The sequence below is a fragment of the Anticarsia gemmatalis genome, chromosome 17, assembly GCF_050436995.1.
Source record: "Anticarsia gemmatalis isolate Benzon Research Colony breed Stoneville strain chromosome 17, ilAntGemm2 primary, whole genome shotgun sequence".
Lineage (NCBI taxonomy): Eukaryota > Metazoa > Arthropoda > Insecta > Lepidoptera > Erebidae > Anticarsia > Anticarsia gemmatalis.
Window position 1 is genome coordinate 6,660,495 of NC_134761.1, and position 123,830 is coordinate 6,784,324.

The following is a 123,830-nucleotide window of genomic DNA, read 5'->3' on the forward strand; positions in this document are numbered from 1 at the left end:
TGTATCGTTTCTGACATCGCCAAATTAACATAATCAGTTAATCACTTTATAGAATGACATAAGTGCTAATAAATTAATCTTTTTAACACAAATTAAATGTGCTGTGATAATTACTAGGTATAAGAAATTCAATCGTATTAGAAACCGTGTATAAAATCATATTGCTTAGTCTAGATATTTTAATAATTGTTTCACGGCTACGATTTGTACTGGGTTTATCCAAAACTTATTACAAATTATATTATTGACCATAAAATAGAAAAATATTAATATCGTTGCTGCTCTATTCATACGAAAACTGATGCGTTGCCGAAGCTCTGCAATGTTTTGTCATGATGACAGCTATAGACTGTCATCATTAAGGGATGGATTTAATTAAAGATTTAATATATGGAATAATTTTATTTGCTTATGTTAATTTCTTAAATAAAAAGGATTTCACATTAAGCATCCTTATATACTTATTGTTTAGATTTTATCAGAACCGCTTTTAATTACTACTCAAGTCAGTATCAGTCAAGTCGGTTGCTATCACTCAAATAAAATGTTTTTTAGTACGCATAAAGTAAGACCGATGCACTTTAAACTTCATTTTACATGAGTAGATGAACCCATATTTACCAATTATTTTTCACTGAAACCAATCTAGTATATTTCCAATTAGCGTCGGCAACTCTATGTTATAAGAGACTTTGCCTCAGTGTTCGTTAAGGCACTATGTATATTTTCTTCTATTTAAAACTTGTTTGTTCTCACATAACCATTCGATGCCTTATGACCTACTCAAAATATCAGTATGAAATATAAAATGGAAGTTTATTTATTTTATAAGGTATGCATGAAAGTTTAGTTCTGTGAAGAAATCTCACAAAATTTATATTATCTAAGAAAAACTAAGCACTATTATTCTGAGAGAGTTAATTTGAAACTAAATCATGAGGCGCTTTTGACTATGTACACTCTTGACTTTAGTATACTATTATAAGAAAACCAAGAACGTTATATGTAGGTACCTTTAATGCTGCAAACAATATGTTGACTCGTTTGTAGTTCTAATTATAATTATATTATCTACATTCGAACAATCATACAAAAAAATAAACGTATAAATGTTTATAGACCAGGTACTATTAAGTGTTTATTTATTAAAATATACTAGGTGTCGCACGATGAATATTAAAAAATGTAGGTTTCTATATACTTCTTATAGAGATACTTAATTCTGATAGCTAGATATTTTGCTCATAACCAGCCTCTAATAATTATAAAACTTAAATAATTATAATAATTATATACTGTTTTCACTAAGTGGTGCAGTGATTGCCAAGTAGTATAAGTTGGTACCTCCTGCGCAAGTACGAACTTCGCGTGGTTGCAAGTTCGAACCCAAGGCAATACACCAATGACTTTTCGGAGTTATATATGTATTAGAAATAATAAAATTATCTTTTGTTGCACGCCTGAGAGTTCTTTAAAACAGTTCTTGAAGGTATGCAATCCCCAATCCGCAATTGGCCAGCGTCGTGAACTAAAGGTCTAATCCCTCCCTTATTACGGGAGGAGACCCTTCCTCTTCCCCAGCAGTGGGAGAGTAATGGGTTAAATTTATTTATTTATTTCACTAAATTGAAGCGCTCACAAATCGTTGAACTTAACGTCGCCGTAGCGTTGGTAGAGTTACCGACATTATATTGTATTTCAACGACTTAAGCAACTACAGTCTAGCAGTACAAGTCTACAGAAGATTTCGTAGCCGAAGCTAGGGGAGGAAATTACTGCGCATAATAGGCATTAAGCTTTAAGTAAAATGTTTCAAAATAGCTATCACAAACAAGACGCAACGCCCTTATTTTCATTATTGAATTGTACTTAGCTGAAAATATGAGTTAAGATTAGTATTTAAATTGTATTCAAAGACAAACCTTCGCTTTTTATATTATGCATATACAAGATACCTAATAATATCGTAAACTAAAATAAAATTTCACATGAAATGTTTAAATGTATTACTAAAATGTTGTATTTCTACTTCCAAACCCTTATTACGACCCTTTCTTGCAACTGCCAAACCGAAGTCCTTAACAAATATGTATTTAGTATTAAACTCATATAACCCTGAATGGTCCACACATTTATGCGCAGTGGCATATTATGTTACGATTTTCCCTATAAACACATAAAACGTTAAGTATGTATAAGTAATTGTCTAAAACAATTTGTTATTAAGCGCACTCATGGTTGCCACAATCTATGATTAACTTGCAATGCTTTTGTAACAAAACTACTAGATTTTCCATTAAATTAGAAACGCGCTTCCTATCTATATTTCAACTGTATCGTTAAACGTCTGAACTGTCGCTACCTAAACTGCCAGTTTTATAATCATTACAATTTACGATAGATATTAATTAAAATTTGCAGAACAAAATTATTTATAAATTTGGTATGGGCACCTACTTTACTCGCTAGTTAACGTATAGACGTCGGTATTTATTTATTTATTTTAAACTTTATATACAGAGCTGTATAAAGACGGACTTTATGCCAGGGGCATTTTCTCCCAGTACCTTAGGGTGATGCAGAGATTGTTGTAAAGGTGTTTAAAAGAGGAAGGAGAGTTAAATGCGAAAAGACGACGGTATTGTCTCAAAACAGTAGAAACTGGTGCTGAAGTTCGGCAAGGGTGGGCCGAAAACTATGCATTTTCTTAAGGCTACAGTACAGAAAGCAATAAAGTGTTTAATAATTAAATGAACTTTATATGTATCTCTGTAAAAATCCTGAATATGCGCAACGTTTTCTTTCAACTTTTCTACATTTCCCCCAACAGATTAGAAACTTTACTTTAAGTTATGGCAATATAAACAAGGGATCCTTTTTTTTTTCAAATAACGGCAGCCCTGACTGTATTGAACATGAAGCATGGACTCTGTTGACCTGCCAGGAGTATATAAGGTGTACTACAAATCACACCTCACATCTGCAACAACTGTCGCAATGAACGCTGTAAGTACATGTTTAATTATTCTCATTATCACATACATATAAATGACGTTTATATAAAAAAAAACTTTATTCCTAGAATAAATTCAGTATACGTATATGTGTGTCTTCTAACTCATATCAAATGGTCGGATCACTTGCTTCTGTCGATCACATAATTACATACATATAATTGAGCATTTATTTAGTACTCATCACTGGTATACTGAGTAGACATGTATATATAGAGCAATTCGTTACAGTATAAAAAGAGTTGCGTTTGTAAATTACGTCGTAAAACTGTATTTCACTTTACATTAATTTCAGTGCTTTCAATGACTTTAAAATAAAATGCTAAGTGAATAACTCTCTTCGATAAATGAACATACTATTCTGATGTTTCTCAAATAAGTCCTCTTTCGTCTAATCGAGTGCTAACGAAACGTTATTAATTACTAATCACCATCACATGAACAAGAAAATTAAAAGATTAGCACAATTGGAAACGCGTTAGTGTGAAAATTTCCTTTTTTGCACCTAATCATATCACGCAATATTGATACACGCGTATGATAAAGCGATCAACACCTGCATTATACAATACTTAGCTTAGTTCACTTGACATATCAACTCGACCGTGGTCGTTATGTGTCGATATTAATCATGCATTATCAGCATAAGAAACAATTAAACCGTACTTACTTTAAGTATAAAATAATGCACATACATTCCTCTTCCATATCTTGCATAGTATTAGGATACAGTATCTAATTTATCTCTTTAGGATAAGAGTATTATTTTGCGTATGTTAAATAAATAAAAAAATGGACTGGGTCATTCGATTTTGAAGTTTAAGCAACCTGCCTCCCTAGTAAATTACTTGATTACAGTACGAAGGTCAGAAAAATGTGTTTGTCATAATGTTACAGGTACACTCTAATCACCAAAAGAATTTTACAAAAACCTTTCTACCAAAGCTAAAAGTCTTTTTCAAATTCTTGATGGTTGATGTGTTTGTTTCCGTCCTCAGTACACATTATTCGCTCTCTTGGTCTGCGCTATCGTGGCGATGGCGAGTGGTGTGCCCATGCGCCCGGAGGAGCATGACATGGCTGCTGCTCCTGCCAGCGACTTGCTTGAGGGGGCGGAGTCTCGTGGCTACGGACAACATCACGGTGGCGGCGGTGGTGGCTACCACCACGGCGGCGGCGGTGGCGGCTACCACCACGGTGGCGGAAACCATGGCGGCGGACACCACGGCGGTGGTCACGGATACGGACGTTAACAACAACAACTTTTATGGCCTTTTCATCACTTCCGGATAACTATCTTACTTACTTACTCTGTTGGCTCAACGACCCAAAATGTGTCTTGGCCTCCGACACGAGAGAACACCACTTTGCCCGATCTTTGGCCACTTCTTGCCAATCACCGCCTTGAAGCTCCCTCCGATCCGCCTCCACTACATCCCTCCAGCGGTATCTTGGTCGACCCAAGTACGCTCTCTTAACACCAAGATCTTCTGGCATTCTCTCGACGTGGCCGAGCCAAAGGAGTCTATGAGCTTTTATTTCTCCTATAATGTTATATAACCATCTAGTAGCACAAATATTGACTGACGAATGGTATATCTATAAGTGATGAAACAGCCATCTAGTTATCGTTATTTAATCGGCATATTTAAATTAGAAACAATGATTGGCATTTCAAAAATGTTCTGATTTTGATTAAAGTATTCATTCAACATCATCTTTTATTTGCATTTAATTGAAATGTGCTAAACTGAGATTGATATAAGCTGCACTGGACAGGATTGGACACTGACCGCAACCTTCCCTCTCTCTTCGATTGTGGTATATGGCACTCTAAGGGTGTGGGACTGCTATTAATTAATAAAGTACACTCACATTTGAGTAACAATAGAGCCACAAATTTTTACTTTAGCAAAAGTATTTCGCATATTTCTTTGCATCGGTAGAGAAAAATTTTGGGCAATACCCACCTAAATGTTATTACAGTTGCGTGTTGCTACTAAGTACGTACATAATATATTATTATATACAAAAATTCATTTATCTAAACGACCTATGACAAAAGTACGACAAGCCTATTATTATGTAATCGTCATTATGATTAACTTGCCTCTAGGCTCTGAAAAATAAATTATTGTTTTGGAGGTCAATGTCCGTGAAATTTAATGACCCCATATTTTCTACTAGGCATAACGAATACGAGCTGTAAACATAAACTATGGCACAAGGGCTCTAACTGCATATAATATTGAGAAGCTGCTTGGAAATATATGAGAAAGGAATGTAAGAAATTGTACCAATTTCAGTAGATAATTGCAATTTTCTATTAACTCAATTAGTATAAAACTCTCAATGAATAGTTTTAAAGCTTTTTCTCATTATAGTGCTCAGGATCAATATCTTTGTAAGGCGACTACGACCACACAGAAGCGATACCGATGGCGACAGCGTAGCGGAGGGGAAAAACAAAAAGCATTCGTTGCGGGTAGTACCTATATTCCATTCGTCGTGTCTGCCTTGGATGGGTCAGTTTCAATAGCACATGTTACAAATAAAAGTTATTTCTATAACATGAACAATATACAGTTTATTCCAACGATACAAATAAAGTGATCCCATTATATCGTCCCGTCTTCGCCACGCGGCAATTCTTCGGCATGTCTCTTGCATTACTATGCCAATACAACGATTGATAAACAATTATAATTAATAGCAAAGACGTCAAATTGGATCTATTTAATGCCTATGATTGATTGCATTATCTTATTAAATGCGTATGTTATCGGAACTTGATAGCTAATTATATTATTAATTAACCCTCGATGGCAGCCCTAACCAAAAATGAAGCAGTACTTACTGACTCACCGGCAGGACTTGAGTATATAAATAAACGTGTACCGCAAATCGTAGTTCAGATTGTTCTACAATCTTCAAGATGAACGCAGTAAGTACACGTTTCACTCTTTCATTTGCATATTACGAGTACTACGCATATTTGCACGAACTCTTACAAGTCCAATATTTATAAATAAAACGTACTTAAATTAAAGTTCAGCTCGCTACGTCTTCCATGTGTTTATTTCTTAAACCAACCGTATTGTTTAATAACAAAAATGTGTTATATTATGTGTCATCCCTTAACTTATAAATTGAAAATTTTCAAAATAGATTCAGCATTTCTCGAGAAAACTGCATAATTCTGCACACAACCTTACACTCTTTAACTTTTTTAATAACAATGTAGTTGGTATGTTAGTGTAGGAGTGCGTTAAAATGTTAGTAGTATTCGTAATGTAGCTGTCTCGTAATGATATTTGTGGTTTTCAACCTATATTACCCACTTCATTCAGTAGCCCAGTGTCCCAAATAAGTAGGTGTAGTTTGACAACTTAGTAGAGATTCTTCGCATCTACGATTTATCTAGATTAATAATTCTATGTATTTCCAAAATAAATTAACTTTTACCGCACAAGCATACCTACTGATTTTCTAAATTCTGAAGTTTGTTTACGTCTGCTAGCCGCTAACCTTACATATTATGCGGCTCTTATCAGATAGTCGCATATGACAGTGATGAACAATAATATGGTTTTTTAAATTCAATTTTTTTTTACCTTTGACATATTTTGAAGATTATGTTTCGTACAGTTGGAATCGTATAACTGTGTGTTCTTTTAAATTTAATTATGCTAATATATGAATATATTATATATTAATAACTACTGTATATTTAATGTAAACTATTATAATACAAAAGGTTTAATAATAGTTGATATAATTTATTCAACAGTTATATCATTCAATATTGTATTTTATTTTACGAATACCGAAATGTCAAAGAAAGATAATTGTTATCCGTTTCGTTCGCGACTATTTTATTAGTAAAGTATGAACAAAGCAAAGCAAAACCATACATATAGTTCAAATCGTGATTAATGAAATGTGCATAATCTAATTTGTAATACATATTCATAAAAATGTAAAATAATTAATATAAATTTACAGTGATGAGCGAACAGCATCAGAAATATGCATGCACTGTCACATTTTTAATTGTAACCTTTTTGTGTGGAAATATCAAGTTATAAAACAATACGCAGTGATCGTAAAGTTAACTTAAAGTTAATATACTATGTATACAATAGCAATTTAGGAAATTGATTGTAGATACACAAATCACCTTTTGACTCAGTGCTGATTGAATACTTTTCTCCTCAGTATACATTCATCGCCCTCCTACTCTGCGCCATCCTAGCGATGGTGAGTGGAGTACCTGTGGAGGAGGCACCAGTAGCTGTAGCTGCTGCGAGCGACCTTGAAGGGGCGGAGTCTCGGGGCTTCGGGCACGGTGGTGGGCACCACGGAGGCTACCACGGCGGCGGTGGCTACCACGGCGGTGGTGGCTACCACGGCGGTGGCTACCACGGCGGTGGTGGTTACCGTGGCGGCGGCGGCTACCACCGAGGTGGCTGGCACGGTTAAGAATTGTGCCATATGTGTTTATGATGGATTTATGATTACCCAGTATTCGATGTATATTATATTATTATAATTAATAAAAATATAACTCTATTTAAATTCAATATGCTGTTTCTATATATACCTCCTCAATAAACTACCAAGGAAAATCTAACCAGGGTAATGGTACTTAACTAAAACGTTAGAAATGTAAAAACCTACAATAAGGAACAAAGTGTTAACTGAGGTGATCTTTCAGGATCGACTTGTTGTAGTTTCTGCTCAGATTTTTTACCGTGTCAATTAGGCAGTATAGTATAGGTTAACATTAGTCAAGAGAAATCATCGCTATTTAATTACAAAACAAAATGGAGTTTAGAAAATACTACGTACTTAATTAAAAATGTTGCTGAGTAAGCGACTCAATATTTGATACTAATGTTAATAAAATTATACGTAATACCTGTTTAATGGATATATTAACCATTAGTGAAATATTAAATAGTCCAGAATATATTAAAAACTATCATTTTTATTGAAATTTGATGTAAAATATTACTTTGTTTGTAATGTATATGACCTTCAAATCACCGTATATATAGAGAAAATTTCCAAAAAATCTATCGTTCATTTGGAACATTTGACCTGTCGTCACCATGAAAACCGTAAGTAGTTCCTGAACGCTTTCTTTTTCATTTTCCATTTCCGATTTTATTGTTAGAATCATAATAATTCACCCTAGTATATTATATATTACAAAGTACAAGTATATTATAAGTAAGTAGTGTTTTATACTTATGAACAATATTAAAATGTATGCCTACGAATAGCAAAATAATACCATATTTGTATCGCACACATTTGAAAAGTATATTTTATCCACATACTGTTACCGTATATTATTATATGTTACTGTAAAATATCAGCACGCAATAAATCCAGTAAACCATAGATTTTTCAACCCTTTCTGGTAAAAGTCCGATATATTAAGCCATCGTCTTTTTGACATTTAGGTCCAGTCATCTCCACTAGTAGCTGAACAACTTCATATTTTCAAAACCTCTGTGTTACGTAACTTTAATAAATATCAAAATGAGGTAGAATGAGTTAGAATTAAACATTTCAATCAATGGCAAATGTTTTTTCCTTGGAATAATATGCACACTTCAGTATAAAGATAGGATTTCAAAAGATTGAGTATGATCAGCTACTATTGGAGCTGACTGCACCATCACGAGTTTGGTAAATGATCGATGGTAAAATGGTAACAATATGGTATCCTATGAAATATGAATTAAAATTATTGTTTTTAGTATTGAAAAGTAGATTTTATATTTTTATTCCTGAGTCAGTTATTTCAGAAATAAATTTGACATGGTACAATTTTTATTTCAGTTCGCCTTATTCTCGCTTCTGGTGTGCGCCATTTTGGCTATGATTGGCAGCGCTCGCGCCCAGCTCGGAATCTTCCCGGTGTCTGACTCGACTCATGACCGGCAAACTCACGGCCATTACGGAGTCCAAGCTACTGTAGGAGGCTACCACGGAGAAATCGGCTATGGAACTAACGCTAGACATCATAACCAACCCTCATCTGCCTCAATCGGAACAATTTAAACATTTTTAAGTTCAAATAAATTACTCTTAGCTTACACTATTGTTTTTTTTTTCATTAAGCCTAATGAAGAACTAGATCTATGATCAATCTACATTCCTTTACCGTCTCTGATACCTAACGGTGTCAGTAGTATTAAACAGAAGGACTATTGCTCGGTTTCAGGGTTCACTTAGCAGCAGTTTATCTATTCAATAGCGTTTTTTTATATGAGTTTAAACGCTATTTAATAGATTATCTACCGCTAAATGTGCCTCAGAAACCGGGATATACCATTCAACAAACATAAAAAACCAATCAGTGCACCCGATCCATGAATTGTAATAGTATCTTAAAAATATGATCTGAATTTCAGATTGTATCGATCATTAAGTGCCAAGGCACCAAATAATGTGAATTCATAATCTTTGTCGTAAAAAATCTCTAGTAAAATTTAGTTGTCCAAACAAATTGTTATGATAAGTTGAATTCGCTAGTTTTGTTATCAAATTGTGAATCCCATATAAGACGAAAACTGCTTTCAAACCTCACACTTTGACGTCAAATACCAAAGTAACACTGATACATAAATTATTATTTTGTAAAAATAATATAAAACGAAGCGGTGACATTTGTTTTAGAACCGTTATTATTTAATCTTTGTTTATGTTAAATCTAGATTTTACTATTTCTACAAACTGGTTTGTGTGTTTACTTCCTTGCTGATTTCATAGTCATCGTTATGTGAACAATAGCAACTAACGTACCGCAAACACGTATTTTTTAAACCTAGTTGGATAGAAAAATAGAAAGGACTCATTTCCAGAGAACTTACAATTGTGGACTCTTCATTTAATATGAACTTACACAGACCACAGAGCGAACAAAGACTAAAAACGTTTACCCGTATAATTTATTTATCTTATAACTAATATTATCTTTTCTTTCTCTTTTTGTATATTTTCGGTTGATGTAATGATAATCTGAAAATATGAAAGTTATTTCAAACCATGTTGCTAATAAAATTGGCCTAAATGAAGGCCCTTTGCCCAGAACATCTTTTAAATAATAATAAAATAAATAAATTTAACCCATTTATGTCCCACTGCCGGACAAGGGTCTCCTCCCGTAATGTGAGAGAGGTTAGGCCTTGAGTCCACCACGCTGGACAATTGCGGGTTGGGGACTTTGCATACCTTCAAGAACTGTTCTTGAGAACTCTCAGGCATGCAAGGTTGCATCACGATGTTTTCCTTCACCGGTGGAACAAGTGATAATTATTTCTAATACACACATAACTTCGAAAGAAATTGGTATGCTGTCTTGGGTTTGAACCTGAAAACCTTGCGTGGGAGGAACCAACTTATACCACTCGGCTATCATTGCTCTTAAGGGACTTAAATTCAAATATATTGCTTATTTCTATCTTTATACTAAAACAAAATCCAAAACCAGCCTCAATTGTATAATTATGCTGAATGTATTTTATTAACTCCACACTTTACACCGAAGTAAGTGATAATATTTGCAAAATCAACAAATCTGATATTAAGCAGGTACCTGGTACTTTACCACTTCCATACTTAATACCAGTTTATTATATAGGTATAAGATTAGTGTCTTATTATCATCTGTTCCAAATAAATTAAAAATCGATGTGACCTTCAAACAATCATATAAATATTTCGCAAACACACCAAATGATATTGTTCAACTGGAACATTTGAAGTGTCATCATGAAAACTGTGAGTAGCAAGCAATCTTTACATTATTAACCTCTCGAGCGCCCCACGTCAAAATTCAAATATACCGTTAAGCGTCCAGGCCAAAAATGGCGCGCGAAATTGAATTGGCGGTTGGCGTTTAAGCGCCGATTCCGTCATATTTTGATACTAACACCCTAGTCATACCTTATATATTTGAAATCTACATAAAATTTGCTATATATTAAAAAAATAAACCACAAATAATATTTGATAGTGGTGGTACAATAGTCGGTTTTATCTGAATATTGTGTGCTTTAGGCATGTGTTTGAAGAAAGTCTAAAAAATATTTTTAGGCATAAAAAATAATATGACGGAAGGTCTTATCGTGTAGTTAATGAATAATGACATTAAAATCCAACTGTAAAATATACTCAAATCTTTAAAATTAGTTAAAAAAAGTATTTACAATATTGGTCATAAAGGAACATGTCGTTGGGTCAGATGTTGTTTAAGGTGCTCTCTGGCCTATATCAACCACTTATTCAAGTGTGTGCATTAGATCGTCGTCTCGTTTCATCAGCTTCAATGTCAAATATGTTTGAAAGGGATAAACATAGTTTTAGCATTTAATTTCTACGTTTTTTTAATGTAAGATCGTTTTGCCGTACCACGGTGGCGGGACGCTTGACGGGGGTAGCACATTCAACCGTGACACGGTGGCCGGGCGCTTGAGAGGTTAAAATTTAATATTAATTTAAGAAATTTTATAATATTTTAGCCATTACAATGTTTTATAAAAAGTAACTTAAGTATAATTATAATGAGGTAGGCAATAAGCCGCTTATTTCATTCTTGGATTTTATTTTTGATGTAAAGTAATATAACTACCTAAAGTGCATCCCATAATAATTATTGTTTTTATTTTTCAGTTCGCCATTCTGTCCTTGTTGGTATGCGCCGTATTGGCGATGATCGGTGGTGCCTACGGCCAGTTGGCAGCTATTCCTGACCTTGAGACCGCTGAGTCACACGGATTTGGGCACCACGGACACGGCGGTTACGGAGGAGGCTATGAACACGGTGGTGGCTACGGACACGGCGGCGGCTATGATCACGGCAGTTACGGACACGGTGGCTATGGACACGGTGGCTATGGACACGGCGGCGGTGACTACGGACATGGCCACGGCCACCACGGGCACTATTGATTCGGATATTAATTTTAAAAACTTAGAATAATATAGAAATGTAAGTTTTATACCATAAATTGTATGATAATAATTTGTTAGAATCGTTTTAATAAACTACTTAAGCTTTTGTTCTTAGTTTTAATATAAAAATCATGACCTTTTAAGCACAGCGCATTTGAAAAAACCCAATGAATAAGAATGACCTTATTTATATGGCTAAACCACAAAACATAGTAGGTATAGGTAGGTAAGTGGACGAAACTACTACATTTTATAAATATTAATTAAATGTATAATTAATTAATATTAAACCCGCACGGATCCACAAGTGTAAAATTTGAGATAATCAAATAACATTTAAAAAAAAACGTTCTTTCACCATACTGAAACCCCTTAGGGATTTTTTTAAACCATTTATTGCTCCCAAAACGAAATCCTTAAACCATTTAATCACCTATTTCAATCCATTCGGGAATGAAAGACGTGGTTTATTCATTTCAGATCAAATATCTTAATACAGAGTTTCACACTTACTTCGAAAACGAGAAACTTTCATACAAAGTTTCATCCACTATTTTAGCACAAACCTTTCGCTCCTAAAAATCCTTTCTTAGTGCTCACCCATCCAATATTAAAAGAAGCGTGGTGGAAAATGTTTAAGTTCTGAATCCCATTAGCTTGGACTGTGCGTTAATATGTCAGTCAGTCGTCGAATCAATGATTTTTATATAGGACTAGCTTTTACCCGCGACTTCGTCCGCCACCTTAATTTTCCCATGGGAATGCGTCATTTTCCCGGGGTAAAAAGTAACCTATGTCCTTTATTAGGTATCAAAATATCTCCATACCAAATTTCATGCAAATTGATTCAGTAGTTTAGGCGTGATTGAGTAACAGACAGACAGACAGAGTTACTTTCGCATTTATAATATTAGTATAGATATAGATAGATGGCATACTGATAACGTCTAGCAACAAAAGCTGCTGACATATTGCAAATATACAGGGGACAAAAATAATGGTAATAATAGATGTATTCGTACAAATTTCTTTGAACAAACTTCATTGATACTAACCAAATCCTGAAGGGATTCGCTATTTGCACATTGGCCAGTCGTGCGGACTTTCTTTTTCTCTACTCTTATAACCAGTAGCACAATATAATGCTGACTGATAAGAGACTACAACTGTCATTACTCGGCATAACAGAATAAGTATCTTGATGGAAACACTCAATAACACAGTGTACAGCAGTTGTATATTGCGGATGCACCAAGGTTCACATGGACCACCTTTTGACAAAATGTAACATGATTTAAATAAAATAATAATAATTTAGACCCATTAATGTCCCACTGCTGGGCAAGGGTCACCTCCTGTAATGTGGGAGGGGTTAGGCCTTGAGTCCACCACGCTGGCTAATAGCGGGCTGGGGACTTTGCATACCTTCAAAAACTTTTTAAATAGTTCTCGAAAAACTTCGAAGTCATTGGCATGTACCTCGTGTTCGAACCTTTAACCTTATCACTCTGCTATCACTGTACTTATAATTTTAATATCGTGTTTTTTTTTGGATTTGCATTTGAAGAAGTCTAGCCTAATTCTTATTCTAGAAGTCTAATAATTGCTCTTTAGTCACCAGGATATTTACAAACCCAACAACATTTACAAACAACGTACACAAACTGCAACCAGACCTGAAACAACAATTTGTCGATCGCACAAGTATTTCTTCCGAGTGGGAATCGAATCCGGGACTTCGTGGTTTTCAGCGGGATGTGCTACTGACCACGGCAGAAAGGACACTCAACTGACTTTACCACCTGTTAAAAGACTCACATAAAATGTATAGACAACCATGAATATTCTAAGCACGTTTACATAATAACAAGGTGAATTGGGCGGTAAAAATGCAAACATTTCCGCCATTTATAAATTATGTAATAAATCAACAGATTTCCCACAGTTCTTTGTTGACAAAAATTACAATAAAACCAGTATTCAAATAGTTTATTGTTTCAATTTCCTAACCATTCTGTATAAGGATCCGGATATATTTTCTAAAATTATACCAAATAAATAATTTCACATTTTAAGTTTTAGATTGTGTACAATTTTTTTGAAGCACCTTCGATTTAATATAGCGCTTGAAAATGTATATATTTTAAATTGATACGCCATATTACTTAAGGCATGGTAAAGTTTCCATTACTATGACTCCTGCCATCACTAGAATTATTAAGCCTATCAGTCTTTAAAGAGCTTCCGATGGAAAGCTTTTGCACGTATAAAACAACAATAGACTCTGTATAGCAATGATTTCAATATGTCACAAAATCTTTTAGGAAGGAATCTCCTAATCAGCTTAGTCGATGTTGATAGAACTTTTATTGGATAAAAAGAGAGTTTTATGACATAATAAACGCTCTATTTTATTTCAGAATCAATGTGACCTGACTCAAATTTCTCGATAGGTTGTCAATAGTCGTAAGAGGTAGAGAATCGCGCTACAGATTCTTACAATCTTAAGCCCCTAAAATGAGGCTTTTAAATTGTAAGGGGTCATCAAATACCGAGCTAAATATTTACTTGCTTGATTAATACAACTATTAGCATGAAAACAAACCTAGCCATGAGAATGTAAACAACTAAATAACATTTTTATTTTGTTTTACACGCCCTCAGGTTACGTCAGGCTTCAAGTTTATTGACTTCATAATTGCAAACGTTTCGTGATGAGTCATGAATCACATTTTATTACACGAGCAAAAACACTGAAACCTGTCTCTAAACTGCTACTTGTATGTTTGCTAGAAGAAAAAATTTTAGCCGTAAATAAATAAAATAAATAAATAAATATTATTGGACAACTCACACACGGTCAATTGATTCCAAACTAAGCAGAGCTTGTACTATGGTAACCAAATAACTGATAAACATACTTATATACTTCTAAATACATACTTATATAGATACATTAACATCCAGTAAATGTCAGTATACTTAGTTGGTAAAACCTTAATGAATTAGTTAGTTTGCTTTTCCCCAAGCTTGATTACTTTCGTGGCAAGTGTGTCTAAGGTTCCAAAACAGAATTTTATTCGGCCTGAAGTAATTTCGGGCCGAAATTAATAGAGTTCATTAAACTATGATATATATGATGATGCACTTTCAAAGGTTTCAATTGTATCCAAAAGTTCAATACTCGTAAGTTTTCAAAAAATACAGCAATTAACATCCAATTCCTTTAATCAAGTTTAGGCGTATTATAGTTTTAATTTTTTCACTAATTGCTAAACTAATCTTTATAGAAAAGAAACAAAAGCAATTATAACAGATACGTATTATACAAAACCATGTGGAATACCTGTTTGGTAGGTAGATAATAAAATAAATGAATTATTAAAGAAGTTTATAAAAATCGACGCGACCTTCAGACAAATCCATATAAATATTTCGGTCGCTCAGAAAATATATTGTTCAGCTGGAACATTTGCGGTGACATGATGAAGACTGTGAGTAACTTAATATTATTTTTTTAAAACAACAGTAATGCGGGCATAGTAATTTGTATAAACATCCTGCCGTGAATTTCACGATCAACTAATGTGTTTATTTTATATTTCAGTGCCTTTGTGTTTCCCTTCTGGTGTGCGCTATAGTGGCGATGGTCAACGGTCTACCGGAACCTGGCCACTATCACGATTATGACCATGGTCACGGAGGATACGAAGACTACGGATATGGGCATGGTCATCATGACTATGGACATGGGCACGGTCATTACGACCACGGGTACGGACACGGGCATGGACACGGTCACTATGACGGTTATGGGCACGGATATGGACACGGATATGGCGGCCATGGTCATCACGGTGGACATGACCACTACGGAATCGGTGGAATATTTGGATTTGGACGTTAACAAATCTGAAATATAGATAAAATAATTAAATGTACATTGTATTTAGAGTCACCAAAACTATTGTATATTCCTAAATAAATATTTTTTAAGACTATTGCGGCAGTTTTATTAATTTGTGTTTCCGGGATATCTCAGTTATCGGGTTCAGACTTTCTCCAAATATTGTTAAGGGGTCAAGACTTAAAGATTTCCAAAACAATTTTAGATTTGATAGAGTCAGACAATCATACACTAAGTCCTTACAGGAGTAGCACAATAGAAATCATAGTCGTGCCGCGCGTCGTTTAAATCGCCGCTTTAAACCAAGAGTTGTATCGTGTCAGGCTACTACACTTTGTGACCGTTACTTGTGAGAGTTCGCACGACACATGACGATACTATAGCGAGAGTTCTCTTTCAATTAACTGTATCAATACCATTTGCTTAAACAGAAGATGAACGCCGTAAAGACGTGGCAAGTGCCCTCGTTTGACTTGATTAGTCAAAAAAATCTTATAGAGAAATTGTTGTCTGGACCTGTTTGTACATTAATTACTGACTTATTGCCCTGCACGGCTCTGCTTGCCTGTAATTCGCGTGTGTTGTTTATAATTTTATTTTTGAGTATACAGGGTGTCCCAAAACTCAACGATAATCCGAGACAGGATGAAAGGCCAAGTCATACCGGTTATAGGAAAAAAAAAAAAAATCCCTATCACTTAGTTCAGCAATAATAGACACTTTTCAAAAAAGTTGAAATTCCACACCCTTGGTCGCATTTTCAAGTCCTGTGATCTCCAATGTCACAATTTCGCTGTGTTTTTTTGACTTTCGTGATCTCAATTAAATATGCTATTAATCGTATAACAAATTAATGCACAAAACATTGTTAATTTAATAAAAAAAGTTAAGTTTTAGTGAGTCATCTTTCTCAAAAATATCGTTAGTCAACTTTGACGCTTCATACTGAAAAAAAATGTACTACACTACCCTTAGCAAGTTATTTCAAAAGTTGGCGCATTTAATCAAGATTTCAAAATGGTATAACACTTGCCACTTTTCTTGCCAATAAAAATGTTATTTTTATTTGAACGAAGAGTATCCTCGCAAATGGATCGGACGCAGTGGTACAATTTTATGGCCTCCTCGTTCTCCCGATCTAAATCCAGTAGATATTTTTTACTGGGAATGCATAAAAGAAAAAGTATAATCGAAATCAAAACAAAATCTATCAGAACTTCGCCAGAAAATTGACACAGCGTCAGAAGAATTAAATGCAAGGAATTTTGCTTGACTGGTGAAAAAATCTTTTGTACGCCGTTGCAGAGCCTGTATTCGTGCCAGAGGAAAGCAATTATTTTTAGTAAAGAGGTAATTGAGTCAGTCCATAACAAATATTTAATGTAATAAACATAATAGGTTATAATAATAAAAAAAAAACAATGAACGAACCATCGATCTTATTTAATTATTCTCCTTAAACTAAAGTAATTCCGAATTGTTTTCCTCTAGCATGAATTCAGGCTCTGCAACGCCTTACAAAAGACCTTTGCACCAGTCAATCAAAATTCATTGCATTTATTTCCTCTGACGCTGTGTCAAATTTCTGGCGAAGTTCTGATAGATTTTGTATTGATTTCGAATATACTTTTTCTTTTATGCATTCCCAGTAAAAAATATCTACTGGATTTAGATCGGGAGAACGAGGAGGCCATAAAATTGTACCACTGCGTCCGATCCATTTGCGAGGATACTCTTCGTTCAAATAAAAATAACATTTTTATTGGCAAGAAAAGTGGCAAGTGTTATACCATTTTGAAATCTTGATTAAATGCGCCAACTTTTGAAATAACTTGCCAAGGGTAGTGTAGTACATTTTTTTTTCAGTATGAAGCGTCAAAGTTGACTAACGATATTTTTGAGAAAGATGACTCACTAAAACTTAACTTTTTTTATTAAATTAACAATGTTTTGTGCATTAATTTGTTATACGATTAATAGCATATTTAATTAAGATCACGAAAGTCAAAAAAACACAACGAAATTGTGACATTGGTGATCACAGGACTTAAAAATGCGACCAAGGGTGTGGAATTTCAACTTTTTTGAAAAGTGTCTATTATTGCTGAACTAAGTGATAGGGATTTTTTTTTTTATTTTTCCTATAACCGGTATGACTTGGCCTTTCATCCTGTCTCGGATTATCGTTGAGTTTTGGGACACCCTGTATAAGTAGCTCTTTAAATCCTCTAGTATTTCCGTGGGAATTTCATCAAACTCAGCCATGTCTGCTTAACCCTTTGACCGCCACGTCGCTATATTTTTGTCGACATTTGCCGACGAAAGCGTCTTGGACACTTTCTGATTTGTATTCGACAAATCAGATAGTGTCGGCAGTCATCGGGAAATGTCGACAAAAATATAGCCGACCGTGACGGTCAAAGGGTTAACAGACAGATAGTCATACGTGTTTATAATCATAGTATTATATGACGATGCATTAGATTTGATCTTTTACCAGATGTCAAATAAACTGGTTTCAATAGTGGCAGCAGTTTGAACAAGGTGTTGTAGACACACCTTCGTAAAATTACTACAAACAGCTTTTTTATGGGAACTTGGTCTAGTTGGCGGTTTGTCACAATATGTTTTTATATTTTAAAGGTGGTCTTAACCTTTGGGTATTTTATCAAGAAAATATGTATGTATTTTTGCCTTTTTTTGCAAAAAGTAAATTGTGTACCTTTTTGTTTAAATAATTATGACAAAACTTAGTGTGAAACTATTTAAATGAATAAAAAGAAGTTCTAGCAACTGGTTCTTTGGTCTCTGCCTAACCTCATTACAAAGGTTACAAATTAATCCAAATACTGATACGCTAGGACGGCGAAGTTTACCATGCTTTATGGTAGGATTTTTGCAATTATGTTTTTAAATCCATGGTTTTAGAGACATTGTTAGGTGATCTGCTTAAACTTAAGAAGGACAGCCTCTCCGGGTAGGTTATAGATGTTTTTAAACACCGATGTTTTCATTTGCAACATTGTGGTTGATTCTGTATTTATCGCTAGCTACCACTATGACCTGAGATTGATTCCAACATGGTCAAGTCAATTCAATTCAATAAAATCACAAATACTAGAATTCTAGATGCTTTTTGTGCCTGCAAAAGTCTCTCCAGCTTAAGATTATTATTCATCATAGATTTTTTTACTATTAAAACAATGATAAAAACATCGTGCATTTTAAACTTTATGTGAGAACGTAATAATAATATTATGACGTAGAGTTTAAGTGTCATGAGTATCACGGAGGTCAATGACTTGTTAAAAGTCTTTTTCTTTTAGTCCTAAATTGCCACTAAAAGAATAATTTTAAGTTGCTAAGGTCACAAACTGTTAAACTCCGAAATATTGTCCTTACGATGGCGCGCGTCTGCTTACGGCGGAACATTTACTGGAAAGCAGCAATTTGATATGAGGTGCAGGTATGTTCCTTGCGGAGTGCATGGGAGCAGCAAAAGACATTTTTCCGAAACTCTTACGAAAACGAAATAAACTCATCGAGGCGTCACATTTTGTAGGAAAGTCCAGATATACCTTTTTTTTTTACTTGGTTAAAGCATGAAATTGCATCCCCAACGCCCGGGGGAGCGCTGGGGTATGTGGGGCTCTCCGAACCAGAAAGGCAAGGCCTACCAACTAAACCACCAAGGTGTTGCCTCCTCGCCACTTAGTGCCGAGGCCGCGGGAACGCCTTTGGGCACACATCCGCAGACCCGACGCGGCCGTCCACAATTCGGACCCGTCCACAGTGTGGGACGACACCCCAACACACGGGTGCCGTTCCCCCACATGCCCCCTTGTGCAATGGCCAGAAAACTACCCCGAATTCGCCAGCCAGGGGGTCTTCGGAAGCCAGGATAGGCCACGCGCAGATGCGCAGCATGTCCCGGCCGCCGGCGGCGGAAAGGTGAGGCCGCCGCAACCTCCCCACCGACCAACGAGCCAGAGAGCAGCGATCCCTCTGCTCCCAGGCCCTGCGGTCCCACCACCAGCCGCCATGGTTTAAGAGCCGGGTCCGACCGCCCGACCCTCGGCTCCCCACGGCAGCCCCACCCCCCAGTCGCGGAGGATACGGTGCCCAGCAGCGACACACTAAAACACCTCTTCCTCCGCGACTAGCCCCTCCAAAACCGGCCGGACCTACGTCGTCTCGGCCCAGCCGACCGGCCGCTTTGGTCCCCCGGGTTAGTGCGGTACCGCCCAGACAGGGAAGCGGCCTCTCCAATGAGTCTCTCTTCGCTTCACCGCGGCCAAAGTGCGCCCTCACCTCAAGGCTCGCGGCTACTTAGCCCCCCCACCACAATAAGGTGGAGACCCGTCGGGGGACAAGTCCAGATATACCTAGGATATTCACTAGCACATCTCTTATTGGAAGATTCTATAGAATAATTTACAGACCATTACTGATGTTCATTTATTACATTTTCAAGGACAATAAAAAAACGTTTATATTATCATTTTCCTTAACCAAATGCCAAATATCAAGTTTTTGAAAGGGTTTTTTCACAATTCGTGTTTTAGTTTTATTTTCCTGCATTAAATGTTTATTAGAATTATGATATGTAGCACAAGGCTCTACCATCTTTGAAGAGTTATGGAGTACACAACCACGAAGCCATAATTATGCAAAAAGCCAGACCCTTCTAAATGTGAATCAAAGATTAAGTTTCTGTCAAAATTAAGCCTGAACTTTTTGCTTAACAAAGCTTTGTGCTGGCAATTAATGGGTATGGGTATTTTGCCCAAAGGTGTCCTTCAGTAAAATCATGGTCTAGGTATTACCATAATACAGACAATATTTAATACTTAATTACTTCGATGTCGTACTTTCATATTGCCTCTAAGTAGTACAATAAGATTTATTCTGCAAAGATGCACCACACATTCTAAAAATCCTACCCTATGAAAATTAGTAGACGTTTGAAATAGCAGTAGTAGTTTGCGTATGAAGAAGAACACGGTCGCAAAACTGAAAAGTTTAGAACGTATTTTTATGAATATTTGGGAATGGATTGAAAAAAATCACATTAATTTAAAAACATATATATATATATTTCTTAGTCTACAATTATTACAATACATCACCTCAATAAAAAAACTATAAGTTACAACAGTCAGCAATAATAACTTTCTGTACGAATACCTAATTTAATTTAATACCACAGGTGGATTTCACTTTGAACTTTTATGATTCAATTTTATACTACATAGGTATTATTCCTGGGTAGTATACGATCAGCAGCTAAGTATTACTTGGGATGCAAATATCTAAAACCATAGATGTTACTTAAACAAATCCTGATGTAAAGATACATTAACTAGTGCGAATATTGAGCGATAAGATATCCCAATCAAATTCAACGTCACTTTGCATGAAAACCGACAAAAAAATTGCACAATATAAACACAAAATGAACAATAATGTTGTGCAACACACCTTATTGTACAACATTATTGATCTTCTACGGACGGCCTGAGGTTGAACATAATATATCACCTATCGTTCTTTCCAAAAACATCGATTTTTAAACCCCATAATAAAACATTCAAAACAGCTGAATACCAAGTAAAACGCTGGTATTCAGCTGCATCCATTGCGACTGGAAGCCAACTCCAACATATTTGGAAGAAAAGCTAGACAGATATAAATTTATAAAACAGTGAAACATCGATAGTGAACATGTTATAGTAACGTTTTGCATCCCTATGTATAATTAACACTAGAACTTAGCCATGGTAGTGGAAATGTCCGGGTAAGTGCCCATGGTGTCCATGGTGACCATGATGATAATGATGACCGTGATGCCCATGATGGAAGTGATGACCATGATGATGTCCGTGATGTCCGTGATGTCCATGATGTGACTCCGCAGTCTCCAGCACTTCTGCAGGGAGCTCCAGAGGGACAATCGAGGCTGTATTCGCATCGCGAACGATTCTCATTAGAGGCGGCATAGGAGGCAGGTTCAGCGACGCCACCATGGCGACGACAGCGAACAACACGGCGAATAACGCAAACTGAAAAATAAACAAATTGTAAAGTAAAGCTTATGGAAAACTGAACTTCGTATTGGACTTAAATTAAAATATTTGCCGCCTATATTTGATTATAATGTATATGTTACTGTAAAAGCCCGAACGGTGGTAAATCCTAAGATTTTCCGGTATAACCTAAGATTTACCAACTCGCAATGGTAAAAGTCCGAAAAATTCTTTTATTTCGAACTTTTACCTATATTCACTTGATGATGTCGAAATGTCGCCGGAGCCCCGCTTCGCGGGGCTCCTCCTACTGGGTGGTTAAAAAAAAATAACCACGAAGGCTAAGGTGGGAGCTTCGCTTCGCTCGCTCCCACCTTAGCCTTCTAACCTAACCTACCCATGTCGCTGTGCCCAAAACTCCTTCTTTATAACTATGTCACAGTAAATAATTATACCGTGAAATAGTTATAAACATAGTTATGGAGTTTTATATACCGTAACATAGTTTTTAAACTCCGGCTTGTTCGGACGTTTACCATTGAGAGTTGGTAAATCTTAGGTTTTACCGGAAAATCTTAGGATTTGCCACAGTTCGGGCTTTTACAGTAACATATATATTTTAAATGGAACCGATTCATGTCCCACTGCTGGGCAAGGGTCTCCTCTCGTAATGAGGTAAGGCCTTCTTTCCACTTCGCTGGCCAAGTGTGGCCAAGAGTCCCTAATAATTAACTGTGGTAAAGTCACTATCGTCATCATTCACAGCCTAATTGTATCCTCTGCTAAAGAAAGCCTCCTTTTGTCTATGTCATGATTCCCGATCCTGCGCTAATCTCAAAGGTATGCCCAAAATTTGTACAGTATTGTCAAAATTTAATACTTGGCAAAACGTTTAGCACCTTTAAAAAATAATAAACACAGCAACTAATTTAAATCCGTTTAGTACGAAATTAAACTATTTTGTTGGAAATAAACCACAATATTTTAACAAAACGAAGTCACGCGTCACGGTATGTTAATTATATTCAAAATTCTACAAAACGTATGTAGCAACATACTTAAATAATGTAAGTAAAATATTAAATAACGCGCATAATAATTCAAAATGAGTAATAATCGTCATCGCAGTTCACGTAAATTATGATAATAAACATTTTATTGCAAATCCCATATAAAAAAACATTTTATATATGTTTGAAATAAAATATAATTTTAAATAAATAAAATGAAATTAATATCTTTAAATTTTGGAACCTCTACTCACAGTTTTCATTGTAACAGCTTTTCACAAACAATACTGGCCGAGACGGTTTCAAAGTATTTATAAGCCTCTGAGATTGATGATTTAAAAAAAATAAAACGAGTATTCATTCAATTCTCAAAATCTCAACGAAGGAAAAACAGGTTAATTAGGATGAAATCTGCGAATGGCGTCGTGTACCTTTACGTCGTTTTTTACCTATATGTCTGCCATAGTAATATTTATGTGTTGATGGCGACTTTAGGGTAAATCTAGCAAAAAACCCAAAATGTTATACTATAATGCAAATTTACAGCAAAAAATAATCAATAACGCTTAGTAATTACTGTCTTTCTTAATATTTTTGCTGTAAACAAGATGTGAGTGACCTGACTATGTGTAATGTGTATGTCATGTACAAAACATTTGAAACGGGGTATCTCTATTCATTTGTTCCCTTATAGATAAGTGAAAATGATGCCTTTACGTTCTAATAAAGTGCAATTATTTGATAGTTATTGAATAAACGCTTACTCTGTTCGTGTAAGTGTGTCGCTTAATTATTTTTTCTTAAAAATCATATTTGACCTATCTATTTTTATAAAGATATGGAAGATGTAATTTAAGAGAAGATGTATGTAATTATGTGTATTTATTTATTGTAATGATTCAACCTATATAATTCTTTGTAGACAAACAAAAAGAACATAGTAATATTCAGTTTTATATTTTGACTTTGCGACAACTTGTTACTTTTTGTTGGTTTTTAGGGTTCCGTAAGCAATGGATAAAAACGGGACTCTATTACTGAGACTTCGCTATCTATCTGTCCATCGCCAGGCTCCATCTGATGAACCATGACAGTTAGACATTTAAAATTTTCACTGATTATGTATTCCTGTTGACGCTATAACGACAAATGACAACAAAAGCAGAATAAAATCAATATTTAAGGGGCTCCCATGTAACAAACGTGATTTTTTTCCCGTTTTTTATTATTAACTAGCTGACCCGCGCAACTTCGCTTGCGTCACATAAGAGAGAATGGGTGAAATTTTTCCCCGTTTTTGTAACACTTTTTACTGGTACTCTGCTCCTATTGATCGTAGCTTGATGATACATAGCCTATAGCCTTCCTCAATAAATGAGCTATCTAACACTGAAAGAAGAAAAACTGAAGATTTTTTCAATTCGGACCAGTAGTGCCTGAGATTAGCGCGTTCAACAAACAAACAAACAAACTCCTTCGCTTTATAATATTAGTATAGATGGCACGGATCACCTTGTGCGCGAGTCTAACTCGCACTTGGTTGATTTTTGCAAATCACATTTCTGCATACTACATTACACAATTAATGTACATTATGAAACTTTCTTTTACAAAACAGCATCACGAAAAGCCGTTATCAGAGTCACAAAACATAATTATAATCAACTAACACAATTTTAGGCATTTGTATATTATAGACAATTTCTAAAATGTCACATTGTATTTTTTGAGAAATTTTCGGTGAAATTATTCACATAATAAGTAGATAATTTAGTGTCAAAGTCATGCCTAGTTTCAAACCAAACTAACTGGTTTCAACGTCTTTTGAACATAATGTTTTCAACTTAGCATAAATAAATAAACAAACCATTGACTATAGCGCTTCTGCGATAGGTTTAAAACTAGTTTTTTTGAGTTAAGTTTACCTACATTACGATACCTTAGTAAGTACATATGTATAATTGACAATAGCATTTACCAAAAATCTGCGTTCTTATAGCAGTCGGTATTGTTTGCGACTGCCGCGTTGCAAGAGATCTCTAGGTACGAATCCTGAGTCGGGTCAAAAAGTATTTTCTGACATTTTCTGTCCAGTGAGTTCTAGTAGTTCTGTTTCTGATTTAGGAAGTTGAGGTTGTGAGACATTTTATCTTCTGTGTGCTATTCCTGTGCCTATGAAAAGTCACTTATGTTTACAAATGTTTAGATGCATGGATCGTTTCCGAGAACGTTTATTCGAAGAAAACGAAATTATATATCTCTCCCTGACAGCATTAAATAAGGGATGAAACAAACGTTTAAAGGGAATCATATTCACTTAACAGGAGATAGATATTCTTTATAAATTACCTTCTTAATAAATCTAGCCCGTAGGTATGCTACCTACAAAGTGATACAAACTAGATTTGAAATATTCTCTAATATTTTTCCTCGTTAACCTGTTTAGTGGGATTGTACGAACATTATTATTACATTTTAGACAAAATGTATGGCCTTGAAATTATTGATATAAATTAAAGTTTTCCTTGAAATCTTATTATAAGTCTGCACGACCTGCAATATGAAATACGTGAGTTTTATTTTTTAATACGATTATATTTAAATTTTGTCACTAGTCTTTACTTTACGATACTCTTTTATCATTTGCTCCTAACAAAATCTCAAAGTCGCGGCGTTTCTTCGGAAAACCAGAGCCGTTTTAACCCCTTGATTGTATTATATTAAATCGCTTACGACTATCTTCTGATGGTATACATATAGTTACAAATGCCTCTTGACTGTAGGTATATAAAAAGCATCTTTCAAGAAACTAACGACGTCTAACAACTCGGTCCCGATTCATAAATAAATCCTGAAAAATGTAAAGTGAAAATACCTATACGTCCTGTTTATTTTTCCGGAATAGATACGGTGACAGATACTAATACTCACTGTGCCACTATGACGCACGTGAGTAGTTAATTGGTAGTCATAGTAGTTGAATTTATACCCGTGTCGACGCAATGCCATTTCGCGTAATTAATTATAATTATTAAAGTCTATATGTTGTCACTGAGAATTTACGTAGAAAGAAACCAGTTCCCGATGCACCAAAACGCAGCACAGCTTTGTTTAGCTTTGGTCAGCCGATTAAACCATCAACATAATTTATATTTATTTATTATTGTAACGTATATATCTCATATTTTATAGTATCTATATTTATTTTTTGTATATCATAAGTAATATTTATTATGTTTATGTACATATTATTTATGTTTATGTATTTACACTCATATCGCTTATTTATCTTATTATTTATTTGTACACTCTTTCTTAACTCACTTTCCTTCCTCTTTTAAACACCTTCGTAATAATCTCTGCATCACCCTAAGGTAGACTGGCAGAAAATGCCCCTGGCATTAAGTCCGCCTTTATACAAATTTGAATATTAAGATTAAATAAATAAAAAAAATTACTTTTACATTACAGTTTGGAATCCTTGCATTCTTGATGTGCGTGATCTTCGCGTTCGTGAGCGCGGATGCTGTAAGGCCTCCGCTCACAGCTGTCAATAGCGAGATCCTACAAGCCGAGGAATCGCGACCACACCACCATCATCGCCCTACTAGACTCGGCCCTGGGCAGGGACACGGTCATGGACACAGCCACGGACATGGACCCAGGCACGGTTAAACAACTACAAGCAAACAGGCAGGATTCGACAACAACTCGGAATTAAAGATATTTAGTTTATAAATAACATTTGTTTTAATAACAGCAACCTAAACTAATTATGCATGTAGTTTACCTTTTCGGTAAAGCATCCTAGGTACCAACTGTCAATAGTGCTCACACTTTCACATACATTTTGCAAAAGCTTCTTGTAGTTCTGTCTAATTAAAAAGAGATTTGATCCAGACAAAAGATAAGGATTGGTCTTTTATTTTAAATAGAATACCTATCTCTACTAATATTATAAAGCTGAAGAGTTTGTTTGTTTGTTTGGACGCGCTAATCTCAGAAACTACTGGTTCGAATTGCAAAATTATTTTTTTTGTTGAATAGACTATTTATCGAGGAAGGCTATAAAACATCACGCTACGGCCACTAGGCTGGGAAAAATGGGAAAATTATGACCCATTCTCTCTTTGGTGACGCAAGCGAAGTTGCGCGGATCTGCTAGTTTTAAAATAAAATAAAGTAACTTATTTTTATCTCTTATACCTTTTGAAGGACAAAAATACCTCTATATTTCGTAGACTTGGTCTAATGGATTCAAGATATCCTGTTTATTAAATGTCAACTGGGTTACAAAGATATTGTCTACAAATAAAAAGTATTAATGTTCTCGAAGGAGTGACTCATCGTTTTGTTGAAGACACTTGCATGCCACTTGAACTTGACTTTGCAAAGTTTTTTATACGATTAAAAGTTTACCCTGACCCACGAAATAAAAGCACTCTCAAATTCAAGGCTTATTTTGGTATGAAATGAATAAAGCAGTTACTCAAACTTATTTGTAAAATATTGGGGTCATACATTTGATAACTATTTCAACAAGGCGGTTTAGAGAATGCCGATCACCCCATAAACATCAGGATCTCGATTTGAAATAAATAAGAGCTTTCTAGTCGGTCTAGAAGCATTTATTTAATTTAAAAAATCACTACATAGTATAATGCAAAGTCGCTTTTCGCGTCTCTTCCTATATCTGTATGTTTGTATGCTTAGATCTTTAAAACTCAACGGATATTGATGCGGTTTTTTTAAAGGTGGATGATTTAAGAGATATGATTTTGTGTAAAAGTTGTAAGGGGGTTTTAGTAAAATAGCCGCTAGTAACAAAATAAGCCTTTTTTCACATTACGCAGTGTCAATAGTTGTGATATAGGTACCTTCCTCTGACGGCCTGACCCGTGTTTAGTACATACCTAATGGATAAGGAGCTGACACAAGGTAATTTCGGCAACGACTCAAAAGATTATCGCAACAAAAAAATTATAAGTACCATTATAAATAAAGACAAAAAGTGTTACAGCTGATATGATCAACAAAAAAGTAAAATTGCCATGAACTTTGCAAAAGTAACTTGCCTTGGAAATGGCTTCTTCTTGATACAGAACAATTTTCATAAATTAAACCTATATCGCACGTGTAAAGAAGGGTGTTCTGTATAATTTTATTTCGTTTAAATGCGCAACAATCGACTTTATGTAGAACAGGCAAGCGTAAACATTTATAAACATAAAGCAAAAACATTTATTCAACCTGAGACGAGTACCTAAGTTGTTTTACTTACCCCCGGTTTCTGTGTACATTTAGCGGTAGTTTATCTATTCAATAGCGTTTTTTATATGAGTTTCAACGTTATTGAATAGATAAACTACCGTTCAATGTACCTCAGAAGCCGGGGGTTAGAGGTGCAACGACGCTACCCTACTTTACTCTAGTATAAGGTACAAAACTAGGGAATGGAGATATCAATTATTTGATTGCACTAACATTATGCTTAAACGTTAATGTTATTTTGCAAAAGAGCCAAGGAACTCCAATCACGTGTTTACCAGCTACTTAACCTAAACCTTGCTTTTATTTCCAGCTTTGCAATATCCTATTTAATTTTACAAATAAACACTACTACCGGCGCCGGCGGTATCTACTTGCTAGTAAACATCGATAGTATCGATCTACGTTTAAGGATACTGGATAGAAGACTATTTTTTTATTTTAAAACTACATATAGAGCCCTGCTTTTGATGGTATTCCACTTGCCATCTCATCACAACTCGCGTCCTGCCTGAGTATTTTTTTTGTCTTCACTTCAGTTCATAGTGAATGACTTCCATAGGATTGATGGTTGAAATATTGGGCAAGTTGAGATAAAAAAAACAATAAATTAAACTTAGGCTTCACTGCTCTACGTGCTACACGAGGATGAGTAAAAAATGGATCGCTACGTACCTATATGTTCAAAAACATAGCCTTCAAATTACTTGTTTTTAATCTGACTGCCTCCGTGGCGCAATGGTTTAGGTCGCTACGGTGTCGTTGTCGGCGTCGGTGGGTTCGATTCCCACACTGAGCAATTATTTGTGCAATCCACAAGTAACCACGTTATGTCATGTTAACCGACTAAATGAGTACACCTATCTAGCTTAGAGCACCATAATTTATTCACCATACAGGAAAATACTATATAAGGCTGATAATGAAGATGAAGATTTATAATCCTCTGAGAAAAAACATCGCAATGAAATTTGTAAGTACAAACAAATAAAAATTATACATAATATCCAATTTATTTGTAAAAATAACGTGATGTTTTTGTTATTGATGTACCTAAATCCTGCCAAGAACGTAGCGCCCAAGATTTCACTCACGTATTTTTAATGAATATTCTAAAACATGCGTGAGGAATTTTAATAATAATCTAAATTATGCTTATGTATTACAATAACAAATACGCATCATGAGTCAAGTAAAATATTTTACTTTTATCTTTATGATTGAAGGCTAGCCACCGTCTGCAGGGTAAAGCCCGATTAAACTCTCAAGCGCAAACTACTTCGAAGTTCCATTTTGGTCAAAATAAAAGTATACAGTTTTCGCTTGCGAATTCAGTAATGATTCCGTTCCAGTCGTGGTGGAAACCGGGCTTTGAAGATACTTCCAGTAACGTCAATCATACCTATTCTGTGCTGCCCTATGTCGGATCTTAAAGGTTCTATTTTCATTACAGTTCGGATTCTTTTTTGTGATGCTGGCTACGGTATTAGCGCTGGCAAGCGCTCGCAGCTTCAGTAGTAGTGATGTCATAGCTAGCAGAGCAATCCGCAGTGCCAACAGCGGCGCTCCCGAACCTCATCGCATTTGGCACCGTCGTGGAAAGCACGGCTAACAAATCAATGTGTTTTTTCAATATTTTATATGCATTAACAATTTGATTCAAAAATATACGTTTATAAAACTGTATGCTTTGATTTTTTATAAATTCTCGCCTTATTCCTCTGTTGACCTGTAGATTTCGTTAAATTTCCTCTATGCGCATATAAAATAAGTGCAAGTGTATAAAATAGGGCTAAATGTAAATATTTTGAATAAGATTTATTGACTTTGGCGAAAAACAGGTGTCATGGGTTGATACTAATATCATTCATAAAAAAAAAACAACCATAAAAAAGTTTAATCCATCCGCTATAGTAGCTTTATGATTGTTAATCTTAAAGACCTTGTGCGTCTCGAGATTTCATTTTCAAAAACGTGACCATCAAAACTAGTATTTTGTATAACATTCGACAGCCTTTAGAGGTAAATCAATCGCGCACGTGAGTTTAGCGTTTAAGTTGTTTCAACCGTCTGATTCCTTATTAGAAGTTAATCGTGCTGCACATTCCTTGCTGTTAGCTGCCATTAAGATTGACTAACTAAGCACCATTACCATACCATACTAGTAAAACCAATCATCATAATAAATTAATTCGTAGCTATCTAATAAACCAAATTAATTGTTTTGTTTTTTCTCATCATGTTTTTCGGCTCCATAACGAATACCTATTACTCGAACATTTAATTATCCATGTATAATATGATTTATAAGATGCTCATTTGATATTCAAAACATCGGTTTATTTACACATTAAAGCCATGTTCATATCGTACTGGCATCTAAAGCCGGTCATTCACTTTATTTTACGTAACAAGTTGTCCTTGACCGTGGTTATAAAAATTTGGAGATTTCTACCAGTCTTCGAGAGTGGGAGAAAGCCTTTCCTCTTACATCACATTATGAACATGATACAATCTTAGTATTGTACCATTATCTGTGCAGTGTAGTTTATTCGTGTTTGTAACTCTTAAAAGATGATGGTAAGTCAAGAAAAAGTTCAAACATAAACCCTATGAAGTCCGAACAACGTTATAATTATTATCTGTATTAAGTGTTCAATTTAAATAATAACTTGTGAAGTCTCGTGTCTTCATAATTCGAATCATGATTCACGTGAATTTTAAACTGTATATAATAATTGGTTTTCAAATTGACGAATTATAATTTTAATACCTATATTTTTTATAGTTTTTTAACGTTCCAACATCTTTTTGACATGCTAGAAACAGTTCATTAGTTTTCCTAATGGTATAAAATAATATAAACTTATCCTTTTGGTCTGAGAGGTCAAATAGCTGTTATTGTTCTATGGAAAACCCCATATTGAGCCTTAACAAGACATTGATTTAATCATAGTGCCGTCCTCAACACAGTTAGGAATAAGGAAAGAAGCAGCTTTTAAACGAGCATGATTAATGGCAAACTTAGACGTATATTCTAGCCTGTATTACCTAAATAGTTTTTGTACTAAATATTATTATGATGAAATATGTTGTAGAAGTAGTATCTAATGTACCCGGTCAGTAAAAATTGAAATTGTCAATGATAAATTCAGCTTGATAAACCTCTCCTAAAAGTCTAATGAGTAGAAGAAAGAAAATTTTTTTTTCTTTTTTTTTAAAAAAGACAACTCCCGCACTAAGAATTGCTCTTGTGTCGCGGGGACTTTTACAAACATACAAACAACGGACACAAAGCACAACCAGACCCGAAACAATTATTTGTGGATCGCACAAATAATTGCTCCGTGTAGGAATCGAACCCACGACCTCCCGACGCAGTGGTATCGGCGTGGCGACCTAAACCACTGCGCCACGGAGGCAGTCAATTAATACATTTTTGTAGCAATGTCGAAATGCATCGACAGAAATAAGCTTAAAACAAAAAGTAACAGCAACAAAACTTGGAAACGAGCGACACAAAAAAAAAGAAAAATATTTGTGTGCACCTCGTCATGGCGCCAAAAAACATTAGCAAAAAAGCATTTCCACACATTTTATTTTGTTTTTCGTCCGTGATGTTCTAGTTAATACTCATTATATTACATAAATATACGTAGATATTAGTAAAACATATAAAGATAACGATAGAATAATTTATTTAGTAAATAACTGTTGATGTGTAGGTCCATCAGCGTAATTGCTAGTTGCATATAATCGCATCGTGTTACCAGTAATGCTTCCTCAATTACAATCATCTACTATATTTAATGCACATCTGTGACAGTTTAATAACTAATTCCATTTATAAGCTATCCATTAGTTTTAATATGATGTAAGCGCATGAATATCTATGGTAATCTTAAAACTAGAACAGAACACTGGAAAATACGCACGTTTATAGCGCAGAATCGCGCCATTTTAAGAAAAATATAGTAGACGCTCAGTTGCATTTAATTTTTTATCTTTATCGAATACTTCACCACCGATCAAATATCTCTTTATTCCGTGCATTCACCTATATAACACGCATGGCAAGTTCAAATTCCGACAAGAAATATACATATACTGTATATTTATAGTACATATCACAATAAAAAATAAAAGTCGATGATAGAATCAATCTTTCTGTACTAATCAATTTCTAGTTACAAAATAATGTTCAATTTCATAACCATCCTAGGGATTGTTTTTAATATCGTAGAAATCTTAATTTCAAGCAGTACTTTCAGTTGCAGGTGATATCTCTTCTTTCGGTGTACATTTGGACAGTGGAGTCTGCAGTCCTGGATCCCTCTTTGTACCTCTCTCCTCGGCCGCCCTTGACAGATGCTAGTGGTAGTCTGGCACCAGCGAGTTTATGGCAACGTTCCGCTCAAATAATGCAGAACTTTACTGAAGCACAAGATAAACCTAACAATAGTGAACTCCCGACAGAACCTACAGAACGTAAGTAACTTTAGTTTCTACTTCATTTTGTAGCATTATAACCATTGCGTCCGGAGGTCGTGGGTTCGATTCCCACGCGCAATCATTGTTTATGCAATCCACAAATAATTGTTTCGGGTCTCGTTGCACTTTGTATCCGTTGTCTGTATGTTTGTAAAAGTCCCCGCGATACAAGAGCAATTCTTAGTGTGGGAGTAGTATTTTTTAAAAGAAAAAGGATTACACTATTACATTTAGACAGTTTTGCGATTGACATAAGAACGTAAGCACGCAATAAGCATTCAGCTTAGTCATCCCATAAACAGTTTAAATTCATATAATTTAATTTGTTAAAAAGTTGCGCAATAACTATAAATCAAAGAATTATAAAAACTTTACGGCCAATAATTCATTATTAGGTGAACCTGCTACAAAGGCACCTTATTTATTCGTGGCGTTTTTCTTTTTATTCTAATTAAAATACAAAAAATCTGGTAATAGGTGACTAGGTGCATAAAAAACCAAAAACTATTAACCCTTGTTTATTTTACTGCGCTGGTTTAACTTGTATGGACTTAAAGTTTTTAAAAGAAATAAAGCCAGTGCCCATCATTGCATTTTAAACCAATTAAATAATAACAAGCCCGCTCCTTAAAATACGGACGTTGCGTCGTTGCATCATGCGTCGTCATTATGGTATTTTAATATCACATAACATAAATTTATCTATTACCACTTAACATAATATTAATACTCTGAAATAACTGTTAAACCGTACCCTAATTATCTGTCAATCAATTTTTTCGGCTAATAAATCAACAACAATTCATGACTACATTCAGATAAATTGTTTTCTATTCGTCTTGCTGAACAGTGATGAATAATGATGAACAGATCGTTCATCATTATTTTCTAAACATTATAACAAATTGGTGGTATCGTGACTAATAATAGAGATAATCAAGTCAAATTATGTACTCTTCAAAGCTTTACCTAACAGTCAGCGCCTATAACTTCAGACCGTTGAGAACGCGTTAAAGAAGTTTTTATTTGTAATTATCTTGTCACAGGTTCACCAAAACTGAAGAGAATACCAGAACCAAGAGAAAAAGCCAAACTTTTTTGGCCGTCACTCCGTCCCTCTCACTACAGCGTAGGCACAGGAAACATTCAAATTCCTTTGACATTCAGTCTATCTGGATTGTACGGAAAATATTCTCCTGGAACAATGGGCACAGGTGTAATAGGATCTACTTACGAGACTGTTTCTGAAATTGGAGGTACGGCTGTTTCAGCACTGGCTGGCAGCAGCTATGGAAATTATCGTACGTACCCCGGATTAAGAATCTATAGAGGGGAGAACGGTCCGGCTTGGAGTGGATGGGGCAATGGTAAATGGGGACATTATGGCAAAGGATAAAATTATAATTATTATGTAATCATCTACTATTCGTTTTGAAGACTGATACAAGGCTGAAATATATTTTTATCATAATGATTAACATTTTTACTTATCTTCAATATTTTCCCAATGCGTTATAGCTATTTTGGAAACTTTTCTACTGGTCCAGATTGAATCCAAATCTTTTATAACCATAATAACATCTTCAGGTTGGCAATTTAATGCTTCGAAAACATAATAAATGGGGCCCTCGGAAATCACGAGTTCTTCCTAGCCCAGTCTTTTAAAGCGGTAGTCCAACGACCAACCTACAAGGCTACGAGCGCCACTTCCCTTAAGATAACATTAAATTCGTACTTCTTACTTTGTTTATACATTACAACACTAATAAATCTTATCCTTCACCTCTAATATCCACCATTAAAGACATTATTGATTCCACTATTTATAAAAACATTTTATTGGATGTTTTTCCGAGGTTTTTCCCGTAAACACATAAAGTAGGTAGATGCCTCCATATTGGTAAATACCTACCAATTACATTATTCGCTTCACAAACATCACAATTTGTAATAATAATAAATGATTTAAACAACATTTATTAAAGATGACGATGTCCGTTTATTTGATTTTTTTATTATTAGATAGGAAGAGGAAAAACATTTATTACATTCCTGTATGAATATCGTAGGTACTCGATGATCACAACAATCTATTCTATCAGCTATTAAGCTGTAGGTATTAAAAATATTATTAATAGATTACCTATGAACATATTCCATAATAATCCATAAGGCAGAATAACACGAGTAAGAACTGAAATCATATTTAAAAATTCTACATCAGAATATTCGCCCGGTAGATGATTGAAATTACATTAAAAATATTTAGGTTCACCATAACCGGGTAAGTTTGAAAATTTTAGCCATTACTTATCATATAACCTACTCTAGACAAATCTATACTAATATTATAAAGCTGAAGAGTTTGTTTGTTTGAACGCGCTAATCTCAGGAACTACTGATCCGATATGCAAAATTCTTTCAGTGTTATATAGTCCATTCATCGAGGAAGGCTATAGGCTATATATCATCACGCCACGACCAATAGGAGCAGCGTAGCAATAAAAAATGTTACAAAAGCGGAGGAGAATTTGACCCATTCTCTCTTATGTGACGCAAGCGAAGTTGCGCGGGTCAGCTAGTACAATCTAAAGGTACTAATTTGGTTTAGGTAAATATGATGTAACTGCCCTTCAACCTTTCGTCCTCAGCACTCTAGGTACTGTATGGTTACATCATATTATCATTATGTAACTTATGAACCACCTTAACTGGCTTGCAACGATTGCACAAACATGCATCAATAAAACAAAATACGAGTTAGTATAAAAAAGAACATAAATCAAATACCGATGGTTGGTTTCTTTGTGGTGTTATGTTATATGTTTTATCATTTTCAATCGTTTTCAATAACTTACATATGTCGCAGATGCACCCAAAATCTAGTTCTAAACAGGTTTGAGGTCCTCGTCTCAAAATGTATTTTTGAATCAGGTTTTATTTGATCCGACTTTTGTGGATGTTATAATAAAATTGACACATTAAACCAGTATCTAATGTGACCTTTAACTTAAACTTAATTTAATGCAAATGATTTGGAATACTTTCAAGAGAACTGTATTAATTACACTAACTTTTGCATGTACAATATCTGAAATTATTCTATCATAGTTACCACCCACAATAGAACATGTCCTCATTGTAACTACCCATTGATCAAATTATTGCAATGAAAAGAGTTCACTGGAATACCATAACTTGTGCCAGTCAGATGTCAACTATAATGATCCAGTTTCCTGTCCCGCCTCAATTTAAATGCATGCTCGTGATGCAAGCCGTCCTTTCCGAACGATGGTGGGTACCGTGGTGCTTCTCACACTGCTACCAGTTCTGGTAGCGAGTGCTGGGGAAGGTAACATCCGACTGCTTGAAGACGAAGTTGCAGTTGCGTTGAAAGCGTGTACGTACCCAACTGACAGTACCCATACTAAGGAACCCGTCGCTAATGAACGCCAGCGTCGGCGTCGTTCTGAAAACGATTATGATGGATCTCCTAAAATAGACGATAGTACGAAGCAAGGCAGCCGGTACAGCCACGAAAGACGTAACACTAGTGATAGCCGGGACCAGCTACTAGTGGTGAACGCCACAGACTATGATTACGATGGTTACGGAAGTGGGAACATGGGAGAGAAACTGCTCACTTCAGCTCCGAAGTCGGCTACCACTGGAAATAGCAATGGTACAGTCACTAACATGAGTAGAACAAAAAGAAGCGAGCCTTTATTCAACAAACCCGACACTGATCAGGTATGGCGTATAATATTATTTATGACATAAACATTGTAATGATACCTACCTACTATTAATTAAATTCTTAAGAATCGATGACATTTATTTATCATAGTACCTACGTGTTATTACCACGTGCCAGTTAATGGGTAGGTATATTTTGAATCATGATACTCGTGACCATAATTTGTAAACAATTTAGTGGTAAACAAATGATCGGACGGCAAGACAAAATATGATTATGCTTTACTTTACCTGCTGTTAGGAGGTAGCTGTAGATAGCGCAGGGCTAGGTTAGAGCCAATTTATTTAAAGTAAATAAGAAAATCTATTGTTTCAGTGCCTGAGTCAATGCGTGTTCGCTAATTTGCAAGTGGTAAGTATCTACAATTCTAACAAAACGTGCAAACATCAATCATCAACGATTGTTGATCAAAGCAATTAAGTTAATCACTTGTTTATAGGTAGACTCTCGAGGGATCCCCCGCGAAGCGGAGCTGTGGAATAAGGTGCAGTCAAGTGTGTCATCACAACAATCTCGGTCTGCGCTCCGGGACCAAATACGAGCATGCTTTCAAGAATTACAGTCAGGTACAAGACAGTCGTTAAATCCCTATCACGCTTAATTTATTATTACTTCATTAATCATGCCCGGTTTCTGAGGCACATTTAGCGGCAGTTTATCTATTCAAACTGTCATGTTTATATGAGCTTTAACGCTATTGAATAGATAAACTACCGCTAAATATACCCAATAAATCGGAGATAAGCAGATGTGTTACTGTATTTTGATTTCTTCTAGCATTTATTATCTCTACATCTCTACACCTTTGAATGCTGGTTTTACTACAAACGAAATCCGAAACATTGCTAAGATTTGAGGTAACCGATTCTGAAACCGCCGCAACTGAAATAGTATTTAATTTTCCAGAGGCTGAAGACAATGGTTGCTCTTATTCTAACAAACTAGAACGTTGTTTGATGCTTCGTTTCTCCGATCGGAAAGAAGGCAACCAAGGGACTACACAAAAGCCTTCTACTTCTACGGAATAAACTACGTGTTAAACAGCGCCATCTATAGTTAAAGATGCAAACAAAATTAACAGTGATAACATTAACGGACTCGGACTATCTTTTAATTTATTTATACTATGAATTTATGCAAATATAAAGTAATATTTTCTAGCTTTGTTTCAGAATTAGTTATGTATATAGTTGTAAAATAAAACTATAAATATAGTAGCATAGTTGATATTGCAAATCAGAATAAATCTGAACAACAAAACAACGTATTTTTATTTCGCTACTCGAGAACGGCTGGACCGATTTGGCTAATTTTGGTTTTAAAAAAAATCGCTTTATTAAATAAAAACAAGATAGCGTGAGCGGAGCAGCGCGGATCAGCTAGTAAAATATAAAATCAATGAAACAAAACTTCCAGAAGCTACTTTGACTAAAAGCACAAATAAATGCAATATTTCAACTCGTTGTTATAGCTCTTAACAGTTGCCGCCAATTAACTTGAGCAAATTCGGTAAATTGTAAATATCCTATTATCATAATATAGGTCCACTTGAAAGGAACTGCAAGGCGTGAAGGCGAAGCCCTTTGGTCGCCAGGTTGACATAACAGTCCACCGACCATCCATCTGCGACCACTGCACTAAGTCCACATTCAGTTTTCTTTCAAAAACACCTCTTTGTGTTTAAGTTGTTTGGCGACGAATTCAAAATTGACAACACACACATTCTTATTTCTTATTATAAATAAAGTATGACAGGATAGCCTGGATAAGAGAATGGTTGAGGGTAGTATATCACAGGCTTATTTAAACTTGTGTTCTTTAACTGATGAGGGAGCACAAATGGTGGCAGTCTCAATTCTTTAACAGTGGACCGTTTTGCGCTCTGAAACAATCACATTAGTCCAAAATAATCAATGGTGTATTTCAAAAACGTGTGTTGGTATAGATACTTTGATTATAAACATCTGAGTTGACAGTAAAAGCCCATGCAAGTACTGCTGTAGGCATTGTATTATAGTTCTCAAATGATACTTAACATGGTATAAATTATTATAATACTCCTAGATTTGCCAGATGACAAAATACAGTGAATTAAAAACACTAAGTGCAGTGGTAAATGCCTTTTTATTTGACAAATCCAATGTCCACAACACAAAGAAATCTAGGTACAAAACTTAAAAATAAACTGTACTTACACTAATTGAAAAATATTCAATGACATAAATAATAAATATTAACATTTGAAATTTTTTGAACACCATCTTTATTACATAGTCTGTGTCATAATACTTTTACAGTTTTTATTATTTAAGCATGTTGGCAACATAATGTTCAATAAAATATTTATTGGTTTCACAAGTCATAAAAATTGGAATATTTTTTAGTGTATTGCAGGGGCTAAGATTGTGAGATTCAAGGTTTTAAGTGGTAAAGGAGGTTTGTTTGAGCAAACTTTAGGCTGAGCTTGTATGTGCCTCGTCCATCTGCACAGGTGGATTAATTCCTCACATTCAGTCACAGAGAGGCGTTCCTGTAAAAAATAATAACATAATTATTTTTTTCTTTAGGCCTACACTAAAGCTTAAGACAATTTATTATGTGAATACTTACAATTAATGGATATAATACATAGTATGTTGCAATATCTGTCACAGTCAAACTATGTCCTGTTAAATAAGTCGATTTTTCTAGTGCCTTATTTATATCCTGAAAAAAAAATATATCATTTGCTCAGAATTTTATTTTAAACGTGTACGCAACACAATCATGTCATGTGGTCAACACGACATGATTGAAGTGAAGAATATATTTCTAATATATTCTTCACTTCAAAAAATTACCTGTAGAAAAGATTTAGCAAATGCAGGGTTCGCGGCAGCCTGATTAGCATACATGGCAATGTGCTCTAACCACTGATAACTAAGCAACATCTGTTCCTGACTCAATTTGATACCGGCGTTTGAAACTAATTTCAAAACAATACTAGCGAAGCCTTCCACACTTTGTTTATTTAGAACAGTTGTAAGGACCTGGAAACAAACAGAGTCACATTGAACGTTGTTGTGCAATTAAAGGGTGTAAGCATTATATTTCGCTATAGTAATTTACCTTATCGGTATTGTAACATACGGTTCCAACCGGTGCATTGTAATATCGTCCCACAGATTTAATAACGTCTATGTTACAAGCGCTCATTATTATTGATAGATTATCAAATAAACAAAAGTATGAGAATAGATATCAAAATAGCTCAAATTTATACAATAATTAAATTAGAAAGAAAAAAACGAAAATTGCAATATCGAAAATAGGTTAAGGCAAGGGGCAAGGTGTCAACGGTAACTGTCAATACTGTCAACTTAGTATTATTTTTCTGTCACGCTGTCAAAAATGTACAGTGGACATTTTATAGTGATGTGGCTGATTTCGATGTAAGGTAGCAGGCACAATTATTTACAAACAAAAAAGACATTTAACCGAAGAAGGCCATACAAAAAAGAGAGAGATGCTTTTATCCATCAATTTAAGATAAATGTATTCGATGTGGGTCTCATTCACTCAATCTTATCACAGCCAGTATCGGAGATAGCACAAAGATTATGTAGCCTATTTATAAACACAGATCAATAATTAAGATTAGTTATAAACTTAGTGTAAGTAGTAATATAAATTACCTATGTTATTTGACTGTCAAGAGTGTATATCTAGAATAAGGTACAATGGGGTTAACGTATTCTATAGAATAACAACCCCAATCCAAAATAATAAAGTTTAAAAAAAAAAAAAAAAAAAAAAAAAGAAAGCCATCTGACCGTTATAGTTTAGCGCCCAACAAATAATGAACTACAAAATAAAAAGCTTCCAATTTACAATCCAATCCCATAAAGAGATAGTAAGGTACGTGGATAGACACGCTTTATTACACTACTCGACTAAAACACATTTGAATAAAATGCAGTTCACAATGTTGGTATCACTAAATGACAGGCTAATCAGCCATTGAAATAGTTGTTGATAGAATTTGATTGTTCGATCTTGATCTTTTCAATTTCATATTCATAGCATTGGAATTATTGTAACAATAAGGAGGCAATTAGTTCGTAATCGATAATCTGTAAGTGACTAATAATTGCCGTTGTTTGCCTCCTAAAACTGAAAAGTAAAGTGATGTTACCGTAAAAATACTAGAATACTATGAACCTTAGCAATTCGGTATAATTCAAAGTTCTTATTTTGTTACCGACGTCTTTTTACTCGTCTTAATGTTGACTTTATGCCACAACTACTTTCGAGTTACTTCTAACAATAAAAATAATAAAGATGCAGTGCAACGCTTCAACAAAAGGAAGTTTGCGTTCGGCGTTTTCATTCTGTTATTGGTGGTCGTATTGTGGGTGGTTTCATCTGAGATGACAAAAGTAAGTGTACATTCTTCAGCACTTTCAATCGTGTTCAATATTAAATTAAATACTACAGAGCGCAATGTTTTTGTTTTCAGTATTTGTACGTAGAAAAACATTTAGAAAGACCATTCCTTGTGACGTACGTGAGGAGTTCGTTGCTGTTTATTTACCTTTTAGTACTGTGTTTTACACCTCCGACGAGGGATCCCTGTCAGCCTGCTGATTATACTGTAAGTTATCACTAAATACACATAAAGTCCAGCTATAAAAACTAATAATTCTATTGACTTGAGGTTACTGATTACTCTTATCAGTATTGCAAATTTAAGGCCAAATTCTTGATAGCACTGTTTACTGTGATATAACAGTTTTCATTGTGACAAAATGCTTAAGCTAAGCAATCCTACAACATTGTATTTATGTGGTTGTCTACTTTTGACACCACTAGCCACTCATATTGATATTCTCAATACAAATATAAGTTTTATTCTATGCTTTTCTCCTTACTAGGCTATCTGGCGGACTCAAATACTAGCAATTTGTAAAATACATGCCTTACTATGTTTATAAACAGGCATTAATATGTAATAAAAAAAAAATGCATTCATATTAAGCCTCTAAGCTATACAAAGTATGAAACTAGTACAAAACATGAAATCATACCTAATCTTGATAAAAAAAAATCATTACTATTAACATTAAACAGTTGCTATGCTAAATACCTGCTTACTCTTTTAAGGCTGAGCATTATGTTAGTAATCAAACTATTAAAACATACACAATAAAATTTGCATGACTGACAATAGAGATTGAATTAAATAAGTACTGCCCCAGGTCAGTGACCCTAAAGTCTTTTGAACTTAGTGTACCATATCAATCCGTGGGCAGATTTGATTGCCAAGCCTATTCATAACATCACTGAAGAGTTATTTGTCAAAGTAGTCCACATATACACAACAAAATAGCTTATCCAATTGGAGTGACCTTCATTTGTGAATAGCTAACATTAGGTTGAAATATTCCATTGTATTGTGTATAAAGAATCATTGGTATGGAATCTGAAACTCCTGTATTATTTGAAATGTATATTACTCATGTGACAAGTCCTTGATTGTTGGAATTATACTCAATGTAGGATCTAACCATTATAATTCTTATTAAGTAGATCAAATTGCATGATAATATAAGTTTCAGTGAGTATTGTATTATGTTATGATGTCTATAATTGGAGTGCATAAGGCAATGATATTTTCAAACGTTATTCCTCTAACTAATTAGATAATTGGGATGTGAACTGTTTATTGTAAATGACTTTTCTTTTCAGCAATTATTAGAACCAACAGCTGAAACAGATGATGAGAATTATTTCAATGAATCTAACAATAGTTTGGTAAGTGGTTGATTATGCTTTTAAAGATTATTTTTAGGAGTTTTATGAAACTAAAGATATATTAATAACTGTTTATTTTAATGTATTATATAATCTTCTTGGATTACTTAGAGTATTGTTTTTATCTTGTAGGGAGATTCAACATTTGTGCCGGTGAGAGCTGGAGAGACTACAGACAGTGATGATGCAGCACCCAGAGCTGTTAGATTCAATAAAGTAGCAGAGGTAACTTTTTATCCTTACATTGATCATTATTTTTATCTAGAAAAAGGATTGATTCTAAGAAATATGTAGAATTGATAAAGAAAAAATGTAGGTAAACCTAGACCTTCTATTATACAACAATGGACATTTATGGCCAACAATGTTCAAGTACCTTGTCGTAGTTATTGTTAGCCCACTGGCAGTATGCCGGCAGTGTTGATTGTACAAGAGTGGGCAGAGTGATGAGGAGTGTACTGTTCCGTGTGCAGGTGCGCGTGATGTCAGCGGCGATGGCGAGCGAGGCGCTGCTGGCGCGGCTGTCGTGGGCGGCGTCGGTGCGCGCCAACGAGCACGCGCAGCGCCGCGCCGCCGCCGCCGCCACGCGCCGACACCTGCGCCTCGCGCTGCTCTTCTGTATACCTGTACGTACTACTCACTACTCAATGATACCAATTCTGATAGGAAAAGTAGCCTTTTACCATGTTGTACTACCTCACTACCAGTGATTTTCAATCAGGAAACACGATCTATTTGCCTCAGATAAGTGCATCTAGATGTATAAACATGATTGACTAGTTACTAGACTAATAAATACCATAATTATATATCATTGGGCAATTTCTAAATTGAATAATTCTGATGATATGACGTACTTTAACTTTACCAATATAGTTGATCCAGTAACTTTATCTGATTCCTTATGATGGGGTAATTTCCAATTATGTTAATTGCGTATGTGCGCAGTAAACCATTCTATTATCTCTTACACTGCCTACAAGATACTCTAAGCCTGTTATTTTATTCTCTTACACTCTATCATTCAAAATGATAACATTCGTTAAAATCACATAAATTGTTCATAAGATAACTCAGATGACCGCTTTACATAAATATTAAAAGCTATTAAGATAAAAGGTCACTTAATATGTTTTCAATGAAAACAACTAGTTTACGCCCTTTCACTGTTTGTCTTGAATGCGCCCTTTTGAATTCAATTAAAAACATTCTTAAAACTGATTTGAGTTATAAAACTTTTAGGTTTTAAAATGCTTTATGGTTAGCTGGGGCTGGCGAGCGGCTGGTTGAAAAAAAATACGACCCTACGTAACGTAGGATAGGGTAAATGCAATTGTGAAAAATGAACATAAGTAAGTTCTACATACAGATCATGAATAAGTGAAATCTGGACGGTTTAGAAATAGTTGTTTCAGGTATATCCTTTGTACTATGATCACGGCAGAATTTTGATTCTTAATACTGATATAGTCAATGAAAAAAAAATGTAATGAATTAATTGGTTGCTTTCAGTGGTTCGTATCAAACTATCTGTACCGGTTAAGCATCCTGCACACTACAACGGGTTCAGCGACGATATACACGTCAACGGCGGGCGCGTTCGCGTTGTCGCTCGGCGCCATATTCGCGCAAGTGCCCAACGATCGCTTCACCCTGTCCAAGTGTGTTGCTGTCCTTCTTACTGCTGCTGGTCTGGTTAGTATACATCTCTATATTTTTTTTGTTTTGACCATAATATATTTTTAAAAAATAAATTAATTTATCCCATTAATGTCCCACTGCTGGGCAAGGGCCTCCCCCCGGTATGAGGAAGGGGATGGGCCTTGAGTCCACCAAGTTGGTCAAGTAAAAATTAATTAAGTCTATAAGCTTTGCTCGAAAAATATCCTTCCCATCCCATCTTGATAATTTTTGACTTGATTAATACACATATTTTTTTTTCTTAGCTATAGTAGGTACCTTGAGTTCTTGTTTGAGAATGTAAAATTACGTTAACTGGCAGGTGTTTGCATATCGTTTTCACACGTATTTATGTATGACGTGATTGTTTAAATTTAACATTTATGTATGTTTCCTGTTGCAATTTATTGATTACTAAAGTCTGTATGAAATGAACGACTTCGGGAGGTAGATATTATTGACAGAAAGTTAGGCATTTTTTCATTTTTTACCAGATAGAAATTATGGTACAAAAATCACATGGTTCATAATCTTTTTTTCAGGTGGTGTTAGGCATATCAGAGAGTCATCAAACTAACTGGGTAGCGGTGTTGGCTGCACTGGGCTCCGCGCTGTGTTACGCAATACATTTACTTATTTATAGACAAGCTTTAAGAAATGGGGATGAAATCAACTCCTCATTACTTGTGGGTGAGTCTTCCTTTTTCGATGACATTAATTTTGATTGTCTCTTTGCCCTACATACTTTACGAAATGTAGATAGATTTCTACACATAAAAATCATGGTCTGTATTTCAGTGCTGTCCATTCACGTACGTCACGTCGTCAACCATCCATTTCAGTGCCTCAATAAACGACACATTCAGAAGTTATTTTGCAATACTAGCAAAATTCGTAGGACTAATTACGTGAATTTTGTTGTCAGGTCTGGTGGGATGTGCGTGCGGGTGCCTGACGTGGGTGATAGGCGGCGCGCTGGCGGCGGGCGGCGTGGAGCGCGCCGAGCTGCCGCCGCCGCGACAGTGGAGCTGGCTGCTGCTGGACGCCGCGCTCGGACCACTGCTCCTCGACTCACTGTGGCTCTGGTACTTTCACACACTTTATTTTACTTGTATAAATTTTGTAGATTCGTCTAATTCAACAGCATAATATATTAAACCTCAGCTATACCTAAAATTAACTGGTATCCGCGATTTCGTTACTTAAGATCTCATATGATTATTTTGCGTTGTCAATTTGCCATCTCACAAAAAAAGATATAGAGAAATTGGTTTCTTGAAGTATATGTATATACTTTTGACCCTATGTTTCGTTATCACTATTTTACTTGAATATGTTTGTCGTCATAATAAATATGTTTGTTCCGCGTGCAGGGGCCGGTCGCTGACGTCCCCGCAGGCGGCGACGGGCATCCTGGGCCTGGCCGTGCCGCTGTCGCTGTGTGTGGAGGCGTGGCGCGGCGGCGGCGGCGCGTGGCGCGCTCTGGCCGCGGCGCTGGCGGGCGCGGGCTGGGCCGCCGCCGCCGCGCCGCTCACGCCCGACCTGGCGCTCTTCACCTGCCTCACCAACCGCCTCAGGGCCGCCGAGGGCTTCACGTATGTACTCCGACACACGCTAACATTTACATCTGATCACTGACGGCCGGTTGAAATGTAGAGATCGAGTTAGAATTGTCCGGTATCTGCCGTCATCTAGTACTTTGAATTTCGATTAGTTAACATAATAGTGAATTGACGATGAAGCTGACCTTGATATTTCGTCCACAGGGTAATAAGGAACCTGCCCGACCTGGACGAGCAGTCGGAAGCTTTGATGTCGTCGGACGAGCCGACGTAGCGCTACAACACGCACGACTCTTGTCATGAGAGAAATCACTTGAAAGTCTGAGCCGCACTGGGCTGTACAACCCGTCGAAATTATCTGTGCAACTGTCTGATGACGTCACACCGTCGCCCTCCCGCTCGTGATAACCGCGGCTACGGTGTGAACGATGAACATGCGGCAGCGCAGATACTTCGGCGAATTGTATTTGGATATGCTATAACTAGTTGTAAGTAAAATAATTGAGTCATTGACTCTGACACCCGTAGTGACTTCATTCATTCCGTAACGTATTGTATACAATATTATTTATTATTTTTAAGTAAGTACATCACGTGTTATAAAATGCTTCGATCTTTGGTCTCAGATATCTTATGAATCTGCCTCTAAATAAAATAAACCTTTTTAGATTTTGAGAACAACAATACTTAGTTGTAGATTGTGATTATTCTATTCCATTGTTATGGCCTATATTGTTATGGTTGGTATGTTCTAAAATAGCTAATTATATAATGTAGCGCCTGTATTACCCTTAAAAGATTTAGCAAGTGTATCACATATTCGAACCTATTTAAAGTAAAGACTGTTGTAAATAAAAATATTTCACAGTTTTAAATATTAGATGAAATTTGGAATAGACAAATCAAAATAAATGCAAAAGCGAGAGATGGTTTGCCAGGACATAGACCAAGGAGGCAAAATGATTTTAAAAATGAACTAATTATGTTTATTCTTATGTGAAGCTAGTCGGGTGTAATGTTTATGTAATAAATGCACCCTGGATTGTTTGTGTGGTAACACCTATTACACCTAGTCTAATTTAAATAGCAAATATTATTAGTAATCTGTTAGGTGTGTTCGCCTTTAACTCATGTAACATTTCTTTAATTATATCATAAATAAATTCAAGTATTATGTGTGAAAATTAATAATAAAATATCATTCTATATTTGTATAAAGGATCTTCAATAATAACTAACTATATTAATATGCAAATAAAATTGTAAATTGTACATTATATACTAGTAGACTGTGTGATTAAATTCTTTATTGTAAATCTAAAAATAACTAACAGACATTTAAGAATTCTCAGATATATCAAAGAATTTAACCTCAATTACTTGTACCTATCGAGTCCAGATAATTCCTATTAATTAAGTAAAACATTTCGTTTTATTCACTAGCTGTGCCTTTGATCTCTACTACTTTCATTAGGGATAAATTCAATTAAGGGCTTATTACACTGAAAATATTGTTCCGATAGTTCGTGTGTAGTACTTAAATAAGATATTAATTTTAAAGTGTTAACCAAATTATTAGTATTTGCATTTATATGACGATCAAATTCTGCAGTGGAATTGATAAAATGCTTGTTTTTATTAAGGCATTCATGTTGACCAGATATTAACTTGATTTTTATTATTCGCAATCTGCAATATATCTTTAGTATAATCCTCATTGATTGTTTGGATTTAGTTGAAATGTTTGTTGATGTCTTAGGAGAATTAAACTTCATTTTTGTAAGTTTCTTTTTATAATTCTACCTGTTGTATATTGTGTTCTGATTATACTTGACACAGTATTATGTAAGTGAATTATTTTGTGTTATGAAAATAGTAGGAATAGATTTTATATACATATTACAAATCGTTTTATTTACGAACCTAATCGCTTAAACACGGCTCACATTACATACTATATGCGTAAGTATTTTTCAAGGAAAACGACGTTGGAATGAGTTATGAGATTTGTAAATGAGCATGAACTTTACCAATCAGGTAATGTGTACGACATTGAACCACTGCAGCACTGCTATAAAACGCCATTTGGTTGTGGACGTTTAGGCGACTGAGTTTATCGTGAATTCAGTTATGAATTTATGATATTCAAGAAGAACAGGGGACAGACAGAGCCTGTCGATTTATTTCAAAATAAATATTATATGTTCAACCCTATTCTAGTACCTACATGCGTGTAGATTTCCTAGTACATCTGCATCTGGTACCAAATCTCCGAGAGGATAACTCTATCAGTTAAATAATTAGATTTTTAATAAATTGTAGGTGATGCCCTGGAAATCAAGATAAAAAAAAAGTGCTATAGAAAGATTAAAAAGATCTTAACCAAGTTTAAAAAAATTAATTACTCAAAAGGCCTTTTATCAAATAAAACATCCGATTGTTGATATCTGAAATAATTCCTAAAATCATAACCTCACTTCTTGTTTGATCTGTCAAAATAATGTGTGCTGTTTTACGATTTCAATAAAATTAAAAAATATTATTACTCAACTTTTATTCCCTAAAATTAAATATATACGTTGAATGGTGTTTCAAAATGATTTCAGCCACGCGTTTGTTTGTGGGAAATCTCCCAGACAATACTCAGGAAAAAGAACTGCAATCAGCCTTTTCAGTTTTTGGTGAAATAACCAACTTAGATTTAAAATCTAAGGCTGGGACCGACAATGAAAGTAAAAAATTTGCTTTCGTATCTTTATCTGCTTCAAATGCCGACATAGAGTCATGTAAGTTTCAGTCAGAATACTACATGAAAACACATGCAATCGTCTTATAAATAACCATTTCATGAATATTTCAGGTATAAAAAGATTCTCGAATGAAGATTTTAAAGGCAATAGACTATATGTTACTAGAGCACGAGAGAGTTTCTTGGAAAGATTGCAAAGAGAACGACAACAAGCTCAAGAGAAAGAAGCTGAAAAGGTAAAATATTGTTATTATTTATCTTACTTTTTTAGCTTTTATTTATTAAAAAACTTATTTTCATTATTTTTGTACAGCACAATCCTCACGACAAATTGCCCAAGAAAAATCCCACAATAAACTTGAGTGAAAAGCTGAATCCTAGAAAGAGAAAAATAGACAATGTTTCTCTTAATGATGTGCATCAAAAAGCAAAGAAGCATTTAAAAGAAGATAGAGCAGAAGTACAACCTCATCAGCCCAGGTTTTCTGCTGGTGATGCATACAGTAGCAAACCATTGGCAAGTGCAGAAGAACCAGACCAAAAGAAAAGTGAGGCAGAACGCAAAAGAATGGAATCTATGAAAAAGAAACGGCAGGAGTTTAAAGAAAAGCAAAATATTATTAAAACTGGTTTAACTGGAGTGGTAAGTCACTTTCTGTAAAATTGAACAGACACATGTTAGAAAAAAATGTATCTAATTTTAATCTGCTTAATTACTTACCGTTACATATTCTAAGTTAATCAAAACTAATTGATTACTTACAATAATAATTATATCTTGAAATAATAACTATTTCACTATGTTTCTAGGACAAAAAACAAAACAAAAAACTAATTTTCACTGATGATGATGATGCTCCATCAGAAGTCAAACAAAATGGTAAAAGTGTTACAAAGAAACAACATAAAAACACTTTATTTGATGAAGATGCAGAAGATAGTGACAATGAACTGAATTTTGAAGTTAAGAAGCAATTTGAAGGAAAGAAAGGACAGAAGGTAAACAAGGGAAATATTTATCTTTATTTATAATACTTTCTTATGTAGTTGTAGATTAAACTGTAAACATTGATATTAGGTTTTAGATTTACAAACGAGATACAAATCTGATAAACGTTTCACCTTAGATGAAAGGTTCATTGATGAAGATGAAGAGGAAGAAGGCCAAGACGAGGAAAAGTCAGGCGATGAAGAGGTTGAACTAGGTTCTGTTGATGAAAAGGCTAAGCAGCTAAATATTCTACAAGATGTACTCGGTGTCACACTTAAAACTAAAGTTGTAGACGCTGATAGTAAGAAGAGCAAGTGAGTAAAATTATTAAATAGAAATATTAGTTTAGGTAAATACACCTTAACATATAATACTTTATCTTAACAGTTTTTGGCAAAATTTGAAAAACAAACAAACTTTGTTTTATATTTCTGATTTATTATTTTATAAATGTGTTTCTCTCAAGATTTTTTCTAAAAGTGACCAAATTGTATCTTTTTTGCAGACCAAAACTGGGAATGCTGAGATTCGATCCTATGCAACCAGATCATGCGAAGTTCTTAGCTCCTCAAGAACCTAAACCAGAACCAGTTAAAAAAGGCAAAAAGAAAGCAAAGGAAAAACAGGAAGAAAATAATGACACTCCACCACAGCCAGAAGTGCCCAAGGTTGAAGTTTCTAAAGAGCAGTTCTACAAAGTCAGTGATACATTGAAAGAAGCTATAGCCCAGCCTAACACATTTAGTTTAAGGAGTTTGTTTGGAAACAACGAAAATGTTGATGAAGGTTTGTATTTTTATTTTGTTTGCAACTATCGTATTTATGGTAAACTTATGCAGTTAGCTATTATGATAATGTTGTTATAATACTATTTGTGGATGGCAGAATTATTTTTATTTAACAAGTAACTTACATTTTTAGGTCCTCAAGAGCAAGAAACGGATTACATCCCACTAAACACAACAAAAGAAAAGCGGAAAGTGAAAAATCCTCTGGACAAAACAGAAAAGAATCCCTTTAAATATGATTCATCAGATTCTGAAACTGAAGAGCCGGAGCCAAAAACAGTAAAATTAGACGTGCCGCCACCTCCTATTGAAACAAAAGCTGTCTGGAAAGAGAATTTGTTCTTCACTAAATCAGATCCTCGTCTTAAAGGTAATTTATTGTTTAATTGTGAAATCATTTTTACAACTTCCTATTTTTGTGCTGTTTTAGCAACAGTTTGTAGTTTGATTCCCGAGTTTTGTATGATTTACGTTACCAGGGTGTCCACATTCTGGAAAGTCAGGGAAAAGTCAGGGAAGCTTAAGGTGGTCAGGGAAAGTCAGTGAAATTGAGGGGAAAGGAGAGAAAGTCAGGGATAGTCAGGGAAAATTGAGATTTTTTCCCAGTGATTGTAAAATGAGGGATTTAATTTTATGCTCTGGTCCGACGCTTAATCCAGGCCATAGAAGCATTTTTTTTCAGATTGAGAGTAAACTATATTATGATATCATCACGCTACTAACAATAGGAGTAGAGTACCAGTGAAAAATGTTACAAAAACGGGGAAAAATTTGACCCATTCTCTCTTATGTGACGCAAGCGTAGTTGCGCGGGTCAGCTAGTTACGAATAAAGTCAAACTTTGTGGGAACATAACGAACTGATTTGAGTTTCGGTTATTGATATTTTATTCTTTAGCTTATCTTTGTTACTCTCGTAGACTTCGTTATTAATTACTTATTTTTCATAGCACGTTAGTAGCAATCAAACAGACTAAACATCAAATTAACTAATTATATTTTGGTAAACTGTTGACAGCATTACACCTAGATACAAATAGTATCTACTGATATAATCAGGAACATACGTAGCTGCAAAATTCTGCACGAACTCGATACTCCTTCCTAAAAAAAATATCTTACGTGGGTATCCATCAAGTCAAAGCCTAGTCTGAAGTCATACATTGTACTTCAACTTACATACGGTCCTCCTTCGTCCATAACTTTACTGATCAACTTCCTACTTATAGAGCAATTAATAAAATTAATAGATTTGTGTGCGAGCGCCCCGGAACATGTTGTTTCAGGACATTACAGCTCCCTCGGGACAGTGTTGAACGAACGCTGCCCTTTCTTCTCACGGTGTCGTGATGTTAGCCACCCTCGGCTAGTGGTGATAGGTTTATTATTTTGATTTCACTTTGACTGTTTTGCAAGAGTCAAGTTTGGTGTGTGTATTTGGGAAATTATTGTCGGTTTTGCAAGTTAGGTTAGGTGTTTGTATGTATTAGGGAATTTACTACATATCGCGAAAATCTAGGTAGAGAATTAATTTGGTAGAATAGGAACGGCTATTTAAAAACTGTAAAACTTAGACAAAGTTCAATGTTGAGAGAGGCAAGTTAAAATTACCCAAAAATTTTTAGTGGGCTTGGCTATATAAGAAAGAGTTCCTAAGTGATAAATACCGATCTCAATATATTTGCTATATAAAATAAAAGAAATTAAAATATTACCTGTATGCAGTTTTACTCAACTTATAAACTACTTTACAAATAAAACATACCTACTTGAATGATTAGGCCGTGTTCAAACCAAACTAACTGTAAGCCGCCGAATGTGAGCAGGCTTACTATGAGTCCCAGTGTACTTAAGAACATGTAATAACGTATTGTCGGTTATATGTAAACGAAAAACTGAATATGTATGGAAATAAAAGGAGTTACAGTCAGTTTGGTTTGAACATGGCCTAAATTTGGTCAGGGAAATTTAAAAAAATGGTCAGGGAAAGTCAGGGAAAAGTCAGGGAATTATTTTGAACATTAGCTGTGGACACCCTGGTTACACCATGTTACGACCAGTGCTTTTAATTTGTATTATGTCCATACATATGGTTGGTTTTATAGCTACGCTGTTAGACGCGCCGTTGAGCAGCGCACGGTCCGCTGTAAAACGAGATTAGCACCGCGCGTTTCGGTGCGCTGCTCAAGCGCGTGGCTATACCATGGCTCATATCGCTTATTTATCTTATTATTTATTTGTACACTCTTTCTTAACTCACTTTCCTTCCTCTTTTAAACACCTTCGTAATAATCTCTGCATCACCCTAAGGTTGACTGGCAGAAAATGCCCCTGGCATTAAGTCCGCCTTTATACAAATTTGTATATTAAGTTTAAATAAATAAATAAATAAAATATAAAACTCAACTACTATCCCCATACAAATCTTCACGCGCGCGCGCTTCAGCCGCGTTGTCGAGACGCGTGGCTATAAAACCGGCCTAATCATGTACCTACTCTTAACACAGATTTTTGTTTTCATTTCAGATGGTTTATTGTTCTTCAGTAAAGCTCCTGAGAATGAAGTACAAAAAGAAAGGAGGGAATTAAAGTCATTGGTGAAGAAACGAATCTACAACAATGACAGAAAGAATCAAATGTTCAAGAAGAAAATAGGTGGTAGAAAGAAGTCTATGAAAAAACCATACAAAAATAAAAATTAAGCTTTTGTAAAATGTCTTTTGTAGTTAAATATAAATATGCAACTGAAATGTACCTATTGGTTTTATTTTGTTTCTATTATTTTTTTATGTCACAACTAGACACGGGGCGATTCGGGTCTGTTTCCTACCTGTGATTTATGGATCAGCGGCGTCCACGACGGAAGTCCTACTAGTCCTTTAGGACATAGGACATAGCATTTTGTTATGGGTTGAAATGGAACAGCGTATCACAATAAATAAGAGCAAGCATTGCAAAATATTCTTTGTCAAACTGTATGGCTATCAAATTTGTTCTTGCTCTCAGATGAATTATGCGTATTAAATTGTTGTTAACAGACTGTAAGAATTAATCAACTGTATGAAGAAAATATTTTAAGAATAGAGTATGTATATTTTTTACCTTTTCAAAATTGCTAACAGTAAGTGAAAGTTTATTTGTTTGTTTAAACTTGCCAATCTCAGGAATTACTCATCAAAACTGTTTTTTTATTGTGTTGAACAGTTTATTGAGGATATTATATAGCCAATAATGCTATACAAAAGGCACTTTGATTAATAAGGCATTGTAAACATTTTAAGAATATGGAAAACAAATAGAGCAAAGAAAATAAAAGGTAGAATATTCATCTAAAACAATTTATTTAAAATGTGAACCACATTTTTAAAATACTATCGCTTCTTCCAAGTCGGCTTCTTTCTGGCTCCTGGTTGACCAGGCTTCTTGCGTTCACGACGTCTATGATCTCTGGTTAGCAAACCTGCAACTTGCATCTGCTTAAGCATTTCAGCATCGACAAAACTACGGAGACTCCATGCAATACCCCAGCGTATAGCTCCAGACTGGCCGGAAGGACCTCCTCCTTCAATATTACATTCAACATCTACCTTATTTTGCATACCAGTAAATATGAGAGGGAACAAAACTTGCTCCCTTGATTGAACATCATCAAAGTATGTCAAATCTTTGCCATTTATTGTAATTTTTCCTGTGCCTGGAGATCTAATAGTGACATCACCTCTAGCTTTCTTTCTTAAGCATTCATAAGTTGTTACAAAGGCACGCCCATCATCATCATAGCTTGGTTTAGGGATTTCCAAGGCAAATCTTTGGGAGCCAAGAGGTTTTCTGAACTTCTCTATAAACTCTTTAAATCTGTAAGCATAAGGTAATGAAGCCAGTCTTTCCATAACTAATTTGAAGTTATCATACTCTAAATCAGTTATGCTCTCAACCAATATTTGCTCCAATTGATCTTTTGTCACCCATACACTGGAACTTAAATTCAAACTGCTATTAGGATCTGGTGTAGCTTTTTTTCTTATTACTTTATCTTCAAAAACATAAGCTTGTTGGATATTTTCTGCTGCATCGTACATGACTTTAAAGAAATTTGGTTTTCCTGTATAGAACAAGTAATGATGGGGACGTCCTGCTTCATCAAACTCAGCAGCTTTTCTTGCAGGGAAAATTTCTTCTGGAGGTTTCATGAGTGGTCTTGCAGCAGGGTCGTAAATTCCGCTGGGGAACAAATATTCGATAGCTCGATCGACATCTTTCTGTGTAAATGTCTCGGGATCCTCACCCATCATGTTTGCTAAGTGCCGTTTACCAATGGCATATTCAAACTGCTGGGTCTTCATAAATTCATCATGAGCTTGAGCCCTTTCTAAATAGGCTTTCATAGCTTTGCTGACCTTCTTCTTCCGACTTAACGTCTCCCAGTCAGTTAAGTTATTGAGGACATTGTCGGATCCTGCAGCAACAGGGCTTTTGGTACTGTAGTTATACAAATTGCAAACAATAGGCTGTCTCAATTTGATATTATTTACACAGAAAGATTTCGCTGGTGGTACCAGTTGCCTTATAATTGTAAGAGACATTTTAAAATTGTTATAGTACATTACATTATACTTTAAATAACCATTCTTTCTCGTTTATTCAATCTTCATTATAACCTCAAAACTAAACATTCAGTCAGTCAATTATTTATATATGTCAAAAGTTCATGAGACCCATAGTCCATAGATGATAAATTCTTTCTTATTTATTTTTGATTTGGCAAGCATTTTAGACTAAAGCTACGTCTATACTAGCTCAACAGTACTCAACACTCATTTATGCGCTGCCGTTCAATGAGCCTATGTGAACACAGTTAAAATCGTTGCATTGCCCAATAAGCTCTATGGTTTGGAAAAAATATTTGTAATAATTTAATAGTAGCAACACATATTGTGCGGCGTCGCGCTCGCGGTTGCCTTTGGTTTAAATTTGTAAACAAAATGGACCGTTAAAAAGTTGAATGGGAATAATTTGTTTTTCGTGAATAACTGTGTGCCGTGACTTTGAAAAGTGTGTTGTGTGTGATATTCAGGTTAATGAAACCGAACTAATTGTATAGCATAATAAAGCAAAATGACTGACAGTGAAAGTGAGATTTCCAATCCTAACGTTTTTACGTTTCAGAATGTGAACACTGTAAGTTGAATACACCCATTGAGAATTACCAAATAGATACAGCATGCGTATTATCACTATATAAATGAAATCATAAGAATGATCAAGTACTTAAAAAAATATTGTTATTGTTTTTCAGACCGTGAGCGCGAGAGGTCCAAACACAAACATAACCAACTTTAGTTTTCGTAATCAGATGACCTCTACAATGTGCATGCCTCGGAATTTCGAGCGGCAACGGTATGCCGAATCTGTGTCAGACCAAAGGAGCATATATTACAGAAGAGAGACTTCGCCAATGTCGATACAGAGCGCTTGTGACATAAGACCGCGAAACTTTCAACATCACTTCAATGGAATGGGCTCGCAGAAATCGGTGTACAATGGAAGAAGTGGTTCCCCTATGTCCATGAGAAGTATTGGTAAGATAAGATATATCTGATAATAGTTCACTTATGTAAATTTTAAGTAACAAGCAATGATCTCCAGTAGTCTCCACTGGCCTGTGTATAATTAATTGTATTCCTTAAATTTCAGATTCTAGTGCAAGTGTGAGTGCAGCAGACATTGCATTTGCTTTCAAAAATGTAAAGTTCAACAAATATGATCTGAAAGTAATTAAAGACGCATACCACAAACTGATGAAGCAGCGTGTCAGGAAGAGAATTGAAAAGAGAAGAAACATGAGATTGTTCTTGAAAGGTAGCAGGAGGAGATCAGGAGATGACTCAGGGGAACAAGGCAGTGATTCCTCTATAAGCAGTGATGACTGTAGGTCGGTCAAGACCTCTTACAAAGAAAATATGTCCTGCAGTAATTCAGCAAGAATGGATTTCACTGACTTTAGAAAAACAGTCAGAGACAGTGACATGTTAAAGGATTGCTCAGACAATTTTAAACAAAGTACATTTAAAAACATGTTTTCAATTAACACTAGTAATCACCATAGAAGTCAGAATTTGAATAGTACTTCCATTCCAAAGCACAATAATCCAATACTTACTCAGCAAGAAAGATTTAAAAATGGATTTCTTTTACCATCCCAAAGATTTAACAGATCAGTTGCTTCAACTGTTATACCAGAAAGTTCAGAAAATCATCATAAAAATACTGAAAACTGTAGACAGAATGGTAAAATAAAAAATGCATCAAATGAAAAACCAGTGAATAACCTGGAAAGTGGTAGTGATGAAGAAATATTTTCTGAAGTGACTGTTAGAGAGAAAAGTATAGAATCTCAGCGTAAAAGGAGTTTAGAAAGTGATGATGACTCAAGTCTTCCAAATAAAAAGAGAAGTAAACTATCTTCACCTGTAAAATCTCCTATCAAAAAGGTTCCATCAAAGGCAAAGAACAATAAAGTTGTTAACAATAATAATGAAAATACAAATAATTTTGAATTTGCTATGCCTACATTACCAGTAAGGAAATCAAAACCAAAAGTACAAGAAAAAGTAATAGCCAAATCAAAACAACCTTTAACAGGTTTTGTGGAACCTACACCTCCAAAAGTTGCAACTATTGCAGAACCTGTTAAACCTGCAATAGTTCAAGAAAAACCTAAAGATGATGTTGCACCAATAGAACAAGCTGAATCTACACTACCCAGTGACGTTTCTATGCGCCCAAGCTTTATCAAGAGAAAACTATTTACCCAGAAGCTTGATGTTGCAGAAAAAGCTAACCTGAGCAGTGATGGAGTTAATAGCCCTCAGAATGTGTACAAAGCATTGCAGAAGGAGAAGAATAAAGCTAGAAAACTAGTGACATCTCAATCATGTTTAAATAGAGAAGTACAAGAGGATAATAATCTATTAGATTTGATTCACAAGATAGTACCACCTGACCGTATCAATATCACTAACCAGACAACTATGAACCAAACTAAAACTGATGGAAATAATTCAAATAAGAAAGATGATGATGACAGGTGGGATGTAACGTCAGTGATATCAATGTGTAATGAACATGATGTTAGTGACACTTTCACTGATGAAGAAATATTCCAAAATGATACTAAAAAAGATACCACTAAGAAAAATAATGTTAACAACAATTGTGATTTGAAAGCTAAAACTACTAAAACTGTTGAGAAAAGCCAAAATCAACCTCGAGAATGTAGAATACTTGTAGAAAAATTACAACACAATCAAGTTGCCAAATTACAAACACCAATAGTTGATCAAAGCACAAATTCAACAAATTTAAGTATGTATAAACAAGGTTGAAATATTATTTCTCTAAGTATAGTTTTATGATAACATTCTAATATATATTTTGTGCATTACAGATACAACAAAGAGTGCAGCAAAAATTTCCGCCAAGACATTTTGGGATACTGATTTCGAGAGTGATGCAGAATGTCAAGTTCCCAAAGTTAAAAAATATGCTATCCCAGAGAAGCAGGCAGAAGGTACCTTTTGAAAATATTTGTCATTTGCATTAACTTATTCTGAAATCTATAAAGTAATTCAGTTTTTGATGATATTTTTTTTATTTTCAGAGAATAATGAAGATGAATCTACAAAACAAGTTTTTAAGCCTCCTTTTGCAGTCCCACACAGTCCCGTATCAAAGCAAAAAGCGCAAGGTCTGGGAACCTCTAGGTGGCTGAACAAAACTAAAAACGATACAATTCTGAACAACACTACAGACAGTACGAGAAAATTAAACATTAGTTCCCTCAGTGTTCGATCGCATCGTACATCGAAGAAAAAAAAATGCTGTGAAACCTCCTTCCAAGAAATAAAATCAAAGTCAGGAAATACGAATAAAAATCCAACAAAATCTACTCCACCTTCCACAGAGCCTATTAAAAATCCAGAAGCAAAAACTCAAAAGAATGATCAAAATAAAAATGTCGCAAAAAGTAAAGCGAAACCTGAATCTCTTAACAAAACTAGTACAAATACGAACACGAAAGCAGAAGTTCAAAATAAAGTTACATCGAAAACGACAAAACCTAAAGCTAATAAACAGAATACTAGTAAATCGAGATCATCGTCGAGTACACGCAAAAGTCCTGAACAAACAAAACCTAAACAAGATAGGCAAATTAGGAGTCCAAAAAATAAAATTACATCTCAATCTCCCAATGGTCGCCCAATAAGGTCTTGTCGTACTCCCAGTAAAAACAGCTCCATAGAAAATTCTAGATCATCACGGCAATTTGATATCAGCCCACTCAACATGATGCCAAACCGGGCGACGAAGAGAAAAAATTACTTAAATGAAACCTCTATTGAAGATCTTTCACTAACTGCCGATGTAAACCCTAAACATTCTACAAAGAAAACCAAAACTAACGAACTACCTAAAAAATCCGGGCAAAGCAATGTAGCAACAGAAGTAAAGAATAATAAAAATAAAACATCTGCAAAGGTAACTAACAAACCAAATACGAAAAATGCCAATAAATCATTAACTCCTACTCTAACACGCAAAAGTCCCAAACAATCGAAGGCAAAGGTAGCAAAGCAAATAAGAAGTCCAAAAGATAAATTAAAATATCAATCGCCAAGAATTGACCGCCCTATAAGATCATGTCGAACTCCTAGCCAAAATAGATCAATAGATAACTACAAATCAACTATTAAAAAACGATGACGGCCGAGGTATTTTACTTGTAGATATCAAGTGTTATAAAATGCATTTAAGGTTGAAGTTCGTAAAACTGTATGATCCTTTCTATGGTTTTATTCAAGCCAATGTATTGTCTATCTATTAATTTTCAGATGTATATTTTAGAATTGCTTCTGCATCTTGTTTTTATCTGTTCTTTGGTCAGCATCATACGGGTAATGTAGCTGCCATATTAATTTATTATTGACTTGTTTTAACTGAAAACGACAAATATTTTTTTGTGTACATTTTATTGGAGACTTCTGTTAAAGTTAAAGCCAGCGACACAGTCCGCAACCAAAGCATCCAGCCCTAATATTTTACTTTTACGTAATAACAATATTACAATAACAGAGGTTTTAAATATTTATATAACTTATGCCTGGTACTTGAGTTGGTGTTTGACTGTATTGAACCCCAATCTATAACAGCTTGATGAGTTAATCAACTTTTAATCATGGTAGTATTCTAATAATAGAAATTGTTATTATAAAAAAATATTTCGTTTAATTCTGTGAATTTTGTGAGTATAATATTATGTAGATAGTATTGTAATGAAATGATAATGAATGGTTTGTTTAAAATGATTTATTGTAAGATTGAAATAAAGGTTCATTATTAAAACATTGTTGTTTTACTTATAAAGTCTGATAGAACAGAATGAGAAGACAGTTTTATTTACGTGGAAGCTTTTATTTAATATTTTGGTCACAATAAAGGAAACAATTGTATTTAAGCACATGTAATTCTGAACTGTAGTGATATGTATGCCGTTAATTAATAAAAATATTAAACTTTTTATTGGAAATGTATTCAAAAACTGGTGTAAAATAATATAAACACAAGTATTAATAAAGTTATTATTTTATTCGATAAGACATTCACAATCTGAAAACCAGAGGCAATTAATATCTGCTGTTAAGGCAATTTATGAATGCTAAAGTAAATAAATTAATTATCTATTTATCTTAACCAGCGAATAACATCTTTTTTTCCGCCAACAAGTCGTTAGTTTTTTCGACGCGTCTAAGGATGTATAATCTACTAAATAAAAATATTTTGAATATTATGTATTAGTTATACTTCCTAAAGTTAGTTATAATAGTGCAAATATTCAAGTTCAAGTCTTGTATTTTGATTAACCTAAATAATTGTGGTCATGTAAATATCACACTACATGAAACCAATCAATGATATAATTTTACCAACATACATGACAAATACAACACTGCAATTTCGTTAGCTGCTTTCAGATCTGATTCTTATTCACATGTTAATCAATTGTACACAAAATGTTATAATTTCGAACAGAAGTTAATAATTTCACTTAACTGCATCATTATTATAACAGAATTAAACAATTAACAGTAAATCTCTTCCAATAATTTAACAACCTATTAAATGCACATTTTATACAGGCACCAGTGGCCCAAAAATGATGTCAGACAGCTTTTCCTTACATACTGCAGTCAATCTTCACCACACAACTTTCAGATTACACAAGAAATGGGGTTACTCCCTCGGAAGAGCATACAGAATTAGAAATAAAATCTGTCAAGAAACTACGCTCCAGTGTAAAGGAATGCACTTAGATATGACACAGCCACGTGAATGTGTATAAAAATGTATTACAGAGCATGCACATGTCAAAATATAATCCACAATCTGATAAAGCTGTAAGATAGGACACAAGTAAATTCACACAGTATTATATTTCATAACGCGTTCAATAGCACAACACAGTTCAACACACACACGGAAAAGTGTTGACAAATATTATCTATACAACTAATCTTGAGAATTAACTACAACTTGCAGCAACAATGTACAAGCCTAGTGAATATATACTGTAACATTTATTTATTACACATTTTATATGTTTATAGTAGGTATTTCATAACACTAGCTACATGTTAAGCCATTTTAGGGCCACTGTTTCTGAATATTAACCTACATGATTCAATTACGACTCATTGGCTGTGAAATACTAAGCACTCGATACTGTCGATGATTGTTAAGCGATAATTTCGATTTGATATATGTAATATACAAAGAGCACTATGATACGCGTAGATACATTGATGTTTCAATATTCATCTTCTTCAGGTGGGTGAGGGTTGTCACCGTCTATTTCCTCTGGAGGCGCGAATCCATCCTGCAAATGGCAATATTCAATGTTACTTTAAGGAAAACATAATATCTGTTACTGTTATAAATATAGCTCAATTAAAGTCACATCCTATTAACTGATAATATAACAATATATACCTCAATGCTAGTATCAGTTCACATTTCAAATGATCACGGTATTTAATGACCGAAACATTATAAAACTTGTTGTAAACATTATGCAATCTCTTCCTACTTGCTATTTTAAAAATTGTTGCGAATTTAAAGACATTTTGATCTGTGAATTGATTAGATCAATCTTTGAAAATGGCACTTGATGAGATGCCCTTGAAATAATGTTATTATACTAGTAATCCGTTATATACCTTTCGTTTTAAAATTGATATAGCTTCATAAAGAGGTAAAACCATTGCTTTAGTGTAATAACTCAAGGAAAATAAGAACACAATTAGAACATGTTGTCATTAGGAAAACATCAGAAATAGACTGGTATTTAAATGACTTTAATGTTTGATAGGTAGTTAATTTGATTTATAACTCAACATTTGCCTTGATGTTTGTGTTTCATGTCAATAATTCATATAAAAATATACTTAAGGTAAAGATGTGGGTATAAAATTAAATTGTCCATACCTCAGTTGCATATAAAATATCCAAAATTTTCGGAACAATTGGAGCATTTGGTTGTTCTTCCATCTCTTGACAGATCACCTCTATATCCCGGAGCTTGCCAAAATAGAAGTCCCTTTCTTTCTCCAAGCCATCAACTGTGGCCTTCAATTCATTTATCTGAGAAAATCATACATGTTTATAATATTTCATAATTCAAACGAATTTGAAGGATTAGCATAAAATTTCATTATAGTCAATATAAATACCTGGTGATTAAGCTCATCAATGACTTTAGAATCCCCCTTAGCACTTTGATTTATTCTTGATAGATTGACTGGGGGAGACCTTACTGTGCTGTTAGCTTTTCCAACTGAAAATTATGAAAAATGTGGTTAAAATGTGAAAGTAGACAAACAACACAAATATCTATAAAGGCTTTGTATATTTATAGCAGTTATTTAATCTGATTGTAAATTATGTACATGTAAACATATAACACAGACCAATAAACATAAGCCACATTAAAGTAATTGATCAGGATATAACAAGCAAAATCAAGATAATAATATAAGTTTACATAAATATAGATGATCTACTACATTGATAATAATTCAAGGAATATAAATTGAATAATAAACAAATAATATGACTGGGTGATGTGAGTCATTTGGCTGTATCAAAAACTGAACAGACTTATGATGAAAAAACAATGATAACATGCTGTGCAAATATGAGTAACTATGTTGTGCATTATATTACTGTGCAGGTGCGGTCGGACTATATGTATAATACTCAATATACACTATGTACATTAATACTTTAATATTACTGACGCAGATATATTCATTTTATAATATATAGGTGGGACAATTATATTGGCACAAATAATTATTTACTTATATAGTGCAATGGTTCCAATGTTTACATAAATAATCTTGTTATCATTTGAGCTCATTAATCTTTGCAACTCAAAAAGCAAAATTATTAACACAAATCAATAATCATAAGAAAACAAAATAGTACTGGTTTGGGGTCTAGCTGCGACTTTGGCGACGGGCGCCGTCGGTTTCTTGACGGCGGCGGGCGCGGCCCTCGGGGCGCTGGAGCCCCCGTGCCCCATGGGCAGACCCTCTCGCTGCGCCACCGCGTCATATTCCGTGCCTCCATAGTTGGCATCAAAGAATTTCTTGAACCATTGCAAAAACTCAAAGTTATCTTGGAAACGACCCTTCACCAGTCTGTCAATGGGTACTATCTACAAAAGAAAAAAGTGAAAAGGTAAAATAAAAAGAATCAACAAAGACTACAAAAGGTGCCGCTACCTGCAGTCTATATCTAAACATGTGTATATTGACCACACTTAGAAACATTGTGATTTGATGTTCTTGTTATGATACTGACAATTTGCAATGCTAACAAGTCACTAGTGATGTTTCTAAATGTGATGAGAAAATGGGGTGCAATATTTGATTCGGCGGATGCATACTGCCAGAATGGTGCAAAGGAGCTGGCCGCCGAGTAGCTGCTCTGGGCGGTGGTGGAGCTGCTCCACACAACGGTACTCCAGAGTCACAAGCCCCAGACCCGATTGTGAAGCCACCGCGCGCATCGAACGCGTCATATTCGCGCCCGTCATAATTTGCATCAAAAAACTTTTTAAACCACTGTAAAAACTCAAAATTGTCTTGAAATCTCCCCTTTATCAGCTTGTCCACTGGTATTACCTATAAATTACATAATATAATAGCAGCATAATAGTGAATTTGTCAACATACTCTGTGGATAAACAACTAGAAAGAACATAAGGGGCTGTATTCTATTCTATTACACTATTCAGTCTAAAGTTTGAGTTGTGACATAAATAGTGGTATTTTATTCAAGATGAGCATTTATAAATCATTAGTGTAGCACTACATGTGGTATGGACTATAAAGGGAATATGCATGTTATCCTTAAATAATAATTACATACAGTAGGCAAAGTAGCATAATTTCCTCCTAGTTTTCTAGATACCTTGTACTAGAAATAGCCTTCTAATAAGTTTTAGGACTAACATGTTTAAAGGCTGACTTGTTTCTAATCTTCAGCGTTTACTCATTCAAATAACAAAAAGGTTAATTATGTGATTCCTGGTTAATTAAATTACACAAGAAAACCGATTTTAATACATGCATAAACCCTGTACCTATGAGCTTTGTGTTACTACACAACTTACAATATTATTGGATGGTAATAAATAAACACACAATACATTTGAAAACATTTGGATGAGTTAGTTTAGTCTGTTAGTAACAAATAACAAAATATAACATTTACCTTGTCCACTCCCATCTTTTTGAATCCGGCTTGTAATATTTTGAAATTCTGTATGTACTCATGTTCAAGATTTGTTTTGAACTTGATTCTCTTCATAGGTACACTGCCAGGAAATAGCATGTCCATGAACTGACAATACGCGGCACCTGTACACAGTTCCTCGATCTTCGCAAAGTTCGACTGGAGGCAGTCGTTCACCCACGCCAACATATCGTGTCTTGACAAATTCTCAGAAGTCACGTTCGTTGAATACACGTTCACTGCCATCTTTGCTACTTTGATATCTGCGTCTACAATTTCCAACAACAGAGATATAAGACCGGCTTAAAACCGACAGCAATGCGACTCAGAAAAAAGAAAGCCGATCTAAAAATAGGTCGTGGTATATCCGTGACGATTTCCCGACAACTCGTTGATAGTATACCAAAACACACATTTGAGCACCTGTTAGTTGTGGTATACCCGACCTGACTAAAGTTTAATAATAAAAAATAACAGTAAACGTCGCCAACAACGGATGTGGTGATAATAATATGACAGAGGCCAGTCGAGACGACTCATCAAAAAAACTGTAGCGCCGCATGATGAAAGTTATCGGTACATCTATGTAATTTGAATTATTATTTTACACATAACGTACCTTTGATAAATAAAGTGTTGGAATTATATATTCTTCAATTTAACGCATAGGAACTAACAAGGTAATCTAACACGTTAAATTTTTGTCCAAAAACGCTCGCCGTGTTCTTTCCGTATTGTCATAGACAAAAATTTTGCATAGACACAACTCAAACATTTTTTAACCTTCTACTGCACTATGATTTATACTCTACTTATTGCACCATAGATTTGTTACTAAATTACCTAACAAACAACTAGGTACAACAATTTATAATAACGACCACTTAAATTTCTTAATTTTGCTTTGTTACTTTACCTATAGTAGATTTTTCATCGCAGAATTTGAGAGTAAGTCTCTAAGATATGTCTACTTTTAAAACATTTGCAATTATTAACTAAATTTTTAACAGATCTAGGCTAGATCCGAAACCTAAAAACCATTGAAAAAGTTCTCTAAAATATGTGATTCAATTTCAGAACGCAATAAGTTCAATCAAACTCACACATACAATCATATCATGAAATGTCATTCAATTGTCAAAGTCATTAATTGTATTTCATTTGACGCGACTTTCAAAATTATTTAGTTGTTTGTTGTGATGTGAGGAGAGTTTACGCGTACTCCTAGATTATTTTGTGATTAAAACATAACAATATAAAACGAATTAATTAAATGTTTTTATAAACTCAGTGTTAGAAAGCACTTGCAGGTAACGTAGTTACATGCATTTTGTATGATCGTTCACCCTGATAATATTATTTCCTTTTAATCTTGTTTGTGTATTTAATATCTTTGCGTATCGGAGAAAAATAAATATTTCGACTAATTACAGTAAAATGGCGCAAGATGAGGAAAGACTTACTGATAGTAACCCCACCGTTAATACGGTTACTATCAGTAATGAATTACCGGCAAAACCGTTCCGGATTACCATGGAACTTCCTTTGTTTCTTGTGATGGCGGGAATGTCTCTATCAGGTAATTAATTCTAACGCATTGCTACTACTTATACACTTTATAATATATTTTTTTATAGTTAGAGTCTAATGGCATTGTCTAGCTATGGTCATTGGTCAGTCCTGTGTAAGATTACATAAACAAAAGTTATTTTGTTTTGAATGCCTACTATGTTTAGTATTGATGTCATACAGTTTTTTATGTTACTTGCTGACTCATTTTTCTAACAAAAATGGCTATTTGCCAATATAATTATGCTATATTAATGTGTTTCTCAATGTACTTTACTAATACACTTACAAACTTGCTACTGACAAACTAGAGATTTTCATATCTCTCTGTTTTAATGACATTATTAACAAAAAAATTATGTCTATTTTTCAATTGACATCATGAGTGATCTGTTTGATTTTGTTTTCAGTAAAAATTATGAAAATGAAACAACATTTCACACTACTTATGTGGCTATTAAGATTTGTCTTTCTCTACCTAATGTACCTATCAATTACATTCACATCAGCATAATATGTTATGTAACATAACATTGTTGTGTGTTGGTATAATTCATTTTGATATCATTGACTACCCACATTCTGTTAAATTAGCTCATTATTTCTAAAATAAATAACTGACATACTTACATCTAAATTAACCACAAATGATAAGGTTATCACCATTATTTATTACATAAAACATGCAAAAAAATACATGCTAGGTTTTGCAAAAATAATAAAGTAGTAGATGCCTGTCTAATAAATTAAGTAGTATGTATATTTTGGTAGCAATTATATACTACTTTTTATTCACATGATTGATCAAAATTAGACATCACCCAAGTTAACATAATGTACTTTGTAAAAACTTTATTTGAATGTTATAGGTCAACATCTAGTATATTTAGGAATTTAAATGATAAATAAAATAATTTAATGTGCATAAATTGCCGCTTTGAATGTTTATAATAATTTAAATAACAATTAATTATAATAGTTTCTTGTTCTCCATTACATTATAAATATTAAAGTCATTTAACATCTATTTTTGGACCTCATGGTCTATCATTACTGCATTTGCATCCTTTTATATTCAATTTTATTAATTAAATTATGTATGATACAAAAATGTTCAATATTTGCATCAATTAGCCATGATTATCTAGTATTTTTTTACAATAATATAAGATTTTGCTTCCTAATGCATATTATGTATGTAGTTGAAATAACTTTTTTAAACCACCTATTTCACCTATTTAATAAAGTTCGAAAACAATTTTATACTTAACAAGCTACTTACAAACATTAGAAAAAATAATAAAATCTCCATTGTCATAATAGTTATGTATGTGTGAATCATTCATATAATCTATATTTTTAACGTTAGACATCCTAAAATGTCCTAAATAGTCGGCTTTAACTTAGATACGACTTTGAGCGTCGCGGCACTTCGCTGAGTCATATCAAAATCGGAAATCATGAACTAATTCTCGAATATATTTCTATATCAATGTCAAGATAACTATACAATGTAAATATAAATGTAAAGTTTATGTATTGGATTGATTATCAGTCCTAATTTGACCTAGCAGGTACTTTCTCACGAATTCGGCCTTCGCACCGCTAGTTTATTTAATCGCATACTGTGTGTTTTTTTCGCTATATGTATGATTAGCACTATAGTTTAATAAAATCTAAACATGTAAATAACGCAAAAATATATCGGTCTACTATATCTTTGCCGTAAATTCAAAAAAAAAAAATGTTAAAAGATAGATAGATTTTCTAAAGTGCCTAGAGCCTATATTATGAGTTGTAAAGTAGTTTGTTTAAAATTATCACAATACGACGAATTTATATCAGTATCAAAAACCATTACACCCAGTTTCAATTTATGACTATGTGTCAGATAACCTATCTGCTAAATAAAAAGTGTGAAAGAACTGTCAAAGTTCAATTTCATGATATCTGATAGGTATTTAAAAGTAGTTAAACTGGTCCTAAGATGTGTATCCACTGCGGCAGACTGAGGTTTCTATTTGCCAGAGCGAGCAAAGAAGGCTTTAGTACCGTACTAGTTTTACTCTTCTAATAATTTCCCTTACCATTTTAGGAGCGGCAATTAACAACATAGTATTGTACAGAACATGCGTTCACTCATTGGACCACTCAAGAGAAGAATGCAAAGTGTTCCTTTCTCTTGAAAAGAATAACCAGACAGAGTTGGAAAACGAGGTGCAGAAATATGTGACGACGTTATCCACTGTAAGAAGTGTGATAGAAGCAGTGGTGCCGGCCATACTGTCTCTGTTCATGGGCGTATGGTCTGACACTCATGGGAGGAAGCCGTTGATTGTGTGGCCATTGTTTGGTGAGTTACATTATTATTAGCATAAGTACTTTTATGGATAAGGAAACATCGCGGTTTGAATATGTGCAGATGGGTTTAGTTAATAATCGGATGGGATCTCAAACCCCAGAGCGTATGATTTTATCACTCTCCCAATATACTCGTGTCCCCCACAAAATGTGTCGAGGTCCATCCAATAGAAAGCAAAATCTTGGATTCCCTACTGATCTAGTTAACTTTCGGAAAATGATGCAAAAACCTTGCTCTAGGTTTTTTGAAGAATCGGTTGGTTACCCGGACGGTCAATATAAACCAATTGTTTTAGGAGCGAAATAATAAGTAAATAGCAAGTCATTAACTTTTTATCAAAAAATCGCTGCATATGTAATTGATTTTTCATTACCTTGCACCTTGTCAATATGTTAATTATTGCCCATGCTACCCGATCGCCTTGCCGACTTGTCAATGATATCAATACTGTTGCTGCAATTTATTTTAATGAGCTTCCGTAGCCATTAACGTTTGAACTTTTATTGCATCGGACGTTAAACTAAATAATAAGGAAAGAGTTATTGCATTTATTGTAATCCCCACAAAACAAAATGGATTTCTGATGACTTTTAATGATCGTCAACCCTTTTCGTCATGCACCGCTGGTCAATTTCGCACCGCGAGACCTTAGTATCAGATATCATTCGTTCTTTAGATGTCTTATATAGCCTTTCTGTATGTTGTCTTATTGCAGCCTGACACCATACGTTCTACCGAAGTATCTACTTACACAGTACGAAGTCTAATCTTATTGAATTAAATCTGATCCAAACTTCATAACAATGTCCATTCGATCTCGTACAGACCGGTACACCAGTTTGCTTTGCCTGCTAATATTCGTGGGTCGACCGACCAGAGGACCTCTAAATTTAGCCTGCATTTCCAGGCATAAAATGTACAGCGTGGGCGGACTTGTGGAAAGGTTTTATTGATTTCCAAATGCTATAAAGTCAGTGACACTAAAAGTAAAACCAGTTTGACCTATTTTTTATTGATGCAATAAAATCACGATAAACGTGTAACAAATACCTAAATAATGATTTAAAACGTTGACCCCCTCCTAAATTAATATTTTGTTATTAATTGCGGATGATTATGCTGTAGTTTTTTAAGGCAATGCAAAATAAGTCAGGTCGTTTATAATAATATCATGTTTCGCTTTTTCGTTTATCAATTTGTTAACATTTGGTTTTTGTTCAAATAAGGTCTTCATTACATTTGCAACACGAAAGGGGACCCCAGTGCAATATGATCGCGTGCAGATAATTTTAATTGCAACTTGACCCAGTATCCTTACAACTCAAATATGATTCTGCTAAACGAGCTGCAAATTCTTGATGAAACATCATCACTTTTACGAGTTATATTTTTTAGGTATAACTGTGAGCTCCATGGTGCTAGTCGTCTACTGCCTTATGGACAATTTGGGTCCCTGGTGGTATGTCTTGACCGTCCTGCCTTACTCCCTATGCGGGGGCTTTACGATATTCTTTACAGGCGCATTTTGCTATTTGAGCGACATCACAACTGCTGAAAACAGATCTCTTAGGTAATAAACAGATAGATAGAATATTTTTCTTACACGTGCAGATGTTTTTAAGCGTTTTTTGCTTTCAGAATGACTATAATGGAATCGGCCGTGTCAGTAGGCAGCATTGTTGGGTCGTTACTGAGTGCCCACGTTCTGAGGCTCGTGGGAAATACGTGGTTGATCCTGATAGCCACGACTTGCAATGTCTTAGCATATGCCTTCTCCAATATATGCTTAAGGGAATCTCTAACTGGCGCTGTAAACGTAAGATTATTTTTTATTCTTCTTTCTGGTTCCAAATCCTTATAGCAGTTTAATATTTTTTGTAAATCTGGATCCCTTATTTAATAGTTCAACATGCATCCTTTTTCTTTAAGGCTTTGACGTTCGATATTCTTGTTCTCAGAAGCAATTTAAAACTACTCTGCAGTAATTACAGATCTTTGTAAGATCTTTATGTAGGTACCTACCTACTTGATTATGATTGTTATGTAGAACTCATTTAACGAATAAGTTTTCATTTCTCAGTTATTATATCCAATAGTTTTCTCATATATGTAAGTACGTTAGATGCGTTTGTTTAAACCTTTTTGTGCAGAGAGTTAATTATAACATTTTATTTTTTAAGTATACGCGACCTATGTCACGAATGTTGGCGTGCGAACACCGATATTAAATTAAAGTCTTTCGACGTTAACTTGTTACCTGATAAAAACAGCGACCGATATCATAATGAAAACGAATTTAATGCAAGTGATATAGTTCGATCAATGTTAAGCATAATATTACGTTGTACGCGAGATAGTGTACTGTTATACGTGGTGACTACTTATTAATCTGCGGCTATAGTTATGCTCGCTCCAAAATAAATGTTCACCAGTACTAACAACAACTGTAATAGTCTAACTAAAAACCAAGTGCGTGTATGAGTAATAAAAAATTTACCGTGATCGTCCGCCATGACTGAGGTTCTTTTTTTCAATTCTGTGGTCGGCGAATAAAAAAATGTCTGGCGTGGGTATTCACGTCTTTATTTTAGTAAACACTTACACATAGAAAATGTGCGGCTATGTAATGTAGGTATAAGTAGTCCTAATCCCTATCGATATGCCTAGCGTTTGGTATTTCTCATTTCGCTTTAAGACGACTAACTTTACTGTGGTAAATTCTGGGAAAGTGATAGACTATCTAATCTGATTTACGTCAAATTTTCTTCTATCAAAATCCGAACAGCAAAAATAGAGGCAAAGAAGGCTTAAGCCTGTAGCAATATTTTTAAACAGCAAAGTCGTAAGACTAAATACGCGAAAACCGAAAGTTTTAAAATGTAGCACAACATACACTTCTACACAAAACAAAATTTTGCCGATTGAATATCACACCGAGTGTTTATTCATAATTTCAGAGCTAACATAATAATGTGAGATAACCGCGTGATTACTGACTGATAACAACGTTTATCGGCCGCCGCCATTATAATCTGCAACTGTGCTTGAATAGTCTAATGTTTACAGTGCTAATAAACTGTTTAATTACTACTAAACAATATAGATTAACAATAGAAATGTCCCAATAGGGAAATTGATAACTTGATAAATTGTTCTAGTAAAGTCTAATCGATAGGTACTAAATCATCCTATAATACCTAGTGATTGCATAATATTTTACACCGTGATTATTGTTATGTTCTCTTTTCTTTATGTCCAGTAACTTGGTTCTGTTTTATTTAACTTTTTTTCAAAATAATCTATTTCTTAGAAGTCGTTTTAAATGCAGCCTCAAAAAAGTTTTACGACCTCTTATTTAATAGATAACACACGCAACTTGTACCTACATATTATTTTTTGATACAGCACGACCGGTTTTAGACTTTTATAAAAATATGAATATTGCCAGATATTATGCTAAAGGATCTACAAAAAATAGACCAAGTCAGCTTATACTCCTAATGAGTTGCAAATCTCTTTTTTAGTCTAATTTATCATTAAAATACAAGCCTAATTGTATGTCAATAACAAAGAAAAAATCTGATAAACTTACTTAATATGTATGTAGGTAGGTATATAAAAAACAATGCCTCTGAAATCATGCCTGTCTATAAGCGACTATGGCCTTGACTTTAGGTTAAGCTACAAACGATAGGTCTGGTAGCCGTCTAGCCGATAACGGTAGCAAAATACTATTAAACTATCGAAAGCTAGAGACTTCAGAGAAACACGCGGTAGCGACTTCAGCCAAGATAAAACCAAAAAAAAATGCGACCCCTAGTGCCCCATCATTTTGAGTTTCGATACATCTTTGTGTTTGCCATATGAAGGTATCCTATACCTACAGATATGATTAGTATGATAAAATGCCCTTACGTCATTAGTATGAGTCAATCATTTGCTCTGTTTTTTACTATCCAAGTATCATTTTGCTACATTCCGAGCCGATACCTTTTGAGATTGCACTTCTGATAAAAAATGTGACACATAAATTAAACTTAAGTCTGGATTATCTTTGTAGCCCTTTCCAATCAATTTTTCGACATTTGCTCAAACTATTTAAATTTTTCATAACTAGGCTAAGGCCCATGACTATCGCTTTGAATAATTAAATAAAGAATTATTGGTAGGTATAGACGTTCATAGATCAAGAAAAAGGACAATAAATAAAAAATAGAAATCAACGCTTAGGTATACTTACTACACTAATCACTATGCATTGAACGACAAAAAACCTTATTGTTCAGATTTTTCCTGACCATTTCCGCTGATTATGAAGGTCACGCTCGTTTGCCAGTGACTATGTAGGTGTACATGGTGTAACTACTAAAAACTAGGTATATTTATATTAGACTAGAAGGTAAATCTTACCTTATTTATGTTCTTAAACGACCTCTGCTTGTTTTTGTAATCGTAAATATCTATGGATTTTTTTATTTGTTTGGATAGTCTGATAGTTATTATTTAACCTCTAGTTCGGTAAACTATTATTATTTAACCTTTGATGTCGAAGAACCAGATCCGTATTTACTTACCAAAATAAACGACATTTCTATACTAGTTGTAACTTAACTAAACTTTTTTTGGGTTTTTAAACTCAGCTACCTATTTTTATAACCGAATGACTTTTAACTTAACATCAACAAGATATGTACATATTCACTCATTTCTTTTTTGTATTATATTTTAAAAGTGTACTTTTGTTTTAGGGTGGAATAACGTCAGTTTTAGACTTCTTATTAGTCAAAGAGATGGTGCGAGAATGTTTCAAAAGGCGACCAAACAATGGCAGAGCACAGATCCTATTACTCACTCTGGCAAACAGCTTATCAATCCTAATACTTTACGGAATGATACCTTTAGAATACATGTACACTAGAGAAAAACTACATTGGACTTTGAGCGATTACACCGTATTTTCGGCTGTGAATACTTCCATATCCTTCTTTGGCGCATTCATAGGCATTGCGCTTCTTCAAAAACTAATCGGTCTAAGCGATTTGTTGACAACAAACATTGCATTCATATCGTCGCTTGCAGAATATATCATTAGAGCACTTGCTATTACCTCATGGCACATGTACTTGGGTAAGTTACAACGATAATACATTTATTTATGATGCTTTCAAATTAGAAATAGATACCTACCTACTTGTTATTCCCATTGTCTGGTGTGGTTTGAAACAAATACAAAATAATAGTTGACTGCTTTAAAAGTGTTGCACAATATTTATTTATATCATCGTCTCAAAACACTAGTTAAACCGCTATGTGAAATAATCTTGCGGTTTGGTAAAAGGACTAAGTTGCAATAATAAATAAGCAAATAGGTACCTAATTATTTAATAAACATCATGCAACACGTCATAGCTCTTTGTTATGCATTAATGCTGAACGAAGCTATACATATGCATACATATTGAATAGGTATAAAATCAGTCTAGTGATTAGAATTTACATTACTATGCTATAACTCGAATATTTGCATTATATTGTATCTTGTTTATGAAGACAGAAATAACAGGTATCAAGATAAGCAGTCTTGAAGTATTGTTTAAAAAATACGGATAACAACAATAACACTGATAGTATGAAAAAGGCTATTTCAAATACCTAAGTACCTATTTGTTATTATCCTTATGTAATAGGCACTACAAAATGCAAGTATGTGTTGTGTATGTTCCGAGTTTCCGCCTTAAAAAGGCCGCGGCGTCTTAACAAAAAACAAAGACTAGTTGACAAAAGCAAGATTGAATTTAAAATTGTCGCCTTGTCTGTTGTTAGCAGTCTTTATTAACCTACATATCATTACGGGACTTCCCATGGGGCGTTCTGATCTATATTTAGGCAGTCACTAATAACCCACCTACGTAGCAAACGCCATGATATGCAGTTACTGAGTTTGTCAACAAAGATAACATACCAAAATAAAGTCCCCCACTTAATTTAATATCTGTTTAGTTTACCTACGATGTAATTTAGCAAGATTTTAATGCAAGTTTCGATATAGGTTTCTTTTCAAAACACAACATGGGTTAAGATGAAATGAAGTAAATATTTACGACTTAGATGATCTAAAGACCGATACGGATTTTCTCTGTTTATATGGTGTTAACTTCGACTATTAATTCTAAAGTTTACGCTTTAATTTCCTACCCTCGTTCTAGTCGAATCTAACTACAGTTAGTTCATAGATAGCCTGTCAATCATTAGTAAAGATAACTAGTTAGTACTTTATGTATCTCATTACACTGATTACTGCAATGCACATGTAGGCCATGACACACAATATAATCATCTAAAATAGGATAAATCTAACAAAGAAATTAAGTAAGTACATAATTATTATTCCATTATTTTATCGTATTTTTCAGGTGCTGGAGTGTCATTATTCAAAGGACTCTCATCGCCTTTGATAAGATCTTTTTTGACGAAGATTCTACCAGTTGTAGATATAGCAAAAGTATTTGCGCTTATGTCTGCCATTGAAGGTCTGTGCCCGTTGCTCGCACCTTTATTGTACAACTCGCTATATTGGTACACAATATCGATATTCCCAGGAGCCATCTACGTACTTAGCGCTGGAATAGCTGCAATTTGTATTACATGCTTAACGTAAGTATATATTGGCTTTAAGTAGATGATAGTCAGTTTACAAACTTGATTATAACAATGTAAATAATGAGATAATGGCCGCACGTCACTAACTCAGGTGCTTTATCAACGATATAACTTACACGTTTTGTAGAAATGATTCACCAAAACAAACCGGAGCTGTTGATTTCGTGTTTAATTATTTCTTGGTACCTTAAACATATTTTGCAATCTCTTTTTTCCACCTCAGTGAACATTCACCGATGTAAAATCGAAACCAGATATCTGTCCACGAGCAGGCACGACATAAAGTTACAAAATACAGGTTTCGTTGTCCTTTTTAAAAGGATCTGCTTAATTTAAGACTTAACTTCGACATAAAAGAAGGCTATATTTATTTTCTGTAATGTTTAGTGTTATTCCAATCCTTGAAATCGAAGGGTTTTATTGCTTTATGGTGTTTTTATGTCCACCGAAGAATGTTATCAATAATTTTGAAACATCTAGATTATTTTTGCCAATTGGAACTTGATTGATCTGTTCAATTATGTTTGAAAGTCATGCAATAAAGTAGGTAGAATAGAATTTATATTTCGGTACTTATCTAGTTTCTGAATTTAAAAATGTGTTTTTGTGTTATTTCTTTATAAACTTTGATTGAAAAAGCAACGACTGCCAGTAATTAATTAAAGCCTGATCAGGCGATGGTATTGACCTGCACAGCACGTTATCCTTGACTGGTACCTAGAAATGTTAGAGAAGAATAATAATGCGTTTATTAAATAATAAAAACTACATTTTACAAATTAGACAACGAAATCAATGTTATTGACCTGTGTCTTGTCTAATCTAGAATGAAGATTAGACTAGCGAGTCCATTTTAGAAACACCTGTACGGCCGCTGCAGTTTTTTTAAACCTGTGTGAATAAATGAACTATGCCTATGTATGATTGTGATTTTTTTAATGGAAAGTATATTCTTATCTAAATTATGGCAACCTAAATTGCGTATCGTAGCATTTTCCACTTTTCATTAAGGTCGAACGCAGGTCTACTTTTTTAATTAAGTATGATGATGATGATGATGATGATGACGAAATGCATCACTTTCAGTAAAACATAATAATATACGGTGCCTAATTAAAATTATCTTTTTTTTCAGAGTCGTGCAGTTCTACAGGTTTAATGTGACAACACAATATCAACCTTTAGAAAGCTCCATGCGGTCGTAGTTACAGATTGTGTTCGATATTATGAGCGTAGGTACATAATTTTAAATGAAATGTAAGTCTAAATAATTATAGATTAAGTTAGGATTTTGTAATTCTTTTTAATAGAATTAGTTTAAGACAAAGTGATACGTAAATGTGATGATGAATTGATGATGTATCGTAGCTAAACTAACAATTATGCTGTTTCTAGAGTGTACCATATCATAATTAATATGTAAGAAAACTGAGCATAAAAACACTCAGTTAAAAGTTCTCTTCTGTATTATTTTTAAGTTTAAAATCAACGTGACTTAACTCCTTACAATAAGTAGTAAACATACTTATTGTAAGAAGTTAAGTCACAAAGACTAGCATACAGGATTTATAATTTGAGAATTTTATTTTGACTAATTACAATGATTTGTAGTTTTGTTTGTTATTTAAGATAAGGACTAACTCATGTTGCGGTGTTAATTAGTTAAAAAGCGTGTGATACCTATGGTTACCATAGCTGTTTGTTATGTTAACGTTTTAAATACTGCTCACGAAGTGAGCGGTTTTATAGTAACAGAAAGTAGTACCTTTGTACTAACTAGTTTGACCTCTTTACGAAGCCATATTAACTATATACGAGAGTAAAAGATATATAAGTAGACCACATTGACGAACAAAAATAAGCATTTTAGATACCTTTTAACTACCCCGCCATAAGGTTCTTGTTCTACCGGCATCGAAAAGCGACTCATCGTTTCCCGCCATAAAATGTAAGACCCTTGTTAATAAACAAAAATTATTAGTTCGCTGAATAATGTGGCCAGAACACCCGCTAAGACCAAATGATTTTTTGTCAACGAAACTAGTGGAATTTTACAATCATCTAGATTCTAAATCTACTTGATTATCACAAGCGAGGGTGGGACAAGTACCAAAACATATTTTATTATTAAATAGGCAATATTTAGAAGTATCTGCTTAAAAAAAATATCACTGCCTTAAGATGATGTCTTGTAAATTGACAATGTGGACAATTTTTTGTTATGAACTGTAAACTATGGTTCCCAGAATTCAATTGTTGTGCCTTATGAAGAATATTTGAAAAAATAAAAAGCAACTTTACATTGAATGTTTTATTCATGAACATCTTAAAGTTAATGTGTACTCCCTTGTACATATTGTAGGCGATAAAGGAAGAGGGAGAAACCACTTTGAAATAGTTTGTCGAAAATTCAAATTATTATTGTTTTGAACTGAGTTTTTATGGCAATATAATGATGTACATATGATAGTGTGAACCTATACTACTTATAACGATAATCATCACAGGTTATAAATTTATTCCTCTAAAATGTGCTTTTCCGTCTTGAAATAAAAACGGTTTTATAGGCAAATATTTTGCCTTACACTTTTAGTGTTATTAATTTATACTTTTAGAGATTCTACAACTTTTACTTGTCTTTTAGAGCCTAAAAATTTTAAATTGTTACATGAACTATGGATATCTTTGATAAACCAAATGAAATGTCCTTACAGAATAATGAAAATATAAACTATATAGAGAAACTATATTTTAAAATTCAAAGTGAGCAACTTTACACTTAACATCACAGATTTCCCACTTTCAGGGATAATTTTGTTCAGTAGACATTAAAAAGTATATGCTACCTATCTTAGGTAAGGTTAACTGCACACTAAACAATACTAAAAATCTTAAAAAGAAAAACAAACTTATTCTAACAAACAAAATGAAAAAAAATATAACATAAGTACAACAAGATAGTGAGTGCATGTAATGGAACATTATGCATAATTAATGGTTAAATGAGTTCTTAATCAACTTAATAATAATGGTAAATCTAAAATACTTGTCAATTAGTTTACAGTCTTATAACAATGAGGGTAAATTAAGAGAAGTTATTCCTGAAAATAGGAACTAATTCGGTACACTTGAGTCGATAATTAAGTTTCCGCACACGCACCACTGTCCTATGTACACGCACCACTAATCAAACAAATCATCACTCTCATTAGTCGTAACATATTTCAATAAGTCCGTCAAATCTACCATTCCTCTTCTGGCTCAAGGCCCTGCTCCACATTGGCAGCGTTGTTGAAATCCTGCAAAAAACAATAATCCTAATATAACAAACAGTATAAAATCAATTTTGACTTCATAAGCTTTTCTTTCTGGACCAGTTAGCTAAGTCCGTAGTATGTATCTCTATCATATGGACTCCATTCCTTTAATATTTACTTACATGATCTCCTTTCTGTTTGTTGCATGTAGAACAAATATAATATCAGTTGTTATAATCTTGACTATTTATTATACAATACTATGATACACACTTACACAGTACACTGTAAATTATTCTACATTGTCAAATCATACTCGAAGTATACAACATAAATAAAATAATTGAATGAAACTTACACGTATATCACTGCCACCATATTTGTTACCCTTGTAGGTGGCAGTACCTCCTCCTTGCAGGAAGTTGGGCACTGTTTGATCAGCTTGCTTCAAAATCTTGGCCAAATCCGCAACCAATGCAATATCCTGTTTTGAAATAATAGTTTATTTACAATACTCAGTAAAATAATAGTAGGTTACATCAGATTTCTAGTTTTCCAATTTATAAACTTACTTGATCAGCATCAAAGAACGAAACTGCTTTTCCGCGATTACCAACACGACCGGTCCTGCCGATTCTGTGCACATACTCATCTATGCTCTTTGGTAGGTCATAGTTGACCACAATGTCAACATTTTTAATATCTGTAAAAAAAATCTTGGGTAAGTATCTATTTAGAAAATGCTATCTTCAAAACATCTTTCATCAATTTTGATGTATGACAAATATTGCTCATAATGTAAGAAAACATGTTCAAGATGATTTGAATGAGAATAGTAACGGAAATCTTCATTTAAAATGGTTAGCAGTATGATAGAAAAAAGGGAAAAAAATAATAAAATAGTTACCAAGACCCCTAGCTGCAACAGCGGTGGCAACAAGTATAAAGTGACGTCCGCTCTTGAAGTTATCGAGCGCTTCCTCACGCTCGCGTTGCTGGCGGTCGCCGTGGATCGACGACGTCAACATCTGCTGCTCTGACAACATGGCCGCGATGAAGTCTGCGTTGCGCTTTGTCTCCACGAATACAAGGATGCGCTTGCGATCTACAACAACAATAAAATTATACATGGATAATTCAAAGGTAATACTTTTTTCTAAAGAGTCAAAAATAATAAAGTTCGAATAAACTCACCATTTTCTTCAATAAGCTTTTTCAATGTTGCTTGTTTCTCATACTTGGTAACTTGATGGAAGACTTGCTCGACATCTGTACTGGCACCGCCAACAATTCCGACAGCCACAAACAAATAGTTGTTCAAGAATTTTCCAGCCAAATGCTGTATATCTTCTGGGAATGTCGCCGAAAACATGAGCGTTTGTCGCTTGTCCTGAATTTAACAGAAAATTGTTTAGAAAAACATTTGGGAAGCTCTATCACAATTACAGTCTCAATCACAAATAGTAAAGATATAGACAATCCGGTACTCACAGTGGGGACCATGGTAGAATGATCCATCATCTTCTCGACGCTAGGTATGAAGCCCATATCTAACATGCGATCCGCCTCGTCCAGTACTACAAATCGGACACTGCCGAACGACACGCGACGGCGATCCACGAAGTCATGCAAGCGGCCGGGTGTGGCCACCAAAATGTGACAGCCTCTCTGTATGGCATACATTTTATTGAATTTCGAAATATAAGTTGATATCTCTAGATATGAACTGTTTTTTACGAATTATATACGAATTTAAAGTAAAAGAAAGGGCTGGTGGATGGGTGTTAAAAATAATTATGTATGTATATGTACTAATAAGATATTCCATGAGAATAGATTCAAATATAAAAGTATCTTACATAATCAATCATTTTATATTATTGGAATTCAGTTAATAGTATGTTGTGAATTAAAATACTCACACTAATGTTGTCTCCTTGATGACGAACTGCGGTCCCGCCGTAAGCGACAGCAATTTTTAAAATAGATCCATATGAGAACTTTCTAGCTTCATTAAAAATTTGCAGAGTCAATTCGCGAGTTGGCGAAACTATAACTACCTACAAATTGAACATATGAAATTACAAAATTTTAGTAACTAATCATTTAGTTACCAATGGTCATTTTATTGTGAAATCGTAATAATGATGCACTTCCATTAAATCAAAAATTTACATTGGAAAACAAATAGTGGAAAAAACATTGTCTAAGTAAAAACAAAATGCATGATAATTACCTGCGGCTCTGCACATCCATTTGATTCCACCACTAAATCTCGAGGATCATTGAGCAATGTGTTAATAATCGGCAACAGGAAAGCTGCCTGCAAATTAAATAAGGCACTTTTTATAGCAAGTTCTGTACATAATCCCATGATACACGGACAATACATAGGTTTTATTGTTTTAACTTACAGTTTTTCCTGAACCAGTCTGGGCACAACCCATAAGATCTCTACCACCCATTATAATCGGGATGGCATGCTTCTGAATAGGCGTTGGCTTTTTGTATCCAGCCCTTAGTATGTTATCCAGAACATATTTTCGCAAGTTAGCAGTTTCAAAGCTGTCAATAGCTCTAGGCGGGTTTTCTCCACTGACCTAAGACAATAAATATACATACATAATATCACGCTTTTTTTCGTACAGTTATAACACAGGCCGAGACAAAGCAAAAAAATAAATGATTTATAAGAATAAAATAATAGACACAAGTTCAAGACACAATCTTTGCATAGAAAATTACTAACTTACTTATTGGCAGTGCAATACAAGGGACCAAATTTTAAATACTTATTGATATGAGTGCACACAGAGAGTAAATATCATGTTAAGACCCCAGCAAATCTGATTGAGTAAAGAAATATCTTATTACAAACCTTCACAGCAATATGGTCAAACTTGTCAAAGTTGATGCCAGAGCTGATGGTGCTGCTAAAGATCTCATTTTCATCTTCAGTAGGCGCAGGCGGTACGTAAGTGACTGGTGGCTTCTTGTCAGGGTCTTCGGGGCTATCTGGTCCGTCTCCACTGCCGCGGCCGCCTCCGCCACGACCGCCACCACCGCGCCCACGGCCACGACCGCGCTCACCTCTATCACCACCTCGTCTATCATCGTCATCGCGATCACCTATAAATATAACATCACTTTGATAGATATTGTTGTTATTTTTACGTACATAAGAATATTTTACAATATTTGGAGCTTATAATCTTTGTTTCGTCATTCATTTACAATTCTATTAAGAATTGCATAAATAGAAACCAAATAACATCTTTACAGGTTCGACGGGGTTTTCTTTACTGTATAAATCGACTACTCAGACACAGTAAGCCATCATCTTTTAATATTTAATTTTACAGTAATGTGATTCCAGTCAGAAAGCCAGTCTTAGTAATTTACCGACGCACATTTCATAAAATCAACAAACGATGATTGTTGAAAGAAATATGTCGGCTGTTTAAACGGTATTGGACTTATGATTGCTTAATATGCTGTTTTTTAATTTACGATTGTGGTATCATGTTTCCAAACATTCGCTTGCTAAACAATTACGGTCGTCGCAAGTTGACATCGATAATCATTTCAGTGGATTTTGAGAACAATACTATTACATATTAGCCAGCCATTTTATGATCAGACACCACATTACATAGAATGAATTACTAACAACAGCTATGCTTCAGCCTTGCATGCCTAAAAATTCTATAAATGTTTCATAATGCATGCAAAGTCCCCAAACCGTACTGGGCCAGTTGGTGGACTCGAGGCCTAACCCTTCCCCAGTTTGGGAGGAGTCGGAAGACCATTGTCCAGCAGTGGGACCATAGTGTTTATAACCAGGAAAATATTTACTGGAGTAAACAGTATCCTCTGTTATAAACTATCAGTGTACATCTTCATCTAAATCCATCCAATACTTTTTTTTGTAAAAGAGTAACAAACAAAAATACATCCATCTTCACAATTTTCACATATAAAAGGATACAATACATTGAAAGTTAATTTCGTAATAAAATCTATACTAATATTATAAATACTATACTAATATTATAAAGCTGAAGAGTTTGTTTGTTTGAATGCGCTAATCTCAGGAACTACTGGTCCGATTTGAAAAATTCTTTCAGTATTAGATAGCCCATTTATCGAGGAAGGCTTTAGGCTATATATCATCACGCTACGACTAATAGGAGCAGAGTACCAGTAAGAAATGTTACAAAAACGGGGAAAATTTTGATCCATTCTCTCTTATGTGACGCAAGCGAAGTTGCGCGGGTCAGCTAGTTAATTAATAAAAACATTCACTTAGGCATAACACAAGCAAATGAAAACAAATCTAATAAAAGATTTAGGACAGCATTGTGGGAAATGAAGACGCTACAACAACGGCGTCCATTAGTTCCGTCACCTGCATCTATATTCACACACACTCACAACTTACTTGGCGGATGATACTGACATTAGGATGTTATAAAAGTACGTAATCCCCTCTAGTAAAGAGATATAGAAACCTACTATAGCTATAGAACGACCTATACATGACGGTTACGATATTCTTACCATTTTCGTAATCGCGGGAGTCTCGGTCCCTGCCCGGGCCTCCACCGCGTCCCCCTCTGCCTCCACGACCTCTTCCGCCGCCTCGGCCGCCGCGCCCGCGCCTGTCTCCCCCAAACCCATTACTGCCCTTGTCCTCATCGAAATCTAACAATAAACAAACTACTTATAAACTCTCCAAAATGACACAAAATATTTAAAAAATTAAATAGCATACTTCAACTCGAGTGGAAATACGATAACAGTGTTCCCAGTCAAGTGGTTTGAGCAATACAATCTATGATACGACCTTGAATATGTTAATGTTAAACTATAAAACTTGTTATTTAATTATAAAGTTTAGAGAAAATTTAAAGGCCACAATAGAAAAAAAATATAGGTTGAATACCATTCTCATTGAATGATTGAAATCCTCTTCCTCGTGAGAGGCTGTGCCCCTCGTCTACTTTTGTTGACTCGTAGTTGTTGTTGTAAGTAGGGGTCTCAACCGCCTTAAAAAAATAAAAAATAAAACACGGTTTTTTAAATAAGCCATTTTTAAGTTATTAAGTTCAAATAAACACATCCTACTTATTAATCGTCTATGGTCAAAAAACAAAAGGCGCGAAATTATGTGCGTGAGCAACTTGGATTAATAATAACAGGATTTTAAAGGAAGTTACAATACATACCTACCTACCTACTTTATAAAAATATTAACTACGGTTTTTTAGGATTGCAAGTGCATGCACTTTTGATGCCCGAGTACAAACACAGGAAATAATATCAAGTAAAATTCGTAATTTTAATGAGTTTTTAAAGTGAAATTGCAAGCATATGAGTAATTCACATAAGCCTTTTTTATCTATATATTGACTCATTGGGATCATACATAATCTACCACTGTATCTTCTTATCTAGAGCGGCGGTAAGGCAGTTGGAGAAATAAAAAGTAAATTTAATATTTGTGAATTTGAAACAAAGTAATACTATGTTCATAAAGACTCGCTTTATACAATACAGAATGGCTTGTGAACTTGGAGATGTAATGGGTAAAGGTTGCAGCCACCATGTGCTAAGATAAAATCTAGTAAAATTGTAATAAATTAACCAATGAACACTTACCACATCATCATCCCACTCATCATCCATTTTCTGAAACAAGAAACATTTTGTTTAGGCATAAGCTGGTTCTAATAATAAAACTTTAAAATACATGAAATACTGCATCTGGCGTCAGTGTCCTTTACCAAAATTCAGATAGCCTCTACTATAATAAATGTTGTGTAGTTGACTAAGTGTTTGTATTACTTTATTTGAATTAACTTGGCTGTAGTAAATAATTGTTAGCCTTTCCCGATCTGAATATAGGTATGCTTATAATAATATATCAGAATGTTAATGCATGATCAAGTTATTGAATATGGCGATGAAACCTATGATTATATATTTAATATATGTGTATTTCAATAATGCTTCCCATAATGCACATGTTTAGATATAGTCCAACACCTTATTAGAGATCCCCGTGTGAACAAGTACAGACAGCAGAGGCAAACAAAATTTTGAATTTCATTCAACTACACACTTGTACAGGATCTTTGTCGGTTCGCTACAGGACTCTTTTTTCAACTACTAGACCTACATCTTTATTATACTTGAGATACATAGATACATTGGGCATTCCGAAGCTCTACGATGTGGAAAAGGGAAATGTTAGTTTTTGAACACGGGAAGTGAAAAATACTATATGTGGAGATCTTCTCATTTGTTTTCTTGTGATCTAGTAACGGTTTGGTATCTATAGGTATGGGTGTCTGTGAGTAAAATCAAGTACCTTTTTCTTATTGGAATCAAATATTACATGGCATACCTACCTACTTCCTAGAAAGTGAGATACCAAAGCAGTGAATTCAAACTCAACAAAATGTGGTGTTAATTTTGTTGTTCTACCCTACACGAAATTATAGGTAAGTAATAATACTGACTACAACTTCATTTTGTTGAAGTGGATAAGTATATGATACGATGAAGATAAACGATTACTTTGGTGCTCTTCTTCATTTATTTAAGTAAAACTAGAACGACGGTTAAGAAAATATAGGATTAATTCAAAAGTTTTACGCTAGTTAGAGAGTAGGTATTCAGCGATGGAGTCTCACCAGCGTTATCGGAACTTGATTGATATTCTAAAGGAAGTTGGAATGAATGTGGCTTTCATGAAGGAAATCACTAACGCTTGCAAATAAGTTTGTTTACAATAAAAACTCTATTAGTAATTCCTTGAAAAAAAGTCGGTACCCGGCACCGGCTTTTGTCATTATTATTAGCACGTGCAAGAAGTAAAAAATAACAGAGAAAACAAAACAAGCTCATAAAAATATTATTATAACAAATAATACCTCTTACCTGGTGAATTTGACCTGATCTGGTTTGAGAAAAAAAATGCGACTAATACAAATGGACCGAACAAAGACAGCAGCCGCCAATATCGCCAAATGCCAACAATGGCGGCCCTCGCGAAAGAGTTGCCATAAATCTATGACAATGCTAGTGTGTTTACTACAAAAAAAACACCCGTAAATAAACAAACACTGTTTGTTTTTGCAGTCACTGTCAGCACTAAGCTTTTATTGTCATTTAAAAATTAAATTATTTTGCCAATTACTTTCAAAATCAGCTTTTTGTTCGAGTTTCACAACCCTATTTACGAGAAAGTAGACGCAATTTTTAAGATAACTGAAACCCTTAATTACTGTCCTACTGCTTCCTACTGCTGGGCAGGGGGATCAATGAATGTGATAGAGTCAGTGTTAGGTATTCAGTTTACCACGTTCTCCAAGAACGGTTTGTAGACTTTGCATTCCTTCTAGGACTGTGTGTCTTCCTTAGAGAACACTGTTGAACTCCAAAGAGTTGGTGTGCTGCTTCGGGTTCGAATCCTCAATCACTCGAATTCTTAGACCACTCGGCTATCACTGCTCTGTATTAATAAAGTACCTACCTATATAAAACATATTTTCTGTTTAATCATAATTCATACTTATTCGACTAACTATGAAGAACCGGTACTTTAAATAACCGGTTACATTGAACTGAACCATGAACTGAATATATTGGGAAAAAATAACAGAATGCGCATCGCATTAACTGTCAAAATCACTCTGGCATAGTACGGGAAAATATCACAAGTGAAGTGACCAAAAATATTCTGAAAAAATACTACGCCGAATGAAGAATTTTGCTAATGATATAAATAAACATATTTTCGTGTATGAATTTAGTGTAACATGGATGTTCCGTGAACAGTTATAGTGATGTAAAATGACTTGTCTAATAGACAGTAGTGTTAATGTAACGTTGCTTTTATCAAAGTGGGTTTGAGTCTTATCTCTGTTGGCGTCCTCTTGTTTTTTATGGTTCAAGTTCATGATGGCAACAGTCGAAGAGACAGTTAAAGTGGCAGTGGTGACTGACCGTACGCCGAATATAATAACTGTTCGCTCGAGTACGCTAACTGCAGAAGAGTTGTGCATAATTTTATGTAAAAAGTATAAAATACCTCCACTGACACGGACGCTGTTTGCGTTAAGAGTCAAAGGGCGAGATTACTTTCTCAAAGATAATGCCAAAGTTCTCTCCAGCACCAGGGATTACGAGCTGAGAATAAGATTCAAGGTTAGTTATGTTTTTGTCCTAAAATAATGATGTATATGATCATCTGACACTTACTATGTATACCCATTTTTCAGTTATGATGAGTTGTTGTTGTAGTGTTTAGTATTTAGTATGAACTAAACGCTAATATTATGTAATATAAGTACCCTTGGGACTGTGATGCATTTCTGAATACAAAGTTAATGTCCTTGGTGATACCTGTTAGTCCAGAAATAGTTTTATATATTCACTAATACTTATGTGTGGTACTGACTATGTTTACAAACATGTGTGTAGTAATTACTCATATTTAGCACATACTTATTGATTACTGGATAAGTACAAATGCAGGCATCTATAATATGTATCTTATGTCTGATCAAACTAAATTATATTGCTAGATCAGTTTTCATTAATTATTGTTCTTTCAACAGGTACCTAGGTTGGAGTTGTTGATAACATTAGATGAGACAACTTATGATTACTATTTTCTACAAGCTAGAAGTGATGTGTACGAGAACAGAATCCCAGAGATTAAATATCCTGAACACAAGAAAGAAATGCTCGGACTTGGGATTGCTGATATGTGAGTGCTTCTGTTTTATATTAAAGGGACATATTGTTTACACTGTAGTGCCAATACTTAACATGTCTACTGTTTGTTTATGCTGTAGTGTTAATACTCCTCATGTCTACTTGGTTATTTGTTAGTTTTATATGAAAGGCAGTAGACTCAATAATATTCTCTATTGTTGCTTCTAAATTCTATCTGTTTATTCAGCCCACTTCTACCCCCTATTTTATGGGCCTGCCCTTTTCACATTAATTGCAGTTCTACACATTTCACATTGGTTTACAAAGTCTACTTTAAAAATATTTAAATGTTACAATTTTACTTTGGATAATAAAATTGTATGATTAATTTATTGCATGATATATTTTGTAAAAAGACTTGACTGACTTAAATACATGTTCAATGAAAACAAACTTATTGTTATCAGATAAAGTTTTATAATGTAGTTTAGAAACCATTTTATAATTTTAGTACAGCTTTTTGACTTTTAACTGCTTGTTTATATCTTTATTTTTACATAAGTGATATCTTTATAATATGAAGGTAGTAAGTAAAGCTCTACTTTAATGATATTGTTGAAAAATGTGACCCTTGTAACAACTTCTGTTTTTGTTGTTTGGCACATTTTAGCATTGACCATAACACAAATAAATAATGCACATTGAGAAGAAAATAAAACATCAATAAAGAAAGTATTATTCATGGCTTATAAAGCACATTATGCATAAATTACCACTTGAAATCAATTTGTCACTATCAATTTAGTACTGGGAATGGTACATGATGTACATACATTATTGTTGAAGATCATAAATTGTTGTGTGACTGTATTTAGACTCAGTGTACAACAATGGACTATAAAAATCTAATTACTGGGTCACGGTAGAACAATAGTACTGGTGCACAATTAACAAATGATCTCTTTAATTTACATGATGAACAACTTGTAGGACTACACCTTGTATGTTGATTACATGTTTCGTTCTGTCTGTCAAGTTTTAGACGTTTTTAAATCTTTATTTGGTACTATAAACATAGTTCCAGATATGTTGTTTTTTCGTAAACCAGTACTTTATCTGTGCAATGGATGTTCCAATATTTCACGTGCGAAAATCGCCGTAAATCTCTTATCATTTAAATTGTGAAGCTTTCTTTGTGCTATTCTTGGTTTAGACAGTCGTCGCACCTGCAATCGAAAGGCCAGCAGTCGGTCGCTCGAGGCACGATTAACTGTAAATCGATTAAATTAATTAAACATTCATGGGCTGTTTCCTATTCCACGGACGTAAGGTTTCGATGTGATTGAAGATGCTGGGTCGCATCAGAGTGCTATGCGCTTTTCTGTTGCTGACTAGTTACTCACGTAATACATAATTGCTGAATCGGTGCATTTATTAAGGAGGTGAAATGCTTCACTCTTTCTTTATTTGCTTTTACATTGATCGTGGTGCACAAAATCCATCAGTATATTACTATTTAGCCAGTGAGGTTGAGTTTTCTCTGCTGTGGAGCAGGCCTTTCTTTCTCCTCGGCGTATCTTTGTTATCATTTTTTGCTCTTAAATCATATACTCCGCTTTTACTATTTATTTACTACAAGAATTCGATCGTTGTATTCGCTACTTGCGCTAATGATGAGTGTACAGTCCTCAACAATATGCACCCGGAGAGAGTTCATAAAGCGTCAATTGGGCAGGATACTTGTCGACATGATCTCATTGTATGCCTCAATCATTTACAGTACCGTACCATTATTCAGATATCACAATAGAACGTATTAGTGTAGTTCTTTTCATATTGTCACAACAGATCAATAGATATTCAGTTACTAAGCAGGCATATTCTCTGTATTGTATGTAAAACCATTCTCCAGTGTTCGGGATAATGCTTGTTAGTATTGTTACATAATATATTCACGTCTTGTATCTCCAAAAATGGCGATTTTTACGTGATAAATTCCGACTACATAAATGTTTTTATTCAGGACACGTGCCACAGCTGAGGAAAAATTGTCGGTAAACGATGTTGTGAGGGATTATAAAAAATATATACCGAAAGTAATTGTGAGGCGGCATGGTCACGTCGCTAAGAAACACGCACACGACCAACTGCCCAAGCTCTGCTCTGTCGGCCACAACGTCAAGTAAGTATTGGAATGTGTCTGTTCATTTTGTTTTACTTATTCTTAACACCTCTATTATTTTTTGTTCCGTGTCGTGTGCTATTTTTGGTTTTAAGGTCGCAAATTCAATATTGCTGAAGTTAGGATTAAATAATACTAACTTTAACCAGGCGGCATTGCACGGTTCACAGTAGGGGCCCGGTGTATCACGTAGTATTCACTAAATATGATATCGCGTTATATACCTATGTATTTTACTTACATGTCGATGACCTGATTATAAATCCTTGGGCGAGAGGTATAAGAAGAACTTTTTGTTTGCTCTAAAATAGCAAAAATAAAAACATAATTGCGACATTGTGCAATTTTACGCTATTTGATGATGCTATAGCCTAGATTTAAATCAATTTATATTATTTTAAGTATCACTTATCAAAACAAAATACTCGCATAAAACTAAATAGAAGATAACGTAGGAGTTAGTTTTTATTCTTTCCAAGAATTGACAATATTCATTTTAATGTTTTCCTGCTTATCTGAATGCGAAAGAGATCTTAACGAACTTGCGCAGTGTTAATACTCTAAATTACCATAATACGCTAGAATTTTTAGTATAATATTTGACGAAGACACGGCCGACGTCTCGGCGAGACATAATTTTGGGGTCGATGAATTTAGTTTAGACTTGCAACGATCGACTGTTAAATTTTAATGATACGGAACCTTTACTTTGCAAATCACTCACAAAGATTTGTTTTGAATGGAATGTTAACAGTTTTTTAACGCGCAAGTTCAGTATCACACAATTGACTCAATACAAACGTAAGAAAATCGTTTTATTGTATTTTTGATTGAATTATTGGCGTGTGCAGTCCAGCGTGACACTTTTTTTTAAATCTAAAAATGTATTACTGAATATTATTATTATTTGTATGTAGAGTTTAAGGTCAAATCAGCAAATTTTCTTAACTTAGGTCATGCGTAGAATTTTAATGTTCTATTAGTTCTGACATAATACTATAAAACAACATGCTACAGTTTTGTGAGTCAACGACTTCTGGCAACTGGATGATATTATATTTGAATTACAAATTGTAAAGGACAAACGAGAAATGGCTTACTCAAGAAACCATTGCATCTTGGGAAATAATTTTAATAACAGCGATAGTATTGTTACGCATTCACATTAATTGGATATTACGCGGGGCAGATGATTACTGTGCTATGTATGTAGCGTAAACATGTGATTACATGTGTGTGGACCAGTACAATGAGAAGACAACAAGACATTACGGTATTCGTAAAAAAGAATGCTACAACCTCCACTTAAATCACACAAACACTATGTTACGTTTAAAAAAGGCAAAAACGAACGAATATAATTTGAAGATGATTGAGTCCAAACCTCTTTTGGATGTAAGTTGTATCTTCCGTGAATTGCAACCTCTCTTTCTCTTCATATAAAATGTGTAATTCTAGTTCCCAGGAAGATTAATGTACAAACAGTTTTGACGTACTTAATTATAAAACCGCAGCGTGGTTTTCGTTCTTCCTCATTCACACTCATTAAAATTTCTCCTCAAACAGGGGCTAAAACAGTTGCATGATAAAATTCATCAAGGTTTTATCCCCGAAGATGAAAAAAAAACATATCAAGTGTATTGATTTTGTGTTTTTATTTTGTCGTAAGATTTTCTTCGAATTCATCCGTTTGCAAGGATTATTTATCTAGTGGGCGTTTACATATACTCGCAAAAATATCAGTAGGTCATGCAAATATTTGTTCTATACCAGAAATGTGTCCGAACTTCGAAGTGAGTTGCGAATTCGGAAGACTATTAACATGAAGTAGGTACCGCAAGGACAAAAATCGATGATTTTTTCGTGATGCAAATATTTTTTCTTCGTAGGATTAACCCAAGTCGTCACACTTATTGGTGGTCCTACAGAGAATAAATTTAAAATTTAAATTTACCAATCTATGGATGAACAGTTTAACTTTAATTATGCATTTTTTTCAGTTACATAAAGAACCTATATTTGCAACAACTGTACATAATGGCTCCTAATTACTTGGCGGAGGAGTATGACAATGTTCTTTGGCAGAACGGCAATGACGTCACACCCGTGAAGGTGGTCGTGGCGCCCTTCCACCCTCACCAATCTGGCATACGTCTTTATAATACTGTTAAACGTGATGTAAGTAAATAAACATAATGGAATGTAATTTATAAGAAACCTTATCTTCAAACATTCTTAATTGAACTTACTAATATCCCACTGCTGGGCAACGATCTTCTCCCGGAATGAGGAACGGGTGAGGCCTCGAATCCACCACGCTGCCCAAGTGCGGATTGGACTTTGCATACCTTCTATAACTGTTTCTCAAAAACTCTCGGACATTCAAGGTTGCATCACGATATTTTCCTTCATCGTTGGAACAAGTGTTAATTATTTCTAAAACACACATAACTTCGAAAAATCATTTATGTGTTGCTTGTTACGAACCCTCGACCACCTGAGTAGGAAGCGCAACTTAAACCACGGCTATCATTTCTTTTTATATTTATTTATTATTATCTTGAAGGAACTTAAATTGATCACAGCGTATTTCCTGTTTTTTTAAGTTTGGCAATATGATTTCAGTGGTCTCAAGTATGTAGAATAGAAGAACTAATTTATTTGACAAGAAATGGTGAACATTCAGTAGAAATATCAAGACGAGGGACACCTTTATTTTTTAAATTCAAATCGGAAGAGCAGTTGTCATCGTTTATATCTGTCTGCGATGGATACTACAGGTTTGTATGTTATTAAAATATAATCATTTAATGATAATGGGATTTGTTTTTATTATAATCACAATCACATTTTAATAAATATAAACACGATGATGGCGTTAATTTCCCATGTAAAAAAAACTAGTTAAATAGTTATGAATAATAATATGTTTTATTCTTAGATTAATGGTTAAATGGACGTTCAATTTATCAAAAGACGACGAAACCCCATCGTTAAAAGAACTGCAACGGATAAAATGTCACGGGCCTGTCGGGTAAGTGCAATAAAGGGGTGCATATAAAGCAATTAAATACTGAGAATTTGGTTTAGTAAAAACTTTATGTTTGTAGGGGCGCGTTTTCATACCGCAAGTTGGAGGAGAAACGAGGGAAAAAACACGGTTGTTATATACTACGGCAGTGTCAAGACGATTATAATGTTTACTATTTGGACGTGTGTACTAAAAACAGGTTTGTAGTTAACTTGTGAACTTTTTATATTATTTTGAAAGTAATTCAGTGACTTATTGTTATGTGTGTTAAACTTTAATAGCGCTTGCATTAGGGTTATTTTTATAAAGAAACAAGTTTATTATGTTATTTTTTACCCCTTGCTGTCCCACTGCTGGGAAAGCGTCTTTTCCCGAATATGAAAGGGGTTAGGCCTTGAGTCCACCACGCTGGCCAAGAGCGGATTGGGGACTAAATAATAAATATTTAAAATTCCCTTCTAATTTATTCGGTACTTTATGAACAGTGTAATTATTCGTCCCCAGTACAACAGAGACGTATAGAATAGAATTCAAAGGGCATTGTTACGTGTTCAACAACGAAGAGTACTACAGCATCGAGAGATTAGTCGGATGTCATCAGAATCCAGAGCAGAGGATATATTTGAACGAATGTATACCGCCCTCCGAATATGGTAAGTGAAACTTAAGTATTTTCATATAATATGTTATTGTACACATGACAAACGGGCGTCAAACTTTAAACTTTCGTTATGTTTGGTGTTAAATCGCCTTTATTGTTGAAGCTATTACTAGTGTTCATAATTAATCGTTGGGTAAGCCGGTGAATAAAATACATTCGCAAACCCAAGTAATTAAGTTCGGAAGAATCTCATGTAGCCAGACACGTCCGTGTTACTATTAAGATTTTTTACCTGAAAAAGCGCATGTCCTATCCTTCATAAGTTATTAAAAAAGTTATTTCCCGGCGAGTAGCGTGCATTCACTAACATTATTTTACTGCAACGAGCATATAATATATGTGGTACGTAAAATATGTGCTTTTTGCAACACCTATTTACAATTTCAATTCTTTGTTGGCTTATTATCAGAATATCGTAATAGTATAAAAAATATAATATCTTCAAATTGTATTCGGTCTCCAGGCACTACAAATGTTCTGGTATCACGCATTAGCCTGCCACAAAGGTGTTAATAGGGCATTTACACCTTATTACTTTTGTAAAAAGTGCGATATGTTTCACCATTAAGACAGCGGGTTATGTTCGCGGAATCCATGGTAACTTGAACATCAGAGCGGTTACCATTGCTATGATTACGATGCTTCATAAACCACTTAGACCTTACTCTGAATTGTTTTAAATACTCGGAAAAGCCTATACATTATATAAAGCCTGTCAGGCTCAGTAGTCAGTCGTCTAGAAAATACCAATAAAATCGAACTAAAAAATATATGTTCGAAGAATTTAAGTAATGCGATAGTTCAAAAAAGTTAATGAATACAAAAATGTTAAGCTTTTTGTCACTTAATTATTTATTTGTAGCCGTGTTAATTGCCTGCTAGGGGGTATCATGGAGTATCGTGTTCGTGTGAGTTCTTAACATAAGACAACTTATTAGTTTTTTAACGTATTAGATTGGATCATTCATATTTTAACGTTTTAAATATTGATTTATTTTGTATTTAGGGTGTTATATTTTTGTTGAAAAAAAAAATACCGGAAATAGCATTGCCGGTTTAAAAAAATATGAAATCTATTTAAAAGTATCGGCCCAGTTACGTCAATGGCTTAATCTAAGTTTAAAAGTAATGTGCCAAAGTAATAGCAAAATTATCACAATTTATTTTTTTCCACGTATTTGCCAATGTTATTTATTTGCTCATTCAGTTGTAATACTTAATTAAGAATATAAACAAAAACATTCTAAAGAAAATATTAATCATATTAAAGCATTCTCGTAATTAGTTGTTATGTTTTATTTTTTATAGATAAGTCGCAGCTTCTGTTATGCGGCGAGCCTGTGAAGAAAGGTGTCCGAATTGACCAGGCGGAGTTACAGGAAATATTGAAAGACAACCGCAGTCCCCGCTGTCTTCCTAACAAGGACATACTATTGTATACAGGTAAAATATACATACAATTAATTAACCATACATCTAAAGGTGGTTACTTACTCGGAGCATTATTGTGTGCACTCTCGCCGGCCGGCCGGTTTTTTTGACCCATTACTGTCCCACTGCAGGGCTAGGGTCTCTTCTCAAACGAGGGGGAGGGGTTAGGCCTTGAGTCCACCACGCTGGCCAAGTGCGGGGTGAGGACTTTGTATGCCCTTAATAAAAGTATTAAACAAATTTTAGGTATGCAAGGTTTCCTCACGATGTTTTCCTTCACCGTTAGAGAATTTCTTGGGAGGAGCTACCTTAAACCACTCTGCTGTAACTGCTTTTCGCGATAAAGTGTTTTTTTCAATATTCAAGATCTATCTGTAATAACTTTCTAAATTGAATACGTTAAGTTACCGATATCATAATTTATAATTAACTGACTTCGGTAGGAATTGCTATCCGTATATGGGTGTATAGAAAGCGAGTTACGACTTACGATATAATGATAGATAATGCTAATGCTTGTTCGTAGACAGTAGATAGGGTAATAGATTCTATCTAGTACAATACAATATGCCAAATCAATGTTGTGATTATCAAGCACTAGCTGACCCGCGCAACTTCGCTTGCGTCACATTAGAGAGAATGGGTCAAATTTTTCCCCGTTTTTGAAACATTTTTTACTGCTACTCTGCTCCTATTGGTCGTAGCGTAATGTTATATAGCCTATAGCCTTCCTCGAAAAATAGGAAAAATTCTAATCGGACCAGTAGTTCCTGAGATTAGCGCGTTCAAACAAACCATCAAAGAAACTCTTCAGCTTTATAATATTAGTATAGATTCATTTTTGTTAACTGCTATTCTATCTATTGTCTATTGAGATGAGAGTACTCTGCTGTGTCATACAACAAGTGGTATTTATTAATGTTCGGTTTTTCGCACTATAAATCATATCATGAACGTTATCAATGCGTCACGGATGTCGTCCTTTAATTAACTTTGTATCTCAAGTTTTGCTATAAATAGACTTGTTTTCTATTTTTGTAGTCTTAACATAATTTATTTATTTATTCATGTTATTCTTGGAATTTATATTTATGAATCAACTGATTAATAGATAGTCATTTTAAGTGTATTTTAGATAAATAAATTACATTTGTGCGAACACGTAACGTTCGGAATAAAGTGCTCGCACACAATACAGTACGAGTACGCGCACACGTTGTTACCTCCGGTGTATACCATACTTAAGGATTATCGTAATGTAAATATATGCAATATTCAAGTTTATTATGTATCAATAATTGGTCAGTAATGAGTTTTTATTCCGCTATTATTTTTTAGGGTTCCGTACCCAAAGGGTTAAAACGGAATCCTATTAGTAAGCCTTCGCTGTCTGTCCGTCTGTCTCCAGGTATCTCATAAACCGTAATAGCTAGAGAGCTTAAATTTTCATAAATTATGTATTTACGTTGCAGCTTTAACAACAGATACCAAAAATTAAAAAAATATACATATTTAGGGAAATTTCCATACAATAAACATGTTTTTTTCGTATTTTCTGGTATGGACCTCATCGTGCGTGAGTCGGACTCGCACTTGGCCGGTTTTTATGTTACATATAGATAATAATTGACAGTTCGGTACGATCATTGTCGTATGATAATTTTAGTAAGTGGTGAGTCAGGCAGAAAAATAAAGAGGGTTAATTGTTCATCAATGTATGGGACTGGTGGGAAAGACCCTACTTTACATGGCGTAAGCCTAGGTACTTAGTTGTAGTTATAATAAAGTTGTATGGTAGGCATATGGATAAGTGAATTTAGGTTATTAGGTGTATGACAGTACGTTAGTTTCGTATATGGGTTGTTTACCCAATTGTTATAATTATAGGCATGTTTAATGAATAAGCTTCTGTGGCGTGGTCAATTCCCGGGTCTGTCAAAATACTATCGCTATTTTTTATTAGAATATTTTTAAACGTAAACCCAGAGGTTACTTAAATGGATAATAACTCTCACCCCCTATTTATTACATAGTACTAACATTGTTAATGGTGAAACGTATGTCTATTGTTTCATACACTTCTGTCTACACTTTCGGGTTTAACAGGTGTGATATTCTGTATGTGTGTAATGAATGAGCTTTCTATAATAACCTATATATTGTTAATGTTGTCTAGGTTCTGAAAAGGTTGGCTCTGAGAACATTACGGCGACCTACAAAGCGTTGTGGAGACTGGACGAGACCAAGAAACTGCTGGTTGCTTTCAAAACCTTACAAAGGGACAACGCTAATGATCATTTAAAGGTTGGTTTACTTCCCATTTGATGCATAAATTATTTGCTTTTAGTAGGTACATTCACGAGCAGAGATGCACTACTTTCTCGTATGAAAATATCAATTTAATTTTAGCTCAGTAATTGTATAATTAATTTGAAGTTAACAAACAGTAGTCTTTTTGCTATTTTCATTTATAAAATACTGATAAAAACTTGACTACATAAACTATGTTGTTATTAAATCGAACTTCCTAATAAATAAATTTCTAAGAATCGACTTCTTGTAAAGTATGATCCTTTAATATTCGACGTCAGAGTCAAATTCAAGGTACCTACGGAACAGGACAATATCATTTATACTAAACTGTACATTTTAACTTATTACTGTCTCACTGTTGGGTAACCTCAAGGCCTCCTCGGCAAGGGATTCCTCCCGGAATTAAGGAGGAGGTTTTACAACTCATAAAAAATCTGGTATTGTGGGTTTTCGAAAGGAAACAATTTCAACCGTGATTTGTTGGTATTATAATACAATGTTTTACAGGACTTCGTGGAGTTGGCTAGCAAGTGGGCGTGCGTTCAGTCTAGTTCGATGGTGAGGCTGTACGGCGTCACGTTGAGCTCACCCACCGCGCTAGTGCTCGAGTACCTGCCATACGGACCCTTTGATGATTACCTCAGGTAAGATACCTTATATTTATTGATATAAATTGAGTACTAACACTGTACATGGCGTAATTTGGGTGTATTTTATATAATTTATATATGTCTGTACTCGGTACTGTACCGGTATAACAACATAATCTTTAATAAACACATCCGTTTTTCACTATTGGTAATATTAGTCTCATGTAATATGTAAACTTTAAACTGATATATTCAATACAAGTTATTGAGTAGGTAGTATTATAATTAATAATTTTATATTATAAAGTTATTTATATTGACCGCCACGATAACACTGTTTCCGATACAAACGAACCGATATCGGGACATTGAAATTTTTGGAAAGGCCCATCACGCTTTGCATTGACTGACGTGATAACCCATTTAACCCTTTTCTGTCTACGATAAATTGTTATCAAAGGTAGGTATATGAGCTGTCTCGCTGATCCTAGTATTACTGTGGTTTGTTTTGGGTTTGATTCCCATACCGGCGAGAACATCATTAAAGGTTATCCTTTAGGAATTGAATAAATAGCAGTTCGGAGACAGACTCTATTTTTCACATTACTTCTATAAATGTGAAGAGAAAATTAATCTGCAGCCTGGAAAGTAGTCTATATTCTTAATGTGATGATACACGATTTAAGACATCTTTCGTTCGCGTGACACTACTTACCGCTGGTTTTTTGAGGTATTTTTAGCGGTAGTTTATCTATTCAATAGCGTTTAAGCTCATTTAAAAATTACAGTTTGAATAGATAAACTACCGCTATTAATGTACCTTAGAATCCGGAGGTTAGCAAAACATGTCCTAAAAGTGTCGCTAGAGGGCCAAACTTAAAGATACATTATATTTATCATCAGGGAGCATGAGGATCGCGTAAAGCCTATCCACTTGAAGAAGGTAGCGGCGGGGCTGGCCCGTGCACTGTGGGACCTGTCGGAGGCGGGCGTGGTGCACGGCTACATCCGCTGCCGCCGCCTGCTGCTGGCCGCGCACGACGGGGACCGCATGCTCGTCAAACTGTCCGGGCCTACGCTGAGGCAGTACACGCCGCTCGAGTATGTATAACTTTCGACTAACTTTTAAGTGTTTTGTTTCGTGTACGAGGGAAACTTACAAACAAGGCTATTTTGAAAGCCACATGATGTATATACATACGGCCTACTCTTTGTGTCTATATATAGGAATAACAAGCGCATAGATAAAAAAAGGGACGTAGCCGATTTTTGAGGAATTTAGACTTAAATAAAGTAAATGCTACGCCGTATAACCGACAGTAATTGTATGGAAACACTGAGTGTAACCAATTTTTTTTCTGATTGCATCTTGAATGTTAGATAACTATCAAATAAATTTTAGTCACGATGACAGATAAGAGTTCAGGTTTATTTTTTCATTTGTTATTATTTAATTTACAGTGTTCATTGGATGCCAGTAGAGTTCCTGAAAGACATGAGCCTGGCAAAGCGGTCGGTGATGGGAGACATTTGGGCATTCGCCACTACGCTGTGGGAGGTGTTCTCGTACGGGCAGTCACCGACTGACACTAACCCTGTATTGACTGCTAGAGTATGTACTATTCAACTAAATCTTTACGTAGCGGCTCATAATACTTTCGTCCGGGTTGGATAATGTACTTATGCTCTATTCGAGTAAGGATCCTTGGATTAGATCTTTTGATGCATTTCTTTATTTCATCTTCCGTGTCAGTTGCTCAGTAATATCTGTGACTATATTTCCCCGACTCGTATTCAAATAGTTTCTTTCGCTTTGGATTCAATAACTGAAGTAATTAAAGTATTCATAGCTCTAGGTTTCTCACATGAAAAATGTTATGTTCCCTCAGAGCTACGAGAACGGCGACCGCCTATTACGTCCGGCGCGGTGTCCGGGCGAGGTGTGGGCGCTCATGCGTCAGTGCTGGCAGCCCGACCCGCTGCGGCCGCAGGAGATCATGCGAGACATGAACCATATGCTGCACAGGGGTAACTATAGCCAACAGAGAACAGAGCATTACTTTACCGTAGTCGTTTGTATGAAATGAATACGGAGCAGAATCGTTGTATGTTCTTTATTGTTGTAATGCAGTAGTCGATGGTCTAACTTAAGTGGGATGAGTACCTACGTGCTGCCGTGTCTCGCTGATGTTTTCGTTTTTCAGTCCATACTCGTTTTTATGTAAAAAAACAATCAAAAAATTGTAGGCGGTAAAAAACACAATTTGTTGCTGTAGTATAGTTTCTCGGTACCGTTTTTAATTACTTATTAATACCAGATATCAATAAAAGGAGGTGTCATTTTGTAGGCGATTATGAAAAATAAAATGAATCATACGAAATGCCATAAGGTCAAAGATAACAATAACTAATAATTACGAGTTAGATAACAATAAATAATTACTTTTTATTATTTTGAGTGTGCTAATTAAATAATAATGTTATATTTACAGAGTATGTCCCGATCCACGAGTACGAAGAGCCAAAGATATCTCTAGAACACATGGAACACACAGAAACTGTATCAAGTAAGCATTGAAAATATTTAACAACTGTTACTTTACATTTCATGCAACATTGGATAGGTGTTTTCACTTACTTCTTGTTGCAGGTGATAGATTTATACCGAGCGAGTTAAGTGATGCAGGCAGTAATAAATCTTTAATATCGGACAGCAGCGTGCCGTCGATGAACGGCACTATGTCCGACCAGTATGACAATCCAGTAAGTACTTTCTTGAATTTCTTTCTGGTAAAATAAAATAACACCATTAAAGTGTAAAACGTAACGTAAAAAGTAAAACGTGTGATTTGACATGCTCATTTCATTTTACCGTGGTGTATTTAGTTTGACCTTTAAATAGGGTTATTTTTGTAAATAATACTATTATTGCCCAGAAACCATCTTCATCCTTATATAATTTTCTTAGAATTAATTTTTAAGGCCTGGTTTGCCATTGAATATATTCGTATCGTGCAGTTCGCGGACAACAAGAGCTCGAACTCTCTGGACAGCATGAACCCGCTGTCGTACGCGCTGCGCGGTTCTCTGCGGTCCCGCGCCAGCGGCGCCAGCGCGGCCAGCGTGTGCGGCGGCCGGGCGCTGCCCGACGACGACGAGCTGGCGGCCGCCGCGCCGCGCCTCATGGAGTCCATCGTGTCGCAGGGCAAGACCTACCTCGTCACACTCACCAAGAAGATTGGCAGCGTAAGTTCTAACATACTACTATCTTGCTCCTGTCAATTTTCATACTAGGTATCTCAATTTATAATTCCAACCTGTATTTGACCCCACTGGGTGGTGGGGTCAATTACATTAAGAGATAAAATCTGGCATGAAAGAGAGATAATTGTATTGTGATCTTGTAACAGGGAAACTACGGTCACGTGTACAAAGGATGGATGGAGCGCGACAACCAAGAATCTCAGAGACGAGAGGTGGCCGTGAAGAAACTGACGCGACAAGCTTCCGAGAGAAACGGCACACTGTATGAAGATTTTAAAAACGAATTAGAAATTATGAAGGTATATACTATTTTATATCTCAACTGTAACAACTTAGATACACCAATTAGTTTTTATGAAAAAAAAAAAAAATGGAACACTTTCTCAAATTTTTCATAAATAGTGTAAATTTGATAAATATTTTCATAATTTTTGTATACGAAATGCTTATATCGAGAGTCAAACATGCAGTTTACCATGCATAATTTATTATGAATACTAGTGGTCGCCAAGAAGTCGAATTTCGACTATAATTAATTTGATAACAAATGATTTATGTAAATTTTTTGTTTGTTTCGCAGTCACTTCAACATATAAACATAGTGGAGATCCTTGGTTACTCGTGGGACCACGGCTCGGACGTGCTCATCGTGATGGAGTACTTGGAGGAAGGCTCGCTCAACTACTACCTCAAGTTCCAGGGCGATAAGCTTCGTATATCGCATCTGCTCAAATATGCCCGGGATATTGCCACGGTATGCAAACATTACACCATTTTTCATTTAAGATTTTTATTTGAAAGAGGTAGACAGATACCGAGTTTCAAAAATATTTGAGAAGGAGAGCTGGTACGTTTACAAAGTAGAGTTATTTTCGGCACATGTGCGATAGATTTTAATACGGGTCTTTATCAATCTCAATGTATTAATGAATTTAGCATGTGGTAGTCAATTCGGTAACTGGGTGTATATCTACTCTAAAATGACACTGCTTCTTCTTCAGGGTATGGACCACGTGTCGGCTAAGAACGTGGTTCACCGCGACTTAGCGACGCGGAATATTCTAGTCGTGAACAAATATCACGTGAAGATATCCGACTTCGGCCTCGCTCGGATCATTCCCAAGGAGGAGAGCGCGTATAGACTCAAGACTGAAAGACTGCTGCCTATTAACTGGTATGTACTATCTAACTTTCCTCATAACAATGGACATTTTAATTAATTATTAGTATCCTGGCTAACGTAGAGTACACGTAGTAATCATATACTTAGATTACGTATACGTAAAATAATATGACGTGCGTCATTTATTTATTCTGCTACTTCTTTTACTGCTTTTCTGTTCTATTTCGAATAAGCCAGGTACATTTCTTATCATGCCTTATTCCTACAACACGACATTCTATTTTTAATGCCGAAAAGATAAAAGCAATACTATAATACTACAAGGAGTATAATAATATGCATCTTCTATCAGGTATGCACCGGAATCGGCGGTGGAGCCGTGGCACTTTTCAACGAAGAGTGACGTGTGGTCGTACGGCGTGACGGCGTGGGAGATCTTCACCCGCGCCAAGGAGGAGGTGCCCAAGTTCAACGTGGAGCGGCCCAGGGACCGCGCCTCATTGTGAGTTTTTGTTCAATTACATTTATTCAACTAGAAGATGAAGTAAACTAAATGCTTTGGAAACTAAATACGTTACTTGACTATCGTGGCCATATCTATGGGGTGGCCGCCACAATAGCTTTTACTCGTTGACAGTTGACCACTAGCGTAACAGTTATAGTTACAAAAATCTCACAGGCACTTATTTCAGATACATGATTATTTTGTTTCTTTTCAGCTTTCAAATCCCAGACGGTTGTCCGTCGGAGATATTCAGGCACCTAATGAAAGACTGCTGGAACCTCGACCCCAATCTGCGGCCCAAGTTCATTGATCTCGTGCACATGTGTAAGCGATTTATGGACGAGTATAAATAGTGTTTTTACTCCGTATTGTTCGGTTTAACGATAATGCACAAATTGTTCGACAAGACTGTTACGTTAGTACATACGTCTAGGAAATTGTTTGAAACCGTCCTGAGAATTGGTAGTTAGTTTCGTATTCTTTGATTTATTTATCATAGAGATTAACGAGTTAGCATTGCTTTTGACGTAAAAATACTAATTCTAATATGATTTTATGTGAAGCGGATGAGTTAGACTGTGTGTTATGAATATTGTGCATTATTGATTGAATCTGACTCTCAGTATAAAACATTGTAAAGAGAAATGGGCTGACATATATAACGTACAAGTAGTTGTGTGTACCTTCATGGTATAATTTCGCATAGAATCTAATATTTGGGATGTTTATATCGTTGTATATTAGAGGCCATATTTCACGATTATGTTTGTTATAGTTGCGTTATTGCACAAAACTACTAGAGATCAGCGGAGTGTATGTGTTATTGTGGTTCCTCGAAGCATTTGCCTTAGTTTTGTATATTTCTTAGTTATTTGTAAATATTTATGTGTATGTTAATTCTATGTTAAACAATAATGTATCTCAATCAAGTGGAATCTATCAATATTTGTGTCTTTCAGTGCAATCAATTGACGAAGGAGAATCAGTTTTTTCAGTATGTCTATTATAATTACTGTTTAGTCTTTCTGCTTGTATATTTCACTTGACTATGAATTTATGAAATTAAATTTTGACGAAATGTATACTTGCCGTATATGACTATTGAGAATATAATTTAAGTATAAGCAAAGTTATAATTACTATGTAATCAGTGAATGTATAAGTTTCGCTAGTCTATGCCATTCTGGAATGTATCTGCCGAGAACGTTGATGTCCGCAGTATGGGAGCTGTTGTGAAACTATTTGTTATAAGTTTAGAAACGTTTGACTACAAAGTGACAACGAATATTAAATTGTATGACAGGACATAAAATCACGTTCCACAGAATGGTCACTTGCATTGTTTCACTATTAAACCAAAGATGATATTAAAATATGAACATTAAGCCTAGAGATCAATTTATTTTAAGATATATTATGTACATTTTTAATTTTACGCTTTATCGTAAGTTTTGCAATTCACTGTTGTGACAAATAAAGTATGTATAGCTATAATTTTTAGGTAGGTACAAAAATATAATCGGGTAATGAACTTTTACACTGTAATTAATTTTAGAAATTTATTATTGTTTAGATATGATTGGTAAATATTTTATAAAATTGTTTTTTTAATTATTATTTTTCACAACATCGCGTTAAAGTATGATTAGGAATCGGTATTGTGATCACATAGACTGAGAATTTGAGATGAATCGGTGCTAATGAATGAAATTGGGCCTTATATTTTATTGTCGAGATGGTATAGAGATTGGTAAAGATCCATGTGTGATTGTAGGAATCTATTTTCTACAGAGATGTTCGGATTTAAAACGAAAAATACGTGTGATGTTTCAAAAGTACCTTATTTGTTATAATTGGCAATAATCCGTTTATCGTATTTCAGATGTTTACTTTTATTTTTTCAGGCAGACTATTTTGACTCCCTATTCTTTACAAACGAAGTCAGGTTGAAATATTATAATATATTTACATACGTATATTAATCTGAGTTTTATTTTAATCGCGTGAACATTTTACATTTTGTCTCTTCGAATTGCTTTTTAAATCATAAATAGTCGTTAAGGAAACAGCTTAGTTCCGAGATTGTAATATTTTGGACAATGGCTTCAATCATGTTTGTACGTCAATGGAAACAAATTTTATAAGCAAAACTTGTAGAAGGTCAATATTGTGTCAATTATATCGTTGTTATTTTTGAAAACACAACTAATTTGTTATATTCATTTTTAATATAAAAGAATAAAGGGGACTTCATATTATTAATTTTTATACGTACAAGTTAAGTAGCTTTGCGCAAATTGTTTGATAATGTTCCATATAGTATTTTTTTATTACATGTTGCCAAGTGAAACTTGTTGAGCTTGTACTATGTGTGTTTGAGTAGTATCTAGTGTCCGTGTCTAGTGTACACCTAATATTATAATGATCTGTCTCAAATAATCGTGTTTAAATCAGAGAAACGAGTCAATTTTCAGTCAAATTTTTGATCAAAAGCAAATAATAAACTGCGCCTATAGTAAGATCGTTTATCGTTAAGCTAAAAAACGTATGTTTAAATAAAAATACTTTATCGGTGTTCATTGTGTAGCGACTTCTATTCAATTGACTGTAGTATTTTTTAAATTTAGGAAATATTGTAAGATCCGTGGACCAGTCTCAAAATTTCAATCTTACGTAGTGAGGTCTGAAACACAGACAATTGTATTGTTTCGGTAGTTTGACGAAAGTAGTGCTGTGTTAATGTTTGAAATTATGTCTGCGTATGTAGCAACTTAAAATAAGGATATTGTTGCTAAAAGTCAAAATAACACCAAGAATTTCCTTTGTGTTCCCGCGTTTTTTGTTTGCGCAATTTGCCTGTATGGTTCGAAATTTTAAATCGTAAGTTTTACTATCGTTCTATATCTCGACACGATATCTTTAGAACACAAACGAGTACGTAGAATTCTGCCGTTTCAATGTGTGAACAAATCTTATTATTGCTTGCTCATTGGCAACAAAAAATCCTTTTTTCATTTCGAGAATTTGAGCTTTGGTTATATTCGTTTGTATTCAAGAGGTAACGTCGATATATAACGCCTGCTTAGAAAGTTGCTGTAAATATTAGTTACATTTTATTAAAATAAGTGAAATTTGTTTATTATAATTTTACATTAGACTTTTTGCCGTTTCGTTCAATGATAGACAAACACCGGCTACTGTTTCGTAAAATATTTCTTTATAAAATAAAACGAAGGATTGTATTCAATACAAAGTCCATTCTATTAGTTGAGAATGATTTCCTTTAGATAATGGGATAGCCATTTGTTCTACAAATTATGAACGTCCTGTGTTCCGGCATATAATAAATTAATATTAAATATCATACGGCAGTTATTGGAGCAGGGTCACAGTACTAGACATTTTTGTATGCAAGAATGCAACAATGCGACACATTCGATGCAAAGTTGTCCAAACCACCGACGGAATTATACATTAGTTTTTACTTTTGACTCTTATTAACTTTTAGTTCTTTTGTTTCGCGACTTTTTTGTATGTGTATTGACATTTTGTAAGAGATTTTACTTTTCTACTTTGAACGAAATGGTATCGTGTTTAATGTTCTTTTGCCATGAAAATTGAAATAAATTATTGGTACGTGATAAAGCATTTTATTACATTTTCACCCTTTTTTACTATAAACAATTGCTCAATTTATCAAAATAATGACTATAATTATTTTCCATGTTTCGTAAAAGTATCAAGATGTGCAGTTTTTTCTCATACCCGCGACTCTACTATTCATCATAATGGACTGGAAAACCGTTGTGCATTTGTATATTTTTCAAATTATAGCTTTAAAACATTCCCGTGTCGACGAGACTTGAATAATAAACTAAGTGAATAGTGCACGCCGTAATTGAATCAAGGTAACAGACAGCCAGCACTTTTCTGTTGGCGCTTTCATTTAGAAGTTTCCCTGACTGTGTTTAATGGCATAACTTTGTACACGGCAATGAGACACCTACACAAATGATTAAAACTACTTACTTTTGTATTCACAGCTCGTGGTACTGTTTAACTTTTTAATTATTAGTGGCATTTAGCGTATCTTACTAATAAAGTATAATAAGATGTCTTGTTGTATCGAATTTCCAGCTTCCTTTACGTTTAGCGCTTTCTCAAAACTATGTTCTCAAGTATGTTTCTACATTAGATCAGGTGTCTCTGAACGCGACCCTTCTTTAGTCCTACACAGATAAGAATACTGTCTATATCCTTCAATAATGCGTAGGTATTGATTTATTGCTGGAAAAATATGTTTCATCCAGATTGAACATAAGTATTAGCAGAATTTAAGAAAGCATGCGATCCACGCACCCTTGTTCTTCCCACATGGGAAATGAATGAAATGATGGAATAAATTAACATAAAAGTTGGTACACTTCTATCGTTTTATAAATACGATGATATTTATAGAAGCTTTCGTAATTAAAATAAATCTACAGAATTTATGCAAATGGGTTTCCAAAGTAAGAGGCAGTCTATAGATAGCGCGTAATGGCTAATGGGTCGGCAGATTAAAGTATTTATTGAGATGAAATCCTTTTGCACTCATTAGTGGAAAATATGAATTCATAATTAACTCTAAAGTTATCACAGAGTACTTTATGGAAATTATTGTACTTACCTTATTATTTAAATACTACACTTCATTATTGAATTAATAATAGGTACCTACCTACTAATTAAAACGTATCTAAGAGTGGTTAAGATAACCTTGGTTTTTATATTAAATTGATTAAACACTATATAAAAAAAAAACAAAACTCGACTTAATTAAGCAACTAAATGAAGACTATGAAAATGATGTATTGCCAAGTAACTAAATCTATATATTATAAACATTCTAACACAGCGCATCGACCCCATATCTATGTACTACATTAAAAGACTTTCCGTTGTGTCTGCCATCAATTTCGCATCATAGTAGTGTAGCTTTTGTCTGTTGTAACACTGATCTCCTTTATTAGGAGAGATTAGTACCTACTAACTTTAAAACCAAAATCAAAGTTAAGTAAGCAAAAGTGAATTATGCAAACCAGTATGAATAATCTAGGCATTACGGTAAAATTAAAGCGTACCGACCTATGTCTGCTCGTTAATTTCCACTAGCGGTTCCTTAGGATTATTACCGTAATCGCCACTTGGCAGGCGGAAACCGCAACCCATTCATCTGCTAAACCCTAAAGTTGCCGCTGACTCCAGATTTTAGAATTTCATGTTAAATTAAATATAATTAAGCTAAGCCGCAACGGTGTTTAAATTATAAAGCTATTTTTAATGTTAGTTGTATTTTGAAACATACGTTTCTTATAAGTATATGAAAATTTCGAGCCTGAGATCCGTAGACAACTATTTACTTAGTAAATCTACAAATTGTGTAGAATTACTATTCTATGAATACAGTTAGATATTTATCTACGCGTCTCATGTATGCAGGCCCGTTTCATAAAATTTTACAAAACATAATTTTTGCAAGAAATAGAAAAATATGATTCTAGAAGACTAGACTTTATTTACTATCCTAACTGTATTTCAAATACACTGTTACACTACACGTAGTATAACCTAGTGGAACATGAACGATACGACCGTCGAGCGTGTCAATGTGTCGTCATGTGAAGGTATTAATCGCTATGTGACTGTTGTGACGTGATACATTGTCGGAGCGGCCGGCAGGGAGTCACGTTGCATCGTCATCAACGTGAGCATCGACTTCACACGGTACACTGGCGGCGGCTGATTGATGGCCAGTCCAGCCGTCCAGCCGTCCTACAGTCCAGCCGCGCTCCGTCCACTACGCTTACTATTAATCCTTGTTTACAGTTAAGGATTGTCTAACATATTGCCACGTTATCGATCTTTACAGTTGTTTGCTGTCGACGTATGAAGTCTGTTTTGTAGTTGCAACGTTACAGGCGTATGCTAAGAATAGGTAGTCATAATTTTTTAGCTTTTCTAAATGCCTTAAGATTGATTCTATGTATGTAATGTCTTTGAAGCTTTACCAGGTTGATTTTAATAGTAAGAAAATGCTTGATTGCAATTCTAATCAGGCGCTCCATTAGAAGATTGTTGATGCAATAAGTTAGGTATATCCAATTGTAGAGCTAAAGAAAATCTCGACCTTCTTCTCTTTTAGATTTACAACATAATATGGTACCTATTTGACTGGCAAATAAAGTTGATCAAAGATCACTTTCCCGATCAATTGATTAAAAATGAGTGATGTGCATATAATTTGCATTGTTTGTTGTTACAGTAAACAAACAACAAGTTTATTCAAATGAAGTGTCACCTTCATAGATATTTATGATTCCATTCGGAATTTACGACTAATTTGTTTGTGGACGTCTAGGTTTAGCGGTCACTCTCTCCTCTACCTACCGTCCTTTGATAGCAAAATACCTGTGTTCACGCAAATGATTTAGTATAAAGAACAAGACACATAAATAAAAAATAAATTCTATCTATTTATAAAAGTAAATCTGTCCAAATACATTACAATAACTAGCTTTACTTATAACAATTTTATTTGAGATATTTTTACCTGGTGACGATCAGATTTTTACTCTGTGATCCATAAATGGATAATCGTGAGTGAATTATTACAATATTTATTGCTGCGTTGTATAAATATATTATTTACCGCCAGTTGGACTTGTTAAATGTCCTCTATTATCACCTTTGTGCTAATTTACTACGTATCTGTGTGTAGGAATGGCGGCACCACTTATCTGCCATGATAATTTGCTAACAATAGCCAGCAATGCATTTAATCCCGAAAGTATCTCGCTACTTTAATAGGTAAAAAGTTGAAGATGAAAAATTCCTAGTAAACTTTATAGGGCAAAAGTTACAGGATCTTTTCTGCAATACGCTATAAAAAAATAATTACGTTTCCCTTTTCATTACCAAATATAGCATATTGAAATAGGAACTGAAGAAGTGTTTCAGAGATGATATCTGCAAAATAATCTGCTAATAAAATAAAATTCTATTCAATTATACACTCATTAACATTTCTGCAAAGGTCGAAATAAATCAATGACAATGTCATTCCCAAGGAAATGGGACAGCGTACAAAACACAAACACGGTCTGTTTTTCTTTTCTTCAATACAATTTATACCTGTATTTTGCACATCAAGGGCAGGTACCTACTAACTATGTAGGTGTTGATCTAAAATTTAATTACATTGGAGCGTGCATTCTTCTAGTCTAGAGACTGTGGGGCTGCGTGCTTGAGGTAAACGTGAGTTCTGGATTTTAGAGATAAATGAACAACTATACTTCTTGCCGGTATTAAAACAAACTCCTACGATTTTCAATCTTAAGTAGAGCGCTTCAAAGGAAAAAACTTGCATAATCCTCTAAAAGTAACTATAATATCTCGCAAATTAGTACATCTAAACCGTTCAATACGTTCCATTAGGTACAATAAAGTAATTATCGCAATAAGCATTTACCTCACAATTTAACAGATTATTTAATCTGTATGTATCTTATACAGATTAAATCTTCTCGCAGACAACTGATAAACTAATTTGACGTTAAATATTTGATCAGTCTGAGAAGTTTGTGAAATTGATGATTAGTTTTACAAAATCAAACAAGTTGTTTCGTTGCAACGACAGATAATGGTTTCCTAATTTCTTGCTAGTTTGATTGCTAGAAGTAAAACTGCTTAGTTTTGATTTGTTTGCGGTGAAAATGTTCAATTGTTTTTGTGTTTAACATTAGATCTCTGGGTAAAAAAATATCCACGTTATCATCATGATTGTCGCTTTTTAATCGCAAGATTTCTGAGATTTTATTTATTGCTATCATGTATGCAGAGTTTAACGTGTATCGACGTTTCTAGAGCGGCTTATTTTATTTTCAAAGTTTCAGCTCGGTACGTGTTTCTGTCAAATCAGTCTGTCAGTCCGCCAGTTGGAGGCACGATCGGATCTTTTTCGAATATTTTCACCGTGTAGAATCGTCGATATTCAATATGAATGATTCTTCAAGATACCTACAGGCTCTACTATAGTTGGTATATGAGATCCATTATTGAAAGAATGGAAATAAAATCAAATATTTTGTAATATTACGTACGCCCCAAAATTAGCCAGTGTGGTGGACTCAAAGCCTGGCCCTTTCCTTATTCATTGAGGAGGCCTTTGCCCAAGAGTAGGCCCGTGTCGGGTTTATAATCATTTATTATGTATATATTCTGGACAGTATTCTTTTGTCTTGAGTCATTGCTGTAACGTAAGTTATCTACAAACAAATTGTAACAATGTCATGAGTTAATCCGTCAGGCAAGTGCTTAAAAGTTAGAAGGCGCCACAAGTTCTAACTTATAAGAAGATTGTGTAAAGACCAAGGGACGGTTAGTCGGTTACATAATATTACGTGTTGGATAATAATCTTTGTACTTTCTGTATATTTCTACACTCCGATACGGACATACGAATTCATAATCTATACTAATATTATAAAGGTGAAGAGTTTGTTTGTTTGTTTCTTTGTTGGAACGCGCTAATCTCAGGAAGTACTGGTCCGTTTTGAAAAAATCTTTCAGTGTTAGATAGCCCATTTATCGAGGAAGGCTATAAACGATATATCATCACGCTACAGAGTAGGAGCAGAGTATCAGTAAAATATGTTACAAAAACGGGGTAAATTATGACCCATTCTCTCTTATGTGACGCAAGCGAAGTTGCGCGGGTCAGCTAGTTCGCGAATATTTTTCCAAATTGTTTTTATGATAATGGTTTTCCATTGACGCAAGAGATCAAGCGAAGGCCGTTGGGGTCAGATGTTATTGTCTTTTAGCTATTTATAATGCTTATTGTTTAGTCAACTTTGAACCATGGTAACGTAATTTGTGGGTACTTTTAGTTGCAAACTTAGTTTAAACCTTCCCGTCTATATTGTTGTTAACCTAATTTAAGTAACAAAATATGAAGTAATTATATTAAAGGGTTATTTCGAGTACAAAGGGTTCTCGTATCAGATATACCTATTTACTCTCTGTTATTAGCAACACACAGCGACATATAGGTATTATTATAATAGTATAAATTATGGAAAATAATACCCTGGATAGATAGACTTTAAGCCCGGCAACTACTATTATTGCTTTCAATTACGTGAATCATAGGAAAACCACACATTTACTTCAGTTTTCCTTATCCTGTAGTGTTTTGTTATGCAAAACAATTAGTTAAATAACACGGTCGAGTGCATTTTTTTACATTAATAAGTGTCAATGACATTAAAATCACGGTGTAGTGTAATAGGATAAACTAGAAATATTGTGACCAATCCCTTGGTTTGCTGGAGGTTTCGGCACAGATTACACTGCCCGTAGTTACTATACATACAGTGTTATTAAAATTTGTTAAAGACCAAAAACCTAGCAATGTGCCTAGAAATAAACATTCTAGCGGGCACTCAATTTTTTTTAAATTTTGTCTAAAAATTTAATGGAAAAAAAATATAATTAAAAGTTGTTGTTTCAGATGATAACGAGGTTTTTGGTGTTTTAGAAATAACCTTCTTTATGGGATAGTGAGTGACGGTTATCATGCAACAACCTGATTTACTCCTTCCACGCTTATGAGAATTTGAAGGTACTGGAATGTTCTAAGCGTACTTCGTATTAGAACTCTCTAGAAAGTTGATGTTGTTTACCTTCGTTCCCTTAGCTAATGGCCTTATTGCTATGCGGTTCGTATAGTCTGTAGTAAGTTTGGTAATTTGATTTAATGTGCGGCTCCCAGTCACAACAATGCATTTAATTTTACATTTTAAACTATGTTATTTTATTCGTAGTTAAGTAAACAGAGCTCCTCTCTTTTACAGGTTGGTTAGAAGTAGGTTTGGAGTCTATTATTCTAACATCTATCTATATATCTTTAGATATATAATTCTTCTGTAAGTGTGTATGTCACTGAATTTCTCTGAAACGACTGGACCGATTTTGATAATTTTTTTGTGTGTGTTCAAGGGGATCTGAGAATGGTTTAGATTCACAAAAAATATAAAATTCTCGCGTCACAGTTTCCGTTGCCATACTCCTCCGAAACGGCTTCACCGATTCTCAGGATATTTTGTGAGCATATTGAGTAGGTCTGAGAATCGGCCAACATCTTTTTTTCATATCCCTAAGTGACAATATTTTTTTTTTAATTTACATGGCAGAACAACGTTTGCCATGAAAATTAATATATGTCTAGCAATTTTTTTATAATAATTGTCTAGCAATTTTATTTAGTTAATTTAACGTTAATGTGATTTATTATGGCAGCTTATATGAATAACCTTATAAAACCTTTTCCTTATACATATACGTAGCTACCTGCAGGTTTACGGTAGGCCCTTTATGTAGAAGCCTTGTCATCCCATCACCATGACGACATAAATAGAAAAGGTCCTTCAGTTCAACCTGTCCAACGTATTTGGAAATAATTTACCAGTTTCCTGCCGTAGCAAATATTTTTTATTCAGGTCAAATGTTGACACAGGATTCTTGAAGCAACGGTTACCTAATTAATTTACCTTCAGGAAAAGTGGAGACAGTTCTGAGAATCGTTAAGAACCTCAGGTCACAATGCCTGCGGCGTTACAACTCTAGAATATTTCTGATAATGACTGGACAGTGGACAAGTGGTATTTTGTCAGCTTATTATATGTATATAGCTTATACTTTTATACTATAGCTTATACCTTTGCTGTCATATCTGTCGAATAGTCTAACCTCAAGTGGTGAAATTAGCGTTCATTATACATGCCAAATAGCTAAGTGCCCACTACAAATAATGTACACAATGTAAGCTGCAACCACTTGACCGCGACTGCAATAGTTCAATTATAACAGAAGTGCTTCGAATTACACAATGGCAGGCCACAAAGGGGTATTATCCAAGGCACGATTATCCCTGTGTAACAGTAGCAAGGGCTTGCAATCCTCGAATAATTCGATTACATGGGAACAGACTCCCCGGGGCGCTGTTCCAAATCTCGCCTTCACTTCGCACTCTTTGATTAATCTATTTTTGTACACGGTACCAATAATAAACTCAGTAGATTATTGGGTACCCAATATTTATTGAGATGAATTATGACGGGTTTGGGAGCCTTTCATATTAGTTCTACTTCAAGGATATTACTAATATGAGCCTCGTGTAGTCGAGTAGTACCTAGTGATAAATTCTGCGTTTAAGTATGGACGATAACAAAAGTAAAGCTTCACGATTTACCAAACTTAATTTTGATTTAGATCTATATTTTCTAATAGCGAAAATATGTTGAAGTTAGGTATCGTTTTAAACCCTTTAAAATATTTTTAAATAATTTTAAGTGTAATCAACCCGTGCGACGTAATGAATTTATGTTCTAAGAACAAAGATAAGTTTCTTAACTTAAAACAAAAGGACTAACCACACAATAATACCTCTTGAATTCAGTTGCAATGTAAATTAAACATCCTGTAGAATGCAGGTACTAAGTTTGGAGCGTAATAACGTAACTCCTGTTGATATAATGTTCAGTTAAATTAAGTGCTTCGGGCCAATGCAAGTAGCCTGTACACGTGTGTACAGTGCCTACATATCTACTAGATTTAAGTACTACTGAGTTATAATAATACAAAGGTTGAAAATAATTTTGTACTGACCAATATTGAACAATAAATTGCCTTAAAAACAGAGGTTTTGAATATATAAACATGCTGTTTTAGATGAAGCTGAAAAGCAATGACTGGATTATGGCACAAATATATTTTGTTAGTTTTTTTAAAGAAAACCTTAAACTTAAAAAATGGTGACGACTTACTTAATGCATCTCATCCATCTCAAAGCTAATGCAGAGAAGAGAGGCAATAAAATAGAATATACAACTAAATAATAGTAAATATCCATACATTTATTTTAAAATGGTCTACGTACTAAATGTCAAAACAACAGAGAGAAAATCCAATGAAACGGCTCTATTAGTTAAAAGGTACAATTGAAAAACACTGTTTAGAGATTTGAGTCACGTATTGTGCAGCCGTGATCTGGAGCATTGCTGTTTCCCTGTAACGTATACGAAGATAGAAATAGAGTTATTGATTAAAATTTCGTCTAGACTGAAGTATCTTTGTTCTAAATGTGTTATGTGAAAGTTGAGTGCACCTAGGTAAAGGCGTCTGCCCTTACCATGCCACGTTATATAAAAATAATCGAGTCTCGAGCAAAAATATTGCTTGCATGACTGTTAAATGTATTTCGTGAAAGGAGAATGGGCAAAATAGTATGGAGCCTGGGCGATCCGCGGCCAAACTTGATTTTGTGTTTTTTTAATGTAGCTTGGTCCTGTAATTACTGTGTAGAAGTTTTATTGCCGCGACGCACTTACACGCGACCATAAAATACATTTTGGTTTTTGAGCACTTTTAATAGTATAAAAACATATCTTTGGCTTATATTCGGAGATTAAATAAAAAGTACTATTTCTATTATTGCATATAAATATAGACATTATTAATTTTCGAACAATCATAACAAATAAATATATAAATATCGTAACAAGTAAACATTAAGTTGTTGTCATTAACTGTTGATTATGATACACTTCTATGTTATATAAGCCCTGTCTTGAATGCTCAGCTTAAAAAATAAGGCGTTCATAGCCAGTTGCGTTCACTGGTCGGTAAACGATCTGCGGGTTAAGCAACCGTTGGCGCGGTCATTCTATAGATTTGTGACCGCATAGTGGTATTTGAACTGAGCGTCTCCGTGCTTCCGAGGGCACGTAAAAAGTCGGTCCCGGTTGTTGTGAACTAAGATAACAGTCGTTAAGCTATGTTCTTTCGAGCGGCTTGAACAACTTTGAAACTAGGTTAACCATATGATAGATAGATACGAGGTACGATTGTTGTTCATGTTGATGGCATTGCAATCGTTATAAGAAGATGTAACGTTATTACACAACATTAAATGCATTACAGACACGAAATAATTATATTTGTTCTATGAAATTCCATTATATTTACATGTCAATATATTGTTTCCTAAAAGAATTGCAGCGAAACGTTCTTAGTAAAAGTTGTTCCTAGTTACCATTACTTTAATTTGACACTACTTTCATTAATGGCCGCCGACCGCCCAGGAGTGCCCATTCTCCTTTGAGCTGCGATGGATGTGTCTGGATTGGTGAAGAAAGGAAGGTGTACACTGAAAATGAGTGAGTCTTAAGGTTAGGTACACTAATGTAGTATGTACCTAACACATGTAATGTATACTAAATAGTTATACAATTTTATTGTTCTCTATTACTACGAATAGGTATACCATACTTCACCTTTACTTCCTTGTTCAACATTATAGCCTGCAAAAGTCAGTCCAAAAGCAAATTCTTCGATAAAAGTTTAAGTATGTCATCGAAATGGATTGGCTTTTAGTTCGACAGGTGTATAGGCGCCCGCCATTAGTGCCTAATTCTTAATTTCGTGTACAAAGATTGTCAAAAAATAGTATACAGACTCCTTTATGTGTACCTGCAGATGGATAGTAAACTAAATGCTGTAAAGGAATTCGACAGATACCCGTAACCCAATATACTAGCGCAGACGTTTAATCAATTGGATTAAACTTGAACGATGAAAATAGAATTATAGAACAGTGCATTGACATGACATGTTTTGCAACTACGAGTAGCTTTGACGTAACAGTTGTCGCACGTCGACCCTTATTTTCTTATTTCAGTTACATAAGCCACAATAGATAAATAAATAAAACAATAAGAGGATGTTGTTAAGGAAAAAACAACCTATTAATTGCTGCAATTAATTTGTAAAAGCGAGCTAATTAAACCAGGAGGACATAGGTAATAATGTGGCGTTAACTACAAAATGTATTGAACAACATATATTATATAGTTATTAAAGCAACAAATAGAATTGATTCCCCGTTTTATGAGCTTTAATTAAATAATACTCATTGAATATTTCACCACATTTCAATTATACAGGAACCGTAAATTAACAGAATAATTTAAATAATAGCGAACACATATTTCTGATTGTCAAATATGCCAATATTAATATTTCGTACATTTGTATTTGTTCCATGAAAACGATTTAATTCAACCGTTTCGTATAAGTTAGGTATGCGGAGGTAAAAATAACTGTTCAAAACTAACGAGCAATTAAACCAAAAACTACGCGATTTTAGCTAGAAATACTGGACGCAAATTGAATCTTTTTAATACGTAGAAATATTAATAATTCGTTTTAGAGAATTTCTACCTATTAATATTTGTGTATAATGATGTTCCTTATATTACTTTATAGAATAGTGATCCCATTTCTATGAGTATTGTGCTGTCATTTCAGTCTGATTTCATTATACTCTTTAAGGTTACATATTCCTAACCCCATTTTTTTTAAATATGATAAGTATACTTTCCTCATCACTGTACTCACAGACAGAATAAACAGGAGTCGGATACAGGGACGTATAAAACTTTTGCGTGCATTGTGCATTGCGCATTGTGCATTGCCTGCCGCTAAGATCTACGACATATAAAGTTTCTCTAACAAAATAAAAACAACTCGTTGGACGTTGTTCATTTCGCGTGTAATTTTCAACATTGCTTTGCTTTTACGACTAAGTGCCGGGATAATATAATTTGTAAGTGGCAGCTCACTGGGTTAGGTCTTAAAAACTCACTTAACCTGAGATTTCTTAGGTTACCGAGAGCTCTCTTAGTTTCTTAAAAATTTAAAAAGACGCTCGCTTACTTTGTAATCATTTTTCGGTGTTTTGTTGTGTATAACGGAGAAAGTAATATAAAGTTATATTAAAGGTTTTATTTTCCATATATACATTGCATTAATGAAAAATATTTTAAACGTACTTCAAGGATATTAAAATAAATTCCTCTCTGAAATACATATTTTGTTGTCGTTTCTTAATCTTTGTTTTTGCAGTTAACGCAAAAACAAAGATTATTCAACCGATATCTAATATTAAACTTTTGACGATTGAAAAGAGTGGCCGTAAGTTTCTCGCTAGCTCTTCTCATAAGGCTCTACCCCCTTTCCGAGATAGTGGTAGATTCAGTCATTGTAACGACTATCATAAATGTCAATATTTGACCTAAATGAATAAATGATTTGATTTTGATTTATTGCTATTCTAAACTTATAAACCGTCATGCTAATGGTTCTATTTATTGCGATGTGAATTGTAAGCATGATGCCGATTACATGAGCCGAGTATTTCATCATAAATCACCCCTCAGCGGGCTTCGTTACAGTAAAAACTAATTAAACTTAGTTCACTGGCCCATATACAACGCTACACAGGTTAATTTTGCTATTAAAATATGGCCGTTGATGTTATGTATGGAAATAATTAAGAAATATCGTTGCTATGGCTTTGTGTCGTAGAGCGAATAGGTATGTAAGTCTTCTGGATTGAAAGTAATGAAATAAGAAAAGAAATCTTCAATTCTTTGCTCTATTAGTCACCTAGTAGAGCAAAGTATTGAAGATTTATTCAATTTGGTTGATATTAATATTATTATAACATATTTTGTTGGTGAAATTAAAGGGTACCAATGTACTTTCTTTATCTCTTTAGGGAGTGGGTGTAAAACCATAAATGCCTCGAATTGTATTAACCCTTTGTTGTTCTTTATAATGTCTCAGATCTAATAATAGTCTCTTCTAATATATGGTTGGTATATTGTTTCCTAACGGCCTCCATACACAACACGTGTGGGCAGTATGTTGACCCGTCGTATTGACACTAACGCACCAATATATGGCTCACGCACTCTTCGACAGACCTCTCTCCCTTTGTCTATCTTGATTCGATTTTGTCTATTCTCTGTATAACTTTGTCTCCTAAATTAGGACGCCCTGTAACTTTGACACAAAGGATGTAATTTACTTTTGTATACCAAATAAGAGCAGCATCGAGTTTCGATGGAACTGGGTCCCAATAAGTAACTAGATACACGTATTTGTTGGATAAAAAAACAAGATATCTCGCTTAAACGAAGCCATCATTTGGACAATTTTGTTCCATGGTCGAAATGAAACCATTACTTATTCTTTCAACAGATAAGATTTCTGAGTTCGATATTTTCCAAACCTTGTTTTAATTTGCTTGGTATGTGTAATATTTAGTTTGTGTTTCGAGGTCAATTGTCACATTTTTCTCCATATTCGACATACAAAAGCTTGAAGGGATCAGGGCATTGAATGCAAACAATGGTGAACATGAGCGAGAGGATTTTCTACATAATATTATGCGCGTCGTTACTTTATTTTCTCCGTGGAAAAGTTCAGAACTTCGGTGAAAGAGCAGCTTTGCTTCTGACATGAAACTATTATGGGGAGCTGAGCGCATGGATGTTTTTTATGAATCATGCAGGAGCTCGGATTTCGTAATATAACGAGTACGTTCACTTTATGACTATCCCGTGTGGTTGTGTACCGGTAAATGACCTAATAACACGCAAGAAAATAAAAACGAATAAATCTCCCAAAGCGGAGTTCATAATTTTACAATTTATGATATTTATCGTACATTATCGCTTACTTTATGTATTCTTATGAATGACATCTTTTAATCATTCTAAATTAAGCTAATCGGGATGCTATACAACATGCAGATATTCAAGAATATAACCACAAGTAAAAAACGCTAACTAAGTAGAAAACGAAAATTGATTAGCTAATCATTTGTAAATTACATAAGAAATTAAATTTAATGAATAAATCGTTCAAAACTCGTTAATTCATTTTTCTTTTACAAGTAAAACTTTTGCCAATTAAGTATTAAACTGTGTTTAAACATCCGCTGCCCGAAAGATAAAATTGAATCGCCTTAATTTAACATTACGACTAATAACCCACGGCTCATTCTTTGTAAAATATTAAAACAATCATAATTCAATTTCAATATCAGTCAATTCTGTTTTTTTAGTTTTGTCATCTAATCATAGGGTTTGTTTGTTAGTGATACACCATAATGTGTTTAATGGATTTGAATGGTTTATCGTTGTTTTTCTGTAGCTAGTAAATCTGTTTCGTAAATTCACTGCGTAGTTGATCTGCAAACATTGATGTGCATCAAATGAAGTATAAATTTGAAATTACGATAATAAGTAGCAGTTCTAAAGTCTTTGATGAATAAAAGAAATTCGATGTTTTTGTCAAAGAATGTGGATCTTTATTTATTTGTATTTTTCTAGTTCAAAAATAAGTTCATCATGAAATATAAATTAGTTATTCCAATTAAAATTACAATTTTTTCTTTACACTGCCAAGCAGTAAGCACTCATATCAATCAAGATAAATTAGATCAACTTTAAGTTAGACTAAACAGGTTTTCATTAATAAAAACGTCCATCTTAATTACGCATTTTGTTAAAAATACATTTTATGTTTAAAACAAATCTGTATTTTGACATTAATTTCATAAAAGGAATGACCGTATGTTCTTTGTTGTAACTGGGTGTTGATGACCCGTCCTTGTCTAGCTAGTAGTAGTTCGCTAGATAATAAATAATTATATTATAAATATTTGTTTAAAAAGTACCTAATTTAAAATTAAACTTTATTCTTTGCTCTTAAATAGTCATCAATTTAGAATGTTTTGTGGTACAACGTCGTTTTCGGTTTCCACCCTGTGAAAATACCTGCGTTGTCAAAAAGTTAATAGCGTAAAGATTTTACAATTTATATACAAAAAGTTTGTGTGATTTCAAGTAGAAGCCGTTACACGTTTTACACCGCTTTAATGACGTACTGTCTCCTACGCAATTCCTGTTTTATTCCGATTGAATTGTAAACAATATTATTCTAATAAGTAGGGAATTCCACAATTTATAACAAATTCTAAGTATTTGCTGTAATTTTAAGAAATTGCGGTAGGTAAGTTGCAAACGAATTTCTGCAGTTTGTATACAACGTGCGCTAACTGTGCCAAATAAATTTCAAAGATAAACCAGTAGCTAACAAAGATAAATCATGGAAACTAGAGATTTTACAAACTATAATATCTTTCGGGGATATGTGCTGCCTCCTACACATACTATAGGGTGTCCGGTGGCAGAATTTGGATTTCAAAATCAGATGATAAGAAAACTACAAAATATTTATTTTTATTTCAATGACAATAATAAAGCAGGGAAGTGCGGGTTTTATTTCTTAAAAATTACGTCGTCCAAATGTTGACCGTTACGACGGACACACTCTTGGAATCGTGCTTCAGTATTCCGCGCCACTCGCTGGAGAAGAGACGTCGGGATGCCATTCACCTCGCGAACGATATTTTCTTTTAATGCTGAGATGGTCGGGGCTGTTTCATAAACTTTACTTTTGAGGTACCCCCACCCCACCCCCCACCAGGTTTGCCAGATCTTACTCCGATGGACTTTTTTCTGTGGGGGTACCTCAAAAGTAAAGGTCAGCCCCGCCGACCATCTCAGCATTAAAAGAAAATATCGTTCGCGAGGTGAATGGCATTCCGACGTCTCTTCTCCAGCGAGTGGCGCGGAATACTGAAGCACGATTCCAAGAGTGTGTCCGTCGTAACGGTCAACATTTGGACGACATAATTTTTAAGAAATAAAACCCGCACTTCCCTGCTTTATTATTGTCATTGAAATAAAAATAAATATTTTGTAGTTTTCTTATTATCTGATTTTGAAATCCAAATTCTGCCACCGGACACCCTATAGTTCTATAAGAGAAACGCTTTACCAGGGGATAAAGCGCATCTACGAATGCGTAGGGAGGCATTCAAAGATGCTCTACGAAAGATTTAAAGTCGTAGCACAATTTTCCCATAACATTTCTTCTCTAAAATACCCACACAAGCCGCAAAAGGTCAGTGATCCCGCTAGACGTACGTCAGGTGCGTACTCTGTCAATACAATATCTCTCTTACTAGTCATACGAGGAAACAAACATACGCACTGTGATGTAACTTATGTACTTGTAGACTAGACATGCCTACGAACGTGAACAATAACAGGACGTTCGGTTGAACCATCTGATGTGAATGAATACTGACATAACATTGCCTCTAGGATTATGTATTGTTCATTGACTTCAGGAATTATACTTTACAATGATTAGTTGTAGTGGAATGTTTTCCTACTACCCACTTACCTTTGTAGTCGGTTTGCTTATTTAAATAGTGAATAGATTGATTGTACTTACAACAATGCGTTCAAGAACTATTCATATTGTCATGTCGAATGCATGTTGCAGTTAGCATGAGATAAATGTTACTTTTTAAATAGGAGGTGTGTTGTAAAAATCATTGTGGCAATTTTTGAAACGCAAAAATGAAAATGAAAAATTGACTAATCGCGACGGTATTAGTACAATTACTGTAGAGAATAAAGTACTAAAAGTGCATGGTTTATGTATGACGTAAGGAGTTAAGGATACAAACATTAATTGAGTTTAGTATAAACATCAAAATGAAACGAGTATATCTAAGTTTCGTTCTTACGAGCTAGTAAACTTGGTTGCTCGTTATTAACTAACTGGCTCCACTAAAAGTTCACCGCGTTTAATTAAAGTAACCACTGTTTAACGTTATACGAACAAAAACTATAAAAACCATGAAGTACATATATTGTATGGCAAGGAATACGAACGAGATTAAACGAAAAGCGCATTGTTTTGATATAAAACAAATATCCGTACTTACATACATAAAATCACGCATCCTTCCCATAGAGGTAAGCAGAAACCAGGGATTGCCACTTGGTACGATCCTTACTTCCTTTGCTTCTTTCACAACCATACATCTTGTTATACAGGTTACGAGTACTCTTTTTGCAAGACATCACCGATATGATCTGTGTACGTCTTTCTAGACTCTAGAGCGTCCCTATCCATGCTTGTGAAGTAGACATTTTAAATACCTAAATTACTTCCTCTTGTCTGAATTAAAATCATGGTATTCATAACAAAATTAAGGACGTTTTCCTCTCTTGGTCATCAGTGCGCCATTTTTTTCAAATGGAGCATTACGTTCATGGGTTATTGGGTTTTCTATAAATAATTCAGTAAAAGGAGGCTGGACTTATGCTTCGTGAATTGCGATGGACCCGTTCTCAATGTGTGACCAAGCATTATTTGCTACATGGGGATGTATGTCTGTTAAAATACATGATAAGTATCCAACAATCAGGGAACATGGATCTTCCTCCTATTATATTATTGTTGTGAATAAAATGTTGCTTATCTATGATTGTGACAAACTTTATCTTATGGTGCTCCAAAACCATTTAACTTTAAGCAGTAAGTACTTACAATAATATTTTTCTTATATAAACACACCTTTTAGTGGATAAAGTTCAGTAACCCGTCCCTCGTCAACGCAACTGAAACTTTTATAAAACTTCTAATACCCGGGTTTTATAAGACCGGATATTGGAAGTATTAGGCAGTCGATAGAATTTTATTTCTATTGAAACTTTTCAATACCGCTAATTAGAAAAGGACAGGGTCAATGACCTCAAAACTTTACTGTTATTGAGAAACTAATTATATTCAGAAGACAATTTGCTATTAGGCTTGACCTTTTCATGTACTTTTCATTTGTGTATTTTCTTTTTAAGTCCATAATAGACCTTGTGTTGGAATTTCCTTTTATGTTAACCCAACTAAGCCTACGGAAAACGCGTCCTCACATTCGTCCTGATTTCTCAACATTTTCACCAGGCTAAATATGATTTGAGCGAAAACTATTAACGCAGCCCCACTTTAGTCTCTAGTGAAAATAAAAAATATATTTGTTTACGTAAAGATGTTTCCAACAATTATTTCCTTATATAAAGGAAACTCAAAGACTTACTTTATTGGAGGAAACAGGTAAACAAGTCACCATTTAATTAGTGGTCAAAGCCATTCATGAATTGATAACGGATATTCCGCTAGTAGTTTGTGCGTAATATATAAAAGTCCCCGAATAGGATGTGGTACGGTGTATAAAATATTGGCTATATAGGAAAGGGTAAGATATTGCCAATGCATGGCCGCTGACATTTACGGGCAGGCGTAAAAAGGCCTTTCGTAAAACAACTTTGCGTGTGTATTTCACCGACGGCCTGGTTTTTAGATTTTACAGTGGTAAAAACAAAAGATATTTTGTTTGGTTAGCAACCGAAAATCCTTGCGATAAAACGAGATATGACACAGGTTTTAATGGTTTTATTGTGTGGGTGAGCTTAGCTTTAATCTGTAATTGGTTTGGCTGCAGGTTTTCACGTGACCAATGGCTGTTAAATACTGCAATAATTAGTTCTTTGAAGGAAAAAGATTGAGTTCAATTCTTAGCTAACTATTCTATTCCTTTCTTTTAAGCAGACGGACGGTAATGATGTCTCATTAATAATATTAATATCGATATTACACGGGCATTAGTGCAAGATGTCATTCAAAGACTCTACTTTTAAGCAGAGTTTACAAGCATAACAATTCCGAATTTTATTTTCTCCACAGGCTATAATAAACGATATTTTTTATGTCCAATATTACAATGGGAGTTAGTCGTTCCCCTGAAGAGTTTTACAACCTCGAATGACCTGTTTAATGTCCTAATATACGTTATAGTTTATGACATGAAGGAATTACCCAAAGTAGTTTGCAGAAGCTCTTGACTTTATGGGTGCCTCCATTTTAAACTAATTGAAAGTGGTTTTCGGTGTTAGAGATTATGTTAATTTGCGATCAATTTTGTCCGGGGACTAACAAAACAACATTTTGGTCCACACGTTGTTATGATTATATTTGACTGTATAGATACAGATTCTGTTTTCGTTAATGGTTTTCCTTATATTTTCAGGTGCTAATATGTTGTTACTATCAGCATTGCCGAATGTTTGTTTTATCTAAGAGTGAGATATTTTCTGGTTTTGAAGCCTTGTTAAATAGACACGGCGAAACTTGTCCCCGGTTTATAACATAAACAATACCAAAATACTAACTGACAATTCACGCAAAGGCTTTTAACGCTGTACCTACCATACTAAGTACAATAGGTTTAAATAGATTTGTTTTAAAATATTTCTTTTCTTACTTAGTAAAGTGGTCGCAAACAAAAACCCTTTCAAGACAAAAGCTTTTATTAGTATCTAACTTTAAACATAAACCTCAAAATTTTATTCCATTAAAGAAATGTAACTACAAAAATATTATAATGTACTACTATTTTGGCATTGTACTATCAATCACATAATT

General features: G+C 34.5%; 14 protein-coding genes and 1 long non-coding RNA gene across 18 annotated transcripts; 11 read left to right on the forward strand and 4 right to left on the reverse strand.

Annotated features, from left to right (window-relative positions):
- Positions 1-2,894: 2,894 nt before the first annotated feature.
- On the forward strand, positions 2,895-4,726 carry LOC142979875 (uncharacterized). The gene is made up of 2 exons (XM_076125092.1): positions 2,895-3,006; positions 4,013-4,726. Exons 1-2 carry the CDS (start codon positions 2,923-2,925, stop codon positions 4,265-4,267), a joined length of 339 nt encoding a protein of 112 aa, XP_075981207.1. The 5' UTR covers positions 2,895-2,922; the 3' UTR covers positions 4,268-4,726.
- A 1,133-nt stretch (positions 4,727-5,859) lies between these two features.
- LOC142980190 (uncharacterized) lies at positions 5,860-12,090 on the forward strand. The gene is made up of 4 exons (XM_076125525.1): positions 5,860-5,958; positions 7,233-7,493; positions 8,868-9,002; positions 11,703-12,090. The coding sequence occupies exons 1-4, from the start codon at positions 5,950-5,952 to the stop codon at positions 11,979-11,981; spliced, it is 684 nt and encodes a 227-aa protein (XP_075981640.1). The 5' UTR covers positions 5,860-5,949; the 3' UTR covers positions 11,982-12,090.
- Positions 12,091-15,428: 3,338 nt separating this feature from the next.
- On the forward strand, positions 15,429-15,985 carry LOC142979856 (uncharacterized). Its single transcript, XM_076125068.1, has 2 exons — positions 15,429-15,478; positions 15,592-15,985. The coding sequence occupies exons 1-2, from the start codon at positions 15,467-15,469 to the stop codon at positions 15,889-15,891; spliced, it is 312 nt and encodes a 103-aa protein (XP_075981183.1). The 5' UTR covers positions 15,429-15,466; the 3' UTR covers positions 15,892-15,985.
- A 13,148-nt stretch (positions 15,986-29,133) lies between these two features.
- On the forward strand, positions 29,134-29,881 carry LOC142980213 (uncharacterized). Its single transcript, XR_012959858.1, has 2 exons — positions 29,134-29,168; positions 29,649-29,881. It is a non-coding gene; the product is annotated as an uncharacterized LOC142980213 (long non-coding RNA).
- Positions 29,882-30,644: 763 nt separating this feature from the next.
- On the forward strand, positions 30,645-34,160 carry LOC142979757 (uncharacterized). Of its 2 annotated transcripts, none has more exons than XM_076124895.1 (3): positions 30,645-30,775; positions 32,467-32,683; positions 33,733-34,160. In XM_076124895.1, exons 1-3 carry the CDS (start codon positions 30,770-30,772, stop codon positions 34,080-34,082), a joined length of 573 nt encoding a protein of 190 aa, XP_075981010.1. In that variant the 5' UTR covers positions 30,645-30,769; the 3' UTR covers positions 34,083-34,160. The 2 variants fall into 2 exon arrangements, with proteins under 2 accessions (XP_075981010.1, XP_075981009.1); XM_076124894.1 differs by having other exon boundaries at positions 30,677-30,775; positions 32,458-32,683.
- A 138-nt stretch (positions 34,161-34,298) lies between these two features.
- Positions 34,299-37,700, forward strand: LOC142979756 (uncharacterized). The gene is made up of 4 exons (XM_076124893.1): positions 34,299-36,436; positions 36,759-36,794; positions 36,883-37,009; positions 37,350-37,700. The coding sequence occupies exons 1-4, from the start codon at positions 35,942-35,944 to the stop codon at positions 37,469-37,471; spliced, it is 780 nt and encodes a 259-aa protein (XP_075981008.1). The 5' UTR covers positions 34,299-35,941; the 3' UTR covers positions 37,472-37,700.
- Positions 37,701-38,186: 486 nt separating this feature from the next.
- AIMP3 (aaRS-interacting multifunctional protein 3) lies at positions 38,187-39,804 on the reverse strand. Of its 2 annotated transcripts, XR_012959842.1 has the most exons (5): positions 39,552-39,804; positions 39,284-39,472; positions 39,054-39,149; positions 38,639-38,973; positions 38,187-38,325 (listed from the first exon to the last, which is right to left on the reverse strand). XR_012959842.1 is itself a non-coding variant. In XM_076124896.1 (4 exons), exons 1-4 carry the CDS (start codon positions 39,636-39,638, stop codon positions 38,824-38,826), a joined length of 522 nt encoding a protein of 173 aa, XP_075981011.1. In that variant the 5' UTR covers positions 39,639-39,804; the 3' UTR covers positions 38,549-38,823. The 2 variants fall into 2 exon arrangements, 1 of the variants encoding a protein (XP_075981011.1); XM_076124896.1 differs by lacking the exon at positions 38,187-38,325 and having other exon boundaries at positions 38,549-38,973.
- A 613-nt stretch (positions 39,805-40,417) lies between these two features.
- LOC142979755 (solute carrier family 35 member F5) lies at positions 40,418-47,384 on the forward strand. The gene is made up of 10 exons (XM_076124892.1): positions 40,418-40,861; positions 40,942-41,076; positions 42,171-42,236; positions 42,369-42,461; positions 42,710-42,862; positions 43,749-43,931; positions 44,459-44,606; positions 44,842-45,001; positions 45,290-45,511; positions 45,683-47,384. The coding sequence occupies exons 1-10, from the start codon at positions 40,706-40,708 to the stop codon at positions 45,750-45,752; spliced, it is 1,386 nt and encodes a 461-aa protein (XP_075981007.1). The 5' UTR covers positions 40,418-40,705; the 3' UTR covers positions 45,753-47,384.
- A 557-nt stretch (positions 47,385-47,941) lies between these two features.
- On the forward strand, positions 47,942-52,759 carry LOC142979999 (putative RNA-binding protein CG14230). Its single transcript, XM_076125253.1, has 8 exons — positions 47,942-48,264; positions 48,339-48,463; positions 48,541-48,870; positions 49,038-49,226; positions 49,306-49,532; positions 49,724-50,004; positions 50,140-50,376; positions 52,532-52,759. Exons 1-8 carry the CDS (start codon positions 48,075-48,077, stop codon positions 52,705-52,707), a joined length of 1,755 nt encoding a protein of 584 aa, XP_075981368.1. The 5' UTR covers positions 47,942-48,074; the 3' UTR covers positions 52,708-52,759.
- Positions 52,760-53,329: 570 nt separating this feature from the next.
- Positions 53,330-54,712, reverse strand: mRpS9 (mitochondrial ribosomal protein S9). Its single transcript, XM_076125254.1, has one exon. It carries the CDS (start codon positions 54,607-54,609, stop codon positions 53,377-53,379), a length of 1,233 nt encoding a protein of 410 aa, XP_075981369.1. The 5' UTR covers positions 54,610-54,712; the 3' UTR covers positions 53,330-53,376.
- A 128-nt stretch (positions 54,713-54,840) lies between these two features.
- LOC142979998 (uncharacterized) lies at positions 54,841-58,915 on the forward strand. Its single transcript, XM_076125252.1, has 5 exons — positions 54,841-55,183; positions 55,302-55,584; positions 55,700-57,370; positions 57,453-57,575; positions 57,666-58,915. The coding sequence occupies exons 1-5, from the start codon at positions 55,121-55,123 to the stop codon at positions 58,766-58,768; spliced, it is 3,243 nt and encodes a 1,080-aa protein (XP_075981367.1). The 5' UTR covers positions 54,841-55,120; the 3' UTR covers positions 58,769-58,915.
- Positions 58,916-59,455: 540 nt separating this feature from the next.
- Positions 59,456-64,641, reverse strand: Eb1 (microtubule-associated protein RP/EB family member 1). Of its 2 annotated transcripts, none has more exons than XM_076125256.1 (6): positions 64,482-64,641; positions 63,842-64,131; positions 62,549-62,780; positions 61,792-61,895; positions 61,547-61,702; positions 59,456-60,938 (listed from the first exon to the last, which is right to left on the reverse strand). In XM_076125256.1, exons 2-6 carry the CDS (start codon positions 64,106-64,108, stop codon positions 60,870-60,872), a joined length of 828 nt encoding a protein of 275 aa, XP_075981371.1. In that variant the 5' UTR covers positions 64,109-64,131; positions 64,482-64,641; the 3' UTR covers positions 59,456-60,869. The 2 variants fall into 2 exon arrangements, with proteins under 2 accessions (XP_075981371.1, XP_075981370.1); XM_076125255.1 differs by lacking the exon at positions 62,549-62,780 and adding an exon at positions 63,012-63,249.
- A 376-nt stretch (positions 64,642-65,017) lies between these two features.
- LOC142979689 (putative peptidoglycan muropeptide transporter SLC46) lies at positions 65,018-76,755 on the forward strand. The gene is made up of 8 exons (XM_076124756.1): positions 65,018-65,172; positions 65,296-65,441; positions 67,527-67,784; positions 69,189-69,363; positions 69,432-69,609; positions 72,542-72,920; positions 74,207-74,447; positions 75,589-76,755. The coding sequence occupies exons 2-8, from the start codon at positions 65,300-65,302 to the stop codon at positions 75,656-75,658; spliced, it is 1,443 nt and encodes a 480-aa protein (XP_075980871.1). The 5' UTR covers positions 65,018-65,172; positions 65,296-65,299; the 3' UTR covers positions 75,659-76,755.
- Positions 76,750-84,786, reverse strand: vas (ATP-dependent RNA helicase vasa). Its single transcript, XM_076124755.1, has 14 exons — positions 84,656-84,786; positions 83,372-83,401; positions 82,656-82,758; positions 82,271-82,414; positions 80,589-80,839; positions 80,125-80,310; positions 79,947-80,033; positions 79,633-79,770; positions 79,202-79,378; positions 78,905-79,100; positions 78,618-78,815; positions 78,283-78,413; positions 78,069-78,194; positions 76,750-77,752 (listed from the first exon to the last, which is right to left on the reverse strand). Exons 2-14 carry the CDS (start codon positions 83,396-83,398, stop codon positions 77,696-77,698), a joined length of 1,821 nt encoding a protein of 606 aa, XP_075980870.1. The 5' UTR covers positions 83,399-83,401; positions 84,656-84,786; the 3' UTR covers positions 76,750-77,695.
- A 606-nt stretch (positions 84,787-85,392) lies between these two features.
- On the forward strand, positions 85,393-105,176 carry hop (tyrosine-protein kinase hopscotch). The gene is made up of 22 exons (XM_076125457.1): positions 85,393-85,924; positions 86,338-86,489; positions 88,461-88,619; positions 90,620-90,797; positions 91,245-91,399; positions 91,561-91,653; positions 91,730-91,849; positions 92,155-92,303; positions 93,620-93,754; positions 95,919-96,046; positions 96,563-96,699; positions 97,549-97,746; positions 98,107-98,257; positions 98,535-98,673; positions 99,138-99,212; positions 99,296-99,408; positions 99,664-99,891; positions 100,056-100,208; positions 100,490-100,663; positions 100,911-101,083; positions 101,385-101,534; positions 101,752-105,176. Exons 1-22 carry the CDS (start codon positions 85,676-85,678, stop codon positions 101,888-101,890), a joined length of 3,348 nt encoding a protein of 1,115 aa, XP_075981572.1. The 5' UTR covers positions 85,393-85,675; the 3' UTR covers positions 101,891-105,176.
- Positions 105,177-123,830: the final 18,654 nt, after the last annotated feature.

What these genes read in the sequence shown, in the direction of transcription:
- LOC142979875 (XM_076125092.1), top strand. Translation starts at nt 2,923, where the DNA reads ATGGACTCTGTTGACCTGCCAGGAGTATATAAGGTGTACTACAAATCA. An exon ending in CAACTGTCGCAATGAACGCT is followed by an intron (nt 3,007 to 4,012) that starts GTAAGTACATGT and finishes TTCCGTCCTCAG; the next exon opens with TACACATTATTCGCTCTCTT.
- LOC142980190 (XM_076125525.1), top strand. An exon ending in ACCGAGGTGGCTGGCACGGT is followed by an intron (nt 7,494 to 8,867) that starts TAAGAATTGTGC and finishes TTTTTATTTCAG; the next exon opens with TTCGCCTTATTCTCGCTTCT. An exon ending in ATTACGGAGTCCAAGCTACT is followed by an intron (nt 9,003 to 11,702) that starts GTAGGAGGCTAC and finishes TTTATTTTTCAG; the next exon opens with TTCGCCATTCTGTCCTTGTT.
- LOC142979757 (XM_076124894.1), top strand. An exon ending in CCCGACAGAACCTACAGAAC is followed by an intron (nt 32,684 to 33,732) that starts GTAAGTAACTTT and finishes ATCTTGTCACAG; the next exon opens with GTTCACCAAAACTGAAGAGA.
- LOC142979756 (XM_076124893.1), top strand. Translation starts at nt 35,942, where the DNA reads ATGCATGCTCGTGATGCAAGCCGTCCTTTCCGAACGATGGTGGGTACC. An exon ending in ACAAACCCGACACTGATCAG is followed by an intron (nt 36,437 to 36,758) that starts GTATGGCGTATA and finishes CTATTGTTTCAG; the next exon opens with TGCCTGAGTCAATGCGTGTT. An exon ending in CTTTCAAGAATTACAGTCAG is followed by an intron (nt 37,010 to 37,349) that starts GTACAAGACAGT and finishes TTAATTTTCCAG; the next exon opens with AGGCTGAAGACAATGGTTGC.
- AIMP3 (XM_076124896.1), bottom strand. Translation starts at nt 39,638, where the DNA reads ATGAGCGCTTGTAACATAGACGTTATTAAATCTGTGGGACGATATTAC. An exon ending in TATGTTACAATACCGATAAG is followed by an intron (nt 39,473 to 39,551) that starts GTAAATTACTAT and finishes GTTTGTTTCCAG; the next exon opens with GTCCTTACAACTGTTCTAAA. An exon ending in TTGCTAAATCTTTTCTACAG is followed by an intron (nt 39,150 to 39,283) that starts GTAATTTTTTGA and finishes TTTTTTTTTCAG; the next exon opens with GATATAAATAAGGCACTAGA.
- LOC142979755 (XM_076124892.1), top strand. Translation starts at nt 40,706, where the DNA reads ATGTTGACTTTATGCCACAACTACTTTCGAGTTACTTCTAACAATAAA. An exon ending in ATGAATCTAACAATAGTTTG is followed by an intron (nt 42,237 to 42,368) that starts GTAAGTGGTTGA and finishes TTTATCTTGTAG; the next exon opens with GGAGATTCAACATTTGTGCC. An exon ending in CTCGACTCACTGTGGCTCTG is followed by an intron (nt 45,002 to 45,289) that starts GTACTTTCACAC and finishes TTCCGCGTGCAG; the next exon opens with GGGCCGGTCGCTGACGTCCC.
- LOC142979999 (XM_076125253.1), top strand. Translation starts at nt 48,075, where the DNA reads ATGATTTCAGCCACGCGTTTGTTTGTGGGAAATCTCCCAGACAATACT. An exon ending in AAGAGAAAGAAGCTGAAAAG is followed by an intron (nt 48,464 to 48,540) that starts GTAAAATATTGT and finishes ATTTTTGTACAG; the next exon opens with CACAATCCTCACGACAAATT. An exon ending in ATCAGATCCTCGTCTTAAAG is followed by an intron (nt 50,377 to 52,531) that starts GTAATTTATTGT and finishes TTTTCATTTCAG; the next exon opens with ATGGTTTATTGTTCTTCAGT.
- mRpS9 (XM_076125254.1), bottom strand. Translation starts at nt 54,609, where the DNA reads ATGTACTATAACAATTTTAAAATGTCTCTTACAATTATAAGGCAACTG.
- LOC142979998 (XM_076125252.1), top strand. Translation starts at nt 55,121, where the DNA reads ATGACTGACAGTGAAAGTGAGATTTCCAATCCTAACGTTTTTACGTTT. An exon ending in CACAAATTCAACAAATTTAA is followed by an intron (nt 57,371 to 57,452) that starts GTATGTATAAAC and finishes TGTGCATTACAG; the next exon opens with ATACAACAAAGAGTGCAGCA. An exon ending in CCCAGAGAAGCAGGCAGAAG is followed by an intron (nt 57,576 to 57,665) that starts GTACCTTTTGAA and finishes TTTTATTTTCAG; the next exon opens with AGAATAATGAAGATGAATCT.
- Eb1 (XM_076125255.1), bottom strand. Translation starts at nt 64,108, where the DNA reads ATGGCAGTGAACGTGTATTCAACGAACGTGACTTCTGAGAATTTGTCA. An exon ending in TCCTTTGCACCATTCTGGCA is followed by an intron (nt 61,896 to 63,011) that starts GTATGCATCCGC and finishes CATAATTTTCAG; the next exon opens with TTGGAAAAGCTAACAGCACA. An exon ending in TTGATGAGCTTAATCACCAG is followed by an intron (nt 61,703 to 61,791) that starts GTATTTATATTG and finishes TGATTTTCTCAG; the next exon opens with ATAAATGAATTGAAGGCCAC.
- LOC142979689 (XM_076124756.1), top strand. Translation starts at nt 65,300, where the DNA reads ATGGCGCAAGATGAGGAAAGACTTACTGATAGTAACCCCACCGTTAAT. An exon ending in GGCGGGAATGTCTCTATCAG is followed by an intron (nt 65,442 to 67,526) that starts GTAATTAATTCT and finishes TTACCATTTTAG; the next exon opens with GAGCGGCAATTAACAACATA. An exon ending in GATTGTGTGGCCATTGTTTG is followed by an intron (nt 67,785 to 69,188) that starts GTGAGTTACATT and finishes TATATTTTTTAG; the next exon opens with GTATAACTGTGAGCTCCATG.
- vas (XM_076124755.1), bottom strand. Translation starts at nt 83,398, where the DNA reads ATGGATGATGAGTGGGATGATGATGTG. An exon ending in ATGAGTGGGATGATGATGTG is followed by an intron (nt 82,759 to 83,371) that starts GTAAGTGTTCAT and finishes TATTTTTTTAAG; the next exon opens with GCGGTTGAGACCCCTACTTA. An exon ending in ATGGTGGCAGTGATATACGT is followed by an intron (nt 77,753 to 78,068) that starts GTAAGTTTCATT and finishes TGTTTTTTGCAG; the next exon opens with GATTTCAACAACGCTGCCAA.
- hop (XM_076125457.1), top strand. Translation starts at nt 85,676, where the DNA reads ATGATGGCAACAGTCGAAGAGACAGTTAAAGTGGCAGTGGTGACTGAC. An exon ending in AGCTGAGAATAAGATTCAAG is followed by an intron (nt 85,925 to 86,337) that starts GTTAGTTATGTT and finishes TTCTTTCAACAG; the next exon opens with GTACCTAGGTTGGAGTTGTT. An exon ending in ATAATACTGTTAAACGTGAT is followed by an intron (nt 90,798 to 91,244) that starts GTAAGTAAATAA and finishes ATATGATTTCAG; the next exon opens with TGGTCTCAAGTATGTAGAAT.